Source organism: Lithobates pipiens, unplaced genomic scaffold (assembly GCF_037356315.1).
Source record: "Lithobates pipiens isolate NorthernLeopardFrog02 unplaced genomic scaffold, aLitPip1_a1.2 Scaffold_22, whole genome shotgun sequence".
Lineage (NCBI taxonomy): Eukaryota > Metazoa > Chordata > Amphibia > Anura > Ranidae > Lithobates > Lithobates pipiens.
The window spans coordinates 22,626,638-22,768,766 of record NW_027507784.1 but is presented as its reverse complement, the minus strand read 5'-3'; the positions used below and the strand labels follow the sequence as shown (position 1 = coordinate 22,768,766).

The window sequence follows — 142,129 nt, the reverse complement described above, 5'->3', positions numbered from 1 at the left end:
AAACATTTGTTTGGGTACAGTGTAGTATGACTGCGCAATTGCCATTCAAAGTGCGACAACGCTGAGGCCGCGTACACACGGGCGGACTGTTCGCTCAACTTTGTCCGCTGAACAGTGTTTCAGCGGACAGTCCGCCCGTGTGTGGGCTTTCAGCGGACAGTTTCAGCGGACAGTTTGACAGACAAAGTCTTTCGGAAATTCCGAAAAACTGTCCGCTGAAACTTTGTTTGAGCGAACAGTCCGCCCGTGTGTAGGCTACATTCGAAATGAGCAAACTGTTCCCGCTCGGAGGAAAGTCTGCTCATTTCGAGCGCGTGTGCAGGTAGGCGGGGCCCGCGACGGAGACGTCGCGGGCTCCGCCGCCTGGAATGGACTTAAAGGGGAACCCCAACGCCGAAAAAAATCGGCGTGGGGGTCCCCCCAAAGTCCACAACAGACCCTTGTCCGAGCACGCTACCCGGCCGGCCAGGAAAGGGGGGCGAGCGAGCGCGCCCCCCCTCCTGAGCCGTACCAGGCCGCGTGCCCTCAACATGGGGGGTGCCTTGGGGAAGGGGGGGCCGCGCGGCCCCCCCACCCCAAAGCACCTTGTCCCCATGTTGATGAGGACAAGGGCCTCTTCCCGACAACCCTGGCCGTTGGTTGTCGGGGTCTGCGGGCGGGGGGCTTATCGGAATCCGGATACCGGCCCCCCACCCTATGGCATTCCGGCCGGAGAGAGCGACGTGTCAACATCTCCTGGAGAAGAAGAAGAAGAAGAAGAAGAAGAAGAAGAACGGACCACCGCCTCTAAAAGAGCTAGAAGAAGGCGCGGTGGCCCGGCAGAAGAACCAAAGAGGGGGACAAGACCCCCGAAGTCGGAAGAAGAGGCCGGCGGCGGGGAGGAAGAAAGCCGGACTCCTCCGCTAGCAAAAGAGCTACAAGAAGATAGCGGAGGAGTCCGGAGAAGACCCCCGAAGACGGAAGACCCCCGGAGCTGTGCAATAAAATATTTTAACCCTGTGTTGTGTTTTTTTTTTGTACTTTTTTTCACAGGTGAATGGGTAGGGGTACATTGTACCCCATACTCATTCACATAGGGTGGGGGGCCGGTATCCGGGGGCCCCCTTATTAAAGGGGGCTCCCGGATTCCGATAAGCCCCCCGCCCGCAGACCCCGACAACCAACGGCCAGGGTTGTCGGGAAGACAACCACTTATTAGTGCCCATCAGTGCCGCCTATTAGTGCTGCCCATCAGTGCCATTTATCAGGGCCCATCAGTGCCACCTACTAGTGCCCATTATTGCCATCTATAGGTGTCCATCAGTGCCACCTACCAGTGCCTATCAGTGCCGCCCATCAGTGCCATTTATCAGGGCCCATCAGTGCTGCCTATTAGTGCCCATCATTGCCACCTATCAGTGACGCCCATTAGTGCCGCTCATCGGTGCCACCTATCAGTGCCGCCCATCAGTGCCACTTATCAGTGCCCATCAGTGCTCGCTATCAGTGACGCCCATCAATGTCACTTATTAGTGCCCATCATTGCCACCCATCAGTGCCATTTATCAGGGCCCATTAGTGCCGATCATCAGTGCCACCTATTAGTGTACATTATTGCCATCTATAGGTGTCCAGCAGTGCCACCTACCAGTGCCGCTCATCAGTGCTACCCATAAGTGCCACCTATTGGTGCCGCCCATCAGTGCTTTTTATCAGGGCCCATCAGTGCCACCTATTAGTGCCCATTATTGCCATCTATAAGTGTCCATCAGTGCCACCTACCAGTGCCTATCAGTGCTGCATATTAGTGCCCCCTATCAGTGCCCATCAGTTCTGCATATCAGTGCCTCCTCATCAGTGCCCATCAGTTCTGCATATCAGTGCCTCCTCATCAGTGCCCATCAGTGTCACCTCATTAGTGCCACCAGCAAAGAAGAAAAATTACTTATTTATTAAATTTTAAAACGGAAACCAAGAAAAACTTTTTTTTTTTTCAAAATTGTCTGTCTTTTTTCATTTGTTTAGCAAAAAAATTTAAATACCACAAAAAGAAAGCTATATTTGTGGGGAACAAATATAAAAAGGTCATATGGGTACAGTGTTGCATTAATGAGTAATTGTCATTCAAAGTGTGACAGCGCTGAAAGCTGAAAATTGGCCTGGCAGGAAGGGGGTGAAAGTGCCCGGTACTGAATCGGTTAGGCTAAATTAGAGAAAGTTGATATAAAATGTATCATTTATAAATCATCATTTATTATTATCAATGATAATTGCATAATGTATTATGTATATACAAAGTAAAAATAATATAAATTAGAATTATATAATTATTACATTCAATTATAATGTATCATTTCCGTAGCTATCGTCTTATTTTATTCTGAGTTACAGTCAATTCTGAATTATTTTTTGAATTATTCTCAATTACAAATTTATTAGTGATAAAATGTTATGAAATAATTTCCAAATTAAGTTGTAAAAAAGAAATGTTGTATCCGCGCGGTGTGAAATGACCACACCCATTATGATTTCCTCCACAGTTTTACAGCAGTTCTGCAGCTCGGCTGGGCAGTCCTTGACCTGCGGATCTCCATCGGTGTCGGCGCGAATTGTCGGTGGCACAGCGGCGGCGGAAGGGGTGTGGCCGTGGCAAGTCAGCCTGCGATATCTGGGCAGCCATATTTGTGGGGGGTCCCTGATCAGCAGCATGTCAGTTCTTACTGCTGCTCACTGCCTTCAACAGTAAGTTCCCCTATTACACCACAGATACAGCGGGAGGGGGCTATATGCGTTCCGGGATTTAAGGGGATTTTATTATTCCTTGTCTTCATAAGATGTGCAATATGTTACTGTGAACATAGTAAAGAGTAGATGAGTAGAGGGGGGCGAATTAGAACTTTTGCCAGTTTTTTATTGTTAGAGAATGTGGGATGAGAATGCCAAGGACGGAAGGTCACAAGAAATACCCAACACGTTTTGGGGTTCACCTGCCCCCTTCATCAGGGCTTGTGTTGTATTCTGTATCATCATATCCATATTTTTTTGGACCAGCATGGATTCACTGAAGTACTATTCCAGATTAAAGTCAGACATGTTAAGACACAGGGACAGGAAGTGAGGAAAGTGAATCTCCTTAAAGTGTTACTAAACCCAGGACCCTGTATTCACTATATCTGATCTCCCACAGTATACAGGACATGGAAATGCCATTATTTTAGTAAATATAAACTGCTAAGTACCTTTTCCCATCAGCAGTATATAGCAGTCTTGTGACTTCTATCAGTGTCTGGTTAAAGCTTGTGGGAGGAGTTTTCATTCTCCTCTGACTGTCCTATGAGGCTGCAGGGCCCCTGACCCTCTTTCCAGACAGCACTGATTGGAATTGGGCTCAGTGCCGCAATCAAGGGGGGTACAACCCATACATGTACATTCAGCCTAAAAATGTATTCTGCTACATTTCTTTCTCGAAAACAACCCTAATCAGTGTATAATTTGAACGGATTCCATGCCAGTGGGCGGGTCCTAGGGAATGTTGGTGGTTCAGTTTCTTTCTCTGTCTCAAAAGTGAGACATCACTGTCCTACTGACACCAATCTTTGCCCTACTGACTCGGTCCAATGCTCTACTGACTCCGTCCACTGCTCTACTGACACCAATCTTTGCCCTACTGACACCATCCACTGCTCTACTGACACCGTCTACTGTTCTACTGACACCGTCTACTACTCTACTGACACCGGCCACTGACCTACTGACACCAATCTTTGCCTTACTGACACAGTCCACTGCCCTACTGACACCTTCCACTGATCTACTGACACCAACCTCTGCAATACTGACACCATCCACTGCTCTACTGACACCGTCCTCTGCTCTACTGACACCATCCACTGCTCTACTAACACCGTCCACTGCTCTACTGACACCATCCATTGCTCTACTCACACCATCCATTGCTCTACTAACACCGTCCTCTGCCCTACTGACACCATCCACTGCTCTACTGACACCATCCATTGCTCTACTGACACCAACCTCTGCCCTACTGACACCATCCACTGCTCTACTGACACCATCCATTGCTCTACTGACACCAACCTCTGCCCTACTGACACCGTCCACTGCTCTACTGACACCGTCCACTGCTCTACTGACACCGTCCTCTGCCCTACTGACACCATCCACTGCCCTACTGACACCGTCCACTGCTCTACTGACACCGTCCACTGCTCTACTGACACCGTCCTCTGCTCTACTGACACCGTCCACTGCTCTACTGACACCGTCCTCTGCCCTACTGACACCATCCACTGCCCTACTGACACCGTCCACTGCTCTACTGACACCGTCCACTGCTCTACTGACACCGTCCTCTGCTCTACTGACACCGTCCACTGCTCTACTGACACCGCCCTCTGCCCTACTGACACCATCCACTGCCCTTACTGACATCGTCCACTGCCCTACTGACACCGTCCACTGCTCTACTGACACCGTCCACTGCTCTACTGACACCGTCCTCTGCTCTACTGACACCATCCACTGCTCTACTGACACCGTCCACTGCTCTACTGACACCATCCACTGCTCTACTGACACCATCCACTGCTCTATTGAGATACACACGTGTGTTTGTGCTCTGGGGCACACACCCTAATACAATAGGCTGCGCACACCAATGGGTCCAGCGCTTTTCTAAAACATCTCTCGTTAAGTGCTGAGCGAATGATTTTTATTACTGTCAGTGCAAATATTCAGGAGATTTTTCCTCACTTCCAGTCCCCATGAAAGAGTGTCACCATGACAGGAAGCAATTCAATAACTCAGTAATGTGGACAAAGAGAGCAACAAAAGTACTTTTATTAGGGGAGTGGGGAACTGATAGAACATCTGTCAGGTATTGACCTCTGTGTCTTCCTGTCCTGGTGACACCACACCACACAATCTGATTTCCAATGCTGGTGACACCAGGACAGGAAGTGAGGGTCAACTTTCTCAATAGAGACATGGGTAGCAATAACACGTTGGGTATTAAATGATAGCGGTAGTCTGTTCTTCCACTTTAAATATACCATTGAAAGCATTTTGCTACACCAGGTGATAGGTGCAACAAAAATAGCCATTGATCCTGCCAGACATTCAGTGCTGGCCAGTGTCCTATACACTGGGCATTGTTATTGGCCCTGCTCAGTTCTCTATCTAAACTACATAACCCCCCCCCCATGTTATAGAAAAGGGGGGGGGGAATCCCACCCTGGCTGACAACGCAGCTCCTCCATAGGCACAGTACAGTGAGAGTTCTCACCCTAAGAGAGGATATGTATTACTGGCAGGCAGTAGCCCAGGGAGAACATGCCCAACTGCACCCCCACCAACCCAAGATGTATGTGTGTGCCAGCAACCCCCCCCCCCCACAGAAACACTGAGCACCCCCTATGCATTAATTCCCCCTCCTCCCAGTACAAATCCACATCCCTGCTACTCGAATGCCCCCCTCCAAAAAAAATTAAAAATATTCACACCTCCTAGCACAAATCCTCTTCCTCTAAAATTTCCCCTCCTAGTACATATCTTCCAACCCCCCACTTTAAATCCCCCCCCAAGAACAAGCCCAACAAGCCCAACCCCCAATTCCCCTCTCAGCAGAAATCCCCCCCCCCCTCCTACCACAGATTTCCCCCTCCTAGCACAAATCCTCTACCCCTAAAATTTCCCCTCCAAGTACACATATTCCACCCCCCCCCCCCACTTTAAATCCCCCCTCTGAGCACAATCCCTCCCCCAATTCCCATCCCAGCACAAATTCCCCCCCTCCTAGCACAAATCTTCTTCCCACACCCCCCTCCCAACACAAATTATCCCCAACCCCTCCTCCTAGCACCAATCCCCCCAACACAAATTCCCCCTAATCCCCCCTCCTAGCACAAATCTTCATCCCCCACCCCCCCTCCCAACACAAATTGCCCCGATCCCCCCTCCTAGCACAAATCCCCCCCAACACAAATTCCCCCCAATCCCCCCTCCTAGCACAAATCTTCATCTCCCCCACCCAACACAAATTCCCCGCAATCACCACTCTTAGCGCCTCCTCAAATTTCCCCTCCTAGAACAATACTTACCCCCTGCCATCCCCCAAATCCACCCTTCCAACACAAATCCTCCCCTCCCCCCATCTCCCTGTGGCGTCCACTCACTTCATATAATACCACAGTGCCCCCATCCCGGCCCTGCCGGCAGGATCACCAGGTGAAAACAAACCAGGAAAAAAAGGCAGAAATAGAAAAAAATAATGCAGCCACCACATCTAAGGAGAGGTAAGCTGCAGATATGTTTCATTTTAGTTCCTGGGTTTAGATACACTATATCCAAGCTTCTGTCGCTGTTAAAAGAAAATCCGTTATCTACTTCTGTGTATGATCATCATTTTCTTTTTCAGCTCAAAGTCTCCTGCTGACTACCAAGTGTCTCTCGGCACCTATAAACTGTCACAGTATAACTCAAATGCGGTGGTCTCCAAGGTGGAAAGGATCCTTATTAATTCCACATATCAGTCGTATGTTTCCGGAGGGGACATCGCTCTCCTGAGACTCTCCAACTCCATCACCTTCACCAACTTCATCCAACCCATCTGCCTGCCCTCAGCCTCCATCACCTTCTACCCCAACATGTCATGCTGGATAACCGGATGGGGCAATGTTGCCTCTGGAGGTGAGTCTCAGAGCCCCGGGGTCATGGTCACAAATACAGATGTAAAGGATTGTTGTTGGACAATCCTCGGGTCTTCAACTCTGGTAGAAGAGTTGCTCCTTTATTTTTTTGCAGTCTAGTGTTGCATTTTAAGATGTATGTACAGCCATAATATTGGATCGAGTACTAAAGGCAGGGCTGTTTTTAAGGCAGGGCAAAAGGGGCAGCTACCCTGGGCCCTGTCATTGTTGTGGGGCCCAAAGCAGCTGCCTCATACTTGCCAACTATCCTGGTTTAAATTCCCTTGCCCCTTGAGGATTTAGTCCTGTGCTGTGTCCTGATATCTCAGTGTGAAGTGCTGCTGCTAATGCTGCTTAGCTCTGCCCTATTGTGTACAGATGACTCAGAGGCAGACCCTGTGTTTACATGTAAATTACCAGCATTCATATGTAAATAGTGGCAGCATTCACACGTTAATAGCAGCGGCCGGCGGCATTGACATGCTCTCCTGAGGTCATATCCACAGTAATCTCTAGCATCCAATCAGCAAGCAGAAATCATGTGCTGTAACCTCTAGCAACTAATCAGTGAGCCGCAATGTGTGATGCAACCTCTAGCAACCAGTCAGTGAGTGGTAATGATACACTGTAACCTCTGGCAACCAATCGCAATAGCTGCCTGATCTGATTCAGTAAATTGATTTTGAGTCTAGCTGCTATTTATTGTATGTCTCAGAACAGGTGGAGAGCAAAACTGCATGGAGGGGCCCAAGAAAAGTTTTGGCCAGGGTCCAATCAATATTAAAGACGGCCCTGACTAAAGGATTGTAATCTTGGTAAAAGCAAAGCTCCCAACTGCCCCTGATTTCGAGGGATCGTCCCTGATTTAGAACCAAGTCCCTCATTCCTCCTCATTTGTCCCTCATTTTGGTCTCATCCATATAGTTGTATATAAAATGCACTTTTTATATATCAAAAAGTGTTTTCCAGTGCTAAACCTTTCATCTTATTTCTAAATTGCTGCATTTGTAAATTCCAAAAGCCAATGTAAAGAAATAGAAGTGGTAAAAAAAAGCACTCGTGGGTTTAACAAATCTTATATTTTTTGTACAATTCTCCTTTAAGGGGGTGTGGCCAGGGGTGTGTTCTTTGCCTGTATATTTTTGCTGATAGGTGTCATTACCATCTCAAAAAGTTGGGAGGTGTGGACACAGCATGAGCCTGTCAGTGGATCTGGTGGCCGCGATGGCCGCCGGGACCCACTGATCGATTGACGAAAAACAAGCTCTGGACTGCCGTACTCTTCAGAAGACCACTTTCTTTTATTGGAAAATCACATCACAGCTCAACAAACACAACAAAGGAAAAATTGCTGACATTTCAGGCTATGAATAAGCACTACAGCTAGTGCGAAACGTCAGCAATTTGTCCTTGTTCGCTGTGTTTGTTGAGCTGTGATGTGATTTTCCAATAAAAGAAAGTGGTCTTCTGAAGAGTGCTGCAGTCCAGAGCTTGTTTTTTCGTCTGTTGCTAGTGGTAATAGCCAGCACCTGTGGCTTCCGAGCCGAAGAGACAGTTTACAGCCTGCATGTGTGCTCCTGGAGCGGGGAGATCCCTTCTCCTTCATATTACCCACTGATCGATCACAAGAGAGGCAGAACGGTGGTCTGCCTATGTAAACGAGGCACACCGCCGTTCTGTGAGGGAGGAAAACGGAGAGCTTGTGTTTCTAAGCAGAAACAACGGATCTCTGTTTTCCTCCAGTCACAGCATCCCTCCCACTGTTAGAAAGCATTACCTAGGAGCACACTTAAAGTGGATGTAAACCTGAATTTATATATTTTTTTTTTTTTATGTCATAATGTAAAGTATAAGATTTCCTATAATTTGAGCCCAGTCTTGCCACAAAGAGTTCATCCAGCTCTGAGCGATCCTCTTTTATTCTTCAGTGAGATAAATCTTGACAAACAGAGAAAAACTTTATCAAATCCTCCCCCTTGCTGTGAGTGACGGGTGATTTACATATCTTGTTCCCTAGCCTAAGACATGCATTCTTTTTCAATTCCCACCCCCCCTCCTTTCTTCTGCTGCTCTGCAAGGATTGGCTGTTTCACACCTCAGCATTATTGGGCATGCTGAAGTCATGTTGGGACTTTTCTGGGTTTTGACTGGATGTTGGTGATCATAGCAGAAGTTCAGTGTAAGAAATACACAGGAGAAAATGCATGTTGATAAGGGGAGTGTAGAGGTGGGCGGGGAGTCTACTGACATCACGACTCCACCCACTGAGCCCTGGAAAACAGACCCACTCACAGAATCTGCAGTTTTTCGGGTCTCATAGCAGACAGAGGGGGGACATTTGACAGATAAGTATACATACAGGAGGCGTGTATATCCTTCTAGATAACCAATATTGCAGTAGTTTAGAAAGGATGAGAGTGGGTTTACATCCACTTTAACCCTTTGATCATTTATAAATTTCTGCATTTGTGAATTACAAAGTCCAGTATGAACGATTAGTAGTTGGTAAATAAGAGCACTTGTGGGGGTAACAAATCTTTTTTTTTTGTAGGACTCTCCTTTAAGGGGGCATGGTAGGGGGTGTGCTCTATGCCTACATGCTTTTGCTAATTGATGTCCCTCATTCTCAAAAAGTTGGGAGGTGTGTAAAAGTGTGGCGATTGGAATTTTAACTACTGGTTGGGAACTCTCCGGCTCAAATCTGGGTTACCCCTGAAGGGCATTATTATTGCATGTGCCTGAAAGGAGGAGACACGACCCTTGTTTTGACAGCCTGATAATGTCTTTAACCACTTGCCAACTGGCTCACGCCGATAGACGTCGGCGTGCCTGTACATCCTTCCGTTAAAGCAGGATAGCGGGTGCACGCAGCGTAAACTGTTGGCGCTGTATAAACCCTGTATAATAATAATTATTATAAAAATGATACTGTACATTGAAACATGACAGGTTACTAAGAGGTCCACTTTAGGTTTCTGTGGAGAACTACTGCCATAGAATTCATAATACTGGAGTGTCTTATGCCGCGTACACACGACCGGACTTTTCTGGCAGAAAAGGTCAGACGGTCTTCCGGACGGACTTTTGACAGAGTTACGACGGACTTCCAAGCGAACGAACTTGCCCACACACGGACTAAAGTCCGTTTGAAAGTCCGTTTGTTTTGAATGAGATGACGTACGACGGGACTAGAAAAGGAAGTTCAATAGCCAGTAGCCAATAGCTGCCCTTGCCTCATATTTGGTCTGTCGGACCAGCATACAGGCAAACAGTTTTTCCGGACAGGGATTGAGTCCGTCGGACAGATTTGAAACATGTTCTATTTCTTGGTCCGTCTGAATTTTTTAACCACTTCGCCCCCAGGCCAATTCTGACATTTCTCTCCTACATGTAAAATTCCTAATTTTTTTGCTAGAAAATTACATAGAACCCCCAAACATTATATATATGTTTTTTTAGTAAAGACCCTAGAGAATACAATGGCGCTCATTGCTTTTTATCTCGCACGGTATTTGCGCAGAAATTTTTCGAACACGTTTTTTTCAGAAAAAAAACAGTTTCATGCTTAAAAAAATAAAAAGTAAAGTTAGCCCAATTTTTTTGCATAATGTGATAGATGAAGATACGCCGAGTAAATAGATACCCAACATGTCACGCTTCAGAATTGCACGCGCTCGTGGAATGGTGCCAAACTTTGGTATTTAAAAATCCCCATAGGCGACGCTTAAATTTTTTTTACTGGTTACATATTTTGGGTTATAGAGGAGGTCTAGGGCTAGAATTATTGCTCTCGCTCTAACGTTCGCGGCGATACCTCACATGTGTGGTTTGAACACCGTTTTCATATGTGGGCGGGACTTACGTATGTGTTCGCTTCTGTGTGCGAGCTCACGGGGACAGGGGCGCTTTAATTTTTTTTTTTTTATTGTTAATTTTATTTTTATTTTATTGTTAATTTTATTTTTATTTTTTTAGTTTTACACTTAAAAAAAAAAAAAAATAATTGATGACTTTTATTCCTATTACAAGGAATGTAAACATCCCTTGTAATATGAATATGGCACGATCGGACATATTTACAGTGAGATATGGGGTCAATAAGACCCCATATCTCACCTCTAGGCTGGGAAGAATAAAAAAAAAAAAAAAAAGATCCTGGCTTCCTAGCCAGATCGGCGCCGTTAATTTGAATGCAGACACCGGGCGTGACGTCATAACATCGCGCCCGACCTCCAAACCATCATAGAGTCTCCGGGGATGATCTAGTCCGCCGGAAATCTCTATTATTACTTGCTGGAGCAGGCGGATCCTGTGACCGACTCACCGATGGAAACGGTGAGTCGGTAGAAGCACCGGAGGGTGGTGGGAGGGGGGGTGTCCCCTCCCACCGCCCGTAAGAGCGATCAATCGGCGGAACAGCCGCTATGATCGTTCTTATGGTGCAGGGAATCGCCGGCTGAAAACGGCAATATCTGATGTCTGTGGCCTCAGGCATCATTTAGAAATAACCACTGAAAGCCCATGATGTCAATAGACGTAGTGTGGGCGCCAAGTGGTTAAAGAAAAACGACCGGATTATCCCACATACTATCGGACTATCCGACGGACTGATTCTGTCTGACCTAATCTGCCGGAAAGTCCGGTCGTGTGTACGCGGCATAAAAAATGTTTTCAACCCATTGGTTCCCAGCTAGATGAAAATGTATCGGTTGTGGGTGATCGTGGCCTCCAAATTACGTAGATTGTTTATCAAGCTAGAAATGGTTTCCAGAATTGCACATCGCCACGCTGAGTCAGTTCTGAGAACTAGCAACCACAATAATGCCTTTCTTATCTGTTCCACAGTTGTCCTACCAGCCCCAAAGACCCTCCAGCAAGTAATGACCCCTCTTATTAGCAGAGACACCTGTGACCAGTGGTACCACGAATATTCGGGAATCAACTCCAGCAAGCCCATAATTGCATCTGATCAGATCTGTGCTGGGTATATCAATGGGCAAAAAGACTCATCCCAGGTGGGTAAAAAGTCATAAGCCCTAAGGGAATGATCTGTACACTGTTTCATACACAATTGTTCTTTACTAAAGACAAAGTCCAGTTTTAAGCTATATTTCATGTTATACACAGGGCTTTTTTTCAGCGGGAACGTGGGGGAACGCAGTTCCGGCACCTCCAGCACTGAATGTATCTAATGGCAATGAGTGTTTGGTTGTGATGCAATGCACAGTCTATTGATACTGGCTGCAGGGGCATCTGTTTTTGCAGGAGAGAAGGAGTTATTGTTGCTGAGGAGGTCAATTGTCGCTGGAGGGGATCTAATTCTGTGGGGGGTGGCAGTGGTTGGGGGTCTTGGTTGTCTATCGTTGCTGGGGAGGTCTATTGTTTTTGCAGGGGTCTTATGTTTCTGGGGGGTCAGTTGTTGCTTGGAGGGATCTACTGTTTCTGGCTGCTGGAGGGTATATTGGTGCTGTTTGCAGGGAGATCTGTTGTTGCTGCTGGGGGTCTAGTGTGTTGTGAGTGGTCCATTGTTGCTGGGGGGTGGGAGAGATCTATTGTTGCTGGCTGCAGGGGATCTATTTTACTGCCTTTCTTGTTATCATCAACAAATTCCCTACAAATTATTTAGTGCCACAAATGTTACTTGGTTCTGTATTCTCTAAATGGTGCAGTGCTTGGAGGTGGGTAGGGGGTGGAACCAAGGAACGGTGCTCGGAGGTGGGTAGGGGGTGGAACCAAGGAATGGTGCTCGGAGGTGGGTAGGGGGTGGAACCAAGGAATGGTGCTCAGAGGTGGGTAAGGGGTGGAACCAAGGAATGTTGCTCAGAGGTGGGTAGGGGGTGGAACCAAGGAACGGTGCTCGGAGGTGGGTAGGGGGTGGAACCAAGGAATGGTGCTCGGAGGTGGGTAGGGGGTGGAACCAAGGAACGGTGCTCAGAGGTGGGTAGGGGTGGAACCAAGGAACGGTGCTCAGAGGTGGGTAGCAGTCCCTCTGTGGGGTGACAACAGAGCAGTCCCTCTCTGTGGGGTTACATGAAAGCAGTCCTTCTCTGTGGGGTGATATGGGAGCAGTGCTTCTCTGTGGGGTGACGTGGGAGCAGTCCCTCTCTGTGGGGTGACATGAGAGCAGTCCTTCTCTGTGGGGTGACGTGGGAGCAGTCCTTCTCTGTGGGGTGACAAGAGAGCAGTCCCTCTCTGTGGGGTGACATGAAAGCAGTCCTTCTCTGTGGGGTGATATGGGAGCAGTCCTTCTCTGTGGGGTGATATGGGAGCAGTCCTTCTCTGTGGGGTGATATGGGAGCAGTCTTTCTCTGTGGGGTGACGTGGGAGCAGTCCCTCTCTGTGGGGTGAAATGGGAGCAGTCCTTCTCTGTGGGGTGACATGGGAGCAATCCTTCTCTGTGGGGTGACGTGGGAGCAGTCCCTCTCTGTGGGGTGAAATGGGAGCAGTCCTTCTCTGTGGGGTGACATGGGAGCAATCCTTCTCTGTGGGGTGACGTGGGAGCAGTCCCTCTCTGTGGGGTGACATGGGAGCAGTCCCTCTCTGTGGGGTGATGTGGGAGCAGACCCTCTCTGTGGGGTGACATGGGAGCAGTCCCTCTCTGTGGGGTGATGTGGGAGCAGTCCTTCTCTGTGGGGTGACATGGGAGAGGTCCTTCTCTGTGGGGTGATGTGGGAACAGTCCCTCTCTGTTTTTAGAATGTAACTGCCTACTCCCAAACTGTTATTTGAAATAAAACCCATAGCCAAGTATTATACTACACATTTTTTTTTATTGTGATTTAAAAAAAAAATAAAAAATTAGACATGCTATCTGCCACCAGAACGTAACCAAAAGTGCATTCTATGCATCCAAAAATATAGAAAATATACCAAATCAAATCATTATTCAACTAAAAAATAATGTCAAAGAAATAACTCCAAGGCCAATAATAAATTACATGTTATCTCCTCTGATTCCGCAACATGTCTGGTTGGCGAACGGCCGTTCAGAAAAAAACTGAAAAGCATGAAATGAAAAGTGTGAATCAACACTCACCAAACTTCTACTAACATGAAATTAGCAGAATGAGCCCAAAGGGTGGCGCTGAAGAGCTGAAAAACAACATATTACGTCTAGTACATCACTACGTTCGTAACCGTTGGCCAACAACCGTGTGTATGCAAGACGAGTTTGGGCCAACGCCCTTCGGACAAAATTCCACGGTTTTGTTGGCCAACAATCCGATCGTGTGTACGAGGCTTTACTTGTTTGTTGCCTAAATACTGAAATTCACACTTAAAACTGTATTTTTTATTTTTTTTACCTTTGGCTGTGCCAGTAAATGTTGGGTGTCTTGCCAGTAAAATTTCAATCTGGTAGGTCGTCAACACTGCTGCTGACGTTCTCTGATGTGATGTCTGTTTGCCTATGAGATGCTTTTATATTCGAGTGATAACCAGTGGAGGACCCGGGAGATTCTGGAGTCTGCGTTTTTTTTTTTGTTTGGTGGCCCTTGATTGGATGGTTTCCGCACTGTTGAGAAAAGAAATTTGCCTAGCAACCTAACCGGGAGGGTGATACGATATATTTTATGGACTTATGTTATTATATTGTTTACATGAAATAGTTACAAAATGGTTTCATTTTTATTGTTTGCTTCAAATAAAAGCTGAAGAAGGGGGGAAGCTTTTTTTTTTTTTTTTTTTAAAAAGGGCCAATGGTTTTATTTGATGCTCGTAACCATTAAATATTTTAAAAAGTTCTTTACGTGAAATTAACTTTTCTACTAGTCTCTTCTCTGACCCATTCAAGAATTTGCCATCTGGCAAACGCTTAATTCGTCGCTATCAGAGGCGTAGCTTGCCTCGGATGAGAACAAGGTCAACCTCCATACTATAGATCTATATCTGCTTACGGTATATAAACCAAAACCAACATTTACGTCTATCGGCACACACATCGGTGATTTGCACACCGGACAGTCAATACTACATGGATTAATTGCATATTAATTTGTATCTTGCAGGGTGACTCTGGAGGACCTCTGGTGTGTAAAGTTTCCGGGACCTGGTACCAGGCGGGCATTGTCAGCTGGGGCAGCGGATGTGCGGAGTCCTACCGGCCAGGCGTCTACACGTATGTGCCTCTCCATAGGGACTGGATTGAGGAGAATGGAGTGCCGGCTCTTCTGCCCAGCATATACTCATTTATCCTCACTTTGATAATACTGCTACGCTAATTCCACTATACGACAACTGTGACCTGGAAGCAATTCATTCAAAAACAAATAAGGCAAAACTTTTTGAATAAAGTATGGTTGGGTTATAACCTTCATGTCCTGTCCCATAATAGGAAGTGAGAGGAAATCCCTGAAAAGTGAGGAAATCCCTGGTTTTCAACAGAACAGTACTATCCCCTCCCCCCCCCCCCCCACCTGTTTTGGTTACAACCCAACATTTTCTTTCATTTTTACTTTCAGTGGTAATGGTCAAAAGAACAAATAGGGCGAATGTCCCTAGTTTTTCCTTTAGTTATGCTTTAATGAAGAATTGCAGGTAGGGCAATCTATACATCTAACTGTGTATATGCTATACCTGTGGGATTCATTTAGAACAGGGGTATCCAAACTTTCTAAACAAAGGGCCAGTTTACTGTCCTTCAGACTTGGAGGGGGCCAATATAAGTAAAATATAACTGACATCGGTGGCAGTAAACAATGCCTCGTCATCAGTAGTATTAGTGGCAGGAATAGTGTCCCATCATTGGTGTCAGTGGGAGGAATAGTGCCCCATCATTGGTATCAGTGAGAGGAATAGTGCCCCATCATTGGTGTCAGTGAGAGGAATAGTGCCCTATCATTGGTGTCAGTGAGAGGAATAGTGCCTTATCATTGGTGTCAGTGGGAGGAATAGTGCCCCATCATTGGTGTCAGTGGGAGGAATAGTGCCCCATCATTGGTGTCAGTGAGAGGAATAGTGACCCATCATTGGTATCAGTGGTAGGAATAGTGCCCCATTCCTGGTGTCAGTGGGGGGAATAGTGTCCCATAATTGGTATCAGTGGGAGGAATAGTGTCCCATCATTGGTATCAGTGGGAGGAATAGTGTCCCATCATTGGTGTCAGTGGGAGGAATAGTGTCCCATCATTGGTATCAGTGGTAGGAATAGTGCCCCATTCCTGGTGTCAGTGGGGGGAATAGTGTCCCATATTTGGTATCAGTGGGAGGAATAGTGTCCCATCATTGGTATCAGTGGGAGGAATAGTGTCCCATCATTGGTATCAATGGGAGGAATAGTGCCCCATCATTGGTGTCAGTGGGGGGAATAGTGTCCCATCATTGGTATCAGTGGGAGGAATAGTGTCCCATCATTGGTGTCAGTGGGGGGAATAGTGTCCCATCATTGGTGTCAGTGGGGGGAATAGTGTCCCATCATTGGTGTCAGTGGGGGGAATAGTGTCCCATCATTGGTGTCAGTGGGAGGAATAGTGTCCCATCATTGGTGTCAGAGGGGGGAATAGTGTCCCATCATTGGTATCAGTGTGAGGAATAGTGTCCCATCATTGGTGTCAGTGGGAGGAATAGTGTCCCATCATTGGTGTCAGTGGGGGGAATAGTGTCCCATCATTGGTATCAGTGGGAGGAATAGTGTCCCATCATTGGTGTCAGTGGGAGGAATAGTGTCCCATCATTGGTGTCAGTGGGAGGAATAGTGTCCCATCATTGGTATCAGTGGGAGGAATAGTGTCCCATCACTGGTGTCAGTGGGAGGAATAGTGTCCCATCATTGGTGTCAGTGGGAGGAATAGTGTCCCATCATTGGTGTCAGTGGGAGGAATAGTGCCCCATCATTGGTGTCAGTGGGGGGAAAAGTGTGCCCATCATTGGTATCAGTTTGAGGAATAGTGTCCCATCATTGGTGTCAGTGGGAGGAATAGTGTCCCATCATTGGTGTCAGTGGGGGGAATAGTGTCCCATCATTGGTATCAGTGGGAGGAATAGTGTCCCATCATTGGTATCAGTGGGAGGAATAGTGTCCCATCATTGGTGTCAGTGGGAGGGATAGTGCCCCATCATTGGTGTCAGTGGGAGGGATAGTGCTCCATCATTGGTGTAAGTGGGAGGAATAGTGTCCCATCATTGGTATCAGTGGGAGGAATAGTGTCCCATCATTGGTGTCAGTGGGGGGAATAGTGTCCCATCATTGGTATCAGTGGGAGGAATAGTGTCCCATCATTGGTATCAGTGGGAGGAATAGTGTCCCATCATTGGTGTCAGTGGGAGGGATAGTGACCCATCATTGGTGTCAGTGGGAGGAATAGTGCCCCATCATTGGTGTCAGTGGGAGGAATAGTGCCCTATCATTGGTGTCAGTGGGAGAAATAGTGTCCCATCACTGGTGTCAGTGGGAGGAATAGTGCTCCATCATTAGTGTCAGTGGGAGGAATAGTGTCCCATCATTGATGTCAGTGGGAGGAATCGAGCCCCATTGTTGGTATCAGTGAGAGGAATAGTGCCCCATTGTTGGTATCAGTGGAAGGAATTGCATACCACTGTTGGTGTCGGTAGGAGGAATAGGGCCTCATATCAGTAGGAGGATTAGTACCTCAAGGGTCAGATAAAGGCAAGCAAAGGGCCCCTGGGCCACAGCTTGGAGACCACTGCTCTAGAATATGGAAATGACTGTCATTAGGCACCACTACTACATCACTACTACCACAATCCGCCCTTGCTTCTGGGTCCCTTGCCAAGCAACTGGCCTGCTGCTTTCTAAAAAGAGGAGGTTGGCCACTCAGCCAGGGTGTCATTCAGAGACCAGTTTGCATTTTCCCGATTGATGTAAATCGTTCTCTGACCGAACAAGGTAATGACGTGGGGTCTTGGTAATCGGAGAAGTTTGCATTCATTAAGAAAACGCAAAGCATTCTTTGAATGAGGTCCATGCCCAGTGGCCGACCTCCTGTGTTCACAATACAACAGGGCAGCCCTTCCGCAAGGGAACCCTCAAGCAAGTGGAGATCAACGTAGTAGTGGTGTAGTAGCAGCAGTGCCTAGATAGTGATTTCCAGATTCTACAGTAGGGTTTCTCAATCAGGGTTCCATGGAGATCTAGGGTTCCTCCAGAGGTTTCCAGGGTTTCTTTAACCACTTCAGTTCCGGACCAATAAATACCTTAAGGACCAGAGGTCTTTTTGCAATTTCGCACTGCGCTGCTTTAACTGGTAATTGCGCGGTCATGCAATATTGCACCCAAACGAAATTTGCGTCCTTTTCTTCCCACAAATAGAGCTTTCTTTTGATGGTATTTGATTGCCTCTGCGATTTTTTTTTTTTGCGATATAAATGGAAAAAGAGCGAAAATTTTGAAAAAAAAAGATATTTTCTTCTTTTTGTTTTTTTTTTTTTTTTTTTTCCATAAAATGTTTATTTATTTTCAAAGAAAGAGGTATAACAGGTAGGACTTGATGTACAAAATGAGAAAAGTACAAGTTGGTATCACAGACAATAACAATGGCATAGATAAAACATGTGAACAGTCAAATCGGACAAGGTTTCCTATTGGAGAGTAGAGGTGAATCCTACCCAGCATCTCCTATTAAAACTAAACACAATGTTATGTCCCCTACGCCTCTACTCCTTTCTTTTTCCTCACCACGAATGCAAGCACAGGAGGCGATAAGGGGGTCGCAGTTCAGTTACAATGTAGCTCAGCACGGGGATATTCAGTCTCCCATGGCAATCGGTCCAAAACCCCAGTGAGTAGTGGAGTGAGGTGGAGGAAGGGTGATAAAACAGCAGTCATAAGAGAGGCGCAGGGGGCTGGGGAGGGGTACACATAGTCAGTGCGAAGCCGTCAACCGTTCTCGGGATGGGTGTCTGCGTCAAAAGTCTAGACCCCATACAGGGGGGTAGTCAAGTCAAATGAAAGAAGGAAAGAGGGAAAGAACAGGTATGAAAGGAAGGACAAAAAAGAAGGGGATGGGGGGATAGGGAGTAGGAGCCCCGGTTGGGGGGGGGGAGGATTTCTCTCCGGGCTCCCCCAAGTGTCCGTGTACAGAATGAGGGGGAAAAGCGATAAAGCGAGCTGGCCTACATATCCCGGGACCGCGCGATCGAGGTGATTCGGGGCAGATAGGGTTACCCAATTTAGACAAGCGATCACCCGCTAAGTTGGAGACTAGTCTGGTTGGCCCCTTTCTTTTTGTTATAAGAAAAATCGAATAAACTAAATTTTAGTCATACATTGAGGGCAAAATTTATTCAGCCACATGTCTTTAGTAAAAAAAATGTCAATAAGCGTATATTTTTTGGTTTGCGCAAAAGTTATAGCGTCTACAAACTAGAGTACATTTTCTGGAATTTACACAGCTTTTAATTTATGACTGCCGATCTCATTTCTTGAGGTGCTAAAATGGCAGGGCAGTACAAATCCCCCCCAAATGACCCCATTTTGGAAAGTAGACACCCCAAGGAAATTGCTGATGGGTATGTTGAGCCCATTGAATATTTATTTTTTTTGTCCTAAGGGATTGAATAATGACAAAAAAAAAAAAAAAATTTTTTTTTACAAAAAGTTGTCACTAAATGATATATTGCTCACACATGCCATGGTTATATGTGGAATTGCACCCCAAAATATATTCCGCTACTTCTCCCGAGTATGGGGATACCACATGTGTGGGACTTTTTGGGAGTCTAGTCGCGCACGGCACCCCGAAAACCAATCACCACCTTCAAGATTTCTAAGGGTGCAAATTTTTGATTTAACTCCTCACTACCTATCACAGTTTCGAAGGCCATAAAATGCCAAAATAGCACAAAACCCCCCAAAATGACCCCATTTTGGAAAGTAGACACCCCAAGCTATTTACTGAGAGGCATGTTGAGTCCATGGAATATTTTATATTTTGCCACAAGTTGCGGGAATATTACAAACTTTTTTTTTTTGCACCAAGTTGTCACTAAATGATATATTGCTCACACATGCTATGGGCATATGTGAAATGACACCCCAAAATACATTCTGCTGCTTCTCCTGAGTACGGGGATACCACATGTGTGGGACTTTTTGGGAGTCTAGTCGCGCACGGCACCCCGAAAACCAATCACCACCTTCAGGATTTCTAAGGGTGCAAATTTTTGATTTAACTCCTCACTACCTATCACAGTTTCGAAGTCCATAAAATGCCAAAATAGCACAAAACCCCCCCAAATGACCCCATTTTGGAAAGTAGACACCCCCAAGCTATTTACTGAGAGGCATGTTGAGTCCATGGAATATTTTATATTTTGCCAAAAGTTGCGGGAATATTACAAACTTTTTTTTTTTTTGCACAAAGTTGTCACTAAATGATATATTGCTCACACATGCTATGGGCAGAAGTCAAATTACACCCCAAAATAAATTCTGCTGCTTCTCCCGAGTACGGGGATACCACATGTGGGGGACTTTTTGGGAGCCTAGCCACGTACGGGACCCCGAAAACCAAGCACTGCCTTCCGGATTTGAATATAAAATGCTACCAAAAAACCTGTTAGCGATGGCAGGGATCAGGCCTGACTCTGCGATCGCTGCAGTTATGTGTTTAGTGTTTTGTAAGTGACAGTGATCGATCGATACTGCACTTGGGTGGGCTGGGCAGAGGGGCAAAACGCAGGTGCCAGCAGGTATTTGGGCTGATCCCGCTAACAATGCGTTTTTTTGGAACCCTAAACTGCTGGGGACGCTAGTATAGATCTGATCAGATCAGATATTGATCTGTTCAGATTCTATACCACTACGGGAGGTGTATGCTTTGCGTGTGGGTGTTAGCGGTACTGGCACTAACCTAGCGCTGCCTGGGGCGACGCAGACCCTGACCCTAAAACCTAATTGATATCACCCGCCGGGTGATCAGGGGGTTAAACCTTTATTGGGTAATAAATGGTGGGTGCCCTGATGCTATAAAAAACAAACTAACCAGAGTCACCCGTAACACTTATACGGTGATCAGTGGTGAAAGGGTTAACTAGGAGCAATCAGGGGGTTCAAATTTTTATTAGGTAGTATATGGGGGTCCCTGGCGCTATATAAAAACCTGACGGGGAACCTAAATAACTAACTGGCTAACCAGCGTCACCAGTGACACTTATACTGTGATCGCTGGTGAAAGGGGGTGAAAGGGTTAACTAGCAGCAATCAGGGGGTTAAAAACATTATTGGGTAGTATATCGGGGTACCTAGCGCTATAAAAACCTGGCGGTGAACCTAAAAAAATAACTAGCTACCTAGCGACACTAGCGACACTGATGCAGCGTTCAGAAAAATTATCGCTTAGTGACACTGGCAAAAGGGGGTGAAAGGGTTAACTAGCGGAAATCAGGTGGTTAAAACCATTATTGGGTAGTATATCGGGGTACCTAGCGCTATAAAAACCTGGCGGTGAACCTAAAAAAATAACTAGCTACCTAGCGACTGTAGCGACACTAATGCAGCGATCAGAAAAACGATCGTTTAGTGACACTGGCAAAAGGGGGTGAAAGGGTTAACTAGCGGCAATCAGGGGGTTAAACCCATTATTGGGTAGTATATCGGGGTACCTAGCGATATAAAAACCTGGCGGTGAACCTAAAAAAATAACTAGCTACCTAGCGACACATGCAGCGATCAGAAAAATGATCGCTTAGTGACACTGGCAAAAGGGGGTGAAAGGGTTAACTCTAGGGGCAATCAGGGGGTTAAATCTTTATTGGGGGGTGATAGGGGGCTACCCTGGACCTAACACTAACTGTCCTGACAGTTTTTACTGTCACAACTGACACTGAATGCATTGATCAGTAAAGAAATGATCAATGCAATCAGTGACACTGTGACTGGGGGGGGGAGGGGGGGCGGGGGGGGGATCGGGGGGCGATTGGGGGGGGGATCGGGGGGGGTGTGTGTGCCTGTGTGTACCTACATGTCAGTGTAGTGTTGGTGCACACTTACTTTTACTCTTCTCCTCGTAGTCCGGTCAAAAAGACCGCCCCGAGGAGAATGACATCACTTCCTCCTTCCTGTGTAAACAATACACAGGGGAGGAAGCTTCTCATTGGCCAGGAGCGATCCAGAGGGGGTGGCCGAAAACCAATGGCCATCCCCTCATCACGGAGCGCTCCTGGACCGAATCGGACCGCCGTAACCAGCGGGAGGGGGTCCGATCGGACCCCCCACCCGCTGGAAGGCAATCACGTAGATGTACGTGATTGTGCCTGCCTGTGCCATTGTGCTGACGTACATTGGCAATACGGCGGTCCTCAAGTGGTTAAGCAATGCCTTTCAGATAAGTTCCCATTGACACCATTGATCTTTTACGAGGTGAATTCTTCAAAATAACCACAAGTGTAGGGAGCATCCTTCCCACAGACCATCACACTAATGTATCAGAAGGGGGTTCCCTGGGACCAGAAAGTTATCTCAAAGGTTCCTTTGTGTTGAAAACATTGAGAAAGGCTGGTCTAGAGGGACCCCCCAGGTATGGTATATCCATAGTTACATTGGTCCAAGCTGGACTATGTATAAAATATCTATACCTGGAATTTGTCTTTAAACTCACTAACTATTCGAAAAATAATAACTATTAATTTGAGAATCTCAGAGAGCCTGCCAGCATTTTTATTTTTTCTTAATTAAATATTGTTATTTTTTTTCTGAACTTGCTAAATAAAACATTTTATTTTAAAATAAAACGTGTTGGTTCAAGTAAATATAATTGGTGTCCGTTTTCCCAAGGAACTGGAATAAGACACATAAACTGTAAACATTTTTTGTTTTTAATATTTTTATTATATTTTTATTAGCATTTTCATCAATATCAAGTAAACAAGTAACTTTATATAATTATGAAACACAAATTACACAAAAATCATAATATATTAAATATCTCTAGAATATATCAAAGACAAATCTATAATCACATATAGTAAAACAAGGAGAGTCCCCAGCAAGGAACAACGAGGAAAACCCCTTTTTAACCCAAACACATTATAAACATTTCCAAGTGGACATTCCGAAACTGGGAAAATTATTTCCTATTCTCTCTCTCTCTCTCAAAAACTTTTAGGAGGGAAGTTTAAGGAAGAAAAACTTACATTTAAATGTCCATCAATGCAGCCTTATCAGTGTCCATCTGCAGCCTTGCCCAGGGGCCAAATTTGGACATTTTCACTTAGGGGTGTACTCACTTTTGTTGCCAGCGGTTTAGACATTATTGGCTGTGTGTTGAGTTATTTTGAGGGGACAGGAAATTTACACTGTTATACAAGCTGTACACTCACTACTTTACATTGTAGCCAAGTGTCATTTCTTCAGTGTTGTCACATGAAAAGATAGAAGAAAATATTTACAAAAATGTGAGGGGTGTACTTACTTTTGTGAGATACTGCGTATACACTAGGTTGACAAAAGTATTGGGACGCCTGCCTTTAAGCGCACATGAACTTTAATGACATCCCAGTCTTAGTCCGTAGGGTTCAATATTGAGTTGGCCCACCCTTTGCAGCTATAACAGCTTCAACTCTTCTGGGAAGGCTGTCCACAAGGTTTAGGAGATGTGTCTATGAGAATGTTTGACCGTTCTTCCAGAAGAGCATTTGTGAGGTCAGGCACTGATGTGGACGAGAATGCCTGGCTCGCAGTCTACACTCTAATTCATCCCAAAGGTCTTCCTGTTCCAACATGACTGCGCACCAGTGCACAAAGCAAGATCCAATAAGACATGGATGAGCGAGTTTGTGGTGGAGGAACTTGACTGGCCTGCACAGAGTCCTGACCTCAAACCAATAGAACACGTTTGGGATGAATTAGAGGGGAGACTGCAGGCCAGGCCTTCGTCCACATCAGTGCCTGACCTCACAAACGAGCTTCAGGAAGAATGGTCAAACATTCCCATAGACACCCTCCTAAGCCTTGTGGACGGCCTTCCCAGAAGAGCTGAAGCTGTTATAGCTGCAAAGGGCGGGCCAACTCAATATTGAACCCTACGGACTAAGACTGGGATGACCTTAAAGTTCATGTGTGTAAAAACAGGCATCCCAATACTTTTGACAATATAGTGTGTGTGTGTGTGTATATATAAATTATATATATATATATACACAGTATATAATCATGAACAGTGTACAGTGGTCTAATAACATTGTTCATCCACATAGTGAGGGATACCTAAAGTATAACTTATCTCAAGGCCATTACAGGAACTACCTGTAGATCTTGCCAGTGTCCTTGTCACTTCTTGTAAGCTAAACTACAAGCAGAACCATATTATCTTCCTATTGTAAACTACAAGCAGAACCATGTTATATTCCTATTGTAAAGTACAAGCAGAACCATGTTATCTTCCTGTTGTAAACTACAAGCAGAACCATGTTATCTTCCTATTGTAAACTACAAGCAGAACCATGTTATCTTCCTATTGTAAACTACAAGCAGAACCATGTTATCTTCCTGTTGTAAAATCCCATTATAGCTCACGTATCAGAGATGAACAAAGGCGGACACATGTGAAGTCCAGTTTTGGTGACAACCATGCCTTCCTCTATAGATATAATTTGGAGAGCGAGTATTATCACCCTAGGATAGAAAGTGTGCCACTGACAGGAACAACAGGTGGGGAAAAAAAAGCCTACAATAAAGAAAACGAATGCAGCCACCACATCTAAGGATTGGTTACATTTTTGTGTTTGGGTTTAGATACATTTTATGAAAAGGAAAAGGATTTGAAGGATTTGGCATGTAAAAAAAAAGATAAAAAAAAAAAAAACACCCAACACTATGAATGTAACCCCCAATATTTGACCTATAATCCTATCATTCTACATCAAACACTTTGACATCAAACGGTATGAAAATTGTATTAATAGAAGTATTTAACCTAGCGCAGGAAGAACGCTATCTGTGGAGGCATGGAGTTTGTTGCATGTGGGATGTGAGTCCTGTTAGTGGAAACACTTAAAAGAGAAGTATGGGATTTTTTCTTAGACTCACACTTACCCCCCACCCACACCTACTTGTCCCCGGGCGGCTCTAAGGCTGAGTACTGAGCATTCAAACACCCCTGATCGCTCGGTACTTCGAGCTCTGGGAGCAGAGAGATAGTTACTGTCAGACACCAGCTCTCTGCTCTCCCCCCCCCATGCCGTTCGCTGGAGCGCTGGGCTATGAAGGGGGTGGGAGCATATGGCCCAGGCTCTCAGGGGCTCGCTGAGAGGCTGAGCTGGGTGTCGGTCCAGGCATGTGGGCGGATCCCGACTATATGGTCACAATCTTTTCAGTGGGAGCACTGAACTCATTCCAGGAAGGATGTGAGCCCTGTTAGCCCTTGTACACACGGTTGGAGAATACGACGGAATGTGTGCGATCGGACCATTTTGTCGGATATTCCGACTGTGTGTGGTCTCCATCGGACTGTTTCTGTCGGAATATCCGACGGACCAAGTTTTCCAACTTGTTGGTAAAATTTTCCTGACAAAATGCTCCAATCTGACATACTCCGATCATGTGTAGAGAATTCCGATCGGACAAAGTGCCACGCAGGCTCAGATCAAATTCCTACATCAAAGCTATTGGCTACTAGCCTGAACGTAGTCCTGTTGTAACTAAATAACGTCATCACGTTTTGTTTCCGACAACTTTGTCCGACCGTGTGTATACAACAGTTTCAGACAAAATCCGACGGACAAAATCCGACGGATTTGGTTGTCGGAATCTCCGACCGTGTGTACAAGGGCTAAGTGGGAGCACTGAACTCATTCCAGGAAGGATGTGAGCCCTGTTAGTGGGAGCACTGAACTCATTACAAGTAGGATGTGATCCCTGTTAGTGGGAGCACTGAACTCATTACAAGTAGGATGTGATCCCTGTTAGTGGGAGCACTGAACTCATTGCAAGTAGGATGTGATCCCTGTTAGTGGGAGCACTGAACTCATTACAAGTAGGATGTGATCCCTGTTAGTGGGAGCACTGAACTCATTACAAGTAGGATGTGATCCCTGTTAGTGGGAGCACTGAACTCATTGCAAGTAGGATGTGAGCCCTGTTAGTGGGAGCACTGAACTCATTGCAAGTAGGATGTGAGCCCTGTTAGTGGGAGCACTGAACTCATTGCAAGTAGGATGTGATCCCTGTTAGTGGGAGCACTGAACTCATTACAAGTAGGATGTGATCCCTGTTAGTGGGAGCACTGAACTCATTGCAAGTAGGATGTGATCCCTGTTAGTGGGAGCACTGAACTCATTGCAAGTAGGATGTGATCCCTGTTAGTGGGAGCACTGAACTCATTGCAAGTAGGATGTGATCCCTGTTAGTGGGAGCACTGAACTCATTACAAGTAGGATGTGATCCCTGTTAGTGGGAGCACTGAACTCATTGCAAGTAGGATGTGAGCCCTGTTAGTGGGAGCACTGAACTCATTGCAAGTAGGATGTGATCCCTGTTAGTGGGAGCACTGAACTCATTACAAGTAGGATGTGAGCCCTGTTAGTGGGAGCACTGAACTCATTGCAAGTAGGATGTGATCCCTGTTAGTGGGAGCACTGAACTCATTGCAAGTAGGATGTGATCCCTGTTAGTGGGAGCACTGAACTCATTACAAGTAGGATGTGATCCCTGTTAGTGGGAGCACTGAACTCATTGCAAGTAGGATGTGATCCCTGTTAGTGGGAGCACTGAACTCATTACAAGTAGGATGTGAGCCCTGTTAGTGATAGCACTGAACTCATTGCAGGAAGGATGTGAGCCCTGTTAGGGGTAGCACTGAACTAATTCCAGGAAGGATGTGAGCCCTGTTAGCGGGAAGCACTGAACTCATTCTAGGAAGGATGTGAGCCCTGTTAGCGGGAAGAACTGAACTCATTACAAGTAGGATGTGAGCCCTGTTAGCGGGAAGCACTGAACTCATTACAAGTAGGATGTGATCCCTGTTAGTGGGAGCACTGAACTCATTACAAGTAGGATGTGATCCCTGTTAGTGGGAGCACTGAACTCATTACAAGTAGGATGTGAGCCCTGTTAGTAGGAGCACTGAACTCATTACAAGTAGGATGTGATCCCTGTTAGTGGGAGCACTGAACTCATTGCAAGTAGGATGTGATCCCTGTTAGTGGGAGCACTGAACTCATTGCAAGTAGGATGTGATCCCTGTTAGTGGGAGCACTGAACTCATTACAAGTAGGATGTGAGCCCTGTTAGTGATAGCACTGAACTCATTGCAGGAAGGATGTGAGCCCTGTTAGGGGTAGCACTGAACTAATTCCAGGAAGGATGTGAGCCCTGTTAGCGGGAAGCACTGAACTAATTCCAGGAAGGATGTGAGCCCTGTTAGCGGGAAGCACTGAACTCATTACAAGTAGGATGTGAGCCCTGTTAGCGGGAGCACTGAACTCATTCCAGGAAGGATGTGAGCCCTGTTAGCGGGAGCACTAAGCTAAGTTCAGGAAGGGTGTAAGCCCTGTTGTAGGAGAAATAGTGGACATGGCGGTTAAAACGTTAGGCCATACTGGAGAAAGCATAGAATTTATTTGGGAGAGGATGTGACCTCTGTGGGAGGACACATAGTGGACATGACAGGAAGGAAGTGAGTCCTACTAACGGAAGCAGGTGGCTCATTGAAGAACCCCTTTGAAGAAGGCAGAAAGTGAAGGTTAAACTATATTTGTTGAGACAAAACACACTTTGAAGAAAAGAGGGGAACAGTCAGGTTGTGGACCCAATAAGTGTATAGAGGTAAAAAAAAATCTTGCACTACATCTAACGGAAATGTTGTGAAACATCAATTGAAGATGGCAGCCCCTCTGATGGAGATGCTGGGTTAAGTATTAAAACATTACCAGGCACAAGAGGACAAACATAACATTTCCTATAGACCAGACATACGTTCTGGAGGCACCAGAATTAGAAGCCCTGTTCATCGGTTGTTCCATTGAAGTTATCGTCAAGTCTCCACTACTCCGAAGGTACCTTCTTTTGTTAAAGATGATATCGGGATTTGATTGAGCTCCTCCTTCATTGAACTTAATGGTTGGGATGTATTGCTGGATCCAGGACTTGTAATACTGAACCCTTGTGTAGACACCCGGATTATTCGGTTCTGCACAGCCAAAACCCCAACTGACAATACCAAATTGCAGCCTTGCCCCATTTACACTGCACACCAGTGGGCCGCCCGAGTCTCCCTAGAAAAATGTAATAAAAAGGAGCAATTTTAAACATGCGTGTAAACATGTTATTGGCTTACCCTCCCCTGAATGAGTTTCCACCTTTAGGCATGCTTTCTAATTGGTCTTGGCTAACTTCTGACCTCAAACAGACACCTGATCGGGATCAGTTATAGTATGTGCAAAACTATATTTTCTATTTATAGCTACCTTTCATATTGAAAATCTTTGAACACGCAATTAAAACAATACACCCCCTAAGTGGCAGTCACCAAGGAAGAATCAGAGAATATTGAACCACAGAGACCTCTAGTGGCCGACTATAAACTCTTTAATGCCAATCCACTGTTTTAAAGTGGGAAAAAAGTTAGGGGGCTGCCACTGGTGAAGTCTCCTTTTTCCTATCATGCTAATGTTTCTGCTTCATTGTTTTTTTGAGTCTCGGACCCGGAACAAGTAAAGAAATGGGGAATTCCAATAATTTCTGATGCTCTCATACAGTATACTTGTTCCATGTGACTCAAAAGTGCTGAGGCCAGATATGGTCACCAAATAGCATTTTCAAAAGAAGGCCAGCAATGGCAACCCCCATATACGTCTACTTTTTGAGGCGCTGACTCAAATTTTTTTTATAGATACTTAAACACCGGTTGCCACATACCTGACACGAGTCTTTATTGCCCTGTTTGAAGCCAGCGCACATCATGTCATCCTTGATCACTTTGGTTCCGGGGGGCAGCTCAATGCTGTACATGGCTTCACAGTGTTGGTTGTCAATCAGAGCTAGCTGAACCTCTTGTAGGGTCTTTGGGTTGGGGAGGGGTTCTATGGATGATAGCGAGAATAAATTTTTTTAATTTATTCAATGATGATATAATGATATTGATGTTCTGTTCATACAAAAGGTTTCATTTTTCAACCTAGCTGGCCCTCACCATTTTCAGAAATGTGACCCCAGCCTGTTGCCCAGCAGAGGGTTCCCTCTGGCAGAATGATGTTTGTTGATGGGAGGGACACAGGAAGGATGAACGTGGTAAAGTTGATGGGTTGCTCCAGTTCCATCAGTGTGATGTCTCCGCCGGATGCCAGCGGAGTGTATTTGGGGTGCACAATGATTTGTTTTACTCTTCTGGACACTATGTTGGGGTCCTGGAGGTCCGTGAGCTTGTGCGCTCCAAGGTAGATGGTAAAATCTGAGGGGTTCACAGGCCTGAGGGAATGAGCAACAGTCAAAAAATTGTTATGGCAGTCATAAAAAGAAATATGGCACATAGTATGTGGTAGGGTGAAGAGACAAAACTTTTTTTGGGATTAAGATTGATTGCACATAAGTCTAAGCCCTTGTACACACGGTCGGAGAATCCGTCGGAATGTGTCCTATCGGACCGTGTTGTCGGATAATCCGACTGTGTGTGGTATGCATCGGACTGATTCTGTCGGAATACCCATCGGACCCAATTTTCCAACTTGTTGGAAATATTTTCCGACCAACTGGTTCGATCGGACATACTCCGATCATGTGTAGAGAATTTTGATCGGACCAAGTGCCACACATGCTCAGATCAAATTCCTACATCAAAGCTATTGGCTACTAGCCTGAACGTAGTCCCGTCGTAACGAAATTGCGTCAACACGTTCTGAAAGATCGGATTTTTCGACAACTTAGTCCGACCGTGTGTATACAACAGTTTCGGACAAGATCCGATGGACAAAATCCGACGGATTTGCTTGTTGAAATCTCCGACCGTGTGTACAGGGGCCAATAAAAGTAATGTTCCTACAGATGTGTTTTTTTTTCCTGTTGCCTAAAAATCTAACTAATGGTTCCTGTTCATTATCCTTTAATATGGCCTTTCTCAACCAAAGTTTGAAGCCTTAGGCCGCGTACACATGGGCGGTTTGTCTGCCCAACTTAGTCCGCTGAACCGTGTTTCAGCGGACAATCCGCTCATGTGTGGGCTTCAGCGGACTTTTTCAGCGGACAGTCCAACGGACTTTGTCTTTCGGAATTTCCGTAATTTTGTCCGCTGAAACTTGGTTTTGTCCGTCCAAACTTGGTTTAAGCGGACAGTCCGCTCGTGTGTAGGCAAGTTGGACGGACTAAGTATGGCGCATGCTCAGAAAGGGTTTACACGGCCGAAGGTTGCATTGCAGTGTATTGGACGTCGTTTTTCTAGTCCCGTCGTACGTGCTGTACACGTCATCGCGCACGTTTTCAGCGGACTGTCTGTTCATCGTGTGTGGTAAAGTCCGTTCATTCAAAAGTTGAACGGACTGTCTGTCGGATTGTCTGACGGACTTAGTTGGGCAGACAATCCGCCCGTGTGTACGCGGCCTAAGGTTCCTTCAGACGTTTCTAGGGTTTCCTTGAGCAATGGGCAATGGGCAATTCCTGCTTCTTAGTTGCCACTGAAACCACTGCTTTAGCTATCTCAAAGAGGTGGATTATTCCCATTGACCACAAATCCAAGGAGCATTCTTCTACTTGACCATCACATTCACATTCAATGAGATGTAGATAAAGTAATTTTTAGCAAGGGTTCTCCTGAAAACAGAATACTATTTCAAGGGTTCCTCCACCTTAAAAAAGGTTGGGAAAGGCTGTTTTAATAGACCAACTAATGAATTGAATCTTCATTAAAGGAAAGAAAATAATAATACTAATGCCGTGTACACACAAGTGGAATTTGCGTCCGAAAAATCTTGGATGGTTTTTTAGGCGGAAATTCTGCTCAAGCTTGTCTTGCCTACACACGGGTCACACAAAAGTTCTCTGAACTTTCGACCGTCAAGAACACGGTGATGTACAACACTACGGCGAGCCGAAAAAATGAAGTTCCATGCTTCCAAGCATGCTTCGAATTGTTTGTTCGCATTTTCGGATAGGAACTTTTCCCGACCGAAAAATAGAGAACATGCTCTCAATCTTTTGCTGTCTGGAATTCCGCCAGCAAAAGACCGATGGAGCGTACACACGGTCCCATTTTCCTACAAAAAGCTCTCATCTGAGTTTTGCTGGTGGCATTTCCGATCGCGTGTACGCGGCATAAGACTTTAGATTAAAAAAAACTCTTCTACTGTATATCTGAAGTGCTCATTTAATAAAGCTTTTCAGTATTGAACTGATAGATTTGCATAACAATCCTCTTTATGGATCACTAGAAACCCTTCCTAAATTTTTCACTTGTTCTAGAGGCTAATAAGCTACTAGACATTGCCAGGAAGCGGTAACATAGAGGTTTAAAATGTAACTAAATTCAAAAATGTTGTTGTTGGTTTCCAATAGAGTGGAGAGGGATTAGAACTCCTGTCAGGTTTTTATCATTGACTGTGCCCCCCATTATAGAGATTCCTTCTCTTTATTTGTTCTGTTCACAGTTACAGTATCACTGAGATTGAAAGTAAAAGAAAATTTTGGGTTATTCCCAGCATAGAGAGGAATCTTCCAAAGGGGAAACTACTTCTGGTGGCCCCCGTGATACCTTTGGATTCTTTCACTTTGGAGAGATTTCCTCTTATTTTCTGTTTTGGCTATAGGACAAGAAGCTAAGGGAAATACAGTGGAACCTTGGAATACAAGCATAATCTGTTCCAGGAGAATGCTTGTAATCCAAAGCACTCGCATATCAAAGCGAGTTTCCCCATAGAAGTCAATGGAAATGAAGATAATTAGTCCGGATTGACTTCTATTACATGCAATACCACATGTGGCCAGAGGTGGGGGGTGCCAGAGAGCCTCGGAAATACTCGGAGACCGCTCAGAAAGCCTTGGAAAGCATCAGAAAGCCTCAAAAAGCCTCGGAAACACTAGTTTCTGAGTATTCCGAGTCATTCTGAGTATTTCCGAACGGCTCTGAACCATTCCGAGTGTCCCTGGTGTCCCTTGGTGGTGGTACTGGCTGTTGAATGAAACAGGGATCATTTTTGCCATGGCCAAGCAAAACATTGCTACCAAGGCATGTTTGGAGGAAGGGGGGGGCAGTTGGGGGTGGGTGTTTTTACTACCTCCCAACCATTAAAAAAGTCCTAAAGTTATGTTTTAGTTTAAATAAAATTGTTTATACATTGGCATGGTCTTATAACATCTGTCTAGCATATGTCCTCTGCTCCCAGCTGTTCTAGCTAGCTAGATTTTTATAAAAAGAGAAATATTATACTCACCTCTCTGGTAGCTCATACCTCTTGTCTTACTTCCCCTCCACAAGACTCCAACATTTAATGCTTTTGGAAGGGTCAGATACCTGTATACCCCTGTCACATGTTGTGTTTGCATCCTTTGACCTCTAGCTCATTGCTGTAGTGATGTAGGGGGTCGGAGTATGGAACCGCGGCATGTTACAGGGGATACAGAGATCTAAGGCCGGCCATACACTCCGACAAGAAGTGTTGGATGTGAACTTGTTGGCTGAAAATCCGACCGTGTGTACGCTACCATCCAACATTTGTTGGCGGACTCTCTGCCAACAAATGTTGACTAGCATGTTCTCAAATTTTCCACCAGCAAAACTTTGTTTTCGGATTTTCTGATTGTGTGTACACAAGTCCGTTGCACAAAAGTTCACGCATGCTCGGAATCAAGTACGAGCCGGAAGCGCTCGGTCTTGTAAAACTAGCGTTCATAATGGAGATATCACATGACTATTGAACTTCCTTTTTATCGGCACGCCGTATGTCTTGTACGTCACTACGTTTGTAATTGTTGGCCAACATTTGTGTGGCTGTGTGTATGCAAGACAAGCTGGAGCCGACACCCTTCGAACAAAATTCCATGATTTTGTTGTTGGAAAGTCCGATGGTGTGTACAGGGCATTCGATTTCTCTAAACAGCATAGATGAAAAGATATCTCCTGCTGGCTCTTGTCTTTGACATCCAGAACCAGTGCTTGTCAGAATACCTGAAAAATGGCAACAGCTGATTGCCCAACAAATTAGAATTTTCAGATTGAAAGATGTTGGGTGGAGTGATACCAACAGGACTACCAGTGGCTTAAATTTCAGTCAGTTCATGGGCCAGCTTAACACTTCTGAGTTTCAAATGCTGAAGCCCTGGTTCAAACCACAATGCAGTCCCGATCAGAGCTGAGAGTAGCCGAGTGTACTCAGCTCGGCTCACAGTCATACCCAGTCCCTGTGTTATGTCCATCATAGGGCGGGACTGGGCGTGACTGTGAGCGGAGCCGAGCCGAGTATACTCGGCTATGTATCTTGACGGGGCCCAGTCAAGCCCAATGGTGTTTCCAGCCCTGCATACAGAGGCTGGGACAGTTGGAAGGTTGAAGTAACAGACCACCAGAGAGGACAGTATAATACAGTGGAACCTTGGTTAACGAGTAACGCGGTTAACAAGCGTTTTGAAAGACGAGCAACTTCTTTTTTTTAAATGCTGACTCGGTTTGCGAGTGTTTTCTCGCAAAACAAGCAGAATTCAAGCTAATGTGGTGTGCAGTAGCGCATTTGGCTAGAGGTGCGGGGACGCCGGTGACACTCGGAACGGTTCAGAGCCGTTCGGAAATACTCAAAATCACTTGGAAATACTCCATTGTGGAGTGTTTCCGAGCCTTTCCAAGGGTTTCTGGGATCAGCCAAGGTGTCCCCTAGTATTTCCGAAGGCTCTCTGGCTCCCCCCACCTCTGGCCACATGCGGTATTGCTTTAGGTTTTAGGTTTTGGATTACAAGCATTCTCCTGGAACAGATTATGCTCGTAATCCAAGGTTCCACTGTAACTCCTCTTTTACAAAAAGCTGGCATTAGGAATTTATTAAAGAGGAAGTAAACCCTGATGGGTTTACTTCCTCTTTCATTCCCTGCAAAGGTAAAGCATAATGGGCTACTATGCATCGCATCGCATCGCATCGCATAGTAGTCCATTATGTGTCACTTACCTGACACAGGAGCCAGCGAAGTCACCGCTGTCCCCTGTAGTCCGGCGCATCCATCTTCTCGGTGGGTCTCGCTGCTCTGCTGCTGTCATTCGGCGAAGCCGTCACTCCCACGCATGTGCACTGGAGCCGCCACTTGCGGCATATCGCCGTTGACAGCGGCGCGCTCAGTGCGCCTGCATGCCGCTGTCTACGGCGTATGCGCCATAGACAGCGGTGCCTGTCTTTCGGCAAATATCTCCTTAACCGTGTAGGTTTAGGAAATATTTCTTGGACCTACAGGTAAGCCTTAATCTAGGCTTACATGTAGGTCAAAGTTGGTTGTAAGGGTTTACAACCACTTTAAAGACAGGGTCCCTTTAAATAGGGTGAGATTGCATATAGCTGCTTATTGCCCTCTCGTCTTTGCACATTACTTGAACTTACTTGTCAAAACAGTGAGCCGCAGTCAGCACCCAAGAGTCGGCAATCAGGGACCCCCCGCATAATGGAGATCCGTCCTTCTGTAGGATGACCTGCCAGGGCCACTCCCCCTTCCCGGCATCCTCACCTCCGACAATGCGCATTATTTGCCCACAGCCTGTAAGGTTATGGAAAACAGGTAGGATGTATTGGGTGTATGCATACTGAATTCTTCCTATTTATTCAATTATGTGAAAACTAGACGTGTTATAGGAATTTCATATATACAACATGGAAACCCCCCGAGCCTAAACATTTTAATAATTACTGCATACACAACCCAAAGACCCTAAATACATAAACAACCACTAATCCGTATCCATAAAGGGCCAGCAAACAACACATAAAAAAGTGTTACTAAACCCACAACAGTCAAATCAGTCTGTATACACAGTAAAGCATGCTTGTTATACTCACTGAGGAACCTAAGGGGTTAATCATCTGCATTGTGTAAAAAAAGCTGTTTGATCCTGTCTTCTCTGATCCTCCCCTTCTTCCACTGTCTCAAAAAAAAAAATCTGATGTTTACAGAACCAGGGGACGGTCTGCACATGCTCAGTTTGATGTGTATTGCTAGAGAGTTTTTTGTTTTGTATTTTTCTTGGGAGAGTGCATGTGATCAGCACAGAGCCAATCAGCACTGTCCAGACAGAGGGTTAGTGCAGAATGAAAACTCCTCCTTCAAAGTTTGCTAGGAACTAATAGAAGTCACAATGCTTCTATATACTGCTGATGAGAAAAGGTATTTATCCCTTTATATTTACTAAATTTCCATGTTCTGTGGGAGACCAGATATAGTGAATGCAGGTTCTGGCTTTAGTAACACTTTAAAGTGATACTAAAGTCACTTTTTTGTGTGTTTAAAAATAACAAACATGTCATCCTTACCTGCTCTGTGTAATAGTTTTGCACAGAGCAGCCCCGATCCTCCTCTTCTCTGGTCCCTCTTCAGTGCTCCTGGCCCTACCCCCCTGCCAAGTGTCCCCACAGCAAGTAGCATGCTATGGGGGCACCTGAGTAGCTACTCTGTGGGCGTGTCCATTTAGACACACAGCCGCAGCTAGACCCGCCCCATCTCTCTCCTCATTGGCTCACTGACTGAGTCTCTCCTGCAACATCGCTGGACAGAGATGGGGCTCAGGTAAGTATTTGGGGGGGGGGGGGGGGGGGCTGCTGCGCACAGAAGGATTTTTATATTAATGTATAGAATGTATTAAGATAAATAAATAAAAACTTCTGACTTTACAATCGGTTTGAGTTCATGTCAAAGCCAAAATGTTTTCTTTTAGTCTTAACTGGAGGGGTAAGGGGTTGGAGCCTCTGTCAGTTTGTTATATGACCATCTCTGGTGACCATTGTCACAGAGACGGAAAGTGTTTGGGGAATCCAAAAAGTTGCACTCTAATGAGAGCGCCATCGGTCTAGTCATCCAAAGTCTTAATATTGGTAATAAAGCCCAACTCCAGGATGGAATACTACAACCTTAACTAGTTTATTTGAACCAAAGCTGGCGCCAAAAAAAAAAACTCAATTTCCTTTACCAAACGATGTGCCCACCTGGAGCGCTGTATAAACCGAATGTAAAAAGTTGCACTCTAATGTGAGCGCCATCGGTCTAGGCACCCTAAGTCTTAATATTGGTAATAAAGACTATCTCCAGGAATACTATGACCTTAACTAGTTTACATGGACCTAAGCTGGCCCAACCAACTCTTTCCTTTACCAACCGATGTGCCCACCTGGAGCGCTGTATAAACTGTATGTAGCATTAGCTAGTATATAGTATTGTTCTCTGGTGGCTGTACGGAGACTTTTCAGACCAAAATGGAGTCAGGCTGAGCGGTCCGCAATCATTTACAGCAGTGGTTCCCAAACTATGACCTGGGAGACAGATGCGGCCCTTTGCTTCCTTTTATCTGACCCTTGCCTTGTGGCACTATTTCATCCACTAATAGCAAAATATTTGTATCTATTTATATGTGAATTGATACACTTTAATAAGAAATAAATTATTATCCAGTGTCCCCATTGGATGATTTCATCTCTGTTCCTGTTCCAATGACAACTGTGACACTTTAGTTCAGGAGTGACTATGCAATACATTTTTCTTAAAAGGAAAAGTGTTTTAAAGCAAACCTGTTGTTGGTTGTCTGGTACTTACTTAAGTGAAACATCATCATAAGCAGTAAAATCTTCTGCATGATGCGTCTTTGGTTGTTATGGTCCTCTGTCTTCTGCCCTCCTCGTCCTGCCTCTGTTCTCCTCCTTGTCCTCTGTCCTCCTTCTGTCCTCCTTCTGTCCTCTTCCTTGTCTTCTATCCTCCTCCTTGTCCTCCTTCTTGTCCTCCTTCTGTCCTCCTTGTCTTCTATCCTCCTTCTTGTCCTCCTTCTGTCCTCCTTGTCTTCTATCCTCCTTCTTGTCCTCCTTCTGTCCTCCTTGTCTTCTATCCTCCTTCTTGTCCTCCTTCTGTCCTCCTTCTTGTCTTCTATCCTCCTCCTTGTCCTCCTTCTTGTCCTCCTTCTGTCCTCCTTCTTGTCCTCTTTCTGTGCTCCTCCTTGTCCTCTTTCTGTCCTCCTCCTTGTCCTCCGACCTCCTCTGTCTCCCTGTCCTGGTGTGACACAGGACATTAGGTCTCCTTATATACTATTCCAAAAGCCGTCCAACTGGTTCTTGTTTTTTTGCCATTTAATGAAAGCATTGCTACGTCTGCAGGGACATGGGCTGTTTCCATGGTTTCTTTTAACTAAAAAATTTGGAAATGAACCCTTAATCACAATGACAAATTGTAAAAATTTCACTGAAACATCTTTAATTATTGACTAATTAATTAAAGCATAATTGGCTAACTAAATATTTGCAGTAGTCTCATCTTCCCCATCCCTGCTGCATCTAGCAATCCATGGGTAGTGGACACCAATATTTAGCTTACTTAGTGGTCTCACAACAGCCAACGGCCCTCACCTCTTGAGTTTTGGAATGTTGGCGGAACTCCTACCACCATGATGATGTGACTGCTCATCCTGCACTGTACATTATGATGTTGGGAAGAAGGATAGTGGCAAGAAACAAACCATATAGAAGAATGGCTGCTCGGGTCATCAGACCCAGAGACGGTGGGGACTATAGTGTAAGGTGAGTATTATGTGTGTTCCCTATCCCCGAGCACTAGAATGCCTAGAGGCGATTCAGTTTGCATTGTGCGCTATACAAGTATTTCATTCATTCATTCAGAATCAGTGATGGTGAACCTTGGCACGCGAGAGGTTTTGAGACTACATTTCCCATGATGCTCATGCGCTCTGCAGTGTAGTTGAGCATCATGGGAAATGTAGTTCCAAAACATCTGGGGTGCCAAGGTTTGCCATCACTGCACTAGATTCTTCTTTATGCCCGTACACACGACCTGACTTTTTCGACGGACTTGATCCGGTGGACTGGAATCCGTCGGACAATTCGATCGTGTGTGGGCTCCAGCAGACTTTTTCTACCTAGAAACAGGGCTGGACTGGGACAGAAATTTGGCCCTGGACTTCATCCAGACCGGCCCACTTACATTTTGAGTGTCCCATCAGCACCCCCTTACTTCACAGTGTCCCATCACCAGCCCCCTTACAACAGAGTGTCCCATCAGCCCCCTTACATCAGAGTGTCCCATCACCAGCCCCCTTACATCAGAGTGTCCCATCACCAGCCCCCTTACATCAGAGTGTCCCATCACCAGCCCCCTTACATCAGAGTGTCCCATCAGCCCCCTTACATCAGAGTGTCCCATCAGCACCCCCTTGCGTCAGAGTGTCCTATCACCAGCCCCCTTACAACAGAGTGTCTCATCAGCTCCCTTACATCAGAGTGTCCCATCACCAGCCCCCTTACATCAGAGTGTCCCATCACCAGCCCCCTTACATCAGAGTGTCCCATCACCAGCCCCCTTACATCAGAGTGTCCCATCACCAGCCTCCTTACATCAGAGTGTCCCATCACCAGCCCCCTTACATCAGAGTGTCCCATCACCAGCCCCCTTACATCAGAGTGTCCCATCACCAGCCCCCTTACAACAGAGTGTCCCATCAGCCCCCTTACATCAGAGTGTCCCATCAGCACCCCTTTACATCAGAGTGTCCCATCCCCAGCCCCCTTACAACAGAGTGTCCCATCAGCTCCCTTACGTCAGAGTGTCCCATCAGCACCCCCTTACATCAGAGTGTCCCATCACCAGCCCCCTTACATCAGAGTGTCCCATCACCATCCCCCTTACATCAGAGTGTCCCATCCCCAGCCCCCTTACAACAGAGTGTCCCATCAGCCCCCTTACATTAGAGTGTCCCATCAGCACCCCCTTGCGTCAGAGTGTCCCATCACCAGCCCCCTTACAACAGAGTGTCCCATCAGCTCCCTTACGTCAGAGTGTCCCATCAGCACCCCCTTACATCAGAGTGTCCCATGAGCAGCCCCTTACATCAGAGTGGCCCATCACCATCCCCTTACAACAGAGTGTCCCATCACCAGCCCCCTAACATCAGAGTGGCCCACTGAGCCATCGGCCCACCGGGAAACTCCCGGTAGTCCCGATGGCCAGTACATGCCTGCCTAGAAATAAAACTTGCTTCAAATCTTTCTGTCAGACTTGAGTCCGGTCGAAAAATATGGTTGTCTGTGTGCTAGGGCAGCTATTGGCTACTGGCTATGAACTTCCTTATTCTACGTCATCACGTTCGAATCCGTCTGACTTTTGGAGTGATCGTGTGTGGCCAAGTCAGTTATTTTGAGGACCTCAGCTGCAAAGTCCGTCGGATTGTCTGCTGGACCAAGTCCTTTGAAAAGTCTGGTTGTGTGTACACGGCATTAGTGTGGTGATGAATGAATGAATGAAATAATTGTATAGCGCACAATGCGAACTGAATCGCCTCTAGGTGGTAGTAGTGGGTGTGGGGGGGGTATGTTTTTTTTTTTATTATTTCTTACCTGTCCAAAGTTAGACTTCAAAAAAAAGAACTCTTGGCAAATGATAATTGTGCTAAATTTTGTAAAGTGGATTTATTCTTTTTGCCCCCCCCCCCCCCCCCCCGATCAGCCTTCTCAGCAATGGTGGTCCCTGTAATGTAAACCTGTATAGAACTTTGGCAGCATCTCTGGACACATTCAAGTCTTTGAGGACTGTCTATACATGTGCGGCCATTGTAGAAAAGATTTAGGGATTACAACTCCCCAAATCTTGGGGAGGGTGGGGTACTTTAGGTTGGGGGGGGGGGGGGGTAAAAAGGATGAATGCAACTAAGGGAAAAGAGGTATAAATTGCAATAATAGTACTGATCATTGTGAATAAAAACATACATATACTATCTATCTATCTATCTATCTATCTATCTATCTAGTTCTTCTTTAAGTAAGAAATGAACAATCTCTTCAATTTCAATTCATTACAATGTATCTTATAATGTATGACCATGCACACCATGCTGTGATTGCTGTAATAAGATAATGGGCCGTGTATTTGCAGGTAGAAGATTATCACATGGCCAAAAAAGGGCTAAACTGGACTGACCAGTTATTTCTATAGCATAATTCTTTGTTTCTAATTTTATAATTATTGTCTTCTGGGTTGACCTGCTTGTTACGTCAGTCCCATGTCAGAACAGACAGAAAATATATATATATATTGCGTGTGCGGCCACACATTACGGAAAATACTGTATTGTCTGTGCAAACACAACGCCGCCAATAAACATCCAATAATATAAAGATGCGGCACCAGATCAGTTATGGTTGTTTTTGTAATACTTTAGTCTCTGTTCTCAATTTGCGTGGTCAATTTTTATGAGCAGTTTCCACATGCATTCACTCAAATGGGCTGCTCTGTTTTGTGCGCGTTTGTGGCGGCAAAGAAGCTCAGGAACCAAATTTTGGCCCTGAGCCCGAAGCGTTTTGCCATGATTCTTGTGTGCTTTGTGGTGTAGCAATTGTGGGAAAATTACACCATGTTTGGGATTGACATTAAGACTGAATGGTACGTAAAAAAGCCACGTATCTAAACCGAGGCAGTAGCTGGACATCAGCAAAATCCACAAATGGATAGTTCTTCCTCTTATACCCGGAACTGACTAGGGATGAGCCTAATGCCGGCCATACACGGTTCGAATTTCGAAAGAATTTTCTTTCGAAAATCGTATCTAAGAATTTTCGTATGAATTTCGCACCATTAGTGGAGCTGCAGCAACAGCCAATTTTCGTGCGGAAATAAAATTTGAGGAATCGGACATGTTGGAAATTTTTTGAAAAATGAACGATTTTCTAATCAATGATGGGAGAATCGTGCGAGAAACATAATAAGAAAAGAAAGTGTACGGAGATGAAAGAAAATTTACGGAGAGAAAAGAAGATTCCCGGCCAAGAAAATTATTTTCTGTAGCAACATGAGGTGAAATTGAAGGCTTGGTCGGCCGAATTTCGAAAATCAATGGTGGCGCCATCGGATCACAAAAAAAAACGAATTTTCTGATTTTGAAAAGAAAATTCGTTCGAAATTCGACCGTGTATGGACCTGCATTAGGCTGCATTCACACCTGAGTGTAGTGTTTTCAAGCAGAAAATCGCGCAAATTTACAGCGATTTTGCGGCGTTTTTTGCTGCGTTTTTTTACCGCGATTTGCCGCGATTCTGTGCAGGGCGAAAAGGTCATCAATGTTAAAAGAAGAAAAACGCCCAAATCTGCTCAATTCAAGCGACAAAAAAGGGTCCGGAACTTGTTTGAGCTTCAGGCGTTCCGCTTCAGGCGACATGTAGTGGAGATGTGAACCGTCTCCATTGAGAATAATAGATTTTTTTCCCCTCTAGCGTTTTGTAGCTTCAGGCTTCAAGCTACAAAATGCTCAGGTGTGAATGGGGTCTTAAAGTCTATGGGACACGAACATGAATAATCAAAAGTGCTAATTTTAAAGGCTAATATACAAGTTACTGTCATAAAAAGTGTTTGGGGACCCGGGTCCTGCCCCAGGGGACATGCATCAATGCAAAAAAAAGTTTTAAAAATGGATGTTTTTTCAGGAGCAATGATTTTTTTGATGCTTAAAGTGAAACAATAAAAGTGTAATATTCCTTTAAATTTCGTACCTGGGGGGTGTCTGTAGTATGCCTGTGAAGTGGCACATTTTTCCAGTGTTTAGAACAGTCCCTGCACAAAGTGACATTTCTGATGGACAAAAGTCATTTAAAAGTACACACAACTATAACGAATTATCGCCCCCGGCAATACAGATAAACGTCATTGAAAAAAACAGCATGGGATCACGCACAGTCCATTACCAGGCCCTTTGGGTCTGGTATGAATAATAACCACTTAAGGACCAGGCCTCTTTTTCAGATTTGATGTTTACATGTTTAAAACTGTTTTTTTTGCTAGAAAATTACTTAGAACCCCAAAACATTTTATATTGTTTTTTTTCTAACACCCTAGAGAATAAAATGGCGTTCATTGCAATACTTTTTTTCACACCGTATTTGCGCAGCGGTCTTACAAGCGCACTTTTATTGGAAAAAAGTCCTTTTTTTAAATAAAAAAAGAAGACAACAGTAAATTTAGCCCAATTTTTTTTTATATTGTGAAAGATTGTAATAGCAAAAAGCATGACAGGTCCTCTTAAATATGAGATCTGGGGGGTCAAAAAGTCCTCAGATCTCACATTTGGACTTAAATGCAAAAAAATCAAAAAATAAAGTCATGGGGGGCGTGGCCTGGACGCAGCCGAAGATGGCAGCTTGAAATCCCAGCTCCCGCTGACGAGGACACAATCAGCGTTCCACAGAGGTGTTTCGCCCTTCATTTTACTCAGGCAACATGGGAACTTCTTCCCGAAGTTCATCGGCATCTCGGTCCCGATCCCCGAGAGACGAGACGGGCAGGATCTCCCAGAACATACCGGAGATGTTTCGCGCCCATCATACAAACATGGCGGCGGCGCGCAGTCAATCCTCTCAGGCCGCACGGACCGTGAGCCCCGCGCACAGAAGTGCTCCGAGAGCAGAGGACATTGTCCTCTCCCCGCATCACCAGCCGAGCCTTCAGGATTTAAGATCCATAGCGGAGGACATTAAAGAATCACTTACTGCAGCCCTCACTGGAGCAATTGCGGACCTGAGGCTCGACTTGCAAGCTATGGCTTCTCGAGTGCATGAGGTGGAAAAAAACGCTGCCACTCACTCATCTATTCTGAGGAGATCCTGTCAGATTATTGATACCCACACCCTTCAACTGCGTGATCTCAACCGTCACACCGAGGATCTTGATAACCGTGGTAGACGCCACAACATCCGCCTGAGAGGTCTACCGGAATCGCCTGACCCAGATAGTCTGCCCAAGGAAGTTACCGACCTCTTTAATGCCATCCTTGAGAGGCCACAGGATTCCCCGATCGGCATAGAGCGTGTGCATCGCGCCCTTCGGCCTAGGGGGAAAGAGTCTGACCCACCCCGCGACGTTGTATGCTGTTTGATAGACTATAACGTCAAAGAGGAGATCCTTCATAGAGCTAGACGGGCTCCGGGTCCGCTTACACATAATGGAGTTCCCGTCTCCTTGTTTCAAGATCTCTCTGCCATAACACTGCAAAGGCGTAGAGAGCTTCGCCCCCTGCTGGAAACTCTTCGAGCAAGGAATATCCCGTACAGATGGCGATTCCCGTTCGCTCTCTCAGCGACCTCAGGTGGGAGAACTGCATTACTTAGAGTTCCGGAAGATCTCCGCCATTTCTGTGACACGCTCGCAATACCCTTCACTGAGGTCCCGGAATGGTATGCTGAATATCGACCCCCGTCTGCCAAACGCGTGCATTCCTCGCAAGAGCCCATGGAATACCAAGATTCCCGCTTTAGGAGACGCCGTTCGCCTTCAGAGCCCGGAGCACGTCTCACTTGACTTAACGTGGATCCAGATGACAGCCCGCAAAGAACACCACTGCCCCGGAGAGCTCGCAGAGACCGCTGAGTGAGACGTGCTTCTGACCCGTCTAATTGACTGTTCTCTTTCCGCATTCTTTCTTGTTTTATTTTACCCTTTTTTTTTTTTCCTACCCCATTATTTCTGCTCCCCTCCCTTTCTCATCCTGTGCCCCCCTATCTTTTTCTTTTCGTTGGCTTCAAATACCCTATCTCCCCTGAGGTCTCCCGTACTTTTGTCCCTGCTTTCCGGGCGGGGGAGTCATGGACTCTGACTCATTGGAACCGGTGGCATCTCTTCACACAATCCTTTACCTTAACTTGTAGTTACTGTTGTGCTTTGACTCAGGAACACAATTTTTTTTTTTTTTTTTTCCTTTTTTCTTCCACCTAGCTGACCTCCCGTGCTAATGCAGGTATACTGTTTGTTTTTGGACTGCCTTACACATGATCTCAATATTGTTAATTTGGATTTTATTACGATATTCCGGGGGGGGGGGGGGGGGAGATGGAGGAGTGAAGCCTAGCAGCGGCCAATCTGTATCTGACTTACTAACTTGCCCATCCTAACTGATACGTGATTATGGCTATCGTTCCGTTTGCCCAGCTATCACTATCGCTTTGCATGGTTACCCGATGTCTTTGGTTATCCATTAAACATGCTTAAGTCTCAGCTTAGGGGTAATGATCTTGGGCTCGTTTCCTCTGTCTCGCCCTTCACGGAGTATATATGCTTATGGTCTTAGGTCTTTAGAGCCATTAAATAGCTGTATCCTTCACGAGGGATTACTGCCTGTGCGGTCCTGTATTAGAAGGGTTTTCTGCGGGTGCTCACCCCCCTCCCTCCTCCCTATCCCTCCTTATCCCTCCCTTTCCCTCCCTTTCCCTCCATTCCTCTCCCTTCATCCTCCTCCCCCCCTCTCCCTCCCTCTCCCCCTCTCCTTCTCCCCCTCTTCTTCCCCCCCTCTCCCCATCTCCCCCCCGCCATCCCTCCCTCCCTCTATTCATCCCTCTCTCCCCTCCCCTCCCATCCCTCACCCTCCCTCCCCTTTTCCCTTCCCCCCTTTTTTTTTTTTTTTTTCTCTTACAACAGTTCAGTATACGCCTCATTATGGTGTGGCGCTATTATTCTCTTAGGTTGGGTAATCTAACAAGCTTTTATATACAGTTTTAATTGTTGATGATAACTTTTTCCTTGTTGTCTTGCTCATACCTTGATATAACCTCTCAGATTGCTGGACCCCTGGTTATATGGGGCCCATGTTTATATTCCTCGGTCAGTGGGACACACTATGTTACCCCGTTTTTCTATTTGTTTTTTAGTGCTTTGGTTGCTCCAGATCCCCACGCCTCACGGTGATACCCTATTGCCCAGGCATACCTAAACAAATATTTAGCCGGTACACCGATTTTTTTCCGGTCTCAGATCGATCTCGGCCCCCTTTTTGAGATTGATTGTGGAAGTGTAAGCAGGTCTTACTCTTCACCGGATTATCATTGGGGAATCCCGTCCGTCCTACCCCTTTCACTCATTTGCCCCTCCCTTATCTCCTTAGGTCCCTCGTGTACTCCTCCTGGTGGGACTCCGGTTAACTAACCCTAATTACCCGTGGTAGTTTCTTGCCCCCTTCCTACACTCTAGTTGATATTTAGCGGTATTGACTCACTTTGCTTCCGTACCTTCATTAACTTCGCATCTTTCCCCTAAGAACGCCTATTTACGTAGGGCAATCTATACCTCTTTACCGAATTTTTTTAGTATGGCTCCTACACATCAAATAAACGCCCGAGAGAATCTCAAAATAGTTTCTCTTAACGCTAGAGGACTTAATCTACCCGAAAAAAGATCACAAGTGTTACTTTTCGCTCACACGTGCAGGGCTGATATAGTCTTCTTACAAGAAACCCATTTTAGGACTCATCATACCCCCAAGCTATCAAACAGCCGCTTCCCATCCGGCGTTCATGCCACCAACCCTACATCTAAATCTAAAGGGGTTTCCATACTCATTTCACGACACTGTCCATTCCAGATCTTGGATACCATCCTGGATCCAGAGGCGAGATTCATCTTTATTAAGGGAAAACTGAGGGGCAAATTGATCACTTTAGCTAATATAAACGCCCCCAACACAGGACAACCTACATTTTTCAGAGCGATTACTTCTGAACTCGCGTCCTTCCAGGAGGGTATTCTTATTTTGGGAGGGGACTTCAACGTTACTCTCAACCCGCTCCAAGGTTCTTCCAACGGTTCCTCGACACTCCCGTACACAGCCTTACGCTCCATTAATCGTCATTTACATGACCTGTGCCTTCATGATTCTTGGCGTACCTTGAATCCCCAAGGGAGGGATTATTCCTTTTTTTCCGCCCCTCACAATCGATATTCCAGATTGGACTACCTCTTTCTATCACAAAGGGATCTGTCTTCTCTTCGAACCGCTTCGATTGAGACAATGCTTATTTCTGATCATCACCCGGTATCTATGACTCTGCAAATCTCTGATAACACTCATACGACACCAATTTGGCGATTAGACCCATCCTTGCTTTCTGACCCTGTAATTGCGGCATCTATTCAGGACAACCTAACCAACTATTTTATTGAGAATCAATCACCACATGTAGATCCCATGCTCTTATGGGAAGCACACAAATGTACGATTCGTGGAGAGTTCATTTCAGCCACGGCCAAACAGAAAAAGGAAAGGAATAGTCATATAGCTCAGCTTACCAACCGAATAAAGATACTAGAAAGGGCCCACAAGCTTACCAGACTCAGAGACACCCTAGCAGACCTAACTCAAGCTAGACAAGATTTGCTCCAAATTTTGAATGCCCGAATCAAGAGGAACTATATGCTCTCACGTAAATTTTTTTACGAATACAGCAACAAGTCGGGTAAATTTCTCGCCAGGGCACTTAGAAAGCAAAGGGCCACTAGAACTATTCACTCCCTCACGGATTCCAAGGGTAACAAAATAGTTTCCAACCAAGCGATTGCAGATCAGTTTGTCCAATATTACTCTAAATTATATAATCTTAAGGAAAATTTACCACAGGAGGACCTAACACACAGAAGGGGTTTAATTGCTGAATTTTTAAACACGTACGCTCCTACTCCCATTTCCCGGGATGTTGCAACTTCATTAGATGGCCCACTCACGGCTTCAGAACTTGATGTAGCCCTCAAACAACTGAAACCGGGAAAGAGTCCCGGACCCGACGGCCTTACCTCCTGCTATTACAAAACTTTCTTAGCTACGTTAAAACAACACTTCCTGGCGGCATTTAATTCGCTGACGCCGGATAAGCCACCCCCCAGAGATACACTTAGGGCCCACATAACAGTAATACCCAAACCACATAAAGACGAGTCACAGGTGTCTAACTATAGACCCATTTCATTGCTTAATGTGGATTTGAAGGTCTATGCAAAGATGCTGGCTAATCGCCTTCTCCCCCTTCTTCCTCGGCTGGTGTCCCTAGACCAGGTGGGATTCGTGCCGGGGAGGGAGGGTAGAGATAACACGATAAAAGCTCTTTCTATACACCACTGGCTAACCTCCTTTTCGACACAACAGGGGTTTTTTCTCTCATTGGACGTGGAGAAGGCGTTTGACAGAGTGGCCTGGGACTATATGGAAGAAGTACTAAGAAAAATAGGTTTACCTGACAGATTGATCTCTCTTGTTATGGCTTTATATACGTCCCCAACTGCCCAGGTCAGGGTTAACGGTCATCTGTCGGACGCTTTCTCCGTGTCCAATGGGACCCGTCAAGGTTGTCCACTTTCTCCCCTATTATTCATACTTACCTTAGAACCCCTCATTCGCAAGTTGAACTCCAACCAGGATGTAAAGGGGATTCAGATTGGCACTAAGACTCATAAAATTGCTGCTTTCGCGGATGATATTCTCCTTTTCCTCTCCGAACCCCTCACTTCCCTCCCCAACCTTCTTTCGGATCTAGACGCCTTCAATGTTCTGTCCAACTTGAAAATCAATTTTTCAAAATCAGAAGCCCTGAATGTATCATTACGCGCTGAAACAGTTGATTTATGTCGTCAGAACTTTCCTTTTCGCTGGAATTATAAAGCTATTACTTATTTGGGCATTCAGTTACCGGCTAATCTGGAAAACTTGTACTCGGCCAACTTTGTCCCTCTCCTCCAAACCATCAAGGCAGACCTTGAGACCTGGTCTACCGGGCTGTTCTCCTGGTTTGGCAGAGCCTCTATTATAAAAATGAATATTCTACCGCGTTTATTATATCTTTTTCAAACGATACCAATAAAAATACCTCCGGCCTTTTTCAAATCTTTCCAATCGCTCTGTAGCAATTTTATTTGGAAGGGACAAAGAGCCAGGTTAAGCTTTGCCAGATTGACTCTACCGAAGGCCAAAGGTGGTATCAGCCTGCCTGACATTAAAAAATACTATTTGGCTAGTCATGTGGCCAGAATTGTTGACTGGAATGTCCATTCTGATACTAAAGCTTGGATACACATAGAAGGCGCCTTTTCCCAGACCCCGCTTAAATTTTTACCATGGTTACACCCTGAGCATGTTCCTCAAACTTGCACAATGCACCCGCTAATTGCGAGTACCTTACAAGCTTACCGTTCGTCGTGCCGGGCTCACCATATTTCATCCCCTAAAGGTCCGTTAACCCCTATAAAACACAACCCCGCCTTCCCAGCTGGACAATCGGATACCTTTCTCTCCGGCATATGGCAGACACTAGATGTAAGAGCACAATTTTTTTTCTCTAATTCTAATCTGCTATCTATCTCTGACCTCCCTACGCTTCCTTCGGGACGGCCCTTTCCACTTTGGGCATACCTACAAATTAGGCATTTCTTAACGAACCGTCAATACAAACCTGATTTTGCTAGACAGCTAACACCTTTTGAATCACTATGTACCCAATCGGAACCGCAACGTCACCTCATTTCTGCCATATATGCACTATTCTTCGCTGCACACAGCACGAAAGATAATTTGGCAGTTCGCAGTTGGGAGGCTGATCTGTCGCTGTCCTTAACAGAATCCAATTGGTCTAATATTTATCATCACATTCATAAAGGTTCAGCCAATGTCTCGGTTCAAGAAAACAGCTTTAAAATTTTTACCAGGTGGTATCTTATTCCCATCAAATTGCACAAACGAAATCCCAACGTGTCCCCTGTCTGCTGGAGGTGTGAAAATGGTGAAGGATCATTCCTACACATTTGGTGGTCCTGTGCACGGTTACAACCTTTCTGGAAGGAGGTACACCGCCTTATATGCCAAATTACGACTCACTCAATTGACTTCTCACCGGTCCAAATGCTCCTTCACCACTCGACACTTTCACTGAAAAATTATCATCGCTCTCTCTTGTTACATTTGCTAAACGCGGCCAAAATGTGTATTCCTCCACTATGGAAATCTACTATATCGCCCTCTATCACTAATTGGATTAACAGAGTCTCTAATGTCGCTGATATGGAAAATTTTATCTGGCAAGCCAAGGATGCTCCTTCTAAATATTGGGCAGTCTGGGCATGTTGGCACCATTTTCGCACTTCAGCAGAATGTCGCCAACTGTTGACCGGAGTCTCACCTTAGAGAGAATTAGATACCCATTTATCTCCTTATTGTCTCTCCCTTCGGGGGCTTCCCCTGAGCCCTTCCTATCCCTAATGCATGCTAACTGAACTACGGTCAGGCCTTGTATTCTTACACCTCATGACACAGTGGTCTTCATTTCCCGTATCGCCTTGACCCTTCTGTAGGCCTCTTCCTAAGCCGTTATTCTCACCCAATCCTCCTGAGGATTGGGCCGAGTTTTCAATTAAGGCTGTAGAAATGGTTTAACATTTACTGCATACTTTGAGGTTTTTCTGTTATAATATTACTTGGCAAGTCTGCTTGGCTCATTTTTGGTCAGTTTTCTATTTCATGTTGTTGTACATGTTGTGTTAATTTGCCAATTTTTATTGGTTACTACGGTCCTTAACCCATTGTATTTTATGCAACTGTATATTGTTACTTGCATTCCTTGTACCTTGTGTATTCTTCAATAAAAGACTTTTGGAACAAAAAAATAAAGTCATTTGAAAAAATATACCTTTAAGAGGTATGGACGCCCTTCTATGGTATAGAGACGAGTGGGGGCCATCTTAGCCTCACTCGTCTCCATACCCAGCTAGGAAAAGGACCCGATCGCCTCCACCGCTACCAACGGCTCCGGTAAGCGGCGGAAGGTGCGGGAGGGTGGCGGGAGGGGGGGTGGCACCTCTCCCGCCGCCGATAACGGTGATCTCGCGGCGAACCCTCCGCAGAGACCACCGTTATTGTACAGACGACCGGCGCCTGAAGAGATGGATATCTCGGTTGTGGCAGCAGCTGCTGCCGTTACCGAGATACTCCTCTTCAAAGATAGGACGTACATCGGCGTGCGCTGGTCTTTAAGTGGTTAAGGGGAACCCCGAACCAAAATATAAAAAAAATTGCGTGGGGGTCCACCCAAATTCCATACAAGGCACTTCAGGTCTGGTATGGATTTTTAAGGGGAACCCAGTGCCAAAAGTTTATTTAAAAAAATGGTGTCGGGGTCCCCTCAAAAATCCAGACCCTTATCCGAGCACGCAACCTGGCAGGCTGCAGGAAAAGAAGGGGGGACGAGAGAGCGTACCAGACGTACTAGACCGCATGCCCTCAACATAGGGAGGGTGCTTTGGGGTAGCCCCCCAAGGCACCTTGTCCCCATGTTTATGGGGCAAGGGCCTCATCCCCACAACCCTTGCCTGGGGGTTGTGGGGGAATATCGGAACCTGGATCCCACCTCCCCCGTTTGAAATGGTAGCGGGTACAATGTACCCGCTACCATTTCACAAAAAAAGTGTCAAAATTAAAAAAAAACACAAGACACACTTTGGGACAAGTCCTTTATTAAAAAATAAAAAAATAAAAATGTCCCACGAAGTCCATTCATCTTCTTCTCTCGCTCCACCAACGGACCAAAAAAAAAGCAAATGCAAGCCGTCACCGATCTGCCTCCATGACCTTCTTCGCAGGTGACAGTTCTTTTATAACTGAGAATGGGGTCACACGGTGATGTACCCAGGTGACCCCCCCATCCCTCTGATGCCATTGGGAAGTCCCCGTGCGTCATAGAGGGGCGGGTCACCCCTGTATGTCACCTAGCACTGATCGCTGTATTAATGTGAATGGTCCCAAAAAACTGTCAAAAGTGTCTGATTTGTCCGCTGCAATGTCTCAGTCCCGATAAAAATCGCAGATCGCCGCCATCACTAGTAAAAAAATAATAATAATAAAAATGCCATAAATATGTAGAAGAATATATATCGGCCTAAACTTATGAAGACATTTTTATTTTTTTTTTGAGGGGGGGGGGTATTTATTATAGCAAAAAGTAAAAAATGTTGTGTTTTTTTGAAAATTTACGCTTTTTTTTGTTGATAGCGCAAAAAATAAAAACCCCAGAGGGAATCAAATACCACCAAAAAGAAAGCTCTATTTGTGGGGGGGGAAAAAAGGACATACATTTTGTTTGTGTACAACTTCGCATGACCGGGCAATTGTCAAATAAAGCGATGCAGTGCCGAATCGCAAAATATAGCCTGGTCAGGAAGGGGGCAAATCCTTCTGGGGCTGAAGTGATTAAATATTGTGCCTGAGGGTGTCCTTAGGTGTCCTTAGAATACCTGTAAAGTAGTGTATCTTTGCCATGTTCATAACAGTACCACAGTAAAATGATATTTCTAAAGGAAAAAAAAATGTCATTTGCTCCTGATGAGTGGCCCCCCCAGCCACGAAACGCCTGTTTGTCATATCTCCATCTATACCCACATACATAATTGAATACACTGTCAATACCCGTTTTCAGGATCAATGAGGTCATAGGCTTTGCAAGCTTTATCAGACATTATGAATTCTTTACAAATTTGCCTTTGGTGAACAAATCATGCGCTTCATTGAAAGTCCCACCAGCCACCACCCTCTCTGCCACTTTTTGATCATAATAGGGATGGAAATGTATGACCTTACCAGGCCATTATTTCAATCAAAGTCCCGAGGGATGGAATACATGACCTTACCAGACCATAAATTTACTTAAATTCCCTAACAATCACTTCTTTCTGTAATCTATGTGGTACATAGTGGCTAGAAGACAGGGCTGGACTGGGACAAAAATTTGGCCCTGGACTTCATCCAGACCAGCCCACTTTAATTTTGCAAACAAGCACAAAAACAGTATATAAAACTATACGCAATTGTGCAAAAAAACATAAGTAGCATAACATAAGGAGTCCTCGCTAACCTCTTTTATTATTTCACTTATTCTCCTCTGTATTTTTCTCATCTTTCTCACATCACTGCGTGAAGTTGAGGACGAGCCGCACAGCCATTACTTTGTCACTGAAACCGGCCCACTGAGCCATCGGCCCACCGGGAAACTCCCTGTAGTCCCAATGGCCAGTACATGCCTGCTAGAAGACAATTGTTCTCTCAGAGCGGCTGCTCATCTGAAAATGAGTTCAGGGGTAGGTCTGACATATTTGGAGATGGTATCATTCTCTGAGCAAATTCCAATTCTTTGCAATCAGTGTTTTCAAATGTGGCTCAAGAGTGGAGAATCTCGTGACCAGGGCCAAGGTTTGATGGTTATGTTTAGATGGAGTATTGTATAGTGTAGCTCCTCTTCTTTTGGGCCATGCCTTGTAAGAGTCGTCTCAAAAGTGTATGAGATTATTCTTGTGCAAGTAGCCTTTCACGTACTAGGTTTGCCTGTTTCCATGAAATCTATGTCTGAAGTACAGTTCCTCTGTAGGCGGAGGTACTGGGCGTATGAATGAATGAATGAATGAATGAATGAATGAAATACTTGTATAGCACACAATGCGAACTGAATCGCCTCTAGGCGCTGTGGCGAGCTTTGATCATCTGTAAAAGAGGAAGTATGGAATGCTTCGAATCAGCGAGCTCGGATGTGAGCTTACGATAAAGATCAGATTGTATGTAGCCCTCTGGGTCAATATATATATTGATATATCGAGGTCAAGAAAATATATTCTTGACTCATTCACTGTGTATGTGAATTTAAGATGGTAGCTGTTGGTGTTCAGTTGATCCATAAATGTATGTAGATCCCTCTCTGTGCCTGTCCATATGACCAGCAAGTCATCAATGTACCTAAACCAACACAGGATGCAGGGGGGCCAGGACACCCGAATGTTGCTGGAGAAAACTTCTCTCTCCCATCCCCCCAAATAAAAATTAGCATAGGATGGAGCACAACATATGCCCATGGCTACACCCTGCACCTGTAAATATAGTTGGGCCATGAAAACAAAATCGTTTTTGGTAAAAATAAAGGACAATAGATCTAGAACGAAGTGGTTTAGTGGCCAAGTATGTCTATCTTCTTCTGTGACACCCTACTCGCGAGGGATACTCAAATACAAACAGGTTTCCTCTGTAGGCGGAGGTACTGGGCGTATGGAATGCTTCAAAATCAGCGAGCTCGGATGTGAGCTTACGATAAAGATCAGATTGTATGTAGCCCTCTGGGTCAATTGATATATCGAGGTCAAGAAAATATATTCTTGACTCATTCACTGTGTATGTGAATTTAAGATTGTAGCTGTTGGTGTTCAGTTGTTCCATAAATGTATGTAGATCCCTCTCTGTGCCTGTCCATATGACCAGCAAGTCATCAATGTACCTAAACCAACACAGGATGCAGGGGGGGCCAGGGCACATGAATGTTGCTGGAGAATGTTGCTCTCTCCCATCTCCCCCAAATACAAATTAGCATAGGATGGAGCACAACATATGCCCATGGCTACACCCTGCACCTGTAAATATAGTTGGGCCATGAAAACAAAATAGTTTTTGGTAAAAATAAAAGACAATAGATCTAGAACGAAGTGGTTTAGTGGCCAAGAATGTCTATCTTCTTCCGTGACACCCTACTCACGAGGGATACTCGAATACAAACATATCGATAACAATGAGCAGGGAGCGCCCAGAGGGGCATGAGTACCCTCCACATGTCTTAACAAGTCGGGTGTGTCCTTGATGAAGGACAGCAAGCTAGTTACGTATGGAGGGAGAAAAGAATCTTCATATCTACAGTACTTGCACATTCAGATAAAGATCCAATGTCAGAAATAATAGGTCTTTCTGGTGGACATTTTATGTTTTTTATGAACCTTAGGCAAGGCATAGAGTATGTGGGAAAGGATTGACCAAGTATTCCATAGTATCTTTATCAATCAAACCTTTCATGTGGACCTGAGCACAGAGAACCTGGAAATCATTCTCAAATGAAGACACCGTTTGTAAGTCAATAAGGCGATACCATTCCCTATTGTTCAATATGTCATAACACATATGTTGTTACTGTAGGTGGGACATCAGAACAATGTTTCCACCTTTGTCTGATGGTTTAATGGCCATATGAGTTTGTGTTTTGAGTTGTTGCAATGCAGAAAGTTGTTGTTTGGAAAGATTAGAAGGAAGTGAAGAAGAGTAAGGTGGCCATTGTGCATTCTTGAGATCACTGATGGATTACTAGAGGAACATCCAGACATTTGTACATGTGGATAGTTGGGAAAAGTGACGTGATTTAGGCTTCAATTTTTTCACCCTGTGTGAATTAGGTTCAGAAGTGTAAGCTGTTGCCTCGAGTTGGGGGGTCAAGTTCTATCTTTCCATCATCATATAAATCATTAAGTCTCTCAGAGCTTGAAACTCCTTCATAGTAAAACCCTTTACTCTTTCAGTTGTTTCTCTTTTGGTTTTCTTAACCTTACGTTCAGAATCAAACATATACTTATATCTTAGGTTACGGGCGAATGGGTATAAGTCTTTAATTGTTTCCATTATGTCAATCTCATGAGAGGGACAAAACCCTAATCCCATTCGTAGGACAGAAATCTGTGTATCAGTCAGATGAAAATTTGTGAGGTTAAATATGTTAAAGCCAGAGCTGGGTCTAAAAAATCAATATCGGTGGGAAATTTGGTGTTAGGTGGCACCTCAACTGTGCCCTTATTTAGTAAATTCTGTATTACTGGTGTAAAATTGCTCTTTATAGTACCTTGATCCCCCATTGGAGGTGACACATTAGGGCGTGCTCTTTTTTCATTCTCAGTAGGTGAATACCCGCCATCTTGGTTACGTGATCTTTTGCTCTGATGTGCTTGTGATGCTTGAGAATTAGGAAATCATGAGTGAACCTGGGAGGGAATAGAAGCAGTGCTAGAGGAATCAGATTCAGTATTATCATCTGTTTGATGATAATATAAGAAGGGTTTCTTTTTACAGTATTATCCATGTTATAGTTGGCACATTGTAGTGCGACTGTAGAAGTGAAACTAATATTTGCTTATGATCACTATTGGTTTTAACATGTAATGGTCAAATGGTATACTGTATATGTATACTTTTGTAATAAACTTTTTTCAATATTTTATTTACAACTGTCTATTGTCAGTTGATATACGGTACAGTCAAAGTCCATTATAGCCTCCCCCTCCCAAACTGCACTCATGACTGCGCACCAGGGCACAAAGCAAGGTCCATAAAGACATGGATACACCAAATAAAAGATAACAAAGGAGAGTTGTATTCCTCGAACGAGGGGATAGCCAACCAGTTTGAGCAGTACTAGAACTAAACTCATTCAAGAGTATCTGGACAAACACAGTCCCCCAAAAATAGCACACAATATCGCTCAGGAACTCGAATCTCCCATTAATGGAGATGAATTTGATAGAGCTTTAAAGGACATGAAAATTGGCAAAGCCCCGGGTCCAGATGGTCTCCCACTTCAATATTACAAAACTTTTCTTGACATTCTTAAACCCAGATTCTTGAAAACTTTCCAATCACTCCATTCCGAACGAAACCCCCCCAAACAGGTCCTGGAAGCGCACATAGCGGTCATTCCCAAAGAAGGAAAAGACCCAACCCTCGTCACGAACTACCGCCCAATTTCTTTAATAAACGTAGACATTAAAATTTATGCCAAAATCCTCGCCAATAGATTATTACCCCTACTTCCATCTCTAATCTCCCTTGACCAAGTGGGATTTATCCCGGGTAGGGAGGGTCGGGACAATACCATTAAGGCCCTGAACATAAACAATTGGCTGACTTCCAAAAAGAAACAGGGATTCTTCCTCTCTCTCGACGCTGAGAAGGCATTCGACAGAGTGGCCTGGGACTTTATTGATGCAGTCCTTAAAAACATCGGCATACTGCCTCAGATGAGAGCATATATCGCCGCACTATACTCAAACCCAACTGCTCGCGTTCGCACCAACGGCCACTTGTCGAATGCCTTCACCCTTAAAAATGGGACGCGTCAAGGCTGTCCCTTGTCCCTGCTTCTATTCGTTCTCACCTTAGAACCGCTTCTTAATAAAATCAGATCCAACCCGGACATAAAAGGCATTGAAATAAAAGACCATTCCTATAAAATCGCTGCTTTCGCAGATGACATGCTACTCTTTCTATCGCAACTCCTTATCTCACTGCCTAATATAATCCGAGAACTTGAAACGTTCCAATCAATATCCAATTTAAAAATTAACCACTGCAAATCGGTAGCACTGAACATATCCTTACCCTCCAAAGATGTTGAACTATGTAAGCAAAATTTCAAATTCACGTGGTCTTCTAAACAAATTACCTATCTTGGGATAGAAATACCCTCAAATTTAACTGACCTTTTCAAACTCAATTTTCTACCCTTACTAAAAGACTCACAAGAAGACCTAAAAAGATGGAACTCCCTGAATATTTCATGGTTTGGTAGGGCCTCATTGATAAAAATGACTATTCTGCCCAGGATCCTTTACGCTATGCAAACGATCCCTATCAGATTACCATCTTCCTTCTTTGCCGCCTTTCGCAAAGCGTGTACCACCTTTATATGGAGGAGTAAACCTCCTAGAATCAAATACACAAGATTAACTCTCCCAAAAAATAAAGGTGGAATAGCCCTCCCGGACCTGAAAAAGTACCACCAAGCAACTATGCTCACACGTATAGTTGACTGGAATTTACACCAGCCTATCAAGGATTGGGTATCACTAGAACAAGCCCAATTCCCCTTCCCAATCAGTCATCTTCCACGGATAAACCCCAAATACCACTCAACAGAGATTAAATCTCATCCGCTCATTGGTCCCACGTTAGCAATATTTCATGACACTTATAAAAAAAGTGACCCCACCCCTTGGATCAGCTCCCTAACGCCTCTCAGAGACAACCCCGACTTCCCCCCAGGAAACAAACAAAAATCTTTCTTAGCAAACTGGCCCCACAAAACAGTACTGATTAAACATTTCTTACGCAATGGGAAACCTCTTCCCCTCGAGGAAATCAATAAAGACAATGACCCTAGACTAATCTCACACTGGACGTACCTCCAAATAAGACATTTTCTATCCAAGGTAGTATTGACAACTCTGAGCTCCAAATCCCCCAAGACCATTGAAACTCTATGCTCAGGAACGCACCCTCAAAGACACAATATTTCAATTATCTATAACTCATTATTTGACGAGGGTCTAGAGTTCTCCTTCCCATCCTGTCTAGCTTGGGAAAACGACCTCAATCTTTCATTCACTAATAAAAACTGGGAAACTATTTTCATGTACGCTCATAAAGGCTCCCTCAACGTCGCTACTCAGGAGTGTGGGTTTAAGATTCTAACCAGATGGTATAGAACACCCAGCACCATACAGAAATTCAACCCTCAGATTTCCAACAAGTGCTGGAGGTGCAGTGGTGAAGTAGGATCATTTTTCCACCTATGGTGGTCTTGCACTCATATCCAACCATTTTGGAAAATGGTTCATGAAACCATTACATTCATAACCTCAGAACCGTTAGAATTTGACCCTGCCCACTTTCTACTGCACCACAACACAATCCCCTCAAAAAAATATTTGAAATCCCTAATTATGATAATGACAAACGCTGCTAGACACTGCATCCCCTCCCACTGGAGGTCAACTTCAATCCCAACGAAAAAAGAATGGTTCAGAAGGATCAACTCTATTGAAACTGTAGAAGAGCTTATCAGTATTTCGCAAGAAAGAATGCTACAATTCACCTCAACCTGGTCAAAATGGCTAGCCTTTAAAGATACTCAGGAATATAAATCGTCTATTTAAGTATTATCTGTTGCCGATTCTCTGTCAGTGATCTATGTTCTCGTACCCAAGATGTTCATACAGCGCAGGCCGCTGTCCACCCATCCTCTTTGCCTAATCTTCCCTCCTGCTACTACGCCTAAAAATAAACTCCCCCCCCCCCCCCCCCTTATTTTTTTTTTTTTTCTTCTCTCTCTCTCCTTTCCCCTCCCTCCCCCTTCCTCCACAAGAATATTTTTATTTTATCTTTATATACGCTTTGATTCTCTTTCCGCCTTATCTGATAAATGCAATTTTTCATTTTTGACTAAAACATCCCATGTTGTAACTGTTCAATCCCTGTGAATTTAGCAATTTCTTATGTATCTTTGCTTACATTTATGATAACGTGTTGAAATGTAAACGTCATTGTGCAATTCAATCTTGATTGTAATGCTCTGTTACTTTTCAATAAAATTTGTGTAAAAAAAAAAAAAAAAAAGACATGGATGAACGAGTTTGGGGTGGAGGAACTTGACTGGCCTGCACAGAGTCTTGACCTCAACCCGATAGAACACCTTTGAGATGAATTAGAGCGAAGACTGCGAGCCAGGCCTTCTCGTCCAACACCAGTGCCTGACCTCACAAATGCGCTTCCGGAAGAATGGTCAAACGTTCCCATAGTAGACATGTGCAAAAGGAAAAAATTCATTTAGTTTCGTTTCGTTTTAATTCGTTAATTCATTAATTTCGTTTAGTTATATTCGTTAACTTCCTTAAATTCGTTTTCGGATTTCGTTTAGTTTTCTACCGAATTCGAAAAATCGGCCACATTCGAAAATATTTCAACGAAATTCGAAAATATTTCTACCGGATTCGAAATGATTTCAACATGGTTCGATATTATTTCAACCACATTCGAAAATATTTTGTGACCCAACTTTAGGGCCATGTATCTCGGGGTCACTTGGTGCTAGAAACTCCAAATTTGGATATGTTGTAGTGCTATTGTGTTTGCATACCAAATTTGGGGTTTCTAGCTATAAGTGACCCCGAGATATGTGGCCCCAAAATCGGGTCGCAAAATGTTATTAGTTAATAGAGCAGAGAATTACATTTTGCAACCCGATACATGGCCCTAAAGTCGGGTCACAAAATATTTTCGAATGCGGTTGAAATAATGTTGAATCATGTTGAAATCATTTTGAATGCAGTTGAAATAATGTCGAATGCATTCGAAATTATTTCAACATGATTCAACATTATTTCAACCGCATTCAAAAATATTTTGTGACCCGAATTTAGGGCCATGTATCTCGGGGTCACTTGGTGCTAGACACTTCAAATTTGGATATGTTGTAGCGCTAGTATTATTGTGTTTCTAGCTATAAGTGACCCCGAGATAAGTGGCCCCAAAATCGGGTCTCAAAATGTTATTCTCTGCTCTATTAACTAATAACATTTTGCGACCCAATTTTGGGGCCACATATCTCGGGGTCACTTATAGCTAGAAACCCCAAATTTGGTATGCAAACACAATAATACTAGCACTACAACATATCCAAATTTGAAGTGTCTAGCACCAAGTGACCCCGAGATACATGGCCCTAAATTCGGGTCACAAAATATTTTTGAATGGCACTAAAGTCGGGTCACAAAATATTTTCGAATGCGGTTAAAATAATGTCGAATCATGTTGAAATAATTTCGAATGCAGTTGAAATAATGTCGAATCATGTTGAAATAATTTCGAATGCGGTTGAAATAGTTTCAAATCATGTCGAATTCATTCGAATTTATTCGTTATATTTCTTTCGTATTTGTTGTAATTTGTTATTTTTTTATTCGGATGCATCCGAATGTCCGAAAGATGCAAAATTCGGCCGAATTTCGATTCGTTACGAAACGAATTGCACAAGCCTATCCCATAGACACATCTCCTAAACCTTGTGGACAGCTGTATATATATATATATATATAGTATATCCCACAATGCCTAGTGCCAATATGTCCTATAAATTGGTCTTTCCAAAGGACAAGGGGTATAGGGCATGTGTAACAATATGCTAATGCGGACTTTCAGAAAGGGGGGGGGGGGGCTGCAGTAACTGGAACAAGCAAACTTGATGCACGCTGAAGTTAATGTGTTGCAGCAGAGGTGCATACGGCCCAGTCACTTGAAAAATCATATATATTTACACAAAAAATGCTTCCATTATGGATCGAATGTGCTTCAAGCCCAAAGCGATAAATCAAAGTGGAACTCTTTTTCAAATATTCTTTAACAAGGTAATGTTAGCTCTAATTTAATTCTCAGTTTGTAGCTTTTATTAAAATAACCCCCCCGGCGAATGGCGATCCTTCCACAAAGGTCTTTTTTTTTAACAATAAGAACCCCACTTACGAGTGGGACTTTAGTGCCAATACTAGGCTTGTGCAGTTAGTTTCGTAATGAATCGAAATTCGGCCACATTTTGCATCTTTCGGACATTCGGATGCATCCGAATGTCCGAATAAAAAAATAACGAATAACAACGAATACGAAAGAAATATAACGAATGAATTTGAATGAATTCTAATGAATTCGGTAATTCTTTAAAGATCTAATGAAACAAAAGGTCAGCTCAAAGTAAATCTTATAGTCCAATCAGCTAATTCATTTTGTGCCGGAGGATGGATTACTGGCAAAGGGCATTCCTGAGAACTGAGTGAGAAGGGTGTTGTATTGTATTGGAGCCGAGGAGAAGAGATGTTGTCATTGTGTGTGTTAAAAGATTAAATAAACAAACGACTTTCCAAACTACGAATCATTATCACGAATGTCTATACATACATAAATAGCGAATTTCAATGAATACGAAAAAATGAATTCGACACTCTACGAATAATAACGAATTATCCGAAAACGTATTAACGTAACAGAACGAAATGATGTATTTTATGAATGACAACAAACCGAAACTAAACCAAATTTTCCTTTGTGCACAAGTCTAACCAATACACATATAACCAAAAAACATATACCATATTACATTTTATTATACATAATAGAAAAATACATAGAAAAAATATTTATGTACAAAAACACGGAGGCATCATAATACAGACAGAAGAGGTGAACCTAGACAAAGTACAGTTGCCTGAACTTCCTATTATCGGGTGACAACACCCAAACTGTGACTTTCAAACCATTATTTTAGAACTGGAATATTTCAGAAAAGAGTTTAATGTAAGCTAACCTTTAAGATTGTTGGCGAAATAAAAACAACTAGTCTAGAGTCTAGAAAACAATAGCGAGATATGTAAGAAACACACACTCATACACACAACTGTTGTCAAGGTCATTTCAGTACACATTAGGCAGACGTGGTCCACTGTTTTCACCCTCACAAAAAAAAGGGGTGACAGGAAACCAATAGCACTAAAATGTAACAAGGAGGGACAAACAAATTTGAAAATGTGAAAACAATGATTTTATGACAATTGTTTATGACAATGTTTTATGACAGAGCAAATTAAATACCATCTATTTGGGGTTTAATTTTACTGTGAAGTATAACTAAAGACAACTCTTTTTTTTTAGCTTTGGATGAAGTGGAGAGGGTTTAGAACGTCTGCCAGCTTTCCATTGCTGCCCGTGTCCCTGTTATGGAGATTCAAACTTTCTCTTTCTCCTGTTTACCATTTCATTGAAAATGAAAGACGTTTTTGAATTTTGGGTTTTCCCCAGGACAGAAATATCCACTGAAGGGAACACTAGTTCTGATGACAACCATGGATTCCATCACTTTGGATATCCTCCAATGGGGACACTAGTTCTGATGAAAACCAGGGATTCCCTCACTTTGGATATCCTCCAATGGGGACATTAGTTCTGAAGACAACCAGGGATCCCCTCACTTTGGATATCCTCCAATGGGGACACTAGTTCTGATGACAACCAGGGATTCCCTCATTCTGGAAATTTTATAATGGGGACACTAGTATTGATGACCACCAGGGATTCCCTCACTTTGGATACCCTCCAATGGGTACACTAGTTCTGAAGACAACCAGGGATTCCCTCACTTTGGATATCCTCCAATGTGGACACTAGTTCTGAAGACAACCAGGGATTCCCTCACTTTGGATATCCTCCAATGGGGACACTAGTTCTGATGAAAACCAGGGATTCCCTCACTTTGGATATCCTCCAATGGGGACATTAGTTCTGAAGACAACCAGGGATCCCCTCACTTTGGATATCCTCCAATGGGGACACTAGTTCTGATGACAACCAGGGATTCCCTCATTCTGGAAATTTTATAATGGGGACACTAGTATTGATGACCACCAGGGATTCCCTCACTTTGGATACCCTCCAATGGGTACACTAGTTCTGAAGACAACCAGGGATTCCCTCACTTTGGATATCCTCCAATGTGGACACTAGTCCTGAAGACAACCAGGGATTCCCTCACTTTGGATATCCTCCAATGTGGACACTAGTTCTGAAGACAACCAGGGATTCCCTCACTTTGGATATCCTCCAATGTGGACACTAGTTCTGATGACAACCAGGGATTCCCTCATTTTGGAAATGTTATAATGGGGACACTAGTATTGATGACCACCAGGGATTCCCTCACCTTGGATACCCTCCAATGGGGACACTAGCTCTGATGACAACCAGGGATTCCCTCACTTTGGAAATCTTCCAACGGGGACACTAGTTCTGAAGACAACCAGGGATTCCCTCACTTTGGAAATCTTCCAATGGGGACACTAGTTCTGGTGAATCTCTAGTGACACACTGGGATTCCCACACGTTGTAAGAATTTCTTCTCACTTCCTGGTTTAGCTATGGGACAGGAAGTGAGGGGAATCTCCCTAATGGGCCATAAATGGCTAAACATGGTTCTAACCTTCCCTTACACTATCCAAAATGAAAAAAAAATAAAAAATAAAGAAGTTTTAGTTTTTTAGTGCAGGGAAAAAAATGTGTATAAAATGTAATTTTGGTGAAATTAGATATCGTAAGTATTTTTATGTTTCACGTACATTTGTGTTCAGCACTGAACATTTCTCTGAGGACGATTCCCTATAGGATTGCTGTAATGGGGAAATACAATGTAAGAAGACAAATGAGAATGATCCTTTGGGTATTTAATATAGAAAAGAGTGGAGGTTGATGCTCTACAGACGTGGCTGCCATTACGAAGGTTCCACCCAATTTGATGTGCCTACAACCATGAAATCTTTTAATGAGCCATGAAGACAAACCCGCTCAACAGATGCTATTCAGCTTCTTGGATGGTCATTTAGAATTTGTTTCATATAATTGTATTACTTTCATGGTAACCTGTCAGATTCTGCCTGTCCTACAGCAACACACACCGATTCAGTTCCTGAGCAAATGCATAAAACAGATAAAGGAAGGGTTCACTTGATTTGATGTTCTCTTGCTCCAGCCATATGTTTCATATGAACTTGGTACCATCCCAATTGTTTGTACAGTGAGCACAGCGTTGGTGAAAAATGGGTCAACTTTCCTCTTCTGCTCTGTATCCCGATCAGGTACCTCCTGGGACATTGTAGAGGCCTCCAATGCATCTCCTGCCCAACACTGTAAGGACAAGGAGTAGCACGAGTGCCATAGTAGGTGGCTGGTGGCATCCACTCCGTAGGTGAGTAGGACTGGTAGCTGCAATCCCTGTAACAGGAAGCAGGAGTAGCATGGCACCAGAGCAGGAGACGGAAGCAGGACCAGGACACAGACAGCAGCCGGGCAGCGAGGGACCGAATCAGTAGGCAAGGCAGGTCCAGAGGGCAGGCCATGGTCAGTAACAGCTGGGAAAAGCGGTACAGAATCAAAAGGCGCAAATCGGCACAGAGACACACAGCCATAGCACTGCACAGCGGGGGACCCGAAGCGCATGGCCAGCAGGTGCGATCACTGCCGGCCACCCGTGATCACGGGCAAGAGAGCCAGAATGGGGAACACACAAATCCCTGTTCTAACAGGGGAGGAGAGACAGATCGTGTGTTCCTAATAAGTAGGAAGAGCTACCTGGCTTCTCCTCTAGTCAGTCACATCCCCCTACAGTTAGAAAACGCTGAGAGAACACACTTAACCTCTTGATCACCCCCTAGTCAGTGGCGGCTGGTGCTCAAGATTTTTGGAGGGGCGCAAACAAACTGAGAAATTCTAAGAGACTGAAAAAAATCTATTGCAGCCTCACTGTGCCATCAAGTGCAACCAGTGTGCCCATAATATGCAGCCGTTGTGCCCAAAATATTCAGCTTCTGTTTCCATCATATGCAGCCTCTGTACCCATAATATGAAGCCTCTGTGCCCATCATATGCAGCCATTGTGCCCATCATATGCAACCTCTGTGCACACCATATGCAGAGCCCGTGCCCATCATATGCAGTGTCTGTGCCCATCATATGCAGCCTCTGTACCCATAATATGCAGCCTCTGTACCCATAATATGCAGCCTCTGTGTCCATCATATGCAGCCTCTGTGTCCATCATATGCAGCCTCTGTGCCCATAATATGAAGCCTCTGTGCCCATCATATGCAGCCTCTGTGCCTATAATATGAAGCCTCTGTGTCCATCATATGCAGCCTCTGTACCCATAATATGCAGCCTCTGTACCCATAATATGCAGCCTCTGTGTCCATCATATGCAGCCTCTGTGCCCATAATATGAAGCCTCTGTGCCCATCATATGCAGCCTCTGTGCCTATAATATGAAGCCTCTGTGTCCATCATATGCAGCCTCTGTACCCATAATATGCAGCCTCTGTGTCCATCATATGCAGCCTCTGTGCCCATAATATGAAGCCTCTGTGCCCATCATATGCAGCCTCTGTGCCTATAATATGAAGCCTCTGTGTCCATCATATGCAGCCTCTGTGCCTATAATATGAAGCCTCTGTGCCCATCATATGCAGCCATTGTGCCCATCATATGCAACCTCTGTGCACACCATATGCAGAGCCTGTGCCCATCATATGAAGCCTCTGTGCCCATCATATGCAGCCATTGTGCCCATCATATGCAACCTCTGTGCACACCATATGCAGAGCCTGTGCCCATCATATGCAGTGTCTGTGCCCATCATATGCAGCCTCTGCGCCCATCATATGCAGCCTCTGTGTCCACCATATGCAGCTTCTGTGTCCATCATTTGCAGCCTCTGTGCCAATCATATGCAGCCATTGTGTCCATCATATGCAGCCTGTGCTCATCATATGCAGGCTGTGTGCCCACCATATGCAGTCTGTGGCCATAATATACAGGCACTGTGACCCCCTCACTCGCCCGCCATCAGACCGACACTTACCCCATCCGGGTGACGGCGGCGAGCTGTGGGATGGGCAGGCAACGGCTCCTGCATCCTCCATGGTTTCCTGTGCGTCTCCTCCTCCATTCTGCTAGGCGTCCAATAGGAATGTCTGTGCCTTCAAACAATCAGGTGACCGGTATTATACTCATGCTCCCTGATTGGCAGAGAGGCGGTTCAGTGTTATCAAAGCAAATATTCATTTGCTTTGCTAACACACCTCGGTGGACTGCGAGCGCATTGCTCTGCGCTGTGAGTCCACCTTTTTTGAAGCCTATTAGAGCCTATGGCTCTAATCAGGTACTTCAAAAATACCCTGCCGCAGCTGGATATCAAGCGCCCAGACGCCTAAATAGGGGGTGGCTACAGCGGCCATGTACAGATTCATGCAATGCATGAATCTATCCATTTTACATATGGGGGGGTGGCTGGAGAAAGGGGGTGGCGCCCGTGCGCCCTTATGGACGCACCGCCACTGCCCCTAGTGTTAACCCCCTTCCCTGCCAGTGACATTTATACAGTAATCAATGCATTTTTATAGCACTGATCGCTGTATAAATGTCGGTGGTCCCAAAAATGTGTCAAAAGTTTCTGATCTGTCTGCCGCAATGTTGCAGTCCTGCTAAAAATCGCAGATCACTGCCATTACTAGTAAAAAATTACAAAATATTCCCTATTTTGTAGACGCTATAACTTTTACACAAACCAATCAATATAAGCTTATTGCGATTTTTGTTACCAAAAATATGTAGAAGAATACATATTGGCCTAAACTGATGAAGAAATTCATTTGTTTACTTTTTTGGGGGGGATATTTATTATAGCAAAAAGTAAAACAAATATGTTTTTTTTTTTTTTTTCAAAATTGTCACTCTTTTTTTGTTTATAACGCAAAAAATAAAAACCGCAGTGATGATCAAATACCACCAAAAGAAAGCTCTATTTGTGGGCAAAAAAGGATGTCAATTTTGTTTGGCTGCAGCATTGCGCGACCGCGCAATTGTCAGTAAAAAATGGCCTGGTCATTAAGGGGAAAAATCTTCAGGGGCTGAACTGGTTAAACAGGATTTCCCTTCATGTGGAACTAGTTTTCTCTGCTCTTGTACACTATAAGAAGTGAAGAACATTTCCCTAATTGGAAAAAACACAAAAAACAAAACAAACAAAAAACACCAAAATTCCATTCCATCTAAAAACTAAAATATAATAACTTGAACTAAAATAATTCCCACAAATATGGTAAAATAAATAATAGATTTTTTTTTTTATTGGGGTAGTTGGGTAGTTGTTGTATTCACTTTATATGGCATTTCTCATTGGGCTTTTGATAGTAGCTATATGCAGAGCTTTTTTTTTTTCAGCGGGAACATGGGGGAACGCCGTTTTGGCACCTTCAGCACTGAATGTATGTAATGGGAAGGGGTGTTGGGGTTGTGCTGCAGGGTCTATTGACACTGGCTCCTGAGGAAACTATTGTCGCCGGAGGGGATCTATTTTTGCAGGGGGGGGGGGGGTCTAATGTTGCTGGTGGGGGATTGTTGGTTGCTGGGGGTGGGTCTTTTGTTGCTGGGGGTCAGTTGTTTTGCTAGGAGGGATCTTTTGTTAATGGAGGGGGGTCTGTTGTTGTTGGCTGCTGGAGGGGTCTATTGATACTGGCTGTGGGGAGATTTGTTGTTGTTGGCTGCAGGGGATTTTTATTTTTTTACTGCTTTCCTTGCTATCAGTGACAAATTCCATATAAATTACTTAGCATTACAAATCTTACTTGGTTCTGTAAAGGGGCGAAACTGGGAGGTGGGTGGGGGGTGGAGCCAAGGAACGGTGCTTGAAAGTGGTTGGGAGGCCGAGGCAAGGGGTGAACCTGAAAAGGGGAGTTCCTGCACCTATTCTCTGAGAAAAAAAAATATGTATATGATATATAGTACAAATTAACCATTTTTTTAAATGTATATTTTAGTCATTTTTCGATGATGTTTTATATTATTTGTATAATAACCAAGATAATACAAAATAAAAATATTCAATTACTTTTTTTATTATGCAAAACTTTTTTCCTATGTAAATCAAACTTTATTATGAAAAATCAACAAACATTTCTGGCTATAAATGGTCAAATTCACCATGCTGATTAAAGCATTATTTATTTGTAAATAATAATAATATGATTATTATTATTAATATTATTAACAATAATAATAATAATAATAATATTAAGACTATAATATTATTATAATATTATTATTATTATTATTATTATTATTATTATTATTATTAATAATCATATTATTAGTCTTAATTATTATTATTGATAATAATAATAATAATCATCATATTACTAGTCTTAATTATTATTATTGATAATAATAATCATATTAATAATAATATTATTATTATTATTATGAATATTATTATATTGATATGATTATTATTATTATTATTATTATTATTATTATTATTAATAATAATAATAATAATAATCATATTATTAGTCTTAATTATTATTATTGATAATAATAATTATTATAATAATGATCATATTAATAATAATAATAGTATTATTATTATTATTATTATTAATAATAATAATTTATTAGTAAATAAAGAGAATGACTAGGAAGCAGGTGTGAAGGTAACAATGTCTTTTCAATGTCTATTGTAGTAGACAGGTTGCACATAACCCTTCCATGCTGGTGCCCCCTCCTGGGCACTGGAGGTATTTCTCATATTTTACTTGAATAGGATAAATAGAATCATAGGAAGATGATGAATCAATAAAAATAAAAAATTAAATAATAATAAGTTAAGCAATAACGCTTGAAACATATTTTCACAGGAACTGCTGCAATAATTGATCTAAAGTGCTTTAAGTCCAAAGTGTAAAAAAAAAAAAAAAAGGGGATCTTATTTTTTAAAATATTTTCTAGCCTGTTAATGTTTTTTCAAATTTTATCTTCAATTTTCAGCTTTCATTAAATAATCCCTGGTGATCCTGCCATGGTGATCTTTGTTAGACACATCCCGTTATCAGGTGACAATGTTCTATCCCTGCCTAAAAAAAAAAAAAAAAATTTGTAACCTTTAAACTTATCAGATTGTTTGATGTCTGTGCAATGGCCAAGATTTTATAAAGAAAATATTTTTTTTATTATGACAAAGTTTTATTTTTTTTTTGTTTTATTATCAAACCTTAATATGAAAACATTTTATAAAAGATAGGGACTTTAAGGAAAACAAGGTCTGATAAGGCCCAATGATTCCATCCCTAGGGACTTTAAATGATAACACGGCCTGGTAAGGTCGTGAATATCCATCCCAATTACATTAACCATCAAGGGGGGGAAATAATTTACAAAGGGGGGGGAGGGTGGGACTTTAAATGCAGCACATGGAAGCAAAACAATAAAAGGGCGAATGTGGAGAAGTTTTATTGGTACATCCATCTAGATATACAAAGATACATGGTAATGATACAAATAAATAAATACAAAATAATAATGCCAGATAACATACATATAATAATACATATGATAATAAATCCATTAAAAATACCCTACAATTAAGTGCATTTATAATATAAAGTAAACAGAACCATATAAGAATAAATATAAAAATAAATATACATATATATAATAAATTCATATGATGTAAACAATAAAGCTTTCCCTCATTCGTCTCTAAAGGACATGGTATATGACAATACTTTAAAGGTAAAATCCGCAGGACCTATGACCTCACTAAAGCTGAGGGGGGAGTAAGAATTCTATACTGACATAGAGGTCTTAATACGATTTGGTAAATACATAGAAACCGGTAGCTCTACGCGTTTCGTGACTTAACCGCCACTCATCAGGAGCGAGCATATATGGGATCTAGGAAAAGAAATTTTTATATAAAAATAGAGAAATTAATTAAATATATATCAAAAATAAATAAATAAATTATATATATAAATGACTAGAGAAGCAAGGTTGAATAGATAATCCCAACCAAAGCTAACTTACTAGAATTCGCTATGTAGCCGATGCGGTAATGGGACTGAAAACGCGGCCCGGAAAACAGCTCCAACCGGGAGCTGAGGTGGACAAACACCCAGCACCGATATGGGCGATAGCCAGGGTGAGTGACTCGCAGGGACATTCTGGGGGGGAAAGGAAGGAGATGGGGTAAGAGAAGGTAGAGAGGGGAAGGGGAGGGGGGACAAAGAAAGGGAGGAAGGGTTAAAGGAGACCCAAATAGAAAAATTACACGAATATGTACAAAGATATAAAAAGAGAAGAGAAAGAAAGGGGGGGGGGGGGAAAGAAAGGAAGAAGTGAAGGATATGTAAGTGGTGGGTAAAGCAGAATGGTGTGCAGAAGGGGGAGTGAAATTTGTACAAGTGTGAAACTAGAAACCAGTGAGTTAGAATAATCAAAATAAAGTGTTGGTGAAAACAAGTTACCTGGTAAACATGATGGTATCGGTGAAAAGAAGCCAAAAAGATCAGATACTGGCTAAACCCAGTAAAGGTGGACATAAGGAACGCCCTGCCTGCCAGGGACACCCGGGGGACAGCCCAGAAGAAACATCGGTCACAGGGGAGTCCACCAACGCCACGCCATTTGACGAAGGGGAAGGCGCCGCGCGCCGGGAACCGGAACCTCCGGTCCCTCGGCGCACAGCCCAGACACCCATCGCCAATGAGCGTAATATATACAGGCTCTGCGCGATGACGTCAAAAAAGACGCCACGCCCACAACGTGCAATGCGTGGCGTCGACACGTGTATACGGCGCCTCCAGCCGCTGCATACACAAAAGTTAAAGGAGGGGGAGGAGGCCCGCAAGACGTGTCGCAGCACCCGGAAGAGGAGCAAAACCAGACCACAATGCAGCCCAAACCCCCATCCTCCAACACAGCGCGAACTTGACACAATACCAGTCAAAATAAAAGGGAAAAATGAAAATTGATAAAAAATATATATAATATAAGAAGCAACTAACAAAATAGTAAATAATTGATGAGAGTAAAAAAATTTTTTTTATATATATATCAAAGGATAAGGATAAATTAAATAGATAATTAATTCAGGGGAGGATCAACATAGGTCATAATGTGCAGGCAGAGTACTATAGTTAATCTAGGAAGAGCTAAACCATGTGCTGCCATCCCGATTTATTGAAAACATTTTATAAAAGATAGGGACTTTAAGGAAAACAAGATCTGTTTTGATATATCTGCTTGATATATATTTAATTAATTTCTCTATTTTTATATAAAAATTTCTTTTCCTAGATCCCATATCTGCTCGCTCCTGATGAGTGGCGGTTAAGTCACGAAACGCGTAGAGCTACCGGTTTCTATGTATTTACCAAATCGTATTAAGACCTCTATGTCAGTATAGAATTCTTACTCCCCCTTCAGCTTTAGTGAGGTCATAGGTCCTGCGGATTTTACCTTTAAAGTATTGTCATATACCATGTCCTTTAGAGACGAATGAGGGAAAGCTTTATTGTTTACATCATATGAATTTATTATATATATGTATATTTATTTTTATATTTATTCTTATATGGTTCTGTTTACTTTATATTATAAATGCACTTAATTGTAGGGTATTTTTAATGGATTTATTATCATATGTATTATTATATGTATGTTATCTGGCATTATTATTTTGTATTTATTTATTTGTATCATTACCATGTATCTTTGTATATCTAGATGGATGTACCAATAAAACTTCTCCACATTCGCCCTTTTATTGTTTTGCTTCCATGTGCTGCATTTAAAGTCCCACCCTCCCCCCCCCTTTGTAAATTATTTCCCCCCCTTGATGGTTAATGTAATTGGGATGGATATTCACGACCTTACCAGGCCGTGTTATCATTTAAAGTCCCTAGGGATGGAATCATTGGGCCTTATCAGACCTTGTTTTCCTTAAAGTCCCTATCTTTTATAAAATGTTTTCAATAAATCGGGATGGCAGCACATGGTTTAGCTCTTCCTAGATTAACTATAGTACTCTGCCTGCACATTATGACCTATGTTGATCCTCCCCTGAATTAATTATCTATTTAATTTATCCTTATCCTTTGATATATATATAAAAAATTTTTTTTTACTCTCATCAATTATTTACTATTTTGTTAGTTGCTTCTTATATTATATATATTTTTTATCAATTTTCATTTTTCCCTTTTATTTTGACTGGTATTGTGTCAAGTTCGCGCTGTGTTGGAGGATGGGGGTTTGGGCTGCATTGTGGTCTGGTTTTGCTCCTCTTCCGGGTGCTGCGACACGTCTTGCGGGCCTCCTCCCCCTCCTTTAACTTTTGTGTATGCAGCGGCTGGAGGCGCCGTATACACGTGTCGACGCCACGCATTGCACGTTGTGGGCGTGGCGTCTTTTTTGACGTCATCGCGCAGAGCCTGTATATATTACGCTCATTGGCGATGGGTGTCTGGGCTGTGCGCCGAGGGACCGGAGGTTCCGGTTCCCGGCGCGCGGCGCCTTCCCCTTCGTCAAATGGCGTGGCGTTGGTGGACTCCCCTGTGACCGATGTTTCTTCTGGGCTGTCCCCCGGGTGTCCCTGGCAGGCAGGGCGTTCCTTATGTCCACCTTTACTGGGTTTAGCCAGTATCTGATCTTTTTGGCTTCTTTTCACCGATACCATCATGTTTACCAGGTAACTTGTTTTCACCAACACTTTATTTTGATTATTCTAACTCACTGGTTTCTAGTTTCACACTTGTACAAATTTCACTCCCCCTTCTGCACACCATTCTGCTTTACCCACCACTTACATATCCTTCACTTCTTCCTTTCTTCCCCCCCCCCCCCCTTTCTTTCTCTTCTCTTTTTATATCTTTGTACATATTCGTGTAATTTTTCTATTTGGGTCTCCTTTAACCCTTCCTCCCTTTCTTTGTCCCCCCTCCCCTTCCCCTCTCTACCTTCTCTTACCCCATCTCCTTCCTTTCCCCCCCAGAATGTCCCTGCGAGTCACTCACCCTGGCTATCGCCCATATCGGTGCTGGGTGTTTGTCCACCTCAGCTCCCGGTTGGAGCTGTTTTCCGGGCCACGTTTTCAGTCCCATTACCGCATCGGCTACATAGCGAATTCTAGTAAGTTAGCTTTGGTTGGGATTATCTATTCAACCTTGCTTCTCTAGTCATTTATATATATAATTTATTTATTTATTTTTGATATATATTTAATTAATTTCTCTATTTTTATATAAAAATTTCTTTTCCTAGATCCCATATATGCTCGCTCCTGATGAGTGGCGGTTAAGTCACGAAACGCGTAGAGCTACCGGTTTCTATGTATTTACCAAATCGTATTAAGACCTCTATGTCAGTATAGAATTCTTACTCCCCCTTCAGCTTTAGTGAGGTCATAGGTCCTGCGGATTTTACCTTTAAAGTATTGTCATATACCATGTCCTTTAGAGACGAATGAGGGAAAGCTTTATTGTTTACATCATATGAATTTATTATATATATGTATATTTATTTTTATATTTATTCTTATATGGTTCTGTTTACTTTATATTATAAATGCACTTAATTGTAGGGTATTTTTAATGGATTTATTATCATATGTATTATTATATGTATGTTATCTGGCATTATTATTTTGTATTTATTTATTTGTATCATTACCATGTATCTTTGTATATCTAGATGGATGTACCAATAAAACTTCTCCACATTCGCCCTTTTATTGTTTTGCTTCCATGTGCTGCATTTAAAGTCCCACCCTCCCCCCCCTTTGTAAATTATTTCCCCCCCCTTTGTAAATTATTTCCCCCCCTTGATGGTTAAACCTTAATATGACAAATCAACAAAAAAAAAAAAAAAAAATTGATAGAAATGATAAAATTCAACATGCTGATTGAAGCTACTTGTAAACTGTAAAATAAAATTGTAAATAAAATAATAATAAAAATAATAATAATAAAATAAAAAGAGTGACTAGTAAGAGGAGGACAAGGTAACAATGTAATTTCAATGCAGATTGAAGTAGGTGGGTTGCACATAAGCCCTATGTACTCATGCCCCCTGCTGGTCACTGGGGATATTTCAATTTATTTTGAAGTAAGTGCCCCCTTCTGAGCAATTGAGGTATATCTTTTTTTTTTTTGTGCAAATGATAAAAAAGAATAATATAAAAATTATAAAAAATAAAATAAAATAAAAAAATAATTTTTACAAGAAATGCTTCCATTATTGATCTAATGTGCTTCAAGCCCAAAGTGTTAAATCTACCAGATTGCTGCTGAAATAAAAACAACAAGTTTGCTGAAGACAAGCAGACTAAGGACATGGATTACTGGAACCATATCCTGTGGTCTGATGAGACCAAGATAAACTTATTTGGTGTCAGATGGTGTCAAGAGTGTGTGGGGGCAACCAAGTGAGGAGGACAAAGACAAGTGTGTCTTGTCTACAGTGAAGCATGGTGGTGGGAGTGTCATGGTCTGGGGCTGCATGAGTGCTGCCGGCATTGGGGGGGCTACAGTGTATTGAGGGAACCATGAATGCCAACATGTACTGTGACATACTAAAGCAGAGCATGATCCCCTCCCTTCAGAGACTGGGCCGCAGGGCAGTATTCCAACATGATAACGACCCCAAACACACCTCCAAGATGACCACTGCCTTGCTAAAGAAGCTGAGGGTAAAGGTGATGGACTGGCCAAGCATGTCTCCAGACCTAAACCCTATTGATCATCTGTGGGGCATCATCAAAGGGAAGGTGGAGGAGGGGAAGGTCTCCAACATCCACCAGCTCTGTGATGTCGTCATGGAGGAGGGGAAGAGGACTCCAGTGGCAACCTGTGAAGCTCTGGTGAACTCCATGCCCAAGAGGATTAAGGCAGTGCTGGAAAATAATGACGGCCACACAAAATATTGACACTTTGGGCCCAATTTGGACATTTTCACTTAGGGGTGTACTCACTTTTTGTTGCCAGCGGTTTAGACATTAATGGCTGTGTGTTGAGTTATTTTGAGGGGACGGCAAATTTACACTGTTATACAAGCTGTACACTCACTACTTTACATTGTAGCAAAATGTAATTTCTTCAGTGTTGTCACATGAAAAGATAGAAGAAAATATTTACACAAATGTGAGGGGTGTACTCACTTTTATGAGATACTGTATCTATATATATATATATATATATATATATATATATATATATATATCTATATATATATATATATATCTATATATATATATATATATATATATATATATATATATATATATATATATATATATATATATATATATCTATATATATATCCAATGCCCATAAGGAGGCACTGACATGGAGGGGTTATGTGCAGCCCACCTACTTCAATAGGCATTAAAATATCCCCAGTGTCCAGGAGGGGGCAGTAGTACTTTTGGGCGACACCCCTACTTCAATGATGAAAATTAGGCTAAATCGCTTGAATTTTTTTTTTTTTACTAGAAATACTTCCATTATTTCATTATTGATCTAATTTGCTTCAAGCCCAAAGTGTTAAATCAAAGGGAAACTCTTTTCACATAGTTTTTTTTTTTTTTTATAAAATAATTTTTATTGAAAGGCTTGCATGGTACAAAAAAAAACAGACAGTCGGATAACAATCACAGATAGTCCCGTATCGACTTATAGTCTCCAATAGAGCAGTAGAAGTATATGAAGCAGCCCTCTGAACACCAGAGGGCTAACAAGCCCCACCTTTTACATTTATATTTGCAGTTGTAAAAATGAAAACCAAAAAACAAGTAAGTAACGGTGATGTCTTTACACCGTATCTGGACAAAAACAAAGGAATGATACAACAACTCAAACAATTTTCCTGATGTCAGTCCATGGAGACCACTGTGTACAGAAATGTAAGTATTTTCCTTCCATATTGGCCAATATCTGCTTGTATTTATACATCTCATCTACTCTTCTGACTAATTCTCCCATATTGGGGGGGGGGGGGGGGGGGGGCAGGGGGTTTTCCAGTATTTAGCTACCAATAGTCTGGCCGTGGACAGTATCTGGACAACTATCATTCTGAGGGGTGGCGGGTATTGGTCTATGTCTAAACTTAGTATTGCCAGTGCAGGGGAACCTGACCTAAGAATGCCAGTAACCTTAGAAACCAAGGAGAATACCCCCCGCCAGAAACTCCTGAGGTGGGGGCATTCCCAAAGCATATGAAGTAGAGTACCAACTCTTCCACAACCTCTCCAGCAAGTATTAGAACTACCCTGGACAAATTTTGCTGTGATGAAGGGGGTGTAGTACCACCTAAGTAATATTTTTTGGGAGACTTCCCAATGCGTTACCGATCTGATGTATCTGCCGTTGCTTTTGATGGCCTTCTTCCACTGATCATCTGTGAACTGCACAGAGAGTTCGTTATCCCTCCTATGAAAGGGGGAAGTTTTCGTAAATAGGTTCTTGCTTTGTAATAAATTATAAAATAAAGAGATTCCCCCTTTAACTTTCGATACATCGGACCAGAACGCCCATGCTTGGTGAGGGATTGATACGGAGGTGCCCTGATGTTGAGATAAGAAGGATACAATTCTTAGATAAGTAAAGTATTCCGACCTGGTGATGTCGCATCTGTACACTATTGACTCAAAGGAAATAATCCTGTCGTTCTCCAATAAATCTGAGACCATTGTAATACCTTTTTTCACCCAAGCCCCCAAATCCAGGTCTTTGACATAAGTACCTATGGATGCAAGTGGAGTAGAGACGTCAATTAAGTGGTGAGATAGCACTACATTGTTTAGAAAATATCTCCAGGTATCTACTACGTGTTATATTATGAGGAAATCCGATTTGAAGGTCTTATTGGTGAAAGACAATGCTAATAAAGTGGAGTATGGCGTGCCAGGCAGAAGCCAAGAGCCCTCGATTAAAGCCCATTGCTTCTCCACTGGAGGACATATCCAGTATTTCATTTGGTCTAACAAACTCGCCACATAGTAGTCTTTTAGAGTAGGTAGACCCATACCGCCGATGTCTTTCTTTCTAAATAAATAGGAATGGGAGCATCTGGGCCTTTTGTCCCCCCATACAAATTTATGCAGCTGCGCTGCGCTGATTAGCATTTTGTAGGCCGCCAATCTTCCCATCCAGGACAAATAAAACTTCGACATCCTATTAAGTTCCTGTTGTATTGAGGAGAGAAGGGGCAAAAAGTTGATTTTGAAAATATTAGAGCTCGGCGACAGTAGATAAATTCCCAAGTATTGGATGGGGTTGTCAGACCATGGGTATGGGAATCGTGAGGCTAAGAGCGACCTGATGTTATCCTTAACATTTATTGCTAATATATTAGATTTGGAGGAATTCACCTTATAGTATGATATTTTATTAAATTCTCCAAGGGTATCATGCACTGCTTGCAAAGAGGAGGAAGGGTGTTTTAAGGTTAAAATTACGTCCTCTGCAAATAGTGTAATAGAATGGGTCTGTTTGGGTGTCGAGATGCCAGATACATGAGGATGAGTGCGGATCGTTTCTGCTAGAGGTTCCATCAAAAGGGCAAAAATCAGGGGTGACAACGGGCACCCCTGACGTGTGCCATTAGTGATGCGAAAGGAGTCAGAGAACATACCATCAGTGTAAACCATGGCCGAGGGGTTAGAATATAAAGCTGAGATAGCTGAATTAATAGTCCCTAGAATACCAAATTTGTCAAGCACCTGACCCAAGTATCCCCAATGGACCCTATCAAAAGCCTTCTCTGCATCTAATGTTAGAAGCAGAGAAGGGTCACCAGAAGCCTCTGCCGCATGAATTAGATTTAGAATCCTCCTGGTTGCATCCGGGGCCTGACGCCCCGGTATAAAGCCCACCTGATCATTTTTGATCAGTGAAGACATAATGCTCGACAATCTGTTAGCCAGAATTTTTGCAAAGACCTTCAGGTCTATGTTCAATAAAGAGATAGGCCTGAAGTTCTGTGGTTTGTCTAGTGGCTTGCCAGGTTTTGGAGGCGTTACAATTGTGGCGGATAACATTTCTGATGGGAAGGAGGAGTCCGCTGTGGCCTTCTTGAAGGTTGCAAGAAGATGCTGGCCTAGAATTGGGTAGAATGCCCGGTAGTATTCAACCGAGAATCCGTTAGGACCAGGGGATTTGTTTAACGGCATGGCCAATATTGTTTTAGACAATTCACTTAAGGAAATAGGATCATTTAAAGTGTCTAGTTGAACTTGAGTGATTTTAGGGAGGGAAATTCTCTCCAGGAACTCTCGTATCGTATCTGGGGACGGTTGTGGGATGGACGAATCCTCTTTTAAGTTATAAAGGGCATTGTAGTAATCCCTGAAGGCATTGGCAATATCCTTTGGGTTGGATAATTTAGAACCAGTAGTTGGATGGTAAATAAAGGGGATTTTCTGTTGGATCGATCTTTCTTTTATTTGTCTAGCTAGAAGTTTCCCTGCGCGATTGCCTTGTTGATAAAATCGAGCTTTCCACTTTTTAATTGACCAATCTTGTTGTGCAATCAGTAGTAATCGTAGCTCATGTCATAAGCTGTCTAGCTGAGAACTCGTGGAGGGAATCAGGTGTTTTTTTATTCATTGAGTCTAAATGCTCTATTTGGGAGAGAAGGGTTTGCACCTTCAAATTGGACTGTTTTCTGGCCGTACTACTCATTTTTATAAGGATTCCCCGCACAAAAGCCTTGTGAGAGTTCCATAGGGTGAAGGGGTCCGACACAGATGGGGCATTAATCTCAAAAAAGTTTTCAATTCAGCTGCAATTTCCTTATTAAATTTCGGATTTGAAAAAAATAAAAAAGTGTTGTTTTTCCATCTATTGGCCCTGGTTTCTGTGCGCCACCCCTCCACCACAATGGATATCGGCACATGGTCCGACCACGTGATGTTGTGGATAGATGATAGACTGACATTTTGAAGCAAGAATTTATCAATTAAAAAGACATTGATTCTTGAGTATGATTTGTGTACGCTAGAGTAGTAGGAATAGTCGCGTTCTGTGGAGTGTTGACACCTCCACACGTCGAACAGGTTTTCAGAGGCCATGAAGCGCGCAAGGGTAATCCTGTCTCTGGCTTTAGAAGGACTCAGAGATACATCCAAAGAATGATTGGGTATAGCGTTAAAATCACTGCACAATACCAGATACCCCTTGCGCACTGCACTCACCTTCTTCCACACCTTATGCAAAAAGGAAAGTTGCTTGGTATTAGGCAAGTATACATTGACAAAAGTATAAACTGTGTTATTGATTTCCCCTACCAGAATAATATACCTTCCTGCCTGGTCAGTTTTAACATGAGTACATTTAAATGAGATCGAATTCCTGATCAAGATAGCCACTCCTCTATGTTTCTTCTGTGCGTTTGAATAGTAAACTATAGGGAAGTGGTTATTTTGTAGTTGTGGATATTTGGAATCGCAAAAATGCGTTTCTTGCAAACACAAGATATCACTTTGCAATTTCCGCGCTTCCTTCCAAAGTAGTCCGCGTTTATGCGGGCTGTTCAGTCCTCTAACATTAAATGAAGTAACTTTAAAACCCATCGTACAAATCACCAAGATAGAATTCTGCCCAGTAGATCGGAGTTATATCCAATATTGAAGAAACCAGTCCACTTTAAACCGCTGTAGATATGGACAGGAAAATACAAATAAAACAAAGAAACAAAAATAAAACAAGAAATTGAGAATATCACCGACAGGCTAGTCTGGTCTCCAAGTGTTGTGTTGCTTGTAACTGTATGGGTAGTCCGTAGGCCCACTAACAAGGCGCCACGTAGCCAGGGGCGGGCTGGGCCGGGGGGCAGGGTGGAAATTTCCCCCCAGGCCGTCTTACTTTTAATCAAAACAGCCGCTGTTTGCTGACACTTTTTTTTCTTTTTTTTTTTGAGGAAGTCGGCCGCCGATTGGCTGTGTTGCTGCTGCGCTGCATTCTGGGAGTTGTAGTCTGGTGGGTAGAGACTGGAGGGAACTGAGCAGCGCAGCAGGTAACTCCAACTCCCGGCAGGGAGACCCATCACTTCACAGGGGGGCGGCCAGCCACCAACTTCAAGCTATCATTCTCCTGCTGCTCTGTTCCTAGCAGCTGCACCTGCTCTGTGATAACTCTCCTACTGGCTGCAATGTATCACTCTTCACTCCTATAACCTCTCTCTCCTTCCAGGACACATCACGTTTGGTTTGTTTCTGTTCAGTTTCTTTCATTTATTCCAGGCTGATTTCACTCATGCTTCATCCCCCTCCCCCCAACAAGCGGGTCCTTCATGCGTCTCCTGTACTTCTTCTCCCATCAGGCGTCCAATAGCGGCGCCTGTTGTTTCAGCCAATCAGGTGACAGGTAACATGACCTGAGCAACCTGATTGGCTGTGAGGCAGGTCAGTGTTAGGAAAGCAATGTCTTTGGTTCTCTAACACACCAATGAGTAATCAGCCCGCTGTTTTTCCCTTTCGGAAGCCTATTAGAGCCCATGGCTTTAATCAGGAAGCCTATTTGAGCCTATGGCTCTAATCAGGCATTTCCAAAGAAACTCCGCCGCTGTAATTCATATGCATGGCACCCAACAAGGGACCAGGCACATGAATAGGGGGCGGCAACGGCGACCATAGATAGATTCATTCAATGCATGAATCTATGTGAGAGAGCGAGTGACACGGGGGCGGCGTTCCTGCGCCTTTATGGACGCACCGCCGCTGCCTGTTGGTCCTACTGGGAGCTGGCTATGGCCAGTGGCCAGCAGGACCCAGAGGTGAGCAGGACCCACGGGCTGGGAGATGGCCATGCACCTGTAGGTCCTGCTGGGAGCTGATCATGGCCTGTAGGGCTCTGCTGGCTACTAGCCGTGGGTAACCTTGTAATACAAGGTGGGCATAGATAGTGAACTGATTCGGGGTTAAAGTGGGCCACTTGACTGGACTTGCCCCCCAGGCCTAAGGCTGTCAGCCCTCCCCTGCACGTAGCAGTGATCAACACTCTGTACACGTGGGAGTGCGCAACAAAAACAAAAAAAAGATACAAAAAAGATAGTAAAAACGGGCGATTCAAAAGAATCTGTAGGGAGAGAAACCCTTAAACAATGGAGGGCTTAAAGAGAGCAATATAAGTTCCACCGTGTCCCGGAGCTCTATGTTCAAGTAATGTAATGATTACCTGGGCAGTAGTGATGGACGAACTTCCGACGGGACGTTTCGCGAACGCGAAATGCGAACGGACCCAAACGTTCGCGAAACAGAACGTTCGCCGCGGGCCCCATTGACTTCAATGGGAGGCGAACTTTGCAAACCTTCATGTCGAATTTGCGGCCACGTGGTAATTATTAGGGGGTAAAACGTAGTCCCACCATCTGGACAATGACATAATACATGTATGAGGTGAATTTGGGATCGATAACTACAAGCATTTTTATTTTATTTGGGAAATTGTTCTAACAATTCAGGACTATGGAGCTAATGAAGGCAATGGAGGAGAGGGAAGGTCAGGGACCAGGGTAGGCAAAGAAGAGGGTGCAGGAGATGATCACCAGCAGCGTGACATACCGGAATGACACATGCACCGTGATAGAGGCATCTGACAGCAGCACCGTAATACAGAGCACTGACAGCAGCACCGTGACATACAGCGCTGACAGCAGCACCGTGACATACAGCGCTGACAGCAGCACCGTGACATACAGCGCTGACAGCAGCACCGTGACATACAGCGCTGACAGCAGCACCGTGACATACAGCGCTGACAGCAGCACCGTGACATACAGCGCTGACAGCAGCACCGTGACATACAGCGCTGACAGCAGCACCGTGACATACAGCGCTGACAGCAGCACCGTGACATACAGCGCTGACAGCAGCACCGTGACATACAGCGCTGACAGCAGCACCGTGACATACAGCACTGACAGCAGCACCGTAAGCAGCCCCAGGAGGAAGTCAGCACAGCACAGGGATGGTGTGATCCCCTCATAATAAGAACCCCCAGGAGGAAGTCAGCACAGCACAGGGATAGTGTGATCCCTTCATAATAAGAACCCCCAGGAGGAAGTCAGCACAGCACAGGGATATCATAAGCAGCCCCAGTAGAAATATGACACCGCTCAACCTCTTCAAAGAGGAGGGTAGGGGCATATAGTACGGTGTGCTTTTTTGGGTCAAGGAAGTGAGCCAAATGAATTAAGAAGGTCTGTGTGCTTGATTAAAAAAATAGTTTATAGACATATACATGGTCTACTGGTCACATGTGTTGAATTCCTCCGAGATCCATGCCTCATTCATTTTTAGAAATGTGAGGTAGTTAACACTGTGGTGAGCTAGGCGAGTACGCTTATCGGTCACAATCCCCCCTGCTGCGCTGAACGTCCTTTCGGACAGGACACTGGATGAGGGGCAAGCCAACAGTTCGATTGCAAATTGGGCAAGCTCTGGCCAGAGGTCAAGCCTGCCCACCCAGTAGTCTAGGGGTTCATCACTCCTCAGAGCGTCCACATCGGCCGTTAACCCAATGTAGTCGGACACCTGACGGTCTAGGCGTTCCCTGATGCTGGATCCGGATGACACCTGTCGATGGGTCGGCTGAAAGAATGACCTCATATCCGAAGTCACCAACACATCTTCAAACCGGCCTCTTCTTGCAGGCGCTGTTGGATTGGTACCCGCAAATCCTTCTCTGGGAGTGGGAATTGCTCCTCTGCCAGCGCACGCAAAAGCAGAATGCAGCATTTCTCGAAGCAAGGCCTGGAAGTGCTGCATTCTGACAGCCCTCTGCGACGGCGGTAACATTTCCGCCATTTTGTGTTTGTACCGGGGGTCTAAGTACGTTGCCACCCAGTACTGGTCCTTGACCCTCATGCTTTTTATACGGGGGTCCCTATTAAAACACTGGAGCATGAAGGCCCCCATTTGCACTAAAGTGGAAGCGGTGTGGTGGCCTGGCTCCTGCTCATCATCCAGGATAATGTCGTCCTCTTCATTCTCCTCTCCCCATCCACGCACAACAGGGATCCCAGAAAGGTTTAAAGCATGCTCTTCTTGCTCCTGCTCATCCGCCCCGGCACCATCCTCCTCTGACTCCTCATCAGACTCCTGTTGTTGACTTGTCTCAGATAGAGTAGCCCCCCCTGGGAATTCATCCAGCATTGCGACTTCCTCATCTTCCCGCTCCTGCTCCTCCACAGCCTGATCAATGACACGACGCAATGCACGCTCCAGAAAGAAGGCATAAGGTACCATGTCACTGATGGCGCCATGGCTGCGACTGACCAGTTTGGTGATCTCCTCAAATGGCCGCAGAAGTCTGCATGTGTCGCGCATGAGCAGCCACTGGCGCGGTGAAAAAAAACCCAGCTCCCCAGAACCGTTTCTTTCGCAGAGTTCATACAGGTAGACGTTAACTGCACGTTTCTGCTGGAGCAGCCTATCAAGCATATAGAAGGTTGAGTTCCATCGCGTCGGGCAATCGCAAATAAGACGTCTGACCGGCAGATGGTGTCGCCGCTGAATGTCAGCAAGGCGAGCCATGGCAGTGTAAGATCTTCTGAAATGGGCCGAGATTTTCCTTGCCTGCCGCAAGATGTCCTGGACCCCAGGGTATTTGACAAGGAATCGCTGCACGACCAAGTTTAAGACGTGTGCCATGCACGGCACGTGCGTGATTTTGCCCTGTTTCAATGCGCTAAGCAGATTGGCACCGTTGTCACACACCACTTTACCAACTGTCAAATTGAGCGGTGTTAGCCACTCATCTGCCTGTGAACGCAAAGCTGAAAGGAGTGCCGGGCCAGTGTGGCTCTTTGCTTCCAGGCACAACAGACGCAGCACGGCATGGCAACGTCTCACCTGGCATGTGGAATAGGTTCTGGGGAGCTTGGGCGGTGCAGTGGAAGAGACGCTAGCAGCGGAAAAGGAGGAGGCAGCTGAGGAGGAGAGGGAGGAGGATGGAGTAGGAGGAGGAGAAGAAGAGTCAGGCCTGCATGCAATCCGTGGCGGTAAAACCAAATCTACACGGGTGCCACGGGTTACATGCTTGACGGCCGTCAGAAGGTTCACCCAGTGGGCAGTAAAACTGATATACCTTCCCTGCCCGTGTTTGCTAGACCACGTGTCTGTGGTCAGATGTATCTTGGCACCGACACTGTGTGCCAGAGATACATTCACTTGCCGCTGAACATGGCCATATAGCTCTGGGATGCCCTTCTCTGAGAAATACTTCCTTCCTGGGACCTTCCATTGTGGTGTTCCAATGGCCACAAATTTGCGAAAGGCCTCCGAGTCCACCAGTTTATATGGCAGTAGTTGGCGGGCTATGAGTTCTGACAAGCCAGCCGCCAACCGTTGGGCAAGAGGGTTATCCGGCATCATCATTTTTTTACGCTCAAACATTAGGCCCACGGAAGCCTGCCTTTTTGCAGAAAAATGTGAGCTTGGCGTGATGGAAGGTGGAGTGGAGGACAATTGTGAGGAGAGAGGAGAAGGAGAAGTAGAAGACGAGGCTGGACGGTGAGAGCCTGCAGTGTGGCTTTGTGTGTTCCGTTGCTCCCACTGGGCTCGGTGATGGCTGCTCATGTGCCTTCTTAAGGCGGTCGTCCCTAGGTGAGTATTGGGCTTACCGCGACTAACGCGTTGACTGCAAAGATTGCAGATGGCAACGCTATTGTCAGCAGCGGACACGTTAAAAAAAGCCCACACTGCGGAGCCATGTGCCGGTGTCCTGGGAGCGCCAGATGTGACCGTACATGGTCGATGACTCGCTCCTGATACATTTGCAGTCTGCTTTGTCCCTGCTGTGCAATGTAAGTCATTGCTGCTTCTCCTCCCTATCTGCTGGTCCATATCTCCCTCTGAACTCCCCTCCTCTTCCTCTCTTGTGGGCACCCACGTGACATCACTAGACACGTCATCATCAACGTCACCTTCCCCACCGCTATAAGTAGAGATCTCGGAGTAGGCAGCAACACCGGGGACCAACCTCCTCCTTGGGCTGATCTGGGTACTGGCGTCAGACTGCTGAGTAGCGCTTGTTGCTACCTCCTCTTCCTGATCCAATACCAAGAGTGGCTGCGCATCAGAAATGTCCTCTTGATATGGATCGGAAAATAATTCCAGTGACTCAAGCGGAAGGTATGTGGTGGTGGTGGTGGTGGTCGTGTTGTTGGTGGTAGTGTCTTTGGGGGTGCACATAGCAGAGAGTGAAGAAGAGGGTGCAGATCGAGAGGATGAGGAGGGTGCAGAAGAGTAAGGCTGAGCGAGCCACTCAACCAAGTCTGGTGCATCCTTTAAAGTAATTGAACGCACCTTCTGCAACTTCCCACTTTGGCTCAAGCCTGTTGCTCCTGCCCTACCCCTACCACCCCTGCGGAAGGGCCTGCCTCTTCCTCTGCATGTCATTTTTTAAATGACCCTGTGACAAAACTCTTAGTCCCTATACCGCTGAAGGACTGCTGCAGTATAGGTGAGCGGTCAGCAGTGGTGCACGTCAACCCTATCTATTGTGGACCGATAGCGGTCCTTACAGAACAGCAGACTGTACCGCACTCAAGCCTATGTACCGTAGCACCCTATACCAAGTTACCAGTCCTTATAAGAACTTTTGTGGAACAAGCAGGTTGTGTGTTAGTGATTAGCAGACTGTACGTCAGTCCCTATACCGCTGAAGGACTGCTGCAGTATAGGGCAGCGGTCAGCAGTGGTGCACGTCAACCCTATCTATTGTGGACCGATAGCGGTCCTTACAGAACAGCAGACTGTACCGCACTCAAGCCTATGTACCGTAGCACCCTATACCAAGTTACCAGTCCTTATAAGAACTTTTGTGGAACAAGCAGGTTGTGTGTTAGTGATTAGCAGACTGTACGTCAGTCCCTATACCGCTGAAGGACTGCTGCAGTATAGGGCAGCGGTCAGCAGTGGTGCACGTCAACCCTATCTATTGTGGACCGATAGCGGTCCTTACAGAACAGCAGACTGTACCGCACTCAAGCCTATGTACCGTAGCACCCTATACCAAGTTACCAGTCCTTATAAGAACTTTTGTGGAACAAGCAGGTTGTGTGTTAGTGATTAGCAGACTGTACGTCAGTCCCTATACCGCTGAAGGACTGCTGCAGTATAGGTGAGCGGTCAGCAGTGGTGCACGTCAACCCTATCTATTGTGGACCTATAGCGGTCCTTACAGAACAGCAGACTGTACCGCACTCAAGCCTATGTACCGTAGCACCCTATACCAAGTTACCAGTCCTTATAAGAACTTTTGTGGACCAAGCAGGTTGTGTATTAGTGTTTAGCAGACTGTACGTCAGTCCCTATACCGCTGAAGGACTGCTGCAGTATAGGGCAGCGGTCAGCAGTGGTGCACGTCAACCCTATCTATTGTGGACCGATAGCGGTCCTTACAGAACAGCAGACTGTACCGCACTCAAGCCTATGTACCGTAGCACCCTATACCAAGTTACCAGTCCTTATAAGAACTTTTGTGGAACAAGCAGGTTGTGTGTTAGTGATTAGCAGACTGTACGTCAGTCCCTATACCGCTGAAGGACTGCTGCAGTATAGGGCAGCGGTCAGCAGTGGTGCACGTCAACCCTATCTATTGTGGACCGATAGCGGTCCTTACAGAACAGCAGACTGTACCGCACTCAAGCCTATGTACCGTAGCACCCTATACCAAGTTACCAGTCCTTATAAGAACTTTTGTGGAACAAGCAGGTTGTGTGTTAGTGATTAGCAGACTGTACGTCAGTCCCTATACCGCTGAAGGACTGCTGCAGTATAGGTGAGCGGTCAGCAGTGGTGCACGTCAACCCTATCTATTGTGGACCTATAGCGGTCCTTACAGAACAGCAGACTGTACCGCACTCAAGCCTATGTACCGTAGCACCCTATACCAAGTTACCAGTCCTTATAAGAACTTTTGTGGACCAAGCAGGTTGTGTATTAGTGTTTAGCAGACTGTACGTCAGTCCCTATACCGCTGAAGGACTGCTGCAGTATAGGGCAGCGGTCAGCAGTGGTGCACGTCAACCCTATCTATTGTGGACCGATAGCGGTCCTTACAGAACAGCAGACTGTACCGCACTCAAGCCTATGTACCGTAGCACCCTATACCAAGTTACCAGTCCTTATAAGAACTTTTGTGGAACAAGCAGGTTGTGTGTTAGTGATTAGCAGACTGTACGTCAGTCCCTATACCGCTGAAGGACTGCTGCAGTATAGGGCAGCGGTCAGCAGTGGTGCACGTCAACCCTATCTATTGTGGACCGATAGCGGTCCTTACAGAACAGCAGACTGTACCGCACTCAAGCCTATGTACCGTAGCACCCTATACCAAGTTACCAGTCCTTATAAGAACTTTTGTGGACCAAGCAGGTTGTGTATTAGTGTTTAGCAGACTGTACGTCAGTCCCTATACCGCTGAAGGACTGCTGCAGTATAGGGCAGCGGTCAGCAGTGGTGCACGTCAACCCTATCTATTGTGGACCGATAGCGGTCCTTACAGAACAGCAGACTGTACCGCACTCAAGCCTATGTACCGTAGCACCCTATACCAAGTTACCAGTCCTTATAAGAACTTTTGTGGACCAAGCAGGTTGTGTATTAGTGTTTAGCAGACTGTACGTCAGTCCCTATACCGCTGAAGGACTGCTGCAGTATAGGGCAGCGGTCAGCAGTGGTGCACGTCAACCCTATCTATTGTGGACCGATAGCGGTCCTTACAGAACAGCAGACTGTACCGCACTCAAGCCTATGTACCGTAGCACCCTATACCAAGTTACCAGTCCTTATAAGAACTTTTGTGGAACAAGCAGGTTGTGTGTTAGTGATTAGCAGACTGTACGTCAGTCCCTATACCGCTGAAGGACTGCTGCAGTATAGGGCAGCGGTCAGCAGTGGTGCACGTCAACCCTATCTATTGTGGACCGATAGCGGTCCTTACAGAACAGCAGACTGTACCGCACTCAAGCCTATGTACCGTAGCACCCTATACCAAGTTACCAGTCCTTATAAGAACTTTTGTGGAACAAGTGAGTTGTGAATGTTTAGCAGACTGCAGCAGAAGGGCAGCAGTCAAGTATAATATCCTTTCTATATTTGGAAGAAAGAATATTATACATGTACAAGCCTATTACTGTACCACTGATACCAGTCCTGAAAAGAACCTTTGTGGAACTAATAATAACAGCAAGTCTTTAAAATTACCCTCACTGCCTGACAACACTGCTTCCTTCCTGTCCCTATACAAATTGGCAAAAAAAGAGAACGATTAGTGGTTACTGGAACAGCTCTTTTGTGGACCTTGATAGTAACAGCTAATGATGATGATGATGATGATGATGATGAAAGACTAATCTGGCTGTCCCTGTAGCATACACCGTCCTTTCCCTTTCTCTAAACTAACAAAAGACACTCAGGCTGCTGCAAGAATCAGCAGCACAGCAAACCTATCAACACCTAACACCTATACCAGTCCTGAAAAGAACTTTTGTGTACCAAATAGCTAGTGGTTTATCTCTCCCTACTCCACACAGGAACCTGTCCCTATCTTAACAGAAGAAAGAATGTAAAATGGCCACCGGATCGGGTGTATTTATAGGTTAGGGGGAATGTACAAGTGTCCATGTGCTGTCATGTCTCAATTGGCTGTCCTGTATCACATGATAAACGTGTCACCAAAGGTTAAAGTTCTTGTATACATTAAACACGTAAGTCCGCCGCGGCGAACGACGGAAAAAGGCGTTCGAACGTGCGGACCGCGAATGTCGGAAATTCGCCGCGAAACGACCGCCGGGCGAACCGTTCGGCCATCACTACTGGGCAGTCACTCTGAAATGGGTCTCGGCCAGGCGGGGGATCCCGGACGTGGAGACGAGTCCGAGGACTGAGCATTTTCTTCCCCGGCAAGAATTTGGCAATCGTGCAAAAGTCGGATGCCTTCCTCCACTGTTTTGATAGCGATTGTTCTCCCCTCCTTGGAAACCAGAAGCTTGGCCGGGTATGCCCATTTGTAGGGAATACGATGGTTCCGCAGGGGTTTCGTGATAGTCGCCATGCTCCGTCTCCTTTGCATCGTGAATGCTGATAAATTGGGGAAAAAGGACAAGCCATGTGCTGACTCTGGTAAGTTTTCAGAATTCCTCATCTGTAGAAGGAATCTTTCTTTGGTTTGAAAAAAGGTAATTCTTACTATAGTGTCTCTCGGCAGGTGGTCTGGGATATGCCTGGGCTTAGGAAGTCTATGGATCCGATCGATAGCAAGATCATTTATAGAAGCTTCAGGCAAAGCGTCTTGCAGAATTTTTTGAAAGTGAGCTTGTAGATCTGGTGGCTTGACCGACTCCGGTATCCCACAAATCTTTATATTATTTCTCCTTGAGCGGTCCGAGGTCAGCCAATTTTTCCTTCATTAAAGTCAGCTCATCATCTCTCTCATTATGGGCGTCAATGACCTCATTAATGGGTTCTGCAAACTCACTCATTTTGTGCTCTATGTGAGAAACCCTGTCCCCCACCGCCTTAACCTCTTCTTTAAAGTTGTTTGCAAGAGACATTATATCAGGATGCAGCGTGCTGCGGAGAGACACCAGCATATCTTTTAAAGTAGTGTCTATTACTGGCTGATTGCTAGTGGGGAATTCCAGTATGGAGTCCTGGAGCTCTCTGGTGTCATTTAGGGAAGCATTACTGAGATCCTCCTCCTCTCTTCCCTGCATATGTGGCTGCTTTGCTTTCACTGGGCTGGAAGTGGAGGACGCTGAGGGGGAAATAAGCTTGTCCCCTGATGAGGATGCTGAACGAAGATGCGTGTGATCAGCGCTAGGGGAATGCTCCTTTGCATGCCTGCCACGTTCCCTGTCTTGTCTCTTACCGGCGCCATCTTGGGCCTGTGTGTTGCGGGGATGGCGGTAGAAATCCGTCATCCTACTCAGCCGTTTAGCTTCCTTTCTGTGGCGGGACATGTTCCCCACGTCTGCCCGACCTCGTTGAGGGAAAAATCGCCGTGGTACGCCGCCCAGGTATGCGGTAGTAAGCTCCGGTAGTTTGCGGTGGACGGAGCTCCCTTACAACGCGGCCATACTCCTCGGCTGTCGGCCACGCCCCCTTTTCACATAGTTTTTAAAATGATAATGTCCTTTCTTTTAAAAGTATTTTTGTTCAATCTGCAGGTCTCCTCAAAATAAATTTCTGGCGCTCTTATTAGAATGAAGTGGAACTTCCTACAACTTCCTTCATCATAAGGGTAACAAAGCTCTACCGCAGGGGTGTCCAAACTTTTTTCAAAGTGGACCGGATTTGATGAAGTGAACATGCCTGAGAGCTGACCATTTTGCCTGACATTCTTTGAACCATTGAAAATTCGGTCTAAGTGTGTCCATCCGAGCACTAATACACGGCCCAACGAGAATTCTCTTGCCTTTGTCGCACTCGTTCCCAACACACAGATGAATGCTCTGCACTTTAGGGGGCACCGTTAATTCTTAATGGTACCCCACACATTGGAAAATGTAGGGTGCTTTTGGTGCAGGGCAATAAAAAAAAAAAAAACACACACACACACACATACAGACACATGTGCGCACACACACACACATACAGACACATGTGCACATACACACACACATACAGACATACATGCACACAAATACAGACACATGCATACACATACATACATACACACACATGAATAAAGGCCTTTTTAACACGAATCTAGCTTGTAGTACAGTACCTTTGCAGCTTCCTCATTCAGCCGGGTACTGCACTGTAGGGGGAAGCAGAGAGCACAGCACAATCCTCTGCACTTTACTTTCACTTTTGAAGCTCACGGAGCTTCTCGCAGTGCCAGGGATCGGCTGATCTGACAGCCCTGCTCCCATGGCACAATAAATTGAGAAAGAGCAGGCGGGCCGTTCAAAACCGGATCGCGGGCCGGACTTTGGACATGCCTGCTCTACCGCATCTCCCACTTGTGAGTTTCAAGTCTATATTTCTGAATTGGAATGCCTACAAAAAAAGGAGGCTATTTAAGGCTGGGTTCACACTGCTGCGGGGGGAGATCCGGATGTGATTCGCACCGCAAATCACATCCGATCTCCGTAGCGATGCGAGTTCAGCCATACAGATAGTATGGCTGAATTCGCAGCGCTCCCGCAGCAAACTCGCACGGGACCCTTTTTTTGGTCCGCAACAGAATCGGATCGCATGGGGGTTCACACCATGCGATCCGATTCCTGTACGAGTCTGCAGATCGCACTGCGATATGCGGACGGATCTGGGGGTGTCATTAACATAACATTGACACTCCCAGCAGTCCGCATAGGGCAGTGTGAACTGCCGGCGGGAGGTGTGCGATGCGGGAAAACGCTGCGGATTCGCGGCGTTCCCGCATCGCAGAGGTGTGAACCCGGCCTTAACCTGTAAACCTATCAAACTGTTGCTGAAATAAATACAAACAAGAGTCTAGAAAATATTTCTATTTTTTATTTTTACAAGTGTTTTGAATATTAATAAAAAAAATAACATAAGAAAAACTGTTGCTGAAAAACATTTGAAAGTTTAGAAAACATTTTTATATTTTACGGCGTTTTGAACATTCATAAAAAAACAAACAAAAAAAAAAAACATAATAATAATAATATAATAAATAGAATATATACAAATAGGAGCGCACCCAAGGACAATGGTACCTACATCCGATATGAACGCAGAACCAAGCAAAAAAAGTACGGGGGAAGGAAGTTGAGGGTTTTGTTGGTACCATCGATGACTACACAAATGTTACAACAATTAAAAACATAAGCTGTTTTATTACAAAATTGTAAAAGTTGTACACAAACATATACAGTATAGACTCCCAACATCTGCTAATAAAAAATAAATAAAAAAGTATCTCTCAGCAAGACACGCGCACTCATACACACACACAAGTAATGTCACCCCAAACAAGAGAAAAAAAAAATGCAAAAAAAATGGAGTTATTTTTAAAATGAAAAAAAAAAAAATAATAATAATGTTAACACGGTTTTTAAAGTATAAAACTTCTGTGCAGTTCTTGTGCCAACATAAGTAATTTGACATGAACATTTGTTGTCTAGAAGACGAGTGAATTGATTTCCATACCTGATCTGCATTCTAACCACTTGCCCTTTGGAATATTTACCCCCCTCTTCATGACCAGTCCATTTTTTGCATTACTTTAACTGACAATTGCGCGGTCATGCAACACTGTACCCAAATACAATTTATGTAATTTTTTATTTTATTTTTTTGGTGCTATTTGATCGCCACTGGGTTTTTTTTTGTTTTTTTTTGCGCTAACAAAAAAAGAAAAAATTTTTTTTTTTGCAAAAATAAATATATAAAAACATATAAAACATATCCAATAAAAAAAAAAATCTAATTTCTTAATAAATTTAGGCCTATATGTATATATAAAAATCTCAATAAGCATATATTAATTGGTTTACACAAAACTATCAAATATATATATTGTATTTTTTTGTTTTTTTTTTAATACTAGTGATGGCAGCAATCGGCAACTGACTGCAATATTGCAGCTGACGATCAGACACTAACTGACACTTTGCGGGAACCAGTGACGCTAAATCAGTGATCAGTGCTAAAAATATGCACTGTCACTGCACTAATGCCACTGACTGGGAAGGGGTTAAACATCTAAGGCGATCGTAAGGGTTAAATGTGTGCCTAGCCAGTGTTTATGTGCTACACAATGTGATGGTTTTTTTTTTCTATTGGATATAGTGGATTTTTTTTCCTTGTTTTGCAGGGAAAGAAAATCCATCACATCCCCTCTGACAGGACGGAGCTCTGCTTTGTTTGCATAGACAGAGCTATGTTCTGCTCCCCATTCCCACCTGAGACCTTGTAACACTAAGCCCTTGTACACACGGTCGGAGATTCCGACAACCAAATCCGTCGGATCTTGTCCGAAACTGTTGCATACACACGGTCAGACAAAGTTGTCGGAAAATCCAATCGTTCGTAACGTGATGACGTTATTTCGTTACGACGGGACTACGTTCAGGCTAGTAGCCAATAGCTTTGATGTAGGAATTTGATCTGAGCATGCGTGGCACTTTGTCCGATCGGAATTCTCTACACATGATCGGAGTATGTCCGATCGGAGCATTTTTTCGGAAAATATTTCCGGCAAGTTGGAAAATTTGGTCCGACGGATATTCCGACGGAAACAGTCCGATGCAGACCACACACAGTCGGAATATCCGACAAAACGTTCCGATCTGACACATTCCATCGGAATCTCCGATCATGTGTACAAGGGCTAACAAGTCACATGACACCGGGGGGGGAGGGAAAATGGCTAATTGGGTCCAATTTGGACATTTTCACTTAGGGGGGTGTACTGACTTTTGCTTCCAGCGGTTTAGACATTAATGGCTGTGTGTTGAGTTATTTTGAGGGGACGGCAAAGTTACACTGTTATACAAGCTGTACACTCACTACTTTACATTGTAGACAAGTGTCATTTCTTCAGTGTTGTCACATGAAAAGAGATAAGAAAAGATTTACACAAATGTGGGGGGTGTACTTACTTTTGTGAGATACTGTACAGACTGAAGCAAAATAAAAAGTTGATACATAATTACTAAATTACTAAAACTGGAACACTCAGAATCTGGTACAGCTCGGCATGGGAGCCAATCAGCTTTTAACTTCAGCTTGCCCAGATAAGCGTTGGCAATAAGACCTTGAAAGCTGATTGGTGTCTATGCCGAGTTCCACCAGACGCTGCGATTTTTAGTAAATAACCCCCCATAGTTTTCACATTCGAAGTAAAGCCACTTCCACCTTTTTAAAGGTTTTAGGTATAGGAAGACATGGAACTAAACATGTGATGAGATTTACCATGAAAGGAACATCAACCAGAGGGGGATGAAGATCATAACCATGAACAGGACATGCATGTGAGACGGAGCACCGGATGGCGGTGCTGCCATGTTGGCATAACCTTCATAAAAAGTCTCATTTCCCGGCATGGACGCGTTGCCGGAGTGTGAAACGATCTGTGCTCTGTTGAGAGATGGAACGTACGTCATTATCCAGGGCAGGTAATAGCGGATATTTGTGTAGACACCGGGTAGGTTTGGCCGGGCGCAGCCAATTCCCCAATTGATAATCCCAACTTGCACCCAGATGCCTTCCCCTTTGTAAACCAGGGGGCCGCCAGAGTCACCCTGCAATAAGAAAGAGCAAAGTGGGAGAATTTATATTAAATATATTCAATACATTTTGACTGTACACGTATTCTTGAGATGCAACCAAATAGAAAAATGAATTGCCCGTAAAATGTTTATTATTATTATTATTTTTTTTTTTTTTACTATTATCAATTATTTGAAATATAATATTATTTTTAGTTATGTATATGTGATATTTTGCATATCTGTAAATTCATATTTGAAAATTGAATAAAAAGATATAATATAAAATGATTACTATTCCTAATTTAGTAATAAAATAATATAAAATGAATAAATAAAATAAATTTAAAAAAATGGACACATTAACCACTTCTGGGCCTATTCTGGCACTTCTCTCCTACATGTAAAAATAATAATTTTTTTGCTAGAAAAATTACTCAGAACCCCAAAGCATTATAAATATATATTTTTTTTTTTAGCAGACACCCTAGGGAATAAAATGGCGGTCATTGCAACTTCTTATCTTGCACAGTATTTGTGCAATAATTTTTCAAAAGCCTTTAAAAAAACAAAAAAAAAAAAAACGGTTTTATGAATGAAAAAAAAATAACAAAACAAACAAAAAGTTAGCCTAATTTCTTTGTATTTTTTAATAATGTGAAAGATGATGTTACGCCGAGTAGATACCTAAATGTAAAAATCATCATTTTTTTGCTAGAAAATTACTCAGAACCCCCCAAACATTATAAATGTTTTTTTTGTTTTTTTTTTTAAGCAGACACCCTAGAGCAGTGATGGCGAACCTCGGCACCCCAGATGTTTTAGAACGACATTTCCCATGATGCTCATGCACTCTGCAGTCTAGTAAAGCATCATGGGAAATGAAGTTAAAAAACATCTGGGGTGCTGAGGTTCGTCATCACTGCCCTAGGCAATAAAAGGGCGGTCATTGTAACTTTTTATCTTGCACGGTATTTTCGCAATAATTTTTAAAACGCCTTTTTTGGAAAAAAAAAAAAAAACGGTTTCACGAATTAAAAAAAAACAAAAAAAAAAACAGTAAAGTTAGCCCAATTTCTTCGTATTTTTTAATAATGTGAAAGATGATGTGACGCCGAGTAGATACCTAACAACACGTCGCGCTTTATAATTGTGCACACTCTTGGAATGGCGCCAAACTTCGGTACTTAAAAATCTCCATAGGCGACGCTTTGAAAATTGTTTACAGGTTACCGGTTTAGAGATACAGAGGACGTCTAGTGCTAGAATTGTTGCACACGCTCTAGCGCATGCGGCGTTACCTCACATGTGTGGGTTGAATTGCGTTTACATATGTGGGTGGGACTTACATGCATATTCGCTTCTGAACGCGAGCAACCGGGGACAGGGGCATTTTAAATCTTTTTTTTTTTTTTTTACACTTTTTTTTTACAGGCATCATTCAGATATTATTCTTTCCAGCCAGCGATTCTGTGCACAATAAGAATGATCCTAGCGCGGCATATTTTTTATTTTACCAAATTTTTTTATTTTTACATTTTTTTTTTTATCACTTTTATTCCTATTACAAGGAATGTAAACATCCCAATATGAATGTATTGTGTCAGGTACTCTTTATGGAGAGATGTGGGGTCAACAAGACCACTCTTTTCAAAGTGTTGCCTATGGAGATTTTTAAGTACCGAAGTTTGGCGCCATTCCATGAGTGGGCGCAATTTTAAAGCCTGACGTGTTAGGCGGGCATCATTCGGATATCCCCGCACAAAGTCAAGGACGTCATAGGACGCCCTAAGGTATTGATTGGTATAGCAACATCTGCTGCTATAGATATCTACCGGTGTCGTACAGATGAACCAATAAAGCTGTAATTAAATCTGTGTAGATTTTGCCTTCCCTGGTTATTCCCTCACCTCTCGTGAACATGCTAATTAAAGTGCTTGTAGACCCTTGAGCAAGGGATGGATCTCATGAAGCCGCACGTCAATGCAGACCCACTAGTATTAGAATGCCTGGGCTCCCGCCAGGCCAGCACGTGAAACAAATCCTCTTTCATAAGTTGTACCTGTTGATCTGCAGTCTTCTCTTCTCTAAGTCCGTTCGAAGTGCTGAATTTATAATATTTATCTGAGCTGTCAGAAAAAAAGGGGGGGGGGGTGGCTGAAATTACAGTCTGCAGAGCTCAATGAGGAGAGCTCTGACAGCTGATTGGAGGGAAAGGGAAAGGGAAAGGGACACCTATACTGTGTGTTGGAGATTCCTCCCCTGCCACTTTTTTTTTCTCTTGGTGTTAGGAGTGACTCATGCTGACAGCCGAGGAAGGAGTCAGCAAGTAATAATAACACTTATGCCGTGTACACACGACCGGACTTTTCGAGGGACTAGGTCCGACGGACTTTCGGACTTGGCCACACACAATCACACCAAAGTCCGACGGATTTGAACGTGATGACGTACGACCGGACTAGAATAAGGAAGTTCATAGCCAGTAGCCAATAGCTGCCCTCGTGTCGGTTTTTGTCCAGCGGACTAGCAACGGATTTCTCGGTCCGGCGGAGTTCCGGTGGAAAAATGTAAAACATGTCCTATTTCTAAAGTCCGCCGGATTTTTGGCAAGCAAAGGTCCGATGGAGCCCACACAAGAGGGAGGGACGTTTAATCACTTAAACACTAATCCTTTCTCTGACATTTGTTGGTTTCAAGTTAAAATCATATTATTTTGTTTACTACCCCCAAACATGATTATATATATATATATATATATATATATATATATATATATATATATATATATATATATATATATATATATATATATATATAAAATTATATAATTATTATTATTATTTTTTTATTATTTTATTATTATTTTATTATTATTAATATATATATATATATTTTTTTTTTTTTTAGTAGAGACCCTAGAGAATAAAATGATGGTTGTTGCAATATTTTACGTCACATTGTGTTTGCGCAGCAGTTGTTCAAATGCAATTTTTTGGGAGAAAATATTACACTTAAAGCGGGAGTTCCGCCGTTTTTTTTTTTTTTTTTTAAAAGCCAGCAGCTACAAATACTGCAGCTGCTGACTTTTGAAATAAGGACACTTACCCGCCCAGCGCGCCCGCGATGTCGGCAACCGAAGCCGATCTCTCGATCGTCTCTCGGGTGCTACCGCCGCCATCTTGGCTATGGGAATCAGGAAGTGGAGCCTTGGGGCTTCATTTCCCGGTTCCCTACTGCGCGTGCGCGAGTCACGCTGTGCAATAAGGACGGTCCCCGCTGTCTCTGGGATCCGTGTGTTTCCCAGCAGGCAACGGGGGACCTGCGGAAAGGGGCGTAGATTCTGCGGAAAGGGGCGTAGATTCTGCGGATATCTATGCCGGAAGTGGGTGCAGATACCTGTACTGTACAGGTACCTGCACCCCCCTCCCCCCTGAAAGGTGGCAATTGTGGCGCCGGAGGGGGGGAGGGTTCCAATGAGCGGAAGTTCCACTTTAGGGTGGACCTCCGCTTTAAATGAAAAAAAAAAACAGTAGTTATCCCAATATTTTTTGTATAATGTGAAAGATTTTACGCAGCGAGAATCGTGATTTTTTTTTATTCTAAGCAAAAAAAAATTGTGATTCTCATTTTGTCAGAATCGTGCGGCTCTATGTCTGAGGTTTGTAACTATTTTATATTTTTCGATATAAACTTTCCTTTTTTTTTTTCTTTTTTTTTGCCGGGTACTTGTGTTTCTGTATGCAGTTTCAAGCAGATCGTGGCGGGCGGGAGGGTCGGCACGGTGCTGTAGGTATTTACTGTAGCCTGTTAGCAAGTTATCATTTCAGCATCATACGGTTTCCGGTATCTTTACATACCGTGCAAGCGTCTTTTTTGCCTTCCTTGTACCCAGCGCACATCATGTCTGCTTGGATCATAGGTTTACTGGGCTTGACTCTGAACAAGGACTGATACATAGCCTCGCAGTTATTGTTGCTGATCAAAGCCAACTGCACCTCCTGCAGGGTCCCAGGGGACGAAAGCTGAACTGTGAAAAACAAAGAACAGATATTACTATTAAAGCGGATCTTCACCGCATCTGAGCACCACAAACCAAAAACACTATTTAATTCATTTTTAACATTCAAAGCAAACTCCCCCATCCATCCATGTCTCCATGTTTTTTTTTTTGGTTTTTTTTTTGGTTTTTTTTCACTTTGAAAAACACCCCCTAGCATTTCTGTCCATGGCCATCTTGAGTAAGGGCAAACGACTCATGTACCATTTACTTCCTGGAGTCTGTCTGCCCTTAGCTCAATCATGCATGCAGGAGAGTATGCTTCCCTGAGAGAATTCCTCCCACTATCAACCCCTCCTGAAGACACCTGAGTTACTTAAAAAGAAACCCAGTTGTTGACCCCCCTGAAGACTCGGGGGATGTATGACATCATTTGTCTAGGTGAGAAACCTAGAAGTAAGTGAAAAATGTAAAAAAGAATTTTAAAACAAGCAAATGTGGTATACTATCCTATCAGTTTTATAATGCTGGCAGCATGAGGATTAAAAATAATCAATGTTGATTGGGAGAGTGAAGTTCCACTTTTAATCTCTCCATAGCACATGATGGAGAGCTGCCCCACCTACTGGCCATAAGCCTGAATAAAAAATATTTTTGGAAACATATGTAACAATAACATCTCAAACTCATGCAACAGATTGCCTGCTAAAATATAAGTAAAAAATTAATTCTATTGAAGCTAAGACAAGACAAGGTACGGTAACATGAGACAAGACAAAAAAAAGACGAAAAAAAATAAGAGAAGAGAAGGCAAGATAAGATAAGACATGACACGGCGGGATGAGACGAGATCTGATAGGATGACATAAGATAAGACAAGACAAGACGAGACGAGATGAGAAATTACAAGACAAGACGAGATGAGATACGATAAGATGAGATAAGATAAGTTAAGTTAAAACAAGACAAAGTAAGGTAAAATGAGACGAGTTAAGATAAGACACGACAAGACGAGACAAGATACGATAATGTGAGATAAGATAAGCCAAGATACGATAAGATCAGATACGATAACATACGACGAGACAAGATTTGATAAGATAGGTTAGGAGAAGATAAGTGAAGACAAGATGAGACAAGACACGATAAGATAAGCCAAGATAAGCCGAGACGAGCCAAGACAAGACGAGCTGAGACAAGACGAGACAAGGTAAGGTAAAATGAGATAAGACAAGACAAGACAAGGTACAACAAGACACGACGAGACAAGGTAAGGTAAAACGAGACAAGACAAGACACGACGAGACAAGGTAAGGTAAAACGAGACAAGACAAGACAAGATAAGATGAGACAAGACAAGGTAAGGTAAAACGAGACAAGACAAGATAAGATAAGACAAGACAAGACAAGGTAAGGTAAAACGAGACAAGATAAGATAAGACAAGACAAGACAAGGTAAGGTAAAATGAGACAAGACAAGACAAGATAAGATAAGATAAGATAAGACAAGACAAGACAAGGTAAGGTAAAACGAGACAAGACAAGACAAGGTAAGGTAAAACGAGACAAGACAAGATAAGACAAGACAAGGTAAGGTAAAATGAGACAAGACAAGATAAGATAAGACAAGACAAGACAAGGTAAGGTAAACGAGACAAGACAAGACAAGACAAGGTAAGTTAAAACGAGACAAGACAAGAAAAGACAAGGTAAGGTAAAACGAGACAAGACAAGACAAGGTAAGGTAAAACGAGACAAGACAAGGTAAGGTAAAACGAGACAAGACAAGACAAGACAAGGCAAGGTAAGGTAAAACGAGACAAGACAAGACAAAACAAGGTAAGGTAAAACGAGACAAGACAAGATAAGACAAGACAAGACAAGACAAGGTAAGGTAAAACGAGACAAGACAAGATAAGACAAGACAAGGTAAGGTAAAACGAGACAAGACAAGATAAGATAAGACAAGACAAGGTAAGGTAAAACGAGACAAGACAAGAAAAGACAAGACAAGACAAGACAAGACAAGGTAAGGTAAGGTAAGGTAAAACGAGATAAGATAAGATAAAAGACAAGACAAGACAAGGTAAGGTAAAACGAGACAAGACAAGGTAAGGTAAAACGAGACAAGACAAGACAAGACAAGGTAAGGTAAGGTAAAACGAGACAAGACAAGACAAAACAAGGTAAGGTAAAACGAGACAAGACAAGATAAGACAAGACAAGACAAGACAAGGTAAGGTAAAACGAGACAAGACAAGATAAGACAAGACAAGGTAAGGTAAAACGAGACAAGACAAGATAAGACAAGACAAGACAAGACAAGACACGACAAGGTAAGGTAAGGTAAAACGAGATAAGATAAGATAAAAGACAAGACAAGACAAGGTAAGGTAAACGAGACAAGACAAGACAAGGTAGGGTAAAACGAGACAAGACAAGACAAGATAAGGTAAAACGAGACAAGACAAGACAAGACAAGGTAAGGTAAAACGAGACAAGACAAGATAAGATAAGACAAGACGTTGTGAGATGAGATGAGATGAGATAAGGTAACCTTTTGAGAAACTTAATGAAAACTAAAAAAAAGTTTTACATTTTATAACATTTTCATAATTGGTTCTTTTTAAGTTTCTGTTCTTTTTTGTTTTTCTAACTGGGAACACTTTTCCTTCTACCTTTTCACTTTGATCTCATCCACTTTTGCCATACGTGATCTATTGACAGGACAACCTGTATTTTAACATGACAAAATGCCTGCTGGGGCAAACCTGATCTGACCACCCTAGGTAACACCCACATGTGATGCTAAGCCTCCATTGATTGAGAGAACTGAAATCCACTGAATGAAAAGAAACACTCAGCCTGAGGAGGAAAAGTGTAGATGATTCTGAATGTCCTTCAACCAAGAAATATGGCAGTGTGGGTGAAGCTTAAGGGGTCACAATAATTCAGTAAACTGAGAGGGTCCAGGCCGGTGGGGCAGGGGCCCAATAAGGCCCATTCTGGGCCCTTTGATTTCCTGGTTACAGTGCACAACCATGCACTTGTACACAAGGTGGGGGCAGACAGGCCACTCTCTGAGCTGCTGGGTGGAATTAGCAAGCTTGTACGTGAATATGGAAGTCAAAGGGCCTGCTCACCGCTTTCACATAGCAGCTCAGAGCATGGCCTGCCTGCCCCCACCTTGCGTACACATGCAGCTGGCAGCAGGATTATTTTGGTAAGAATAGGTAGCATCTTGGTGCGAGATGGAAACGGTAGGTGGTAGTGGGGTGCCCTAAGTAAATTTTTGCATTGGGGCCAACGAGCTTCAAGCTACACCTCTGTGTGGCAAACTCTACCTGACCTGCTGTAGGTTCTAATGCACCGTGTGAGAAACTCACAGTGTGCAGTGAAAACATAGTTAGCCATCCCAGTACAGAAGAGGAGTCGGTACAACGGAGCAAGGCTGAAAGGAAAGCTTGAAGTCAAGTTCCGAGTTACCATTATAGAAAGGTCTACCTATAAAGAAAATCAACACGGGGGGCTTCTATAATTGTTTCTATTTCCTGGAAGAGGTGGGGGAGGAGGGGTGGAGAGGAGTAGAGTTGTACCATTCATTTAACTTATATATAAGAAGTATCTTTTGAAACTTTGTTAGTAAGTTTACCATTTTGTTGAGTGTTCCCCCATCCAGTTGCCCAGCATAGTGTTCCCTCTGGAAGTTGAAGCGTCGGAGATGGGAGGCAGACAGGAAGGATGTAGGGTGTAAATTCCACCGGTTTATCCAGTATCACCAGGGCGATGTCCCCACTATCTCCTGTGAAATTTGGGTGTATGACGATATTTTGGACAGCTCTGGCCACTACAGTGCTATCCTCCAGTTTGGTGAGTTGGTACGCCCCAAGGTAGACCTTGAAAATTGAGATATTCTTCCTGTGAGAGAGAATTTTGCACATAACCGGGGTCAAAATACATTGGATATGACATTCGGAAGTTCTAATAAACTTTCCTGGACAAAATGTAAAATTGTTAAAAATGTTAAACCCATTCCTGCCCGCCCTCTTATCTGGTCTATTAAGTCCGGGAAATGGGAAAGTCTACCTAATCATGTGACTACTGGGACTGGCTATCACAGTGGTCACATGATCAGGAGCCCGGTACCGCACATACATGTCTTCGACAGCTCGGTGTCTGTGCTGGGAATGTGCACTGAGCGCGCTTTCAGTATAGAGACCTGTGCCCCCCCATGTGCAGCATGTGAGCGTTAAAGCCCACCCGTCACCCCACCACACATATTGGTCACAGGTTAACAACAAAAAAATATATATATTTCACAACAAGTGCTACTGCAAAAAACAGGAGAGCATAAGAGGTAGGACATAAAACTCTTCGTTCAGTAACTGAATAAATGATAGCCAACAAAAATGGGTCTAAAGATAAAAAATGTCTTAAGCTTCCACATAGGCACAAGCAATGATGACCACATTGTAATGTTATTGTCTCCTATGATCATCAGCTCCATCTAGTGGTCATATTGCGATATTTTTCTATTAAGCATAACGGCCACTAGATGGAGCTGACAATCATAGGGGAAAATTATTAAAAAAATGATATGGCAACCATTCTTTGTGCCTGCACGAATGCTTAAAGCGGGAGTTCCGCCGTTTTTTTTTTTTTTTTTTTTAAAGCCAGCAGCTACAAATACTGCAGCTGCTGACTTTTGAAATAAGGACACTTACCCGCCCAGCGCGCCCGCGATGTCGGCACCCGAAGCCGATCGCTCGATCACCTCTCGGGTGCTGCCGCCACCGCCATCTTGGCTATGGGAATCAGGAAGTGGAGCTTTGGGGCTTCATTTCCCGGTTCCCTACTGCGCATGCGCGAGTCGCGCTGCGCAATAAGGATGGTCCCCGCTGTCTCTGGGATCCGTGTGTTTCCCAGCAGACAGCGGGGAAACTTCGGAAAGGAGCATAGATATCTGCGGAAAGGGGCGTATATTCTGCAGATATCTATGCCGGAAGTGGGTGCAGATACCTGTACTGTACAGGTATCTGCACCCCCCTCCCCCCTGAAAGGTGCCAATTGTGGCGCCGGAGGGGGGGAGGGTTCCAATGAGCGGAAGCTCCACTTTAGGGTGGACCTCCACTTTAAGACATGGCAACATTTTTAGACAAAGAATAAGGGAATAAATGAATGAAGCGCATTAGTTCCCCCTCTAGTGGTCAGAAATAGAATTGTAGTAATTTAAAAATTCACTATATAAAGCAAAGGTTTGCGGACATCCAATCGTCACATGAGCTTAATGGACATTTAAAAAAAAATGGGAATCAATATGGAGTAATGGAGTTGGCTTCTACTCATTTTCCTGTTCTGGCTTCAACAGTTTCCATTCTTCTGGGAGGGCTTTTTTTTGCAAGATGTGTGCCCAATTGCAAGGCCAGGTACTGATGCTGGGTGAGAGGAACTGTCTCACAATCAGCGTTCCAATTCATTCCAATAGGGTTGAGGTCAGGACTCTGTGCAGGTCAAGTCAACTTCCTCTGTACCAAATCATGTCTATAGATCTGGCTTTTATATACAGGGGCACAGTCGTGCTGGAACAGAAAAGGGTCTTCACCAAACTTAGCACAGTTCAGGAAGAGCACTATTGTCTTTGTATGATGTAGTGCTAACAGGACCCTTCACTGGAGACACCTGAACTTAAAGCGGGGTTCCACCGTAAAGTGGAAGGTCCGCTCATTGGAACCCCCCCGCCCCCTCCGGTGCCACAATTGGCACCTTTCAGGGGGGTGCAGATACCTGTATAATCCAAGTGTCTACACCCACTTCCGGGACAAGCTAGCCGCAGATGCCCCGCCACCCGTTGTGTTCTGGGAAACAAACAGTTCCCAGGACACAGCGGGGACCAGTGGAGACGCACAGCGCGACTCACGCATGCGCAGTAGGGAACCGGGCAGTGAAGCCGCAATGCTTCACTTCCCGATTCCCTGACAGAGGATGGCGGCGGGGGCAGCAGAGAGACGAGCGATTGCTCGTCTCCTGCTGCCAACATCGCTGGACCCTGGGACAGGTAAGTGTCCATTTATTAAAAGTCAGCAGCTGCAGTATTTGTAGTTGCTGACTTTTAATATTTTTTTTTTGCAGGTGGCGCTCCTCTTTAAAGTAGAGCTCCACCCAAAAAGGCTAAGCTCCGCTTGTTTGCTTCCTCCCCACCCCTCTGCTGTCACATTTGCCAATTTTTCGGGCGGGGAGCGTGTATCTGTTTTGACAGGTACCCGCTACCACTTCCGGGTGACTTCTCCAGGGTCGAGGTCACCGGGAAGTTTTCCCCCCCCCCCTCCTCCTTCCCCCGCCATCGGGGGCCATTCACAAAGCGCAGCGTGCTTTGCACATGAGCAGTAGAATTCTGGCTTTCTCCCTTACTAGAAATGGTGGGGGCAGCACCCGAGAGCTGACTGAAAAAATTGGCTGGGGCGAAGACCCCACTGGATTCCAGGACAGGTAAGTGTCCTAATATTAAAATCATAAGCTACAGTATTTGTAGCTGCTGACTTTTTTCTGAAGGAGCCTGGAGCTCCTCTTTAATCTTTTTTTGAGAGGGGGCATACATACCTTTGGCCAGGTAATTGGTGTGATGGTTGAGTGTCCACAAACATTTGGCCATATAGTGTATGTTCTTGCCCAGGTCCAAGGTGTATTAAAGCGGGAATTTGCCGGGAGTCTGCCGTTTTTTGTTTTTTTTTAAAGCCAGCAGCTACAAATACTGCAGCTGCTGACTTTTAAAATAAGGACACTTACCCGCCCAGTGCGCCCGCGATGTCGGCACCAGAAGCCGATCTCTCGATCGTCCCTCGGGTGCTGCCGCCGCCATCTTGGCTATGGGAATCAGGAAGTGGAGCCTTGGGGCTTAATTTCCCGGTTCCCTACAGCGCATGCGCGAGTCGTGCTGTGCAATAAGGATGGTCCCCGCTGTCTCTGGGATCCGTGTGTTTCCCAGCAGGCAGCGGGGGACCTTCGGAAAGGGGCGTAGATTCTGCGGAAAGGGGCGTACCTTCTGCAGAATCTACGCCGGAAGTGGGTGCAGATACCTGTACTGTACAGGTACCTGCACCCCCCTCCCCCCTGAAAGGTGCCAATTGTGGCGCCGGAAAGGGGGGAGGGTTCCAATGAGCGGAGGTTCCACTTTAGGGTGGACCTCCGCTTTAACTAAATCTTTAAATCACATGCCCGGCATACAACCTATTACAGATTCTTCAGACATTTGCTCGTCTTGCATTACAAGTCAATTTTCTATTTCTGTTCAGGTTTTGTCTTCTCTGTGCCCCAGGTAGATGCCCTAATGCTGCCTTCCCCTTTCCTCCTTCCTTCCTTCATGGGTATACAGCACTAGTTATGCCGCGTAGTACACACAACCCAGACTTTCCGGCAGAAAAGGTCCGCCGGTCTTCGCAACGGACTTTCTATGGACTTCCAAACGAACGGGCTTGCCCACCCATGAACGGACTAAAGTCCGTTGGAAAGTCCATTCGTATTGACGTAAGACGGGACTAAAAAAGGAAGTTCAATAGCCAGTAGCCAATAGCTGCCCTTGCCTCGTATTTGGTCCGTCGGACCAGCACACAGATGAACGGTTTTGTCGATAGGAATTGAGTCCGTCGGACAGATTTGAAACATGTTCTATTTCTAGGTCCGTCTGATTTTTTTTTTTTTTAAAGAAAAACGATCGGACTATCCCACACACGATCGGACTATAGTAGAACCTAGTCTGCCGGAAAGTCTGTGTACGCGGCATTACAGGCCATAGACGGTCTGTTTCCTTACTTTGTAAAGCAATGTGCAGCAGTCAGAACCACGGACTCGGAGATGAGGGACCCGCCACATATCGATATCCCATTTATTTGTAGGTCGACCTGCCATGGCCAAGCTCCTTTTCCTGCGTCTGCCCCGCCGACAATGCGACTTGCTACCATTGGTCTCCCGCAGGCTGTTAAAATCAGAGGAGAATGTGAGATCTTCGTTATATTTCCACACCTGTCCTATCATCATATCAACAACCAGAATAAAACTCCGATCTCTTCCAAGTGAGCGGAAAGTCTCCTCTAAAGCTGGTTATACATTAGTAACATTTTGTTTGAAATTTTTAATTTTTAGGAACCTTTGTTCGATTTTCTAATAGTTGGTTGAGTTTAAACCGATGAAGGTGTTTTACTTCAGTGGTGAGAAAATTAATTTTTTTTTCTAATACAACCAAATTTTTAGCAGTCTTTGCGTGATTTTCTTTAACCGCTTTCAGCCCCGAAACATTTTGCTGGCCAAAGACCAGACCACTTTTTGCGATTCGGGCACAGCGTCGCTTTAACTGACAATTGCGCGGTCGTGCGACGTGGCTCCCAAACAAAATTGACGTCCTTTTTTTTCCCCACAAATAGAGCTTTCTTTTGGTGGTATTTGATCACCCCTGCGGTTTTTATTTTTTACGCTATAAACAAAAATATAGCGACAAGTTTGAAAAAAAAACGCATTATTTTTTACTATTTCAGTAACATTATTTTAGTACCTTATTTTTTTGTTATAGTAAATATATAAATAAATATAAAAAATATAAATAAAAATAAATAAAAAATATATAAAAAATAAGTAAATACATTTTTTTGTTATAGTAAATATCCCCCAAAAATATATAAAAAAAAAACATTTTTTTCCTCAGTTTAGGCTGATACGTATTCTTCTACATATTTTTGGTAAAAAAAAAAAAAAAAAAAAAAAATCGCAATAAGCGATTATTGATTGGTTTGCGCAAAAGTTATAGCGTTTACAAAAAAGGGGATCGTTTTATGGCATTTTTATTATTATTTTTTTTTTTTTTTACTAGTAATGCGATTTTTATTGTGACTGCGACATTATGGCGGACACATCGGACATTGTTGACATATTTTTGGCACCAGTCATTTATACAGCAATCAGTGCTATTTAAATGCAGTGATTCCTGTGTAAATGACACTGGCAGTGAAGGGGTTAACCAGTGGGTGGCAGTGTAGGGGTTAAGTGTTCCTAGGGGCGTGTTACTAACTGTTGGGGGGCTGGGCTTTCTTTTAGTGAACATTGATCTCTGCTCCAATCACATGGAGCAGAGATCAGCGTCACTTGTTGCTAGGCAGAACAGGGAGATGCTTGTTTACAATGGCATCTCCCCATTCAACCGCCCCCGTGAGACAATCACGGGTATCCCCGCGGCAACCGAGTCCGCGGGACCCGCGACCGGACTTACGGGGGTCCCGACTGGCACACGGGCGCGCCCCCGGCGGCACGTACGCAATGGCAGGGCGGCATATAAAAATGGACGTACCTGTATGCCAATATGCCTGCCCGTGCCATTCTTCCGATGTACATTGGCGTGCGCCGGTCGGGAACTGGTTACGGGAAGTCTATTTATTCCAGAACTAACTGTTAAAAACTTCCCCTCCATAACATCTCTAAAATTTGCTCCTTTTTACCGAAACCACCAATCTACTGATTCACTCCCTCGTTATCTCTCACCTTGACTATTACAACTTCCTCCTCACAGGTCTACCTCTCCATAGGCTATCCCCTCGCCAGTCCATCATGGATGCCGCTGCCAGACTCGTCTACCTAATCAGCTGTTCAGTGTCCGCCACCCCTCTATGCCAATCCCTCCGACTGCCCAGCAAATTCAATTCAAAATACAAACAACCTTTGAAGCTATTCGCAACTCTGCCTTGAGCTACATCACCAATCTTGTCACCAAATATCACCCAAACCGCTCCTCTCCAGACCTCCCTCTCTCAACCTCACTTGTCTCCTCCTCCCATGCTCATCTCCAAGACTTCTCCAGAGCGTCTCCCAACCTCTGGAACTCTCTACCTCAATCTGTCCGCTATCTCCTACTCTGTCCACCTTTAGGCAGTCCCTGAAAACGTATCGAGGCAATTACCGCTCCAGGTGGTATCGCTTGTGTTCACACCGTCCTAGTATATAGGAGATGGAAGGGTGGCGGCTCAGCAAAGTCAAATGGCAGAAAATGGAGAAAGGACGGCCGCCCTCCAAAATAATGCCTTTATTAAATGAAGCTTAAGCCATATACCCTATATGCCCTGTTCATAAAAGCTTACAATCTAAAACAAGGTAGGGCAAGTTGTTATAGGTTAAAAGGTAATAACTGTGGGGGGGAGGAGCTTATGGAGGAGTTCAAAGTTCAATTGTTAGCTGGAGGCATGATGGGCTTCCCTGAAGAGATACGTTTTTCAGGGCGGCCGCACTCCAAAATAATGCCTTTATTAAATGAAGCTTAATCCATACATCAATCAGAGACGCAGGTCCAGATGAAAACTGACGCGCTTCGCACAGTTAATGGCGCTTAATCATAGCTTGTGATTAAGCGCCATTAACGGTGGGAAACGCGTCAGCTATCATCTGGACCTGCGTCTCCGATTGATGTATGGATTAAGCTTCATTTAATAAAGGCATTACTTTGGAGTGCGGCCGCCCTGAAAACGTATCTCTTCAGGGAAGCCCATCATGCCTCCAGCTAACAATTGAACTTTGAACTCCTCCATAAGCTCCTCCCCCCCACAGTTATTACTTTTAACCTATAATGACTTACCCTACCCTGTTTTAGATTGTAAGCTATTATGAACAGGGCCCAAGCTATGGGATATTTTTATGGACTTTTTATTTGTTTTATTGTTTTTACTTGTAATGGCGGCGATCAGTGATTTTTAGCAGGACTGCGACATTGCGGCGGACAAATCTGACACTAAATTACACTTTTTTGGGGACCAGTGACACCAATATAGTGATCAGTGCTAAAAAAAATAAAATGCACTGTCACTGTATAAATGAGAAGGATGTGTCATCAGCACACCAGGATCTCCAAAATCTGGTCCAAAACTTTAATCTCATAGTATCCCAGATATCAGCAAATATACATTTATTTTTACCCAGGAGACCCTTACCCAGGGGATATATGGAAAATGTTCTGAAAAATAAACATGCCCATGAGTTCCCCATGTTACTGGCATCAGACTGTGACACAGCCTTGTCCCCTGGGGGAAATCTGCTGAATGATGTGTTGATGTGGGACTCTGTATGATGTGGGACTCTGTATGATGTGGGACTCCGTGTGATGTGGGACTCCGTGTGATGTGGGACTCCGTGTGATGTGGGACTCCGTATGATGTGGGACTCCGTATGATGTGGGACTCTGTGTGATGTGGGACTCCGTGTGATGTGGGACTCCGTGTGATGTGGGACTCCGTATGATGTGGGACTCTGTATGATGACTCTATATGATGTATGACTCTGTATGATGTGGCACTCCGTATGATGTATGACTCCGTATGATGTATGACTCCGTATGATGTATGATTCTAGCACACACTTGATATATCATGCAGGCAGTTCAGGAATCTAAGTTCTTTCATCAGCACCACTGCCAATTAGACCTGAGTGGACCATCTAAGTAAAGCCCAATATTCTCCTACATTGTGCTGGGAGCCCCAACACTTCAATGGTCACACTCAAATATTGTGCAAATATGTAATATACTGTATATATATATATATAAATATTTACCTGAATTTCCCAAATACCTCGAGGATCCTGGGAGAAGAAACAGAGATTGAGAGAGAAGGAGGAAGTTAGAGAGAAAAATAGAAAGAGAGGAGAGGAGAGAGGAATAAAAAGTAAAATGTAAAAGAGGAGAGGAGAGAGGAATAAAAAGTAAAATGGAAGAGAGGAGAGGAGAATGGAGAGGAGAGGAGAAGAGAGGAGAGGAGAGAGGAATAAAAAGTAAAATGGAAGAGAGGAGAGGAGAGAGGAATAAAAAGTAAAATGGAAGAGAGGAGAGGAGAATGGAGAGGAGAAGAGAAGAGAGGAGACAGGAATAAAAAGTAAAATGGAAGAGAGGAGAGGAGAGAGGAATAAGAAGTAAAATGGAAGAGAGGAGAGGAGAGGAGAGAGGAATAAAAAGTAAAATGGAAGAGAGGAGAGGAGAGAGGAATAAAAAGTAAAATGGAAGAGAGGCGAGGAGAGGAGAGGAGAGAGGAATAAAAAGTAAAATGGAAGAGAGGAGAGGAGAGAGGAATAAAAAGTAAAATGGAAGAGAGGAGAGAGGAATAAAAAAGTAAAATGGAAGAGAGGAAAGGAGAGGAGAGAGGAATAAAAAGTAAAATGGAAGAGAGGAGAGAGGAACAAAAAAGTAAAATAGAAGAAAGGAGGGAGGAATAAAAAGGAAAATGGAAGAGAGGAGAGGAGAGGAGAGAGGAATAAAAAGTAAAATGGAAGAGAGGAGAGAGGAATAAAAAAGTAAAATGTAAGAGAGGAGAGAGGAATAAAAAGTAAAATGGAAGAGAGGAGAGAGGAATAAAAAGGAAAATGGAGGAGAGGAGAGGAGAATAAAAAGTAAAATGGAAGAGAGGAGAGAGGAATACAAAGTAAAATGGATTAGAGGAGAGGAGAGAGGAATAAAAAGTAAAATGTAGGAGAGGAGAGGAGAGAGGAATAAAAAGTAAAATGTAGGAGAGGAGAGGAGAGAGGAATAAAAAGTAAAATGTAAGAGAGGAGAGGAGAGGAGAGAGGAATAAAAAGTAAAATGTAAGAGAGGAGGGGAGAGAGGAATAAAAAGTAAAATGGAAGAGAGGAGAGGGGAATAAAAAGGAAAATGGAAGAGAGGAGAGGATTGAGAGAAAAGAGAGGAGGTGGAAAAGGTGTGTAAAGGAGAGGGAGAGAGAAACAGATGAATATAGACGAAATGGGAGAGAGGTGATGAAGAGAAGGATTGAGGAAATTGAGAAGATAGGAAAAGGTGTGTGGAGGAGAGGAAGGAGAGGAGAGAAGAGAGGGATGAATGGAGATGAAAATGCATGAAAGGAGAGGAAGAGAAAAGAGAGGAGGTGGGAAAAAGTGTGTCCGGAAGAGAGAAGGGAAGGAATGGAGAGTGAGAAGGGAAAACGGGAGACAAAATGGTAAGAAAGAGAAGAGAACAGTAAAAGGGAGGAAGAGAGGAGATGGAGAGAAGAAACAGATCGGAGAAAGAGATACATGAAGAGGCGACACAGATGGAGAGAAGTCAGGGAAGAGAGAGAAAGAGACACATTGTTTAAACATATCAGTTCTTCAGAATAAATATATTGGATACAATAATATGTGATGTGTGATATGATTACTAGAATAACCATCCAGATATGTTTTATTATACTGACTATTAGTGATGGCCGAACAGTTTGCCCGGCGGACGTTTCGCGGCGAATTTCAGCTGTTCGCGGTTCGCCCGTTCGGCGGACTATTGGCGCCATTCGCCCGGCGGACTTCCGTGTTTTTACTGTGTAAAAGAACTTTGACCTGATGACACATCCATCATGGGGTACAGGACAGCCAATGGAGATATGACAGCACATGGACACTTGGACATTCCCCCTAACTTATAAATACACCCGATCCGGTGGCCATTTTACATTCTTTCTTCTGTCACTATAGGGAAAGGTTGCTGTGTGGAGCAGGGAGAGATAAATCGCTAGCTATTTGGTACACAAAAGTTCTTTTCAGGACTGGTATAGGTGTTAGGTGTATATAGGTTTGCTGTGCTACTGATTCTTGCAGCAGCCTGAGTGTCTTTTGTCAGTTTAGAGAAAGGGAAAGGGCGGTGTGTCTGCTGCTATTTTAGGGACAGCCAGATTAGTCATCATCATCATCATCATCATCATTAGCTGTTACTATCAGGTCCACAAAAGTGCTATTCCAGTAACCAGTTATTGTTCCAGTCTCCTCTGTTTTGCCACTTTGTATAGGGACAAGCAGGAAGCAGTGTGTCAGGCAGTGAGGGTCAGTTTAAACAGTTGCTGTTACTATTAGTTCCACAAAGGTTCTTTTCAGGACTGGTATCAGTGGTATGGTAATAGGCTTGTACACGTATAATATTCTTTCTTCCAAATATAGAAAGAATCTTATACTTGACTTCTGCCCTTCTGCTGCAGTCTGCTAATCATTCACAACCCACTTGTTCCACAAAGCTCATTATCAGGACTGGTAACTTGGTCTGTCTAGGGTGCTACAGTACATAGGGTTGAGTGAGGTACAGTCTGCTATTCTATAAGGACTGGTATCGGTCCACAATACATAGGGTTGAGGTGCACTACTGCTGACCGCTGCCCTATACTGCAGTAGTCCTTCATTGGTATAGGGACTGAGAGTTTTGTCACAGGGTCATTTAAAAAATGACAGGCAGAGGAAGAGGCAGGCCCTTCCGCAGGGGTGGTAGGGGTAGGGCAGGAGCCAAAGTGGGAAGTTGCAGAAGGTGTGTTCAATTACTTTAAAGGACGCACCAGACTTGGTTGAGTGGCTCGCTCAGCCTTACTCTTCTGTACCCTCCTCATCCTCTCGATCTGCACCCTCTTCTTCACTCTCTGCTATGTGCACCCCCAAAGACACTACCACCAACAACACCACCACCACCACCACATACCTTCCGCTTGAGTCACAGGAATTATTTTCTGATCCATATCAAGAGGACATTTCTGATGCGCAGCCACTCTTGGTATTGGATCAGGAAGAGGAGGTAGCAACAACCGCTACTCAGCAGTCTGACGACAGTACCCAGATTAGCCCAAGGAGGAGGTTGGTCCCCGGTGTTGCTGCCTACTCCGAGATCTCTACTTATAGCGGTGGGGAAGGTGACGTTGAGGATGACGTGTCTAGTGACGGTCACATCTGGCGCTCCCAGGACACCGGCACATGGCTCCACAGTGTGGGCTTTTTTTAACGTGTCCGCTGCTGACAATAGCGTTGCCATCTGCAATCTTTGCAGTCAACGCGTTAGTCGCGGTAAGCCCAACACTCACCTAGGGACGACCGCCTTAAGAAGGCACATGGGCAGCCATTACCAAGCTGAGTGGGAGCAACGGAACACACAAAGCCACACTCCAGGCTCTCACCATCCAGCCTCGTCTTCTACTTCTCCTTCTCCTCTCTCCTCACAATTGTCCTCCACTCCACCTTCCATCACGCCAAGCTCACGTTTTTCTGCAAAAAGGCAGGCTTCCGTGGGCCTAATGTTCGAGCGTAAAAAAATGATGAAGCCGGATAACCCTCTTGCCCAACGGTTGACGGCTGGCTTGTCAGAACTCATAGCCCGCCAACTACTGCCATATAAACTGGTGGACTGGGAGGCCTTTCGCAAATTTGTGGCCATTGGAACACCACAATGGAATGTCCCAGGAAGGAAGTATTTCTCAGAGAAGGGCATCCCAGAGCTATATGGCCATGTTCAGCGGCAAGTGAATGTATCTCTGGCACACAGTGTCGGTGCCAAGATACATCTGACCACAGACACGTGGTCTAGCAAACACGGGCAGGGAAGGTATATCACTTTTACTGCCCACTGGGTGAACCTTCTGACGGCCGTCATGCATGTAACCCGTGGCCCCCGTGTAGATTTGGTTTTACCGCCACGGATTGCATGCAGGCCTGACTCTTCTTCTCCTCCTCCTCCTACTCCATCCTCCTCCCTCTCCTCCTCAGCTGACTCCTCCTTTTCCGCTGCTAGCGTCTCTTCCGCTGCGCCGCCCAAGCTCCCCAGAACCTATTCCACATGCCAGGTGAGACGTTGCCATGCCGTGCTGCGTCTGTTGTGCCTGGAAGCCAAGAGCCACACTGGCCCGGCACTCCTTTCAGCTTTGCGTTCACAGGCAGATCAGTGGCTAACACCGCTCAATTTGACAGTTGGTAAAGTGGTGCGTGACAACGGTGCCAATCTGCTTAGCGCATTGAAACAGGGCAAAATCACGCACGTGCCATGCATGGCACACGTCTTGAACTTGGTCGTGCAGCGATTCGTTGTCAAATACCCTGGGGTCCAGGACATCTTGTGGCAGGCAAGGAAATCTTGGCCCATTTCAGAAGATCTTACACGGCCATGTCTCGCCTTGCTGACATTCAGCAGCGACACAATCTGCCGGTCAGACGTCTTATTTGCGATTGCCCGACGCGATGGAACTCAACCTTCTATATGCTTGATAGGCTGCTCCAGCAGAAACGTGCAGTTAACGTCTACCTGTATGAACTCTGCGGCAGAACCGGTTCTGGGGAGCTGGGGTTTTTTTCACCGCGCCAGTGGCTGCTCATGCGCGACGCATGCAGACTTCTGCGGCCATTTGAGGAGATCACCAAACTGGTCAGTCGCAGCCATGGCGCCATCAGTGACATGGTACCTTATGCCTTCTTTATGGAGCATGCATTGCGTCATGTCATTGATCAAGCTGTGGAGGAGCAGGAGCGGGAAGATGAGGAAGTCGCAATGCTGGATGAATTCCCAGGGGGGCTACTCTATCTGAGACAAGTGAACAACAGGAGTCTGAAGAGGAGTCAGAGGAGGATGGTGCCGGGGCGGATGAGGAGGAGCAAGAAGAGCATGCTTTAAACCTTTCTGGGATCCCTGTTGTGCGTGGATGGGGAGAGGAGAATGAAGAGGACGACATTATCCTGGATGATGAGCAGGAGCCAGGCCACCACACCGCTTCCAGTTTAGTGCAAATGGGGGCCTTCATGCTCCAGTGTTTTAATAGGGACCCCCATATAAAAAGCATAAGGGTCAAGGACCAGTACTGGGTGGCAACGTACTTAGACCCCCGATACAAACACAAAATGGCGGAAATGTTACCGCCGTCGCAGAGGGCTGTCAGAATGCAACACTTCTAGGCCTTGCTTCGAGAAATGCTGCATTCTGCTTTTGCGTGCACTGGCAGAGGAGCAATTCCCACTCCCAGAGAAGGAGTTGTGGGTACCAATCCAACAGCGCCTGCAAGAAGAGGCCGGTTGTGTTGGTGACTTCGGATATGAGGTCATTCTTTCAGCTGACCCATCGACAGGTGTCATCCGGATCCAGCATCAGGGAACGCCTAGACCATCAGGTGTCCGACTACATTGGGTTAACGGCCGATATGGATGCTCTGAGGAGTGATGAACCCCTGAACTACTGGGTGGGCAGGCTTGACCTCTGGCTAGAGCTTGCCCAATTTGCAATGGAACTGTTGGCTTGCCCCTCATCCAGTGTCCTGTCCGAAAGGACGTTCAGTGCAGCAGGGGGGATCGTGACTGATAAGCGTACTCGCCTAGCTCACGACAGTGTTAACTACCTCACATTTCTAAAAATGAATGAGGCATGGATCTCGGAGGAATTCAACACATGTGACCAGCAGACCATGTATATGTCTATAAACAATTTTTTTAATCAAGCACACAGACCTTCTTTCTTCATTTGGCTCACTTCCTTGTCCAAAAAAAGCACACCGTACTATATGCCCGTACCCTCCTCTTTGAAGAGGTTGAGCGGTGTCATATTTCTACTGGGGCTGCTTATTATGAGGGGCTCCCACCATCCCTGTGCTGTGCTGACATCCTCCTGGGGCTGTACCTCTGCTGTGCATATTATGAGGGGCTCCCACCATCCCTGTGCTGTGCTGACTTCCTCCTGGGGCTGTACCTCTGCTGTGCATATTTTGAGGTGCTCCCACCATCCCTGTGCTATGCTCATTATGAGGGGCTCCCACCATCTCTGTGCTGTGCTGACTTCCTCCTGGGGCTGTACCTCTGCTGTGCATATTTTGAGGTGCTCCCACCATCCCTGTGCTATGCTCATTATGAGGGGCTCCCACCATCCCTGTGCTGTGCTGACTTCCTCCTGGGGCTGTACCTCTGCTGTGCATATTTTGAGGTGCTCCCACCATCCCTGTGCTATGCTCATTATGAGGGGCTCCCACCATCCCTGTGCTGTGCTGACTTCCTCCTGGGGCTGCTTACGGTGCAGGTGTCAGTGATGTATATCACGGTGCTAATGTCAGTGCTCTCTGTCACGGTGCTGCTGTCAGTGCTGTATATCAGGGTGCTGGTGTGAGTGCTTTATGTCACACTGCTGATGTCAGTGCTCTCTGTCACGGTGCTGCTGTCAGTGCTGTATATGACGGTGCTGGTGTGAGTGCTTTATGTCACGCTGCTGATGTCAGTGCTCTCTATCACGGTGCTGCTGTCAGTGCTGTATATGACGGTGCTGGTGTGAGTGCTTTATGTCACGCTGCTGATGTCAGTGCTCTCTGTCACGGTGCTGTTGTCAGATGACTCTATAACGGTGCAGGTGTCATTGCTGTATGTCACGCTGCTGATGTCAGTGCTCTGTATCACGGTGCTGGTGTCAGATGACTATATCACGGTGCAGGTGTCATTGCTGTATGTGACGCTGCTGGTGATCATCTCCTGCACCCTCTTCTTTGCCTACCCTGGTCCCTGACCTTCCCTCTCCTCCATTGCCTTCATGTGCTCCACAGTCCTGAATTGTCACAACAATTTCCCATATAAAAAAGAATGCTTGTAGTTGTCGATCCCAGATTCACCTCATACATGTGTTATGTCATTGGCCATGTGGTGGGACTATGTTTGCACAGCTAATAATTATTTTGTGGCTGCAAATTTGACCTAAAGGTTTGCGAAGTTCGCCTCCCATTGAAGTCAATGGGGCCCGCCGCGAACGTTCCGGTTCGCAAACTATCGGCCGCGTTCGCGGTCCGCGTTCGTGAAACGTCCCGTCGGAAGTTCATCCATCACTATCACTGACCACCAATGTAAGGAACATTCTTCTCACTGACCACCAATGTAAGGAACATTCTTCTCACTGACCACCAATGTAAGGAACATTCTTCTCACTGATCACCAATGTAAGGAACATTCTTCTCACTGATCACCAATGTAAGGAACATTCTTCTCACTGATCACCAATGTAAGGAACATTCTTCTCACTGATCACCAATGTAAGGAACATTCTTCTCACTGATCACTAATGTAAGGAACATTCTTCTCACTGATCACCAATGTAAGGGACATTCTTGCCACTGATCACCAATGTAAGGAACATTCTTCCCACTGATCACCAATGTAAGGAACATTCTTCTCACTGATCACCAATGTAAGGAACGTTCTTCTCACTGACCACCAATGTAAGGGACATTCTTGCCACTGATCACCAATGTAAGGAACATTCTTCCCACTGATCACCAATGTAAGGAACATTCTTCTCACTGATCACCAATGTAAGGAACATTCTTCTCACTGACCACCAATGTAAGGAACATTCTTCCCACTGATCACCAATGTAAGGAACATTCTTCTCACTGATCACCAATGTAAGGAACGTTCTTCTCACTGACCACCAATGTAAGGAACATTCTTCTCACTGATCACCAATGTAAGGAACATTCTTCTCACTGATCATCAATGTAAGGAACATTCTTCTCACTGATCACCAATGTAAGGAACATTCTTCTCACTGATCACCAATGTAAGGAACATTCTTCTCCCTCGCCACAAATTTGTAGAGCATTCCTCCCACTGACCACCAGTGTAAGGAACATTCTTCCCACTGATCACCAATGTAAGGAACATTCTTCTCACTGATCACCAATGTAAGGAACATTCTTCTCACTGATCACCAATGTAAGGGACATTCTTCTCACTGATCACCAATGTAAGGAACATTCTTCTCACTGACCACCAATGTAAGGGACATTCTTCTCACTGATCACCAATGTAAGGAACATTCTTCCCACTGATCACCAATGTAAGGAACATTCTTCCCACTGATCACCAATGTAAGGAACATTCTTCTCACTGATCACCAATGTAAGGGACATTCTTCTCACTGATCACCAATGTAAGGAACATTCTTCTCACTGATCACCAATGTAAGGAACATTCTTCTCACTGACCACCAATGTAAGGGACATTCTTCCCACTGATCACCAATGTAAGGAACATTCTTCTCACTGACCACCAATGTAAGGGACATTCTTCTCACTGATCACCAATGTAAGGAACATTCTTCCCAATTTTTCTTTATTAAAAGTCTTGCAATCATTAAGCATAAAATCACAATATATAAATATACATAAATATATACATATTTACATAAATTAAAATGAATATAGCAAAACTGCTCTCAAACCAAAAAAAAAAATACTTTACAGCAATAACATAAATCCTATTACGACTCACACCATTACACCAGACATCAAACTTGTGAGGTTAAGAAACAAACCTGTACCCATTATGCATGCAGCCCTTCTTCAAAAAGAAGATACTAACCAAAAAAAGCTAAGGGAGTGAAAGAACCAGAAAAAGAAAAGAGCTCCTCACCCAGAGATGGGCAGTTCACCAAAGGCAGGTCTGATATTCCTCCACGCCCTTATCCAGACTGCCCGAGGCTCCCTGCCCTTCTCAAGACCCCGAATTTTCCCAACCTCACCCAGAATATCGTGCACCACCACCTCAACAGAGAGGACTTTCTTCCGCAGGGTAATCTGGCACCGTGCATTCCATGTGAAGTAACGGACAACTATACTAACTAAAAACAGTGTATCCAAATCAAAATCCCAGTGAGTCGGGAATGCCCCATACACCCACTCCGCATAACTCATGCGATAGAAAAAGGGGATGCCTAGAGCCCTCCCCACCCTTTTATACACCTCTATGTTAAAGGGACACTGGAGCAAAAAGTGGTCCATAGACTCCACTTTACCAACACACTCCGCTCTAGGACAATCCCGATCATCCACAGGGCGATGCTTCAAGTTCCCTCTCACATAGAGCCTTCCATGGAAGGCGAGCCAGGCTTGATCCCTAAACTTCAAGGGGATTCTTTCTAAATTGATTAAACGCAACCCTTCCCTCATTACAGAGCCTGGGCAATCCCTTAAGGCCCGTGACACACTGAAAGCAGAGCCCAAAATCCTCTTCTCCAGAAGCTTCCTGGGGAGGGACTTGATATCCTCCACTGTCACCTGCCACTGCCGAAGTATTTTCAGACACGGGGCAACATAAGCCGGGAGCTTGCCATGTCGGACTCTCAGACTTTTCACTGGCCCGCCATCTTCCCAGGATCGCAGAAAAGGCCTAAAACAAGATTGAAAAATACCCACCCATCCCGGCGGGTTCTCTGCTAGCATGTTACCAAGATTGTACTTTAAAAACAGCAGAGAAAAGAAAACTATTGGGTTGACCATTCCTAGGCCACCCTCCCGCCTAGACAGGTAAGTTACATTGCGTTTGATCAGGTTCAGCCTACTTCCCCATAACAGTTGGAAAAAGCAGCTGTACACCCTTGCATAGAGAGATACTGGCAAGATACAGACGAAGCTGACATATAAAAAAATTGGGACCAGGTACGTTTTGATCAAGTCAACCCTCTCCCTCAATGAAAGCTTCCATTTCTTCCAACTTGCTACTTTGGCATTGGCACACACCAACCTGCTTTCCCAATTTCGATGACCATAGTCACCAGGACCAAATTTGATGCCCAACACTTTAATTTCCTGCTGGGGCTCTGGGAAGGCATCCGGAAGTTCGAAGCTTTCACCTTCCTCACCCATCCAGAAAACTTCACTCTTTTCATGGTTGACTTTAGAACCAGAAGCCTCCGTGTACTGCTCTATCATAGAGACCACCTCCTGCGCCTCCTCCGTTCCAGAGACAATAACAGACACATCATCGGCATAGGCCACGACCTTCAAAGGTGGCACACCAGCAATGCCCAAAGGCACCCCGCACAAAGATCCACTCTCTAGCCTTCTTATGAAGGGGTCGATTGCGAATACATATAACAGGGGGCTCAGAGGACATCCCTGGCGCACACCAGAGCCAACCTCAAAAGGCCGTCCAACCCAACCATTAACCAGTGGGAAGCTCTCAGCCCCTTTATATAATGTCTTCAGCCAATCTATAAACCTCCCCTGCAGGCCGTATCTACCAAGTAGCAAATACAGGTACTCGTGATTGACTCTATCAAAAGCCTTCGCCTGATCCAATGCCAGCAAGTACTTTCTCCATCCAGCAGCCCTGCATCGTTCCAAAGCCTCCCGGACAGCTAAAACCGCTGAAAAGGTACTTCTACCTTGGACCGAGCAGTGCTGATGACTGGACAACAAATCGCCTGCCACTGACGACAAGCGCCAAAAAAGAATCTTCGCCAAAATCTTTCTATCAACATTGAGAAGACTGATGGGGCGCCAGTTCTCAATCATTGAGGGGTCTTTACCTTTTGACAGAAGAATCACAGCGGATTGCCTCATGGAGGGAGGGAGCGAACCCTCTTCTAGACAGCTGTTATAAACCTCCGCTAAAAAGGGAGCCAGAATGGACTTAAAACACTTGTAGAATTCAGCTGTCAACCCATCTGGCCCAGGCGATTTTTTGGTAGCCAGCTTCTCTATAGCATGAACTACCTCATCCACTGAAATTGGTTCTGTCAAATCCATCAAAGGCAATGTACCATTTCCCAATCCTGGAGTAGAATCCAGAAAGCTTTCCATCTTGTCCCGACAAAGGTCCTTTCTTCCCAGAAGGTCTGCATAATATGATCTGAAGATCTCCAGGATCCCTGATCTGGACTTCACCAGGGAACCCGTACTATCCCTCAGGCCTATGACCGTCTTAACTGCTATGCCTTGCTTACAGTTCTGGTAAGGATCAGGCGAGTGATATTTTCCATAATCCCTCTCCAGAACCAAGGAGGCATGCCGGTCGTATTGACACTTTCTAAGAAGAAACTTGACCTCAGAGATCTCCCCTGGATCTCCTCTATACGAGACAAGACGATCAAGCTTCCTCCGCAAATGCTGGTAGGCAATGTACATACCAAGCTGCTTCTTCTTACTTATGGCCTTGAAAAGTCCAATCGCCCTTTGTTTCACAAGTTCCCACCACTCTGACTTAGTGCTGCAAAAGTCCAGAATAGAAACCTGTGCCTGAAAAAAAACCTCAAAGGATTGTCTTACCTCTACGTCTTCCAGGAGAGCCGAATTCAGTTTCCAGGTACCCCTTCCCCTGGGTGGAGTGTCCGAGGCATTCAGAGTCACAGACAGCATACAGTGGTCAGAGAACTCCACCGCCCTCAACTCAGGAGCCGAGAAAGCAGAGTTCTCCTTTAAAAAAAACCTATCTATCCTACTCTGACTATTCCCTCTCTGAAATGTGAATCCCGTGCTGCCAGGGCAGTGCTTAATATGCACATCTACCAGGCCTGCTTGTCTCACCATATCTCTAAGAAAAACGCTATCATACGCCAGCCTGTCTATGGAGCCTCTCCTGTCTTCAGGCCTAATTATGGTGTTAAAATCACCTCCAAAGACAACCTGCTGGGATGTAAAAAGGAAGGGCTTGATCTCTGTGAGGAGGCATTTCCTGCCCCATCTTGACTGCGGTCCATAGATATTAATCAGACGCAAGTCCTGCCCCCTAACAGAGACGTCCAAGACCATGCATCTCCCAATCTCTACCTCAATTACCCGCCGGCACGTTACCATATCGGTTTTAAAAAGGACCGCAACTCCGCTGCAGGGCTCTGCCGCAAGAGACCAAAAGGAGGGACCGCATCTCCACTCCCTTTTTGCTAGATGGACATCGGCCAAAGTATTGAGCCAGGTCTCTTGCAAAAATAAAATCTCGGCATCAAACTCGCTGAGCAAAAATAAGGCAATATCACGAGCTCTTGCAGATTTCATGCTGGCGACATTAATGGTCGCCACCTTTATCGGAGTGGGAACTGCCATCAGGATGATTGGGGTAGTCGTTTCTTAACCTTTGCCACACTCTCATCACCAGAAACAGCTCTCTTCAAACTATGTGACTCCCCCTCATCCATGGATGATAAAGAAAAAGATAAATCAGACATCCCATCACCCGACAAAACTGAAAAAGGGTTACCAGGAGGAACCCCTCCTGGGTCCGACTCTGAGGAAGAAATAACTACTTTATTTGTCTTCCTCTTCTTCTTTTTCTTCCTCCTAAACGTCTCCCACCCCTCATCATCTGAATCCCCCTCAACAGAGGGTGAGACATGGGATATGGACACCCTTCCATCCGCCCCACCCCCATCCAGCACCCCCACATTCCCCTGACCACGTTTGCGCTGCCGAGGGACAGGGACTGGAGGCTGAGAAGGAAGATCCGCTAAACCTGCCCCCCCAGCAGCCTCCGCTAGTCTGGAGGACCTACGTACAGCAGGAATAGGGACAACCACATGGGGGACAGACTTAGGGACCACATCACTAGAGGGAACAGAATCTGAAGCAACAGAAGGAACTGACACAGGAGGGACAGACTCAGGGACAACATTACCAAGGGGAACAGAACCTGAAACAGATGGAACAGACACAGGAGGGACAGACTCAGGGACAACATTACCAGGGGAAACAGATGGAACTGACACAGGAGGGACAACAACAGTTACAGCGGCCTGATCCTCCTTATCCAGCCTCTGCAGCTCAGCCTCCAATCCTTGCAGGTTATGTAAAGCCTCTGGACACTTACTGTAAGGATGGCCAAGCTGTTGGCACAGATTGCACCGAATTTGGGTACAATCTTTCGCCAAGTGGTCCAGACCCTGGCATAGCGAACACTTTTTACGCGTGCAGGTAGAGGCAAAATGGCCCTTTTCACCACATTTATTGCAGACTTTGGGCTGTCCCTGGTAGAAAATAGTCAGCCGATCTCTTCCCAGAAAAGCTGAGCAGGGCAGATGTTGGACTACATTGCCCAGCACCCCCAGTTTTAGTGACACCGTCCAGGCCCCTGTCCATATCCCATGCTCATCCAGGACCTTCCGCAGTGGAGTGAGGACCTCACCATATCGGCGTAGCCATACTATCAAATCAGCCTCTGGTATGGATTCGTTACGCACCAGGATGGTCACCGATTTTATCAGAGGCTGCCTGGAAATCACCTTTGGCACCAAACCACTCCACTGCGAAAGGCCCTGGCACCTCCTATGTCGCTCCCAAAATAAATCCAACCCCTCAGGTTTTACAAAAGATAAATCAAATTCATAACTCCCCACTGGGCAAATCAAAGCAAAAATATCCACAGCTTTAAACCCCATTTCCAAAATCAACTCTGCCACCCTCCCCCTCACTGGTGGGGTCCCCTCCCCCTCCCACTTGAACTGAACCACATTCCTCCTCCTATACCCACCACCAAAACCCCCTATATTGTGACCACCAATATTTACAGTATTCCCCCCACCCTCCTTGGTGCGACTCCCCACAACAGATGCATAACTCCCCATATTCCTCCCAGCAGAAGAGATATTTGTGTGTTTTGAACTGTCTGAGACATCTTTAGCAGATATCGATTGTACAGATTTGGTCTGTACAATCGATGAGTCTTTCCTCTGAGCAGAGAGAGAAATGTCATCTTTGCTTTTCCCAGCAGTATTAACCCCTCCACCATCACCACCACCACCCACCACATTCATTGTTTTATCATGACTGCCATTGTTAATACTTGCTGGTATATTCACATGTCCTGCAGTCTTCCCAGCAGTGTCAGTTCCCATTGCTGTGCTGGTGGAATCTTCATCTGGCCTGTTCTCTTCCATCAGGACAGGACTTTCTGCAGAGGACAGTGCAGGCTGGACTGACACATCCATGGCTTCCATTGCACATGGTGCAGTATTCTGACCCCCTCCCCCACCAGAATCAATCAGCTCTGCTGGAACACAGAGAGGCTCAGGTGAAGCAATCACATTGCAGGTGTCAGACACAGTGTGTGAAACACATGCAGCAAATGTGGTAGTGGAACTACAGGTCTCAGCACATGCGGGTGCAGCAACATCCATGTTCAGGGGATTTGGTGCAGGTTCATCCTCATTCCCTGGCTGATTCTTCTGAACATCCTCCGGGACCTCTGATGGATTATCAGACATTACAAGCTTGTCTCCTCTCAGGGGGGATTCCATCCTCTGGATGAAGGTCAGGGTGCCATTCTCACTCTCAACCCCCTGGCTGGTTGCCGCCGGCGACTCCAAGGCCTTACATGGGGGGAGAGGAGCAGAGGCAGATGGACCCGGGTCATCCATATGCTGAGGCTGATCCACTGAACACGATGAGGACTGGCTGACAAACCTTCTCTCGTTTTCAAACTTTTCTTTAAATGCTCCACTTTTTTCTTTTAGTTTTCCCAACAATAAAGTTTGCTGCTTTACTTTTTCCTCTAATTCCTGTAGCTCAGGCTTCATGGCGGTGCGATTCTTACTCCAGGCCTGGAAGTATTTGGCTTTGAAGTTTTTAAGCTCCACTCTCAAAACTTTAAGTTTCTCCTCCGCTCTCCCAATCGCCCTAAAGCGATTAACAACCTTAAGGCTGAAAACGCTGGCATCCATACCAGGGCCCGGACCCACAGACAGATCCTCCACCTCCTCCTCACTGGGCCCCGTGTCATCAGGGGGATCCATCTCAGGGCCTCCCCCAGGATCAGGCATTATTCCTGGGCCGAGCTAGCAGGCAAGGCCCAGGCTTGAAAAATGGGTGGTTCTCACAGAGAGCTCTTTGGGTGTGTCCTCCTCCTCCTTCCCACTGATCACCAATGTAAGGAACATTCTTCTCACTGATCACCAATGTAAGGAACATTCTTCACACTGATCACCAATGTAAGGAACATTCTTCCCACTGATCACCAATGTAAGGAACATTCTTCTCACTGATCACCAATGTAAGGAACATTCTTCTCACTGATCACCAATGTAAGGAACATTCTTCCCACTGATCACCAATGTAAGGAACATTCTTCTCACTGATCACCAATGTAAGGAACATTCTTCTCCCTCGCCACAAATTTGTAGAGCATTCCTCCCACTGACCACCAGTGTGAGGAACATTCATCAAATTGACAATCACACTATTTCATGCCTTGAGCTGTAGATAGAGTATAGTAATTATTAGCAGTGGTTCCTCGAGCCTTTCTCAAACTTTCCAATATGGGGGAGGCCTTGAAATAACTTTCTTTTTTTTTGTTTGATTCACAAAGGTTGAAATAACTTTCCGGTTTCAGAAAACCCCTGCTGACAATCACCATATCTATGGCTAATCGTACATTAACAGAAGGTTAGTAGGAAGCAAGACACTTATCCTTGTGGTCAGTAGGAAGAATGCCCCTCATGCCGCGTACACACGACCGGACTTTGAGGGACTATGTCCGATGGTCTTTCCGACTGACTTTCGGCGGAGTTCCGATGGACTTTCCGAATGAACGGACTTGGCCACACACAATTACACCAAAGTCCGACGGATTCAAATGTGATGACGTACGACCGGACTAGAATAAGGAAGTTCATAGCCTGTAGCCAATAGCTGCCCTCGCGTCGGTTTTTGTCCGTCGGACTACCATACAGACGAACGGATTTCTCGGTCCCGCGGAGTTCCGGTGGGAAAATTTAAAATATGCTCTATTTCTAAAGTCCGCTGGATTTTTGGCAAGTAAAGGTCCGATGGAGCCCACACACGATCGAATTGTCCGACGGACTCGTTCCGTCAGACCTTTGCTGTCAAAAAGTCTGGTCGTGTGTACGCGGCATAACAGATAGCTAAACAATCATTGGCGAAACTGATTATGTATCTGGGAGGCAGATATTGCTTATTAAACATCTAGCAACCTCTAGAGCAGTGATGGCGAACCTTGGCCCCCCCAGATGTTTTGGAACTACATTTCCCATGATTCTCAACTACACTGCAGAGTCAATGAGCATCATGGGAAATGTAGTTCCAAAACATCTGGGGTGCCAAGGTTCACCATCACTGCTCTAGAGGAACCCGGTTGAGAAAGGCCGTTGTAGACATTGTAAAGTGATGTCAATACACTGTATATTGATATATAAAGTAGTAAAAAAGAATATAAAAGTATATAAAGCAGTAAAAAGCAAATCCTACGAGAAGATGGAGTTCCTGGACTATGGTGGTTGTGTTGTAGACAACCACCATAGCTAGCTGGCTGAAAGTCACTTACCTCCCTGGAAGGGCAGCAGAAGAAGGGTCAGAAGTCTCCACATGATAGTTCAATGTAAAGCCAATAGCTCTTTGCTGTGGAAAGCTATCTGTGATGGCTCTTATATTGTAGCACAAAGCTGAATTACTGGTTCCTCGTCAAAAGAACAGAGATTCAACGTATCTTGTTCCAAACTGTCCCCAAGATGATGAGACGCTCTGTAATTACCAGAAATAACATGGTACATGGAAATACTGTATATAAATACAGAAGACTGATGAATGACAAAGACCAAGCGGTCCATTAAGTTTGCCTATTTTTTTTAAACTTTATCCTTTATGTTTTAATATAGATTTATTGTATGTTTGTCCAAAGCATTTCCAACAGCTATGGGAACTGTGAAAAGGCGTCTAATGTTCAATATAGCTCATATACTGTATATATACTGTATATCATTTGGTGGAGGGGGGTATTATGGTGTGGGGGGGTTGTTTTTCAGGGGTTGGGCTTGACTCCTTAGTTCCAGTGAAGGGAACTCTTAAGGCGTCAGCACACTAAGACATTTTGGACAACTCCATGCTCCCAACTTTGTGGGAACAGTTTGGGGATGGACCATTCCTGTTCCAACATGAATGGCCATAAAGACACGGATGAGCGAGTTTGGGGTGGAAGAACTTGACTGGCATGCACAGAGTCCTGACCTCAATTCGATAGCACACCTTTGGGATGAATTGAAGCAAAGTCTGCGAGCCAGGCCTTCTCATCCAACATCAGTGCCTGACCTCACAAATGCGCTTTTGAAAGAATGGTAAAAACATTCCCATAGACACATCTCCTAAACCTTGTGGACGGCCTTTCCAGAAGAGTTGAAGCTGTTATAGCTGCAAAGGGTGGGCCAACTCAATATTGAAAGTTCATGTGCATGTAAAGGTAGGTGTCCTAAAACTTTTGGCATTATAGTATGTATATATATATGTATATATATATATATATATATATATATATATATACCGTATATACTCGAGTATAGGCCGACCCGAATATAAGCCGAGGCCCCCAATTTACCCCCAAAAAAACTGGCAAACTTATTGACTCGTGTATAAGCCGAGGGTAAGACATGCCTGTCCATCCCTGTGTGTGTGTCCGTCCATCCCTGTGTGTCCGTCCATCCCTGTGTGTCCGTCCATCCATCCCTGTGTGTGTGTGTGTCCATCCATCCATCCCTGTGTGTGTGTGTCTCCATCCATCCATCCATCCATCCCTGTGTGTGTGTGTCTCCATCCATCCATCCATCCCTGTGTGTGTGTGTATCCATCCGTGTGTGTGTGTGTGTGTGTGTGTGTGTGTGTGTGTGTGTGTGTGTGTGTGTGTCCAGCCTACCTGTGTCCCGAGCCTTTGTCCCGAGCCTCCGTCCCGTGCCTTGCCTCCTTGCCTCCGTGCCTCGCCGCCGTGCCTTGCCTCCGTCCCGTCCCGTCCCGTCCCGTGCCGTGCCTTGCCTTGCCTTGCCTCCGTCCCGTGCCCTCTTCGTCGGCGCCTCGGCGGCCATTGTAAAATTCAAAAGCTGCGCCGCCGCCTTCGCCTGTGATAGGCGGAACACTGAATTTCCCAGCAGCCTGTGTTCCGCCTATCACGTACATCGTATCATCCTCGTCCGTAGTACGAGGATGATACGATGTCCGTGATAGGCGGAACACAGGCTGCTGGGAAATTCAGTGTTCCGCCTATCACAGGCGAAGGCGGAGCCGGAGGCGCGGCTTTTGAATTATAGAATGGCTGCTGTCTGTCTGCTCGACACGCTGATCGAGCGGGCAGACAGCGATGACTCGAGTATAAGCCGAGGGGGCACTTTCAGCCTCAAAAAAGAGGCTGAAAATCTCGGCTTATACTCGAGTATATACGGTATATATATATATATATATATTTTTTTTTTTTTTTCCAAATTTACTTTTATTCAAAGGGCAAAGAAACATGGAGCATAACAAGTAAACATTACAATGAACTTATAACACTTGGCATAAAACATTGCATCGATTGGTAAGAAATACATCCTGCTCCAGTAGGGTGAAAAAAAAAGGGCCACCCAGAGCATTATCAGTGACCATGCAATCCTCTCTCCTCTGCTTCACCGCCAGGAGCTTCTTCCCATTCGATGTCACCTCTTCTGTTCCGCAGAGGGCAGAGACCGAAGTAGCCAAAAACATGCCAGAAGCATCAACCTGCCCCATAAATCTCGCCCTGAGTTTCCAATTTTTTAACCCAAAAGGGGAAAAGGTATCGAGGGCGTGGAGGACACTTCGGCGTTCTCTCCAGGCCCCAATCCTTCAAAGAGAAAGGGAAAGAAAAAAGAAAGAAATAAAGAATAAGTCAAGAGTATATATAAGAGTAGGACGGAAAGGGATGGGGGGGGGAAGGGTAGGAGAAAGGGAAAGGAAAAGAGGGGGTGATAGCACCAGGGGCAGTGGGGGGGGTAAGAATAATGTGGGGACCACGGAGGCAACACAACCCCCCAAATCCAACCCCCATCTCCAAGCACCCAGTCCAACAGCGTCAGCTCAACAACACCTACAGAGAATCAAATCCGGGACACATCCTCCTCCAAAAGGGCCCTGCCTTCCCTTGAGAATATAAACATGTTCCAGCCCGTCCATGTTTTAGTGAATTGCTCGTTCCGGCCCCTATTTGTAAGGATCAAGTCCTCCATTTTTTTGATGTCCTCGACTTTTTTAAGCCACATTCCAGTTGTCGGTGGTTGCGTGTGCTTCCATTTTAGAGGAATACACGCTTTGGCGGCATCTAAAAGATGACGGGTCAATGATGTCATATACCGCTTTCGGGAAACCTTCGTGGCATGGAGCAGAAAAAAGGCAGGATCATCTGGGACAGGATTGTCAATAAATTTCGATATAGTTTCCCGAACCGTCCTCCAGAACTGCTCCAACAGAGGACAGCTCCAGAAGATGTGGAGAATCGTCCCTTCTTCCCTCTGACACCTCCAGCACCTATCTGACGATGTCGGGAAGAACCGATGCAGTTGCGCCGGAGTGTTATACCATCTAGTTAAAAAATTTGAAATTGGTCTCCTGTGTTCTTGAGCAGATGGAAGACTTATGCGTAAAACAGAGGATATTTTGCTTCTGACGGGTTGAAAATCTGCACCGTGCGTCCCTCTCCCAGGCCCCTAGGCATTTCAAATCATAATCAACTGGCGACGTGACCAATATATGATATGTGGCAGACAGGGCATGGGGCATGGTGCCCTCCCCCGAGCAGTAGGCCTCATAGGGGGTCAGATTTAGGGCGAAGTTACCAGGGGGAGGTAAAGACTGCAAAAAATATATATATTTTTTTTATCTAGTTAATTAATTGGCTTTTTTTGTGTGTGTATATATATATATATATATATATATATATATATATATATATATATATTCACTATAGTACCGAAGTTTTGGGACACCTGCCTTTAGTCGCACATGAAATTTAAATGGCATCCCAGTCTTATGCCGCGTACACCCAACTGGACTTTTCGATGGACTAGGTCTGACGGACTTCCCAATGGACTTTCTGAACGAGCTGACCTGCATACACAAGAATGGACTTTCTGGCAAGCTAGGTCTGCCGGACTTCCCGATGGACTTTCAAAATGAACGGACTTGCCCGTCCGTTCATTTTGAACGTGACTCCAGGTACGACGGGACTAGAAAGGGAAGTCAATCTCGCAGCTTTCATCGGCAAGATTGACACCTTGCGAGCCCCGTCGCCTGGTATGGATTTTAAGGGGAACCCCCTTCCCCCGAAAAAACGGCGTGGGGTCTCTTCTCAAATCCATACCAGACCCTTATCCGAGCATGCAGTCCAACCGTACCAGGCTGTATGCCCTCAACATGTGGGGGTGGGTGCTTTGGGGAAGGGGGGCGCCTGCAGCCCCCCACCCCAAAGCACCTCGTCCCCATGTTGATGAGGACAAGGGCCCCGAAGAAAACCCCTAAAGTCGGATGAAGACCCCCTGAAGTCGGAAGAAGACCCTCAGAGCTGCCTAATAAACTACTTTAAAAACCTGTGTAGTGTGTTTTTATTGACACTTTTCCCCCCAGTTGAATGGGTAGGGGTATGATGTACCCCATACTCATTCACATAGGGTGGGGCGCCCGGCATCTGTGAGCCCCCTTATTAAAGGGGCTCCCGGGTGTCGATAACCAACGGCCAGGGTTGTCGGGAAGAGGCCCTTGTCCTCATCAACATGGGGACATGGTGCTTTTGGGTGGGGGAGCCGCAGGTCGCCCCCCTTCCCCAAAGCACCCACCCCCCCATGTTGAGGGCATGCGGCCTGGTACGGTTCAGGGGGGGTGCTCATTCGTCCCCACCCCCTTTAGTGACCGGCCGGGCTGCATGGTCGGATAAGGGTCAGGTATGGATTTTGGGGGGACCCCACGTCATTTTTTCGGTGTAAGGGGTTCCTCTTAAAATCCATACCAGACCTAAGGGCCTGGTGTATAGTACCCCGTAGCCGAGATAGGATCTCGCTGGAAACATTCTCGCGGGCAGGGGCTGTAGCTGCCCTTGCGTCGTATTTCGTCCATCGGACCAGCATACAGACGAACAGGCTTCCCGATAGGAACTTGGTACGGTGGACCAAGATTTAAAACATGTTCTTTTTCTAGGTCCATCAGACTTTTGGGAAGAAAAAGCCAGACGGAGCCCACACGCGATCGAATTGTCCGACGGATTCTGGTCCGCCGGACCAAGTCTGCCGGAAAGTCCGATCGTGTGTACGCGACATTAGTCCGTAGGGTTTAATATTGATTTGGCCCACCTTTTCAGCTATAACAGCTTCAACTCTTCTGTGAAGGCCGTCCTCTAACTATCACCAGAACAACTAGAGAGGTGGAATCTCCCCAAATGGAATGGAAAACATCCTTGTTCATGGACATCCTGTTATACCCCGTGACTTCAATAGCTATGGGGTGCCAGCTCCCAAAGTGCCACCCTCTCACATGGGGCTTCTGATGAAGACTACAAGTGGTAGATTGACACACGTTGGGCAGGCATGGTCCACTGTTGTCCCCATCAGGAACCCAGAGGTTCATCAAATCCTGCATGAAGTCCAAAAACATAAACTTAAATTCAATCCCATTGAAGTTTAGGAGGGTGAATGGATCTGAGAATGAAAAGAAGTTGCTGGTGAATGGATCTGAGTAATAAACTCTGTCTATTTTACATTTTGAAGGCTAATATGCAAGATCATGCCATTTCTTAGCATAGAAAATGTCCATTACTGTTTTCTTAACATTCGCCTCCCATTGACTTTAATGGGGTTCAGATTCGGCAGTCAAAATTCAGTAAGGTTCACTGACACTGACTTGAACCAAACTCGCTCTCGGTATGTCCGTCTCATCACTAATTACAAAATAATAGAAAATGCACCTATACAGACTGTTTTATTAATAACTATCATTTTAATATACAAATGATCACAGTATAGGAAGCCATAATGGATGACCAGCCATGGTAAGGAACAAGAAAGCGTGCCGTGATCATTAGGATAATGTCCATCAAAAGTTACATTGTCTATCTGCTAATGATCATTATCATGAATAAAGCTTCTAATTATTGACCTCTCTCCTACTTGCATGTACTTTGGAGAATGTTTTATGTTGTCTGGGTTCATTGTTGCCCTATGTGTAAAGAGGACACTAAATACAAGACATTTCCATATCAACTGCATCCTATAGTGATTGTTTACAGGTTACAGTGTCATTTTACCATCTGTGAGGGGTCTGAGAGGACCTCTGCTTAGCTGAAATCATGGAATCCCCTGGGGCAAGTTGAATGCTTTCATTTACTACAAAATACAGGTAAAACTAAAAAAAAAAAAAAAAAAAAAAAAAAAAACCTTTACAATTAACCTGAATGTAAATTGCTGTGTATGTGCAAAAAGTCACATATCACCTTGTGCTGGATCATGGGAAATTCCCCATTGTTCAGGGCCCGACCTGCTCCATGATTTTTTTTTTTTGACAACCTATCTTGCATCAATACACTATTTTTTTTGATAGATTATAAAGCCCTCCAAGATTTTTTAAATGCATTTGCATTTTAAGGGGAGAAAACAAGTAGAAAATATAAATCATAATAAAAAATATATTTTTTATTTAATTTGAGTTATTTTATTGTATTTTTGATGATCCATCGTGTATCAATACATAAAATACAACTGTAGTGTATATATATATATATATATATATATTTTTTATATATATATGTGTGTGTGTGTGTGTGTGTGTGTGTGTGTGTGTGTGTGTGTGTGTGTGTATGTATATATATATATATATATATATATATATATATATATATATACATACATACATATACATATATATACATATATACAGTGGTGTGAAAAAGTGTTTGCCCCCTTCCTCATTTCCTGTTCCTTTGCATGTTTGTCACACTTAAGTGTTTCGGAACATCAAACCAATTTAAACAATAGTCAAGGACAACACAAGTAAACACAAAATGCAATTTGTAAATGAAGGTGTTTATTATTAAAGGTGAAAAAAAATCCAAACCATCATGGCCCTGTGTGAAAAAGTGATTGCCCCCTAAACCTAATAACTGGTTGGGCCACCCTTAGCAGCAACAACTGCAACCAAGCGTTTGCGATAACGTGCAATGAGGCTTTTACAGCGTCCTGGAGGAATTTTGGCCCACTCATCTTTGCAGAATTGTCCTAATTCAGTTACATTAGAGGGTTTTCGAGCATGAACGGCCTTTTTAAGGTAATACCACAACATCTCAATAGGATTCAGGTCAGGACTTTGGCTAGGCCACTCCAAAGTCTTCATTTTGTTTTTCTTCAGCCATTCAGTGGTGGACTTGCTGGTGTGTTTAGGATCATTGTCCTGCTGCAGAACCCAAGTTCGTTTCAGCTTGAGTACACAAACAGATGGTCGGACATTCTCCTTCAGGATCTCTTGGTAGACAGCAGAATTCATAGTTCCTTTTATCACGGCAAGTTTTCCAGGTCCTGAAGCAGCAAAACAGCCCCAGACCATCACACTACCACCACCATATTTTACTGTTGGTATAATGTTCTTTTGTTAAAACATACTATAACTGTGGTTGTCCACACCTGAGTTCAATTTCTCTAGCCACACCCAGGCCTGATTATTGCCACACCTGTTCACAATCAAGGCATCACTTAAATAGGAGCTGCTTGACACAGTAAGGTCCACCAGAAGATCCTTAAAAGCTACACATCATGCCGAGACCCAAAGAAATTCAGGAACAATTGAGAAAGAAAGTAATTGAGAACTATCAGTCTGGAAAGGGTTATAAAGCCATTTCCAAGCCTTACCAAGAGATCCTGAAGGAGAATGTCCGACCATCTGTTCGTGTACTCAAGCTGAAACGAACTTGGGTTCTGCAGCAGGACAATGATCCTAAACACACCAGCAAGTCCACCACCGAATGGCTGAAGAAAAACAAAATGAAGACTTTGGAGTGGCCTAGCCAAAGTCCTGACCTGAATCCTATTGAGATGTTGTGGTATGACCTTAAAAAGGCCGTTCATGCTCGAAAACCCTCTAATGTAACTGAATTAGGACAATTCTGCAAAGATGAGTGGGCCAAAATTCCTCCAGGACGCTGTAAAAGCCTCATTGCACGTTATCGCAAACGCTTGGTTGCAGTTGTTGCTGCTAAGGGTGGCCCAACCAGTTATTAGGTTTAGGGGGCAATCACTTTTTCACACAGGGCCATGATGGTTTGGATTTTTTTTCACCTTTAATAATAAACACCTTCATTTACAAATTGCATTTTGTGTTTACTTGTGTTGTCCTTGACTATTGTTTAAATTGGTTTGATGTTCCGAAACACTTAAGTGTGACAAACATGCAAAGGAACAGGAAATGAGGAAGGGGGCAAACACTTTTTCACACCACTGTATATATATATATATATATACGTATATCTATATATCTATATCTATATATATATATATATATATATATATATATAGATAGATAGATATATATATATGTAGATATCTATATATATATATATATATATATATATGATATAGATATCTATATATATATATATATATATGATATAGATATATATATATATATATATATATAGATATACATAGATATATATATATATATATATATATATATATATATATATATAGATATACATAGATATATATATATATATATATATATATATATATATATACCGTATATACTCGAGTATAGGCCGACCCGAATATAAGCCGAGGCCCCCAATTTACCCCCAAAAAAACTGGCAAACTTATTGACTCGTGTATAAGCCGAGGGTAAGACATGCCTGTCCATCCCTGTGTGTGTGTCCGTCCATCCCTGTGTGTCCGTCCATCCCTGTGTGTCCGTCCATCCCTGTGTGTCCGTCCATCCATCCCTGTGTGTGTGTGTGTCCATCCATCCATCCCTGTGTGTGTGTGTCTCCATCCATCCATCCATCCATCCCTGTGTGTGTGTGTCTCCATCCATCCATCCATCCCTGTGTGTGTGTGTATCCATCCGTGTGTGTGTGTGTGTGTGTGTGTGTGTGTGTGTGTGTGTGTGTGTGTGTGTGTGTGTGTGTCCAGCCTACCTGTGTCCCGAGCCTCCGTCCCGTGCCTTGCCTCCTTGCCTCCGTGCCTCGCCGCCGTGCCTTGCCTCCGTCCCGTCCCGTCCCGTGCCGTGCCTTGCCTTGCCTTGCCTCCGTCCCGTGCCCTCTTCGTCGGCGCCTCGGCGGCCATTGTAAAATTCAAAAGCTGCGCCGCCGCCTTCGCCTGTGATAGGCGGAACACTGAATTTCCCAGCAGCCTGTGTTCCGCCTATCACGTACATCGTATCATCCTCGTCCGTAGTACGAGGATGATACGATGTCCGTGATAGGCGGAACACAGGCTGCTGGGAAATTCAGTGTTCCGCCTATCACAGGCGAAGGCGGAGCCGGAGGCGCGGCTTTTGAATTATAGAATGACCGCTGTCTGTCTGCTCGACACGCTGATCGAGCGGGCAGACAGCGATGACTCGAGTATAAGCCGAGGGGGGCACTTTCAGCCTCAAAAAAGAGGCTGAAAATCTCGGCTTATACTCGAGTATATACGGTAGTTATTTTATTGTATTTTTGATAATCCATCGTGTATCAATACATAAAATACAACTGTAGTGTGTATATATATATATATATATATATATATATATATATATATATATATAGTGGGCTGAAAGATGCAGGTATCCTACAAGTGTTCTGCCGCTTAATTTCCCTACATGTTCTACAACGACGTCGGTGATAAAGACTTTGTTCCTGAGTAAGCACCTTGTTGGCTGCTAGCTTTAAACAAAATCAATCAGCGCTGAACACAATAGAATAAAATAAAAATAAAAATGAAATAGTGAAGAAAAATTATTGCAGCTAGAATACTATAGGTCAAAATACCAAATCCCACATTACAAAGTAAAAAGTAACAGTACAGCGCAAATAATCATAACCAAAAAAATCTATGAAATCAATCCATCAATATAGTGCATATAAAAAAGTCTATAAGTGAAAAATAGAATAAGTGAATTTTCAAGAAGAGTCCGCTTGTGCAGTGTGTCTTCAATCAACAAAACAGGTGATGATGTGATCCCTTCCACCAAAGAGCAAGATGGACTCTCACCTCAAATAATGGACCCCTCATAAATCACACAGGTCAAAAACGCATTTTCCCATCAAGGGTTAATCACAGCAGTCAGCAAACGTAACGGAAGTGCTCCAGAGATGAATCCTTTTCATGTCCCAAAAACCAGCATGATTCCACATAGAAGCATAAAAAACAAAATCTAGTGCTCTCCGTTTGTAACGAATTTATTAAAAAGGAAACAGGAATAAAACGGTACAATCACATTTTTATGCACTGATCTCCAGTGCCGAGTAGTGGGCATAAAAACAAGTACAATCCAACATCCATGCACAGGTCAGTGTAACAGCTTGCGGGTGACGTCACGGCTTAGGTCACGTGGTCCGTACGTGTTGCGTCCCCGAAAGTAGGTGGGACTTCATCAGCGGCGACGGCGTGACGTCGGACAACCGCTTTTAAGCTAGCACACTGATAAACGGCCAATAAGAAAAAATAATGTGCGCAAGTCAGCTACCCGGGACAGACACATCAAGCGTGACCCTGGAAACCAAATTTACACACAATAAATTTCAAGAGAGAGAGGAAATATATACTAACAAGAAAAACTTTATGTTAAAAAAAACACACCAGAGGAGCACACATAGATCGTGATATTCAGTAATGATAAATACACACTACACCTCCAGCTGCCCTTAAATGGAGCGATTTGAATACATCAAGAATAATAAAATTAACAAAAAATGTAAAAAATATTTAAAATGATTATATTACTACTGGAGTAGTCACGCAGTATTTTGCACTGAAATGGGGATATATATATATCCCTCAGCTAATCAGTCAAACCCTGCAGAGACTATATATAAGAACACATAGCCGCCAACATCACCCATAGCAACACTGATCCATGCATAAGAACCGGAAACAGAAAAATATAAAAATTCAAAAACAATCTTGCGCACATTCTTTTTTCTTATTGGCCATTTATCAGTGTGCTAGCTTAAAAGCGGTTGTCCGACGTCACGCCGTCGCCGCTGATGAAGTCCCGCCTACTTTCGTGGGACGCAACGCATACGGACCACGTGACCTAAGCCGTGACGTCACCCGCAAGCTGTTACACTGATCCGTGCATGGATGTTGGATTGTACTTGTTTTTATGCCCACTACTCGGCACTGGAGATCAGTGCATAAAAATGTGAGTGTACCATTTTATTCCTGCTTCCTTTTTAATAAATTCGATACAAACGGAGAGCACTAGATTTTGTTTTTTATGCTTCTATGTGGAATCATGCTGGTTTTTGGGACATGAAAAGGATTCATCTCTGGAGCACTTCCGTTACGTTTGCTGACTGCTGTGATTAACCCTTGATGGGAAAATGCGTTTTTGACCTGTGTGATTTATGAGGGGTCCATTATTTGAGGTGAGAGTCCATCTTGCTCTTTGGAGGAAGGGATCACATCATCGCCTGTTTGGCTGATTGAAGACACACTGCACAAGCGGACTCTTCTTGAAAATTCACTTATTCTATTTTTCACTTATAGACTTTTTTATATGCACTATATTGATGGATTGATTTCATTGATTGTTTTTGGTTTTGTTGGCTGCTAGGCCTTGTGAGAGAGGGACTGTCCAACCTGAGTGCTCATCCAGCTGCTAATGGCTATTCTCTGGATGCAGTCAAAGTAAGCAAGTTTCCTTAACGTTTATAGACTTTGACATTGAGAGAACCTGAACTTTCCTTTCCAACCCTCTGATCCTAAGTTAAAAGACTGTTCAATGGTTGAGGTTTGCAAATAAAATCCATTCAACTGGATCTATTGTCAGTCTCAAGTTACTGGGCCATCTACCACGGGACATCCCCTAGACGTGTCACAAGGAGAACGAAAGGTAACGGTAGGCCCAGAAATAACCAGCAGCTCCTTCGGGGGTTAGTGCTACTACTCAACAGCTCCACACTGACACTTTCAGCACACCTGACCATAAGCAGGTCTGAAGGGGAAGTACCTGCCTTCTTCAATTAACCCCCTCTTAACCCTGCCCCAGGCTGACCCTCTACAATATATATATATATATATATTTAGGGTCATGACCCCAAGACTGAAACGGATATGGATCACATAAGGACGTGACAAGACATACAACATAAATTGACCTGAGGTGTGCCTTGGTGGTCTGGTCGGTATGCCAAGAAAAGGAGGCATACCCAAGCTAAGTAATGGGTAAATAGGGAGAAGGAAATGTTTGAGAAGCCCTGAAAAAGGGAAGGGAGGGAGTGTATCGCACACAGGAACCGACAAAGACCATGGGTGAGTGGGCTGCTTAAATACCCCCCGGGCCCCACCCATAAATTCAGGCTACCATACTGGCCTTCCTACTTATGGTTGTGGCCCATAGACTGAGACTGATATGGATCACATAAACACGTGACAAGACATACAACATAAATGGACCTGAGGTGTGTCTTGGTGGTCTGGTCGGTATGCCAAGAAAAGGGAGCAAAAGTCTATATTGGTTCAGTGGTTTATTGCGCTTGCTGGGTGAAGCCCTGTGCCATTTCCAGCTGAAGTCTGCTGGAAAGTCCGATCGTGTGTACGCGACATTAGTCCGTAGGGTTTAATATTGATTTGGCTCACCTTTCCAGCTATAACAGCTTCAACTCTTCTGTGAAGGCCGTCCTCTAATTATCACCAAAGCAACTAGAGAGGTGGAATCTCCCCAAATGGAATGGAAAACGTCCTTGTTCACGGACATCCTGTTATACCCCGTGACTTCAATAGCTATGGGGTGCCAGCTCCCAAAGTGCCACCCTCTCACATGGGGCTTCTGATGAAGACTACAAGTGGTAGATTGACACACGTTGGGCAGGCATGGTCCACTGTTGTCCCCATCAGGAACCCAGAGGTTCATCAAATCCTGCATGAAGTCCAAAAACATAAACTTAAATTCAATCCCATTGACGTTTAGGAGGGTGAATGGATCTGAGAATGAAAAGAAGTTGCTGGTGAATGGATCTGAGTAATAAACTCTGTCTATTTTACATTTTGAAGGCTAATATGCAAGATCATGCCATTTCTTAGCATAGAAAATGCCCATTACTGTTTTCTTAACATTCGCCTCCCATTGACTTTAATGGGGTTCAGATTCGGCAGTCAAAATTCAGTAAGGTTCATTGACACCGCCTTGAACCAAACTCGCTCTCGGTATGTCCGTCTCATCACTAATTACAAAATAATAGAAAATGCACCTATACAGACTGTTTTATTAATAACTATCATTTTAATATACAAATGCTTACAGTATAGGAAACCATAGTGGATGACCAGCCATGGTAAGGAACAAGAAAGCGTGCCGTGATCATTAGGATAATGTCCATCAAAAGTTACATTGTCTATCTGCTAATGATCATTATCATGAATAAAGCTTCTAATTATTGACCTCTCTCCTACTTGCATGTACTTTGGAGAATGTTTTATGTTGTCTGGGTTCATTGTTGTCCTATGTGTAAAGAGGACACTAAATACAAGACATTTCCATATCAACTGCATCCTATAGTGATTGTTTACAGGTTACAGTGTCATTTTACCATCTCTGAGGCGTCTGAGAGGACCTCTGCTTAGCTGAAATCATGGAATCCCCTGGGGCAAGTTGAATGCTTTCATTTACTACAAAATACAGGTAAAACTAAAAAAAAAAAAAAAAAAAAAACCTTTACAATTAACCTGAATGTAAATTGCTGTGTATGTGCAAAAAGTCACATATCACCTTGTGCTGGATCATGGGAAATTCCCCATTGTTCAGGGCCCGACCTGCTCCATGATTTTTTATTTTTGTTTGACAACCTATCTTGCATCAATACATTATTTTTTTTGATAGATTATAAAGCCCTCCAAGATTTATTAAATGCATTTGCATTTTAAGGGGAGAAAACAAGTAGAAAATATAAATCATAATAAAAAATTTTTTTTTATTTAATTTGAGTTATTTTATTGTAGTTTTGATAATCCATCTTGTATCAATACATCAATACATAAAATACAACTGTAGTATATATATATATATATTTTTTTTTTTTTTTTTTTTTTTCTGGGACATTTGCATTTCGTATAGAATGAATTCAAATTTGAATAGAAAAGATAAGAATGGAAATAGAGAATAGACTAGAACAATAGAACAGAATAGAATATAGATACTATCTATTTCATTTTACATTTTTTGCAGATTACCATTTGTTTCCATAAGATCTCCTGCAGACTATTAGTATCTATTTAGTTTTCTCACCAGATCTCCTGCAGACTATTAGCATCTATTTAGTTTTTTCACCAGATCTCCTGCAGACTAGTAGTATCTATTTTGTTTTCTCACCAGATCTCCTGCAGACTATTAGCATCTATTTCATTTTTTTGCAGATCTCCTGCAGACTATTAGTATCTATTTAGTTTTTTCACCAGATCTCCTGCAGACTAGTAGTATCTATTTTGTTTTCTCACCAGATCTCCTGCAGACTATTAGCATCTATTTCTTTTAGCAGATCTCCTGTAGACTATTAACAGCCATTTCACTTGCTTGACTGTTAGAATCAAATTAGTTTTTTTTCTTTTTTGCAGCTTACTATTTATTTCCATCAGATCTCCTGCAGTATATTAACACCTATTTCATTTTTTTTCTGCAGATCTCCTGCAGACTCTTAGCATCTACTTCATTTTTATTTTCTTTTCTTTTTTTTGCATTAGAGCAGCCATTTCCTTTAGTTCAGCAGATATCCTGGAGACTATTAGCATCTATTTAATTTTTTTTGCAGATTACTATTTATTTCCATCAGATCTCCTACAAACTATTATCATTCATATATTTTTTTTTTGCAGATCTCCTGCAGACTATTAGTATCGATTTATTTTTCTCAGCAGATCTGCAGACTATAAGCATCTATTTATTTATTTATTTTTTGCTGGTCTCCTGCAAACTATTAGCAGCCATTTCCCTGTGCATAGAGCTATAAGTGGTGATGGTGTCTCTCTTGTTGTCTCTTCCTCAAACTGCTCCTCCATTCATAAATGAAATAGATGCTAATAGTCTGCAGGAGATCTGCTGAAATAAAGAAATGGCTGCTCTAATGCAAAAAAAAGAAAATAAACATGAAATAGATGCTAATAGTCTGCAGGAGATCTGCAAAAAATGAAATAGATGTTAATATACTGCAGGAGATCTGATGGAAATAAATAGTAATCTGCAAAAAAAAAAATCTAATTGATTCTAACAGTCTGCAGGAGATCTTAAAAAAAAAGTGAAATGGCTGTTAATAGTCTACAGGAGATCTGCTAAAAAAATAGATGCTAATAGTCTGCAGGAGATCTGGTGAGAAAACAAAATAAATACTAATAGTCTGCAGGAGATCTGGTGAGAAAACAAAATAAATACTAATAGTCTGCAGGAGATCTGGTGAGAAAACGAAATAGATACTAATAGTCTGCAAGACATCTGCAAAAAAAAATAGATGCTAATAGTCTGCAAGAGATCTTATGGAAACAAATAGTAATCTGCAAAAAAAAAAAAAAAATGAAAAAATGAAATAGATAGTATCTATATTCTATTCTGTTCTATTATTTTTCTAGTCTATTCTCTATCTCCATTCTAATCTTTTCTATTCAAATTCAAATTCATTCTATACGAAATTCAAATACCCTGGAATTTTTTTTATAAATATATATATATATATAAAACCATGTTCCGAAATTCACATTTAGTTTATAATGATTTCCACTTTAATAGAAAAGATATTAATAGAATATAAAAGAATAGATTAGAAAAACAATAGAACAGAATAAAATATAATATATTCTATTCTGTTCTATTGTTTTTCTAGTCTATTCTCTATTTCTATTCAAATCTTTTCTATTCAAATTCATTCTATACGAAATTCGAATGTCGGAAAGAAGTGTATATATATATATATATATATATATATATATATATATATATATTTATATATAAAACCATTTTCCGAAATTCGAATTTAGTATATAATGATTTTTGATTTTAATAGAATATAAAATAATAGACTAGAAAAACAATAGAACAGAACAGAATAAAATATAATATCTTCTATTCTGTTCTATTTGTTTTTCTACTCTATTTTCTATTTTATTATAATCTTTTATATCCAAATTTAAAATGAATTAATTAAAAAATTTGAATTCATACTATTCGAAATTCTAATTTATTTTATTCCAAAAAATGAATTTTGCACGCCCCACTTTTCATTTTTTTATTAGTTAAACAAGTTTCAAAAATCCAATAGATTTCGTTCCACTTCACAATTGTGTCCCACTTGTTGGTGATTCTTCACAAAAAATAAAAATTTTATATCTTTATGTTTGAAGCCTGAAATGTGGCAAAAGGTTGACAAGTTCAAGGGGGCCGAATACTTTCGCAAGGCACTGTGTATATATATATATATATATATACATAAAACTATCTTCTGAAATTCTAATTTAGTATAAAAATTTGGATCAAATTTGAATAGAAAATATTAGAATATAAAATAATAGAAAAGAATAGACTATAATAAAATATAATATATATTATTTTAGTTTCCATTGTTTTGAGTTATTTTCAAATCTATTCTCGAATTCTAATTTATACTATTCGAAATTATAATTTCAGAAGAAGGTCATATTCTTCTATTGTATTTTATTACATTCTATTAAATTATATTCTGTTCTTTACTATTCTTTTATTTTTATTCTCTTGTGTTATTATTTTATATTCTTTTTTACTGTATTCTTTTTTAGAAATCGATTTTATATTTTTTTCGATTTTTATTCGAATTTGATTCGAATTGTTTTCACATTCAATTTTTTTCAAATTCGATTCAAATTTCCTCCGAATTCGGTTGAATTCGTTAGCATTGTAATTCAGTAATTCGGATGCATCCGAATGTCTGAATAATGAAAATTCGGAACAATTTTGAATTCGGAACAAAACGAAATGCACATGTCTATGTGGAACTATGGTCTGGTGAGGCACTTGAATTATTCCCTCTCTGAGTCAGGTCAGTGGGAGTGGCCCTCTCGCTGTGCCCTCTGGGAGAGGGTATTTAAGACACAGACGTCACGTGGTTCGGGGTTCCGGTCCAGTATGCTGTGCTGAGTATATGGTCCTGGTCCTCCTGACCAGCCTCCGGGAAGGCTATGGCCTGGGGTGCAGTTCCACCCAACTTTGATGCCTCGGGGCTGGCTAGCCCAAGGCAAGGGAACTAAGGAAGGATTCCGAGGTGAATGGGTGCTGTCTCCGGTCCGGGAGAGACCTAGTGTACTTCAAGCATTCCAGGGGAGGACTCTTTAGAAGAACACCACGTACGGTTGGTTTTCTTAACAAGAGCCTGGAAGGGGTGAAGTAACCGAGAGAATCGGGTTTTGGGTATGTCGCCAAGTGGGCTGAAAGATCCAGGTATCCTACAAGTGTTCTGCCGCTTAGTTTACCTACATGTTCTGCAACAACGTCAGTGATAAAGACTTTGTTCCTGAGTAAGCACCTTGTTGGCTGTCCAACCTGAGTGATCATCCAGCTGCTAATGGCTATTCTCTGGATGCAGTCAAAGTAAGCAAGTTTCCTTAACGTTTATAGACTTTGACATTGAGAGTACCTGAACTTTCCTTTCCAACCCTCTGATCCTAAGTTAAAAGAATGTTCAATGGTTGACGTTTGCAAATAAAATCCATTCAACTGGATCTATTGTCAGTCTCAAGTTACTGGGCCATCTACCACGGGACATCCCCTAGATGTGTCACAAGGAGAACGAAAGATAACGGTAAGCCCAGAAATAACCAGCAGCTCCTTCGGGGGTTAGTGCTACTACTCAACAGCTCCACACTGACACTTTCAGCACACCTGACCATAAGCAGGTCTGAAGGGGAAG

The 142,129-nt window shown here is 44.0% G+C and overlaps 1 protein-coding gene and 1 pseudogene across 1 annotated transcript; one reads left to right on the top strand and one right to left on the bottom strand.

The window, feature by feature from the left end:
- The first annotated feature begins 2,488 nt into the window (after nucleotides 1-2,488).
- Nucleotides 2,489-24,636, top strand: LOC143925626 (serine protease 33-like; annotated as a pseudogene).
- A 2,860-nt stretch (nucleotides 24,637-27,496) lies between these two features.
- Nucleotides 27,497-104,718, bottom strand: LOC143925625 (transmembrane protease serine 9-like). Its single transcript, XM_077450093.1, has 9 exons — nucleotides 104,570-104,718; nucleotides 100,416-100,681; nucleotides 96,624-96,793; nucleotides 92,468-92,796; nucleotides 88,059-88,153; nucleotides 34,142-34,295; nucleotides 28,771-29,045; nucleotides 28,497-28,660; nucleotides 27,497-27,853 (listed from the first exon to the last, which is right to left on the bottom strand). Exons 1-9 carry the CDS (start codon nucleotides 104,716-104,718, stop codon nucleotides 27,497-27,499), a joined length of 1,959 nt encoding a protein of 652 aa, XP_077306219.1.
- Between the last annotated feature and the right edge of the window lie 37,411 nt (nucleotides 104,719-142,129).

Coding starts and splice junctions, on each gene's coding strand:
- LOC143925625 (XM_077450093.1), bottom strand. CDS start 104,718: ATGGTAGCAAGTCGCATTGTCGGCGGGGCAGACGCAGGAAAAGGAGCT. Junction 92,797..96,623: donor GCAAAAAAGACGCTTGCACG/GTATGTAAAGAT, acceptor TTCTTATTGCAG/GGTGACTCTGGCGGCCCCCT. Junction 29,046..34,141: donor GCGGCTCACTGTTTTGACAA/GTAAGTTCAAGT, acceptor TCATTCCCTCAG/GCCTGTGAACCCCTCAGATT.